Source organism: Geotrypetes seraphini, chromosome 15, assembly GCF_902459505.1.
Source record: "Geotrypetes seraphini chromosome 15, aGeoSer1.1, whole genome shotgun sequence".
NCBI classification, from domain to species: domain Eukaryota; kingdom Metazoa; phylum Chordata; class Amphibia; order Gymnophiona; family Dermophiidae; genus Geotrypetes; species Geotrypetes seraphini.
This window is the reverse complement of record NC_047098.1, coordinates 38,149,792-38,293,970: the sequence shown is the minus strand read 5'-3', so window position 1 is coordinate 38,293,970 and position 144,179 is coordinate 38,149,792. Positions and strand designations below refer to the sequence as shown.

Below are 144,179 nucleotides of genomic sequence, written 5' to 3'. Positions count from 1 at the left end.
ATTTCCATTTTTTGTTTATTTATGAATCATAAACTGCCCAAATCTGATGTCAGCTTTTAAAATAAACATAAACTAAACTAAACTAAACCTTAGGTTTATATACCGTGCCATCTCCGTAGATGCAGAGCTCGGCATGATTTACAGGAAATAGGATGAGAAAGGAACTCCAGTGGAGGGTTTAAGGGTTAGGTGTAAGAGGGTGTGGATGGGTGGGAGAGGCCAAAGGGGGGGGAAGTGTTACAGTTTTGAGAATAGCCAGGTTTTTAGGTGTTTGCGGAAAAGTTGGAGGGAGCTTGAGGTTCGGAGCGGGGAGGTAAGGTTATTCCAGAGCTCGGTGATTCTAAAGGGGAGGGATGACCCTAGTTTACCTGCATGAGAAATACTTTTTGTGGAAGGGAAAGATAATTTAAGAGTTTGGGAGGATCTGGAAGAGTTAGGAGTTGCGGAGTTCCAAGATAGAGGAATAACAGGAGGAAGGATGCCATGTAGGATCTTGAAAGCTAGACATGCACATTTGAAGTGGATCCTGGGGGTTACTGGGAGCCAATGGAGCTTAGACAGGAGTGGTGAGATGTGACCAAATTTGCTTTTTAGCGAAAATAAGCTTAGCCGTGGAGTTCTGAATCCGCTGAAGTCTAAAGAGGCTTTTCTTGGTTAGGCTGAGGTAGATAGAATTGCAATAGTCCAATCTGGAAAGGATGATGGATTGTACTAGGATGAAAGTAGGGTCTGACTTTCCTTATCATATGAAGGCTGAAGAAGCATTTTTTACCAAGGAATGGAGATGGTCATTGAAGGATAGAGAAGAGTCCAAGGTGACACCCAGAACTTTGCTTGAAAACTCGAGCTGTAGTGAGGAGCCGGAGGACAATGGGATGGAGGAGGGTAAATGGTCTAACTTTGGGCCAAGCCAAAGGAGTTTTGTTTTGGACTCGTTCAGTTTCATCTGTACTGTGAGTGCCCAGGATTACAGATTCGTTATGCATGAGGATATGTTCGTAGAGAGGTTAGTGAGGTTCGAGTTGGTCTCAAGGAGGACGAGGATGTCATCAGCGTAAGTGTAAAGTGTTTCAAGGGGGGATAGTTGGAGGAGTTTCAGGGAGGACATGTAAATGTTAAAAAGGAATGGAGAGAGGGGTGAGCCTTGCGGGACACCACAAGTCGGGATCCAGGGGGAGGATGAGGTGCCGCTCATGTTAACCGTGTAAGAGCGGGAACGTAAGAATTTGGAGAACCAGTCTAAAACTGTGAAGCTAATGCCTATCTCGGAGAGTTGGAAAACTAGAATATCGTGGTGGACAACATCAAAAGTTGCAGAGAGGTCGAATTATAGAAGAACAGCGAACTTGTTACAAGAATGCAGTTGCTGAACCTTAGAGGTTATTGAGACCAATAGTGATTCGGTGCAGAAGTTGGGTCTGAAGCCATATTGGTAAGATAGGAGAATAGAGAATCTTTCTAAATAGGAAGAGAGCTGGGTAGATATGATAGACTCAAGCAACTTGGATAGGAGAAGGATATTTGCTATTGGACGATAGCTGGATGGTATGGAGGGGTATGGATGGGTATGGAGGGGTATGGATGGTATGGATGGAAATGGAGGGGAAATGGTTGAGGAATTTGGTCCAGAACAGATCGCTTAGATCCCAAATCAATTAATATTCTAGTTCATTCTCTAATCATCTCAAAACTAGACTACTGCAATTCCCTTTTAATCAATATAACCCAGAAAGAAAAGAGACGGCTCCAAATTATCCAAAACACTGCAATTAAACTAATTCACAAAGCAAAAAAATTTGACCATGTTACCCCATTGTTTATTAAATCACATTGGCTTCCCATCTCTCATCGAATCACTTTCAAAGTTATATTTCTGGTTTATAAAACATTAATCTTTAACGAACCCCAATTTATATCAAAAATGATTGTCCCATACAACTCCTCTCGCTCTCATCGAACTTGCTTTCAATCCCCTCGTTGAGAATTATCGGTACAAGACGAAATGATATGTTCTCCGTGGTGGCTCCTGCATTGTGGAACGCCCTTCCAAATTTTATTAAAAACGAAAAAGATATTACTTCTTTTAAAAAATTTTTAAAAACTTATTTATTTCAAGATGCATTTGACTTATGACAGATCTATTCTAAATTCTCGTATTCTTCAAATAACTAATCAAATTTCTACCTTACCTTACCCCATTTTTTCCTAATGTGTTTTCCTTTTTATGTAAATTTTAACAAATATCATAATTGTAACTTTTCCCCTCTTTCCTACTCATTCATGTCTGTCCAAATTGTCTGTCTATTGTCTAGCCCATTGAAATTATATGTATTACCACAATCTGTTGGTTTTTAAACTGTACATCGCTTAGATATTGTAATAAGCGATTCATCAAATGTAATTAAACTTGAAACTTGAACTTGAACTTGATTTTTTTCCGGAAGGTAATGGAATTAGGAGAGCGGGTTGGGGGTCCAAGATGAGACATGAAGATGGGGAGGCAGAAGGCCCCTTGGAAATGGTCGGACGAAGGGACGTGTTCCCGAGTGTCTTCGGCAGAAGTTTTATAAGCGGTGAGATCGAGGAACCTGATGAAGTCTAGGGTGTGCCCCTTTTCATGGGTTGTTAGCTGCTTAGATTATTGTTTAGGTGGATTATCAAATTTTTACAATAAATAAAAAAAATTAGCATAATCACGTATAATTATAAAATGGGTTAAATGAAAGATGGATAATAAAGAATCATTGTTAAAAAGAAATAAAAACAGTCAAAACTAATACCACCCATCATATCTTCCGACATATTATTAAGGACCTAATTTTATAATAAGGCACCTATGTGAGAAGAAGTCCAAAAAGATGTCTATTTGAAGCCTTGAGCCTTTATAAAACAGGCTTATACAATGACGCTCAGTAATACAGAAATACTCTCACACAAATAAGATGTTAATGTGTGAATTTAGTCTGTATGTGTACCTGTTTAACCCTCCATCCCCCCATATACAGTATATTGCAATTCCACTTCAGCTCCTTCCAGATTATGCCTCTAAGTGCACCTACACCCACATTAGGTATAAGAAGTGCACATGGACTTTAGTGTACCTGGTGGGGCGGGAACCCCCTTCCTCTGGCTGGAACATGCATGGATTGGTTGCAAGGTTGCAGGCTGCCTGCGTCTGGCTGTTGGCTCTGCTGTTTCCCCACCCTGGAACAGGAAGCTGACGTCAGATGGGGTGAAGGCTAGCACAAGCAGACTACAGACCTGTGAGTGCTCCAATATGCCTGATCTCCCTGCACCCGGGGTGGAACACCCATTCCCCCCATCCTTGATATGTCATTGCACATGGAGTTTACTTATTTTTTCACGTGTTTATTTGTGCACAATTTCATGACAGTCGATTTCCACCTAGAGAATGACACAGGGACAAATTTTTCCCCGTCCCCGCAGGAACTCAATTTGCCCATCCCATCCCTGCGAGTTTTGTCATTGTCCCTGTACCATTCCTGTAAGCTTTGCCTTAACCATAAAAGCCTCGAGCACTTAATGATTTTTAAACATTTGAGGCTTGTGCAGATGAGGACAGAGCTTGCAGGAAAAGAACTCTCCGGGATGGGACAGGAACATGAGTTTTCGGGGCCAGGGAAAGATTAGTCCCTGTGTCATTCTCTAGGTGAAAATCGGCACTTTGGCCCTGATTCTATAAAAGCACCAACTGTTAGGCTTCTCGATCGGCATACCCAGGGCAGGATTAACCAATAGGCCCAGTAGGCATGTGCCTAGGGCCCAAAATGGTCAGGAGGGCCCGATGAGGGAGGGCATCAACATTGTTTTTTCCAAACGGCGATGGGCCCCTTCAGCATCGATCGGCAACGTGGGCCACCCCTCCCATTGATGGAAAGTAAGACAAGCAAGCAACGCGGGTAAGAAAGGCAACGGGAACTGTAATTGTGCAAGCGGTGCTACATGACCAAAGCTTCCCTCAGATGCAGCTTCCTGTTTCCGCCTGGGCACATGATGGGGTGGAGCGGGGCAAGGGGGCCCAGTGTACTTGTGTGCCTAGGGGCCCTCGACGAATTAATCCTGCCCTGGGCATACCTAGCTGATCTAGGTGCCTAACTTAATTTTTTAATTGGTTTTATTGGTTCAATCAGCACTATTAATTAAACAGTGCTATTAAAAACCAATTTTTTAAAAATTTAGTTTTCCTGATGCTGAGGGCTACCTGATGTTCCTGGTGGTCTGGGGGGGGGGGGGGGCTTAATTGAAAAAGGTTATATCAGTCTTAGCTGAAGTTCAATCGAGACTCATATAACTGTCTTATTTGGGCCTCAGCTGAATATCGGCCAGGACCCAGCCTCAGAAAATCTAGCCCCATGCCCCATTTATTTAATGACAGAGTCCACTAATAGCCCAGCACTGAATATCCAGGGCTAATTTAGCCGGTGAGCCAGCATTTTAAATCGCGTTGACTGTTGCGGCGTCACCAGCTGAATATATTGGCCAGATATATGACAGGAAATTTTGTTTAATGTCCTTTCTCTGTTTACTACTGGATTCTACATATTGAAAGCCTTTCTAAGATCATCCTCATCATTCTGGATATGGTAATAAGACAGAAATATGTGATAATTAGTTCTGATTTTTAATTTATAATATTTGTAACCCACCAAGCAATCCCTTTCAGCAGGGTACAATATAACATTAGAAACATTCTAAACCAGACAAATCTAATCTAATCTAATCTAATCCTTAGGTTTGTATACCGCATCATATAATAACTGTGTTCTTGTACTGACATCTCACCATTGCAGTGCCAATCAATGGGTATAAAACCCTGAACATTATAATAGCATAGCAAATGACGGCAGATAAAGACCTGAACAGTCCATCCAGTCTGCCCTTTATTTATACCCATTAAAAATACATGATTAAATTAACTTGTCTCTTGATATTTCTGGGTCATAGACTGTAAAGTCCACCTTGTATCGTTTATTTTCCAAATGCTGAAGTTGCCATCCAAGCTCACTCCAGCCTATCCAACCATCCTGTTTGCAGGATATCTGCCATAAAGTCTGGCTAATAACATCCTCATGTTCCAAGTTAGTGGAACACCAAATCACCACCTATGGGACATATGAGACAAAGACCGTGCAAGTCTGTCCAGTACCGGCCTTAGCTCTTTAATTTACATTGTTCATTTTCTAATTAGAGATCCTCTATGTTTATCCCACACTTTTTTGAATTCCATCACTGTTTTTCTCTCAACCACTTCCCTCGGAAGGACATTCCAGGCATCTACCACCCTCTCCGTGAAAAAGAATTTCCTAACATTCCTCCTGAGTCTTCCTCCCCGCAACCTCAAATTATGCAAGCTGACAGCGCTTCTTTGAGGCTGCTTTTAACTCCTACTCACTTGTAAATTATCTACACACCATAAGTCATTCCTTAATCCCTTATTTGCCCTGTTTGTCTGTTTTGATTAGATTCTAAGTTCTGTCGAGCAGGGACTCTCTCTTTTGTGCTGTATATAAGCACATAAGCACATAAGCACATAAGCAATGCCTCTGCCGGGTCAGACCTGAGGTCCATCGTGCCCAGCAGTCCGCTCACGCGGCGGCCCAACAGGTCCAGAACCTGCGTAATAATCCTCTATCTATACCCCTCTATCCCCTTTTCCAACAGGAAATTGTCCAATCCTTTCTTAAACCCCAGTACCGTACTCTGCCCTATTACATCCTCTGGAAGCGCATTCCAGGTGTCCACCACCCGCTGAGTAAAGAAAAACTTCCTAGCATTTGTTTTGAATCTATCCCCTTCTAATTTTTCCGAATGCCCTCTTGTTCTTTTATGTTTTGAAAGTTTGAAGAATCTGTCTCTCTCCACTTTCTCTATGCCCTTCATGATCTTGTAGGTCTCTATCATGTCTCCTCTGAGTCTCCCGCTTTTCCAGGGAGAAGAGCTCCAGCTTCTCCAATCTTTCAGTGTATGAAAGGTTTTCCATGCCCTTAATCATTCGTGTCGCTCTCCTCTGGACCCTCTCAAGTATTGCCATATCCTTCTTAAGATGCGGTGACCAATACTGAACACAGTACTCCAGGTGCGGGCGCACCATTGCCCGATACAACGGCAGGATGACTTCTTTCGTTCTGGTCGTAATACCATTTTTAATAATACCCAACATTCTGTTCGCCTTCTTCGCGGCTGCTGCGCATTGCGCCGTTGACTTCATTGTTGTATCCACCAGTACACCCAAATCTCTTTCAAGGTTACTTCCCTCTAATACTAATCCCCCCATTTGGTAGCTGAACATCGGGTTCTTTCTCCCTATATGCATGACCTTGCATTTCCCTACATTGAATTTCATCTGCCATTTATTTGCCCACTCCTCCAGTTTGCTTAGGTCTCTTTGTAGGGCCTCACACTCTTCCGTAGTTCTGACCCTTCTACAGAGTTTAGTGTCATCCGCAAATTTTATAACTTCACATTTCGTCCCCGTTTCCAGGTCATTAATAAATACATTGAACAGCAGCGGTCCAAGTACAGACCCCTGCGGAACTCCACTCGTGACTTTTCTCCAGCCCGAGTAGTGACCCTTCACTCCAACCCTCTGTCTCCTGCCTGCCAACCAGTGTTTGACCCATCTGTGTACGTCCCCTTCCACCCCGTGGTTCCACAGCTTCCTAAGTAACCGCTCATGGGGTACCTTGTCAAAGGCCTTTTGGAAGTCAAGGTAGATGATGTCTACAGGTTCCCCTTTGTCCAAATGGCTGTTTACCCCCTCGAAGAAGTGCAGTAAGTTTGTTTGGCACGATCTTCCCTTGCAGAAGCCATGTTGGCTCGCTTTCATCAGCCCATTTATTTCGATGTGCTCACAGATGCTGTCCTTTATCAGTGCTTCTACCATCTTGCCTGGAATCGATGTCAAACTTACCGGCCTATAGTTTCCCGGGTCTCCTCTTGACCCCTTTTTAAAGATAGGTGTAACATTTGCTATCTTCCAGTCCTCCGGTATCTCTCCAGTTTTCAAGGACAGGTTGCAAACTCGTTGGAGTATTTCCGCTATCTCATTTCTTAGTTCTTTTAGTACCCTAGGGTGGATTCCGTCTGGGCCTGGTGATTTGTTGCTTTTCAACCTATCTATCTGTTGGAGGACATCCTCATGGCTCACCTCTATTGCCGACAGTTTTTCTTCTTGATCACCATGGAAGATCACGTCGGGTTCCGGTACATTGGATGTGTCCTCGCTTGTGAAGACTGACGAGAAGAATTTGTTTAACCTGTCAGCTACCTCTTTTTGCTCCTTTATCACTCCCTTTTTATCTCCATCATCCAACGGTCCTACTTCCTCCCTCGCCGGTTTCTTCCCCTTAACATATCTGAAGAATGATTTGAAGTTTTTTGCCTCCCTGGCCAGTCTCTCTTCGTATTCTCTTTTCGCTCTCCTAACCACTTGGTGACATTCTCTTTGGCCTTTCCTGTGTTCATCCCAGTTTTCCCCAGTCTGGTCCTTTTTCCATTTCCGGAATGATTATAGCTCTATAGTAATGATACTGTAAGTAGGAGTAGCAATGGCCTCAAGAAAAGTAGCGGTAAGACCAAATTATACTCTATGAAAAGCATTGCTGAGGAATAATGACTTCTCCCATTATTATGAATCTAAGCAAATCAGGACTCCACTGTGCTGATCATGAACAGAACTGCAACAGGCTGAATCACACTCTCTTGTAAAGCAATAGTAAGCAAAGAATGATCTGAGTTGAGGAGAATGTTTTAAAGCCGGCTATGAAAATGTAAGAAATAGAATAGATTAGGCACTTAGGAATGAGTGAGTCAAGAAACAGACAACTTGATATTCTCAGTAAAAGCAGATAGCGTAGCTGGTTTTAAGAAAGGTTTGGACAAATTCCTGGAGGAAAAGTCCATAGTCTGTTATTAAGACATGGGGGAAGCCTCTGCTTGCCCTGGATCGGTAGCAATGAATGTTGCTACTCTTTGGGTTTCGGCCAGGTATTAGTGACCTGGATTGGCCACCATGAGAACGGGCTATTGGGTCTTGATGGACCCTTGGGCTGACTCAGTAAGGCTGTTCTTATGTTTTTATGAGTAATTAAGATGATACTTGCCCTGTATAGTTGCAGCTTTTACATTTTAAAGCCACCAGACCAGAACTGCCATCTGTTAATATCTGCTCCCTTATCCCCAAGTGAAAATCTCTCATGGGCTGATGCTCAGAACTCTGGCACGGTAGGGAACAGTGCAGAACAAAACTTCCCAATGCTTAACACTAAAGGCATGCAAACTATATGCGTGCTATTAGCTTTGAGTGCTGGGAAATTAAGGGGGTGGGGGGAAATGTGCCTAACGTGTGCACACAAGAGCTGTGTGGTAAGCACAGCTCTTGTGCGTGTGCCCAGTCAAACTGGGGAGCCTGTGCTTGTGAGATCATACAGCAGACGTATCTGTATAGGTATATAATACAAAAAAGCGATATACAAGTTCCATTCCCTTTCCCCCTTTTCTCGCCCTCCCTGCTTCGAAAACAAAGCAAACTGAAGACATGGGGGAAGAACCCCTTCCAGGATCAGAATCCCAAGCTAAGTGTCCACAAGTCACTTTACCCCTCCTAAGCAAAAGTTTAAATGTGTGGCAGTAACATCGAAAACCCTCCCTTCAAGCGCCCTACTACCAGCTGTGAACTGGTGGTAGGTTTCCAGCGTTAGTGGTAGCTTTCTTTGCTGCGCTGTTTTCTGAGTAAGAGAGGGAATATCTAATGGCCCTCTTTAACATATGCTGGCATGTGTGCAAATTTTGGGCGGGTGGGTTGTTTATGGCACTAGAGTCCACTCAGCACTGTGCTCAGCACTGTGCTATTCTGGCGCTAATCACCTCTAGCAACAGCCTGTCATTGTGTTATTTTGCTATTTAGCTGTCATTTTACACCTGTAGCACACAAACTGCAGTAACATCATAGCTATGGCACATAAGCTGCTGTGATATCACACTGGCATCTTGCCTGTGAATTATGGGATATTTTTTTTCCCAGATAACATCTACAAATTATAGGAACTCTTCCAAGAACATAATCTGCTATTACCAGTGTTTTCCCTCAAGACTACTATTGTCGGCTTGCAGAATGTTTATGAGTCTTTTGCTATTGCCCAGTGACTAGTGCTGCAAATGGAAGTACAGGAGCCCTGACAGCTTTTTCACTTACAGCTGACACAGTTTTACTAAAACTCCATGAAGATGTTTTAAATTTCTCATTTGGTCTTAACATGAGAACTCAGAAGCACTGCTTCAGAGCTAGCAAGTTACCCAGTTTCAGGAAAGCGATTTATGGCCAGTCCAGGATAACTGACCACCTTATCCTGATGCCTTAGGGCCATACCCGGCATTGAACTTCTGGGTTAAATACAGCCACCGTAGACATAGCCCAGCCAAGCCAATATTCATTGGTTGGCCAGCTAAGGCCTAGAGGCCAAAGACAAACCTGCTTTTTAGGTGAGTCTATCTGGTTGCTAGACTTAACTGGTCAGCCAGTAAATATGGTGCTAGCCAGCTATCTCATGTGACATAACTGGTGACTGGCTATTCTGCTGACTGAGATATTTAATGAGAGAAAGCTGGCTATCTCCCACTGAATATCAGCAGTTAGCCAGCTTTGTGGTATTTAGCTGGCTGGGATCTGTTCTCAGCTGGTTAAATACCACTGAATATCGTGTGAAATGAGTACAATCGGGGACTACAGATATCACACTGCTTTAGAGATGCGAGTTCAAAACAAGGACGGGCTAAAACATTTTTCTCCTGGAACAGGAAAACTTGGCAACTCCTCTGCCAGCATTTGCTTCAGGCAGTTCTATGTATATCCTAGTAAGGAGTTAGGAATCTTGTTCTTCCTCTAACTGAAGTCATGGAATGTGATACACATAGGCGGCTCCTTCTTTAAAATGTGCTGCCGGTCTCAGATCTTCATCAGGGCACCATGCACAGATATATGTAAAAAAAAAACAAAAACCTGAATACAGCACAAACAAGTGAAAAAACAGATCTTCATAAGAGGCGGCACAAGTGACAGACTGGTGCACATGACTACAGCATGGGCAGCCTTTTTATAAAGACAATACCAGGCCATTTAGAAATTTAAATAGTCTGAAATAGAAATATATGGATAGGCCATTTATGTGTTTGCTTCTTGCTGAATATCATCCTGATCATGTTATCTACAGGGTGAGCAGCTGGCTCTGTTTATGTTGGTATACCCAAACAAGAGATTCTACCTCGTCATAGTAGAAGCAAAAAGAGAACAGAGAAGGCGACCTGTGGTGCAACTAAAGATATTGAGCACCACAGGCCGCCTTCTCTGTTCTCTTTCTGTTTATGTTGGGACAGGCGCCAACAGTCTTGATCCAATCTCATGGCATGTATGGACTAGTAGTGTTGAATACTGCGTCCAATATTGGTCGCCGTACCTTAAGAAGGATATGGCGTTACTTGAGAGGGCTCAAAGGAGAGCGACACGTCTGATAAAAGAGATGGAAAACCTTTCATATGCTGAGAGATTGGAGAAACTGGGTCTCTTTTCCCTGGAGAAGAGGAGACTTAGAGGGGATATGATAGAGACTTATAAGATCATCAGGGGCATAGAGAGAGTGGAGAGGGACAGATTCTTCAGGCTTTCAAAAAATATAAGAACAAGAGGGCATTCGGAAAAGCTGAAAGGGGACAGATTCAAAACAAATGCTAGGAAGTTCTTCTTTACCCAGCGTGTGGTGGACACCTGGACTGCGCTTCCAGAGGACGTAATAGGGCAGAGTACATTATTGGGGTTTAAGAAAGGATTGGACAATTTTCTGCTGGAAAGGGGGATAGAAGGGTATAAATAGAGGATCACTGCACAGGTCTTGGACCTGTTGGGGCCGCTGTGTGAGCGGGCCGCTGGGCATGATGGACCTCAGGTCTGACCCAGCAGAGGCACTGCTTATGTTCTTATGTTCTTATTTCTCCCCCCAAAAAGTGGAACTACATCACCACTCCTGAAATAAAACCAGGAATGAATTAATGTGTTTGTTCTTTATATACCATTCATATACCCTAATGTAGAGCCATACTGGCACTGGAGTCTACGATAGCAATGCACATGACACTTGGAAGCCACATGGGTCCCTTTTTCAGGTATGACCATGAGGGAGATGCGTTGAAGAATGTTTGTTGCTTGAAATGGTTGGGGTTTTTTTCTCTTCTGAGTGCACATGAGCGAGAAGGCAAGGGCACCCACCCACATCTGGGGAGAAAAAGGATCAGGTAGCCAGGGGAAGGCATTTTGGGCCAGATTCTATAAACGGTGCCTAAATCGTCAGGTGCCTAGGAAAAAAAGTGCCAACCGCATGTCGATTATGCTTAGGCACTATTTACAGAATCATGCCTAACAAATACTTAGGCGCCAGTAACACAGGCCAGGGTTTTACTGGCCTACGTTGCAAGCGCCTAAGTTCTTTAGAGAATCGTACTTAGCAGCGCCTATGCCTCTCTCCACCCCCAAACATGCCCACTTAGGCATTAGGCACTGCTAGGTGCCATGCAATTGGCACCTACCTTTTATAGAATCGGGTAGGCGCCTATCGACCAATTAATTATTTATTTATTTTTTCAGTTATGAGCTTGTGCCTTTATGTAATCAGGGTTGGGGAGGAGACCAAAAGTGAGGTAGAGAATAGCCCTGTTGACTACTCCATGTGTTATGCTGGATGACGATGAAAACTGGGAGGTGCACTGCTAGCTTGGGCTGCTGTAAGTAGAATAAGAAATGAACAGGAAGTTATGACACTCTGAGACTTTCAGTTCCTTGATTATGTCCAACGCAAAGTATCTCATTCGAGGGGAAGCATGAGGTCTAAGAGGAATTGGCTGAGGGAAAACAGTTAAATCCTCATTTAGCAGATAATTACCTGAGCCTCACATTGTGCTCCCTGGAAAGACCCCTGTCACTGCATCTCTCTGTGTTTTCAGGAAAGTTTGCAGTAGCTCCTATTGTGCTGCCTGCCTTTGTTTCAATGCCTGACCTTTTTACAGAGGAAAACTCAATTACAGGGGCCTTGCTTTATTCTCTGTTCAGCTGAATCACTATATTTGGCCCATCATAACACTGCATATAGCAGACTTCTTCCTCAATTAGTGTTTTAAGTCACTGTAAAAGCACCAAGGCACAAGTTTATCAGGGATTTTCAGATATCCATCCGAGTAACATATATTTATAAAATAGTTTAAGAAGTATTTATGTGAAAAAAATATTTATAGACAAAAAGCTAAAAATGCTAGGCTGGGAGTAATGAGATATGTTACTCGGGTGGATATCTGAAAATCCCTGATAAACTTGTGCATTGGTGCTTTTACAATGACTTACAACACTAATTGAGGAAGAAGTCTGATATTGGAGTGATTAAGAGAAGAAATAAAGCCCATCATAACACTGGCATGGTCCTCTCAGTACTTGGCATCTTCTGTAATAGAGTGGCCTGGCCTGGACTAGTAAGGGCCGGTTGCAGTTTGGTAGTAAGGCGGGCACAGACAGCTGCATGGAGAAAACATGCCCAATAGCTGTACCCTTCACCAGGTTCTAGATCTTGTGCAATCAGTCTCCTTTACGGAGGAACGGTACACAAAACTTTCAGAGCAGTCTTATTTTGGCAGATAAAGACTAACAGCCTTGCAGTCTGCCCATCCACTAGGGTTGCCAGTTGGATTCAGATTTGTCCATCAGGGTTGATCCAGTCCTCGGTGTACCCTATAGCATGCAGGGACTTGTAGTATTGCTTTCCATAGGGCATGCAATGGGGAAATCGGAACAAGTCCCTGCATGCGATGGGATGAATCTGAATCCAGTTGGCAACTTCATCATTCACACCAGCTGTTTAGCTGTCCCTCCCTCCAAAATTCTCTTTGCTTGCCTGTGCTTTCTGGAATTCTGATACTGTCCATGTCTCTATCTATTTGGAGACTGTTCCATACATTCACCATCCTTTTGGTAAAGAAATGTTAGTTTTGATTATTCCTGACTCTTATCACCCCTCTTTTGTCCTCAGGACCCCCACAGCCAGTCCATTTGTAAGGATGGCTGGTGATATTCAGTCCTGCTCTCTGGATAGTTATTCACATCACTTAAAATCATCTGCTCTGACGGATATTTGATGCTCTCTGCCTTTTTGCTGCCCTAAGTTATTTTTATATTTAATGTTTAGGACTCTTTTTACAAAGCTGCGGTAGCAATGCTGCTGTGGTAAGTGCACCAAAGCAGTGACTTAATAAGGGTAGGAGGCGCTCTGGGCAGTGGCACCCCCCCATGCCCCTTCCCATTCCTTCCTCTCTGTGCCCCTGCTCCTTCCCGTCCCCCACTCTACACACACGCTCTCCCTTTCCCCCCCCCCAATACCTCTAAATCTTCGCTAGCACGAGTGGCTTCTGTAGCACACTCCTTGCGCCAGCATTGACTTTCCCTCTGATGTCACTTCCTGGCCCCCATACCTGGAAGCGATTCAAAGGGGAACCAGGCTGGCATGAGCAGCAGGCAGGAGAAGTTGCTCAGGCTAGAAAAGATCTACAGAGGTTCGGGGTGGGGGAAAGGGTTGGCATGGGGCGGGGCGGTGAGGTGCTAGTGTTCCCACCAACACGGCACCTGGGGCAGTCTGCCCCCCCCTCACCCCTTACCACACCACTGCACCAAAATCCATAGGAACTGAATGGGCTTTGGTGCATTTACGGTGGCAGCATTGCTACCACGGCTTTGTAAAAGGGGACCTTAGTTATGCAGCTCGCTATTCAGATAGCAGAACTGAAAATTATAAGTCTCATTATTCACTGTTGTGCCCCAGCTTCGCCCATGGACTGGCACAGCTCTATCCAGAAAGAGCCGGAGTGATACTCAGTGGCATTATTCATATAGAGCCATTAAATATCAGGCCGTGGGTTTCCAATGTATGCAAATGTATCTCATGCATATTTTATTGTGGATATCCTGAATACCTGGCAGTCTCTGAGGTCTCCAGGACAGGTCCGGGAAGATTTATTCTAGAGCGGGGATTTTCATATTGTAGCTTGCAATTCCGAATGGGGTTGCAAAACCCAAATCTGGGGACATAAGCTGGATGGTCTATAAATAGAAAATTGTTGTCCTGCAGCTCCAGGGGTTGTGTGTTTTCTACAGTAATGATAATAGGGTAAAGGCTGCAGAAAGTTTGATAAGTGGAGTTCTAGAGTCTTCTTTCTGCTGAATTAATTCACCTCCAATACACTCAGGGGGAGGGGTGTAGGGCTCCGCAGCTCAGCTGATGGGGATTCCCCTGCCACGATCAGATAAAGTGGGTACATCTACAAAACTTGCTTTTCTGCGTTTTTCACGTGGACTTTTTTATTTTTCAAAATGGCCAAAAAAGGTAGACATCATAAGGACCAAAACATCTACATAGGTCATTTTCAAAAATAAAAGATAGATATCTGGCAGCTTTGAAAATGGACATTTTATCTACTGGGTTTGTGGACGTCTTGCCCAGAATGTCCAACCTCTTATCGAAAATGCCCCTCCACGTCACACAATATAGTGGCTAGCCACCAAGATCCTGATTCTACAGTATATTTTCAGTAACGGTCCCCTTCATTTGAAATTCTTTACTCACTCACATTAGGGAAGAAAATAACAGACAAACTTACCCATGCAGCAAAGAGTTTATTTTAAGATTCTTTCAACTATACATCAGATTTTGTATCATGTTTCTCCAGTTGTTTTACAAGAATTTTGTGATATGTATCAGCTTAGAACAGTGGTCTCAAACTCGCGGCCTGGAGGCCACATGCCTTAAGCGTCTCGCTGTTGTAACCTCATACAAGCACTTTCCTGCGTCTGTACGCGATTGTGAGGTGGAGAGGACAATCGCGTACAGATGCAGGAAAGCGCTTGCTTGAGGTTACAGAAGTGAGGCAGGCACTGCCTCAAAATAGTACATAAAGTAACCATTGGAGGCAGTGCAGCTTGTGCGTGTGTACATAATCTCGTGAACTCTCACGAAATTTGGCACCTCTCCTGGCGGTGACTGCTTGATGTAAGATGGCGGCTGTGTCTGGTGCTGGAGGAGGTGAGAGCTGAAGGCGGTTGCGGACGCGACCACTGGACGCTTAAGGCACAAGTTTATAAGGCACAAGTCAGATATTCATTCTCCCCCTCTACAAAAAAGCCTAGAGGACTACACCAAAATCTTGTCTCTTGCAGTTGATACTTTAGAATCTAAATCACAATTTTGCATGAGGTAAAACTCATTATAGTTTATAAATCTTTCCTTCTGATAATTTCAGCTATACACAGCTGAAAGCAGTGCAACATGCAGAAAGTGAAAAACTATCTAAACTTCACTTTCTTTGTATAGCTGAAATTATAAGAAGGAAAGATTTATAAACTACAACGAGTTTTACCTCATGCAAAGTTGTCATTTCTTTAATAAGACATTAACTATTTTTTCTGCGGCCCTCCAAGTACCTACAAACCCAAAATGTGGCCCCGCAAAGGGTTTGAGTTTGAGACCGCTGGCCTAGAAGGTGTCTGAGATCAGAAAATAGTATGAAACTAAGCTTTGGCAGGGGTGTCAAAGTCTCTCCTCGAGGGCCGCAATCCAGTCGGGTTTTCAGGATTTCCCCAATGAATATGTATAAGAGCTATTAGCATACAATGAAAGCAGTGCATGCAAATAGATCTCATGCATATTCATTGGGGAAATCCTGAAAACCTGACTGGATTGCAGCCCTCGAGGAGGGACTTTGACACCCCTGGTTTAGAGGGTAAGATGTCAATCTCTCATGTTAGGATTGGTGCAGCGATGCTGTCTGTGGCAGGTGCTGAGCTTTGGAATGCGTTGCCTGGAATTTTGTGATACTGTGCTGGGGGGATGAATTTTAAGAAAATGCTGAAAAATCAGTTGTTTGTTAGCACTTTCCTGTTAGTTTTTTTTTTTATGGGAGCTGTTCTGCAATTGTGTCTGTATGTGGTGTTCAACTTGTTATGATCGTCATTTTTGTAAACCATATACTTAGGGGTCCTTTTATCAAGGCGCGGTAGGGGTTTAATGCACGGAATACCGCGCATTAAACTGCCTGCCGTGCTAGTTGCTAACACCTCCATTGACCAGGCGTTAGTTTTTTTGCTTGCCGCGGGGCTTAGTGCGTGATCAAATGTCTGATGCGCTAACCCCGCTAGTGCGGCTTGATAAAAGGACCCCTTAATATACGATATATAAATTTTTAAATAAATGTTTCGAGCACTGTCTCCTCATCTTTTCTAAATTAGTAAGCTGCAGCTATAAATAAATACAACCTTCTCCTCCTCTCTTCCTCTTGCATTTACCTTTTTATGTTCTCTTTTATTGAATTTTATTGTAGTTCTACCCTCTCTCCCTTCTGTTTAATAGTAGATCTGTCTTATATACCATTGTTTTTATTTCTTGTATACACCCATATTTTATTGCACATCGCTTAGAATCCATGATAGGCAATTAATCAAATTCTTTTTTTTTTTTTTAACTTTATTTAGTTTTTAATGCCAACAAAAAGTGCAACACAATTTACATACAAATAATAATCATCAAATAAGCACTTATAAACAATCAGAATCTATACAAAAGATAAAAATTCCCTCCCCCATCCATTATTACCATCAGGAATAATACCAAAACAAAAGATATACCCCTCTCCCGCTCCCACTCCCCCCTGGATGTTTAATAGAACTTGAAAAAACTTGAGAAGAAACAGTGACCACAAGGAAGAGAAAAAGCAAGAGGGCAAGTTAATAGTGAGGCAGCAGCTTGCAAGTAGAGCAAAGATGTCACTTCTTCAAGGAAAGGTTAATTGTTCTCATGAGAAGTCATGCATCTGGTTTTTAAATGGCCAGATAGTGACACTATTTTAGCAACGCTGCCTGTCAAATTTCACTGAATATCGGCAGCCAACTTGCTGAACAGAATAAAAGAAAAAAAGAAAGAAAGCATCTTTTGAAACATGTATGAATATTTTATGTCCCTCCATTACCCCAAGTACAAAATAAAGCACCTGTATTTACCATGGCAGCATCCCTATAGCAGCTTTGTAAAAGGGGCCCTGAATTAATAGTGAGGAGGGACATCTAGTGGACACTATGATAAATAACATCTGCCTAGTCTTTCAGCTTCTCTGCTCTTTTTCCTTTTGGTCTCTGTTGCACAAAACTTATTTAATATAGTATCATTTATGCAGTTTGTTTTTTGACTGTGTTTTCTAAAAAATTTTGTTCTGGGAAGATTTTGCTCTCCGCCAGTGGCATTAACTCAGATAGCATTGGACTAGAGGTCTGTAACATTTCTAGTTGGGACTGGTAACAGATGTAGGGATTAGTTATGGAGCCTTCAAGTCCCTGATTTCCTGGTTTTCGATCTTCCCCAACCTGTCCCACACATGGCTGTTAAAGAAATCTTGCAGTCTGTCAAATTTTGGGTGACCCACCTCTCACTCAGCTCAATATCTCTCCTCACTTATCTCCGCTTATGCTCCCCACCATGAACTCCATTCATCAGTAAGTCCCTCTTATCCGCACCGTCTCCTCCAGTACCAACAGGACATCAAGCTCCATCTCTAGCAGTATTCAAGTCCAAGCTAAAAGCCCACTTTTTTGAGGCTGCTTCCAATACAAGCGGACTCACAATGAAAGTAAAACCCGGATGTCTCAATCCGTCCTCCTTTTTCTGGAGCCGTACGGTAACCCTACCACTAGGAACACGATAGGGTGAACACAGTAGTGATACCCAGGGTTGGTGAGGATATGATAAAGTACAGATAACTAGAATTATCAGGATGTATGTAAATCTAAGATGAATATAGAACATGATATAGGTATTATGTGTGCAAATAAGTAGGATTTAGTATGAACATAGTACAGTACACTATATTAGATGAATGATTATGGTATAAATGTGTCTGTATTGAATACCATCTCAGAAAACGCTAACTCTGTGTTGTAACACCTTTACAAAAGCTCAAGTAAACTGCTCTGAATTGACTCCCCAGTCATTAGTAGTGGTAGAAAAGCTTTCAATAAACAATAAGACATACGATATATTGTCTAGCTGCTAACTGGTTAGGCGCTAAAATGCTATTTAACTGATTAGGAGCTGTTCCCTGCCTGATTGCTATGTTATGTTATGCTTTTGCTCTAAGAGGAGATGCTGTCTTTCATAGGAACAGAGAACATGATGACAGATAAGGGGCTGGTCTGATACATTTCCTGCTGGATGATACAGATCACTGGCTTTTATATTCACTCCTGCGCCTCTCTGCTTATCCCAAGATCTCTGCTATGCTGCTGCTGTTCTCACCTCCACCACCTGCATGGGGAGACTGCTGCATGCATCTATCACCTTTCCATGAAGTAGATTACTCCTGAGTCTACCTTCTTTAGCTCCCGATTTCTTGGCCTATTGTTCCAAAATTTCCTTTCCACTGAAATGTTTCTTTCATATCGGTTGCTTTCTTGTCCACTAAGGTATACATATTTAAAGGTCAGTTTCCTTCTTAGCGCAAAGTCCATCAGCCGTGGCTGCTAAGTGCTTTTAGACTTCATATTTGCTTTTAATTAGGCAAATGTTTGCTAGGAAATAATATCCACGGGAGCCTTTTTATTAAAGTGCAGTTCATTTTTGCATTTATAACACTGTAACAGCAAAAAAATCAACATACAGTAAGTGCAAAGGCTGTGAGCTAACTGTTGGGGTCTGTCCAGCATGTTCCCTGCAATTACCTCACAGAGACATTCTTTATTGCTTGTTAAATTATTCACAATTGGGTAGCATTAAAAAAGATTAGAGAAGGTTCATAGAAGAGTGACCAAGATTATAAAAGGGATGGAACTTCTCTCATTTGAGGTAAGACTAAAGAGGTTAGGGCTCTTCAACTTGAGTGATGTAGAATGGGTGTGAATCAGTTGTTGACTCCATAAAAAAATGACAAAGACTAGGGAAGTTACAGGGAGCTGTTTTTAAAACCACTAATGTCTGGTTCACACCACAGATCTGATCCTGTGTATTAATTGGATTTTTCAAATAGATGCATCGCGTTTATCGGTGAAGATCCTTTCACAATAAACTGTGTATCGAGATCATCATTTCCACGGTGTTCCTTTGTTTTTTGGTTGTTTCCTTTCTACTATGGAACCATTTGGTGAATATTTTTTTTTTTTTAATCTTTATTTATTGGATTATTCATTACAATACCTTAGTAACAAACATTCATGAATGAACACAAAAAATGCAAATGTAAATTCCCTACAAAGAACAATAAAATATATAAGGAAACTAATCAACCATATCCTAGTCCACATTATTGCTGATCGCCAGTATTTTAAAATAAATCATCAAATCAAGTCTTTCTATCTACTATCTAGGAACAGGCAAATGGCTTTTATATATATTATACATCATCCTCCAAAAGTAAACTCAATATTAGAAATTAAACTTTCAACAAAGGTTTCTCTTTAATAAAATCTTCCACCTGGGCTGGATCAAAAAACACATATTTATCACTTCCATATGAAATCAAGCATTTACATGGAAATTTCAAAAAGAAAGTAGCTCCGACTGCCAAAACCTTTGGCTTTAGCTGAAGGAACTGTTTCCTCTTGAACTGAGTTTGTCTAGAGACATCTGGAAAAATTATCACCCGTTGACCACAAAACATCTCTTGTTTTTTCAGGAAATATAACTTCAAAATATCTTGTTTTTCAAACTCTGTCTTAAAGGTCACGAGAAGAGTTGCTCGTTTATCAATTATGTCTTTAGATGACTCCAAAAACTGTGATACATTCAAACTATCAGGTAATACTATTCTATACATTCCACCTTCATCTACCTTTTCCTTGGTGAATTTTGACTGTTTGCCTAATGGTTTAGCGCAACTTTTGTAAAAAGGTCTCATAGATTAATCATTTCAATCTGCTGCAAGTGTAGAAACCATCTAAGAATTGTCCTCAGGAAAATCCTCCCTCAGAAAAAATGCTGTGAACTCCACATGTATGTTTAGTTGGATTGAGGGAGAGTAATTTTGAGAAAGGCCAGTTTACTGTTATTTATCTAGCAAAGAGGCTTTAAAATTGCTTTCATAAGTCTCATAGTTTAGGGGTTTGATATAGGCAGCATTTTGATAGGCCTTCCCTAAGCTGTCTCTAGTCTGTCTCCAGGTTTGGACACAATACTTCAGGTGAGGCCTTACCAAAAACATTTGCAGCAATGTTGTTAAGCTTTTTTCTTTCATGTTTGACCTTATCCTTTATTCATTATTCTATGTATAAAACCCAAATTACCATTTTACAGATTTTGAGTGGTTCTCCTATATACACAAGATGTTTGCTCCGATTCCGGATGTTCTGTGGTGGATCAGCAACTTTGCTGAATTTGTCTTGGATGCATAATGAGAGATGTCATAATGACTTGTGTTATTCTCTGACTTCTGGACCACACTCATTATGCCACTTAAAACTGGGTTCTTAATAGTGCTAACTAGTGGTCTTAGAAGCACTTATCTTCTGCCACTGGATAATGTAGAAGTTTATGTTTATATTATTAAAAATTTAATATATTGCCAAGCCAGTAAAGGTTCTAGGCAGTTCACAAAGTCTAAATACATTTTTTAAAAAACTGAATTAGAAATAATGAGAAAGACCTATTACATTCAAATGAAGACTATAATAAAGACAAATAAACCACTATGCCAGGCAGTCTAAAAGTATCTGGATTTTCAGCATCATTGTTCAGTTAGTAGCCAGTTCTAAATGTCTGGATAAGGCAGTCCATGCACAACATATCAGATAGTGGCAATATTCAGTCTACTATCCAGATAATTTAGGAGAGCCTTCTTTCTCTCCTAAGTTAACTGAACAAGTTATCCGGATAAACAAACTTAATATCACCAATTTTCAGATAAGTTCTGGGACTGGCCTGCTTTGCCTACACAAGAACAAACAAGAGGTTGACCCTTAAAAACTCCACAAAAATAGAAAACTGACAAGAACAAAAAACTTGTGGAGAAGGAGATGTTCAAAATGCAGGCTTTATTAAAATCACAGTTTAATAATCCACATAAAGATATATCTAGGACCCAAGGCGTCCGTGTTTTGACGATGCTGTCCCTAAGGTCCTGATACAGAAGCTCGTGGATAAAGAACTAAAAACGAACTAAGATGTAACTCTGTGCAAGTGAGAAGACTGTGTTGGGTCCATATCCCCACGCCTTGGGTCCTAGATATATTTTTATGTGGATTATTAAACTTTGATTTTAATAAAGACTGCATCTTGAACATCTCCTTCTCCACAAGTTTTTCTACTTTGCTTACACTCCACCTTGATGCTATCCCCATTAGTCCCAGATTCTCTAAAAGGTGCCATTGTTGGTGACCACCTTAAAAGCGGCTGCCAATCGCGTGTCAATCATGTGATGGTGCCGTATAGAGAATTGTGCCTCCGGCAAAGGTAGGCAACGGAAATGTAGACCAGGGTTTTCAAGGCCTACATTTTCGGTGTCTATCTTTTTTTTTGTGAATTGTGCCTATGTAGGCGCTTTATGGCACCTAACCCCACTTCCAGTGTTAGACACACCTACTGTGGCATTAAGCACCTCCAGAGGTGCAATTCTGGCGCTGACTTTTTAGGTGCTAGTAGGCGCCGTGAAATTTATTTTAAGTATCATTTTAAACAACGTTTCCTTCTGAACTTAGGCGCTGGTAGGGTGCCTAATGGGCACCTAAGTTAAGTCGCCGTTTAGAATATGGGCCATAGAGGGCAAGTCTACATTTTAACACCGCACTACATAGGGGTGCATTTAGTGTCAATTCTATAACACTTTAAAGTTGCACTTAAGCTATTATAAAATATTAGTGCAAAGCTACTTTGATGTGCCAAAAATTAGGTAAATTAACTTATGTCATGTCAATGGCCAGTATAAACTGGCACACCTAAGTTAAAAGGGGATAGATTCTGTACAAATGTAAGGAAGTTCTTCTTCACTCAGAGAATGGTAGAAATCTGGAACACTCTTCCAGAGGCTATTATAGGGGAAAACATCCTTCAGGGATTCAAGAAAAGGTCAGATAAGTTCCTGCTGGACCAGAACATACGCAGGTAAGGCTAGACTCAGATAGGGCACTGGTCTTTGACCTAAGGGCTGCCGTGTGAGCGGACTGCTGGGCACGATGGACCACTGGTCTGACCCAGTAGCAGCAATTCTTTTGTTTTTATGCCAATCAGTGCTCGCGGCTAATAGTATAAGCTGCAAATGTTGCTTTGTGATAGGCCCATGCTTTGTTGATGGTAATTTTTCCCATGCAGTTTGCACTATATGAATTGGGCACACTCCAGCTGATATCAGCCAGCAGCAGTCAGCATTTTTAAGTCCACTGCCGATTGTATTCTTGAATTTTCAATGTTTTCATGATTTTCACGACCAGGCACCAGCATTGAATATCTGGTTCTATCTTGGCTGCTAAAATGTATGCAGTTAACTGCAATATTCAGCCCTTAACCACATAAAATGACCCGCATAAAGATAGGACAACTTCTATGTGGCTTAATTTAAGCAGTTATCTTGCGCTGTTATGAGCTGAGTATTGTACTTAATCATATATGTGTCAACTCTGCCCCTAAAACAGGGGTGGGCAACTCCGGTCTTCGAGGGCCAGAATCCAGTCGGGTTTTCAGGATTTCCCCAATGAATATACATTGAAAGCAGTGCATGCAAATAGATCTCATGCATATTCATTGGGGAAATCCTGAAAACCCGACTGGATTCTGGCCCTCGAAGACCGGAGTTGCCCACCCCTGCCCTATAACGTCCACAACAGGGGTCTCCAAAGTCCCTCCTCGAGACCCGAATCCAGTCAGGTTTTCGGGATTTCCCCAATGAATATTCATTGAAAGCAGCGCATGCATATAGATCTCATGCATATTCATTGGGGAAATCCCGAAAACCTGACTGGATTCGGCCCTCAAGGAGGGACTTTGGAGACCCCTGGTCCACAAGTTAGCTCATTTTAGCTCAGGCACTAACTGTGAATATTCAGTGGCACTTATTGGTTAAGTGCCACTGAATATTAGTGGTTAGCTACAGATAAGCAATTTAAATGGCCTGGAGTCTCTCCGGGCCATTTCAATTGCTTTAAATATCGGGCGGGCAGTTTATAGAACACAAGTGTTTAAGCCTGTTACATTAACGGGTGCTAGAGTAGATGTGTCTGTCTGCCTGTCTTTCTCTCTCTCTCTCCTTTTCCGCTGTCTGTCTTTCTTTCTTTCTTTCTGTCTCTCTATCTCCTTGGCCAATTTCTACATACAGGCCCAACAATTGTCCCTTTTATTCCCTCCCTCCTTCCTTCCTTCCTATGTCCTTAGTGCCCCCAGTGCCTCCTTCCTAAGTCCTTAGTATCCCTTCCCATTTACTTAGTGCCCCCAGTGCCTCCTTCCTATGTCCTTAGTGCCCCTTCCTATGTCCTTAGTGCCCACAGTGCCTCCTTCCCATGTCCTTAGTGCCCCCAGTGGTCCTTCCTATGTCCCCCCTCACTGCCTTCCAGCCTTTGTCCCACCCCCCTCCCCCGAAGCTAGCCAGCCTACCTCCCTCCCTATCTGCCGCACTAAAGCCAGTCAGTCTGCCTCCCTCAAGCGCCGAAGACGAAGTCTGCCCCACCCCCCGTACCGGACCCTGCTGCTGCTACCTACTGTCTGGCCTACCGCCACTTCAAACACCCTCCCGGTCCGCCGAAGCTGCTGTCCGCTGAAACTAAAACAAAAGGAAAAGGGTCCGCCACACACAAACCGCAGAACGCTTCGAACACCGCCACGGAGCTACGGATCTCAGAGGCAGGGATGACGGAGGTAGAAATGCACATGTGCGCTTAGGGTTTTGTTATTATTGATTACCTAGCATTTGAAAGTAGCACAAAATTCCATCATTAGGGTGCTGTTGAAATTGACAAGAGGGGAACATGCATCTGACTACTACATTAAACTATATAGACTTAAGATTGATTTTAGAGTCCAATTCAAGATACTGCTGTTGGTATATTTAGGCCTGCATGGGTTGGCCCCCAAATACCTAACAGATTGCCTTTCGTACTATGCTGCGCTTCCTCAGTTGCGCTCCTCAGGACACCGGGACTTCTCTGTTCCCTCAAGAAATGAGATCAAAATGCAAACGATGAAGGCAGGAATGTTGGTCCTGAGACATGGAACAAGCTTCCGAGGTACATAATGGAATTTAAAAAATTGCTAACGCGTCATCTTTTCTGTGCAATGAAGTACGATTAAAGGTGCCATGCTGGATTGGCACAGTGCGCCCAGTTCTTTGGGTCTTGCTCTATGGGGACATCATTTGTATGCTTTGCATTTCATTGTTTGATCTATTTTGCTGTTTGTATGTTGAAATTTCATATGTGTTAATCTGTGATTCGCTTTGTATAAGGCAAACAATAAATAATATAAATACTCATGTAACTGCCAATTATAGGCACCAATCACACCTACAGCTATTGTTAGTTATTTTCACTATTAAGTCCCTTTTTATTAATTAATAAAAAAATATTTTACATCTAGATACAGATGCTTTCGGAACCATTTAACATTTGACCTTTTTAAATATTTTTGGGCAAAGCGTCTTGCACGATTTCTCTCTCTTCTACGAAACTGCGCTAGCAGTTTTTAGCGCGGTGAGTAGCGCTGAATGGCCTGCATTGCTCCCGATGCTCATAGATTCCTATGAGCGTCGGGAGCAGCATGGGCAATTTGGCACGGCTCTCTGCTAAAAACTGCTAGCGCAGTTTTGTAAAAGAGGAGTGTTTGAGTTTCATTTATTGTTATTATTGCTACCTCAGCGCTAAATTGCTAGGGGGAGGGCCCTTTACTAAACCGCGATAGCAGTTATTAGCGCAGGTAGCCACTATGAATTCTCTGCGCTGCTCCTGCCACTCATAGGAACTCTATGAGCATCAGGAGCAGCGCGGATCCCTGCTCTAATAACCGCTATCGCGGTTTAGTAAAAGGGAGGGGAGGTTAGAAAGATATATACAATTTTAGCACATGGTTTTTAATATACATTTTCTTAACTTTAGTCGTTTGTTCTGGTTCATATTCATGGTATTTTTTATTGACAGCAGCTTTATCACCCGACATAGAAACATAGAAATAGACAGCAGATAAGGGCCACGGCCCATCTAGTCTGCCCACTCCAATGACCTTCCCCTACCTTTCTCTTGTCTATCCCATTTGGCCTTAAAATCAGGCACGCTGCTGGCCTCAATAACCTGAAGTGGAAGACTATTCCAGCGATCAACCACCCTTTCAGTGAAAAAGAATTTCCTGGTGTCCCCGTGTAGTTTCCCACCCCTGATTTTCCATGGATGCCCCCTTGTTGCCGCGGAACCCTTGAAAAAGAAGATATATTCTTCCACCTCGATGCGGCCCGTGAGATGTCTCGATCATGTCACCCCTCTCTCTGCGTTCCTCGAGTGAGTACAGCTGCAACTTATCTAGCCATTCCTCGTACGGGAGATCCTTGAGTCCCGAGACCATCCGGGTGGCCATTCTCTGGACCGACTCCAGTCTCAGCACATCCTTACAGTAATGCAGCTTCCAGAATTGCACACAGTATTCCAGGTGGGGCCTCACCATGAATCTATACAACGGCATAATGACTTCAGGCTTACGGCTGATGAAACTCCTGCGTGTGCAACCTATGATTTGCCTTGCCTTGGATGAAGCTTGCTCCACTTGATTGGCAGTCTTCATGTTCTCTCTGACGATCACCCCTAAGTCTCGTTCTGCTTCAGTTCTTGTTAGGATCTCGCCATTAAGGCTGTAAGTCTTGCATGGATTTTGGCTGCCCAGGTGCATGACTTTGCATTTTTTGGCATTGAAGCTGAGTTGCCAGGACCTAGACCAGCTCTCCAGTAGGAGTAGGTCGTGCGTCATGTTGTTGGACATTGAATTTATGTCTGTTGTGCTTTTGCCCACTACATTGCTTAGTTTGGCGTCATCGGCGAATAATGTTATTTTACCTCGCAGCCCTTCTGCCAAGTCTCTTATAAAGATGTTGAATAGGATCAGGCCCAGGACCGAGCCCTGCGGCACTCCACTGATTACCTCCGTCATTTCGGAGGGGGTGCCGTTCACCACTACCCTCTGAAACCTACCTCCAAGCCAGTTCCCAACACATAGTACGTGATTTGTACTGATGCTGACTTTTGCTGTTTTAGCCTCAATAGCAGTATAACTTATGACAATTGATTTTTTTAGCCAATCTTTTGACTTTAGTTTCAGGGCTCCTTTTATTAAGCTGAGGTAGCGTTTTTAGCGCGCACTAACCCCTGCTACGTGCCAAAAACGAACGCCAGCTCAATGGTGGCATTAGCATCTAATGTGCGGGGCAATTTAGCAGCTTAGTAAAAAGAGCCCTTAATTTATATTTGTAAGCATTTTCCAGGGTTCAGAGTAGATATAGGTTTTTTTTACTCAGGTATTGAAAGAAAGTTGATTAATCGGTTTTTTCTAGTTATTACATTGTGGTTGTAATAATTGTTATTCTATTGTTAGTCTATTATTCAAAGCATTAAATGGCTCGGCCCCCCCCCCCCCTATCTAAACAACCGCCTAAACCAGATCCTCACCTCAAGACAAAGAAGAACTCCGAACCCTTTTGCCTTCCCTCCACTCAAGGGCACTCAGCGCAAAAAGATGTTTGATAACCTTCTGGCGACGCAAGCAGTAAAACTTAACCTCTCCATCTCCAATCTGTTGACGGCAATGGGCTGCTTCAAAACTTTTCGAAAAGAAATCAAAACCCTACTTTTCAAAGAATTTATCCAGATATCTTAACCCAACCGTTCCCCATCCTCCTAGATAAATTCTCCCCCAAAACCTCCACTTAAATAATCTCTTCCTCCCCAAAACACCAACCAAGTATTCAGATCCCTGAAATGTAACGTAATCTTATTTGTACTCTAACTGTAATCTATTTGTTATATCACACAGTAACGTACAGTCAATTTAATATCCAATTTGCAAGTTCTTCCGGAATTAATCCAGGTACCTCTCCTCCCTTGTAACAAAAAAAAAAACAAAAAACAAAACTGTTGTAACTTCACTGGAAATGTCCAGTTAGCTCTTTTGTAATCCGCCTTGAACTGCAAGATATAGGCAGAATAGAAGTCCCTAATGTAATGTAATGTAATTGTGGAGTTTATGCTTACTTTTATGCATTCTTTATTTTAGAGTTTTGTGTCATCTATGATTGTGCATATTTTATCCCTTTTTGTTATGGGAAGAAATCACATATAATTTTCATACTCTGGTATGTAAACAAATTGCATTTGTTCTTTTTTTTTTTTTTTTTCCAAAGAATCATTTTTATTTTTCACAATAAATATACAAAGTATACAGATAATTATTATAAATATACAAAAGATAACTCAAACATGAAACAGACTAGTTGTACATATCGCAGTTAATAAGCAAGGAGATAGTATTGATTATAAGCCAAAAATGTACCACTTGCCAACTGCGCAGGAACTGTAAAATAACTTCCCAATGTTCAACTCCAATAGTGTGCATATGATTTGCATCTATTAGGGCTGAATCTTAAGAAGTCCTTTTTTAGTGCGGTCCCCACGGTATTCTCCTGCGCTGTACAGAACAGCACAGGAATTCTGAGCATTGGCCTGTTGATGACGTGAGAAGAGTCTGCTATGGCTACTGTTCCCTTTTATATCTACACTTCCCCCTCTGTATTCGCGGGGGTTAGGGGCAGAACTGGCCCGCGAATATTAAAAAACTGCAAATAATATTTGGACCGGTTCTGCCCCTAACCCCTGCTTCCCCCGGCTATTTTAAGCCCTGAAAACCCCCCTTAAGCCTTACCTGGTCTTCTAGCGGGTTTTCATGCAGGAGCGATCTTCCCATGCTCCTGCCCCGTGCAGATCGCTCACAGGAAATAGCTGCCTTGAGCTCCCATAGTCTCTCGAGCCATTTCCTGTGAGCAATCTGCACGGGGCAGGAGCATGGGAAGATCGCTCCTGCCCTAAAAACCCGCTAGACCACCAGGTAAGGCTTAAGGGGGGCTTAAAATAGCATGAAAAATGAATTTTTTTTTTTGGTTTTAAAACCGCAAATAAGCAAATCCATAGATACGGAATTCGCGAATACGGAGGGGGAAGTGTAGATATAAAAGGGAACAGTCTAAGCCGGGTTTTACTTGGTGTGCAGAGATACATATGCTTCTTCTGACAGTATATTTGCCAGTTCTGTACATCACTCTAGTGGTGTTCATGCTGAAGAATGATCTTTCAAGTCCTGATAATAAAACTGATAAATCAACATAATGCTGAAGTGTTCAGCAGCCCTATTTAGAGATTTCAGACAGTGCCGCTGAATAAGCCTGTCAGTAGCACTGATCCGGATATCGGTTGCTCCTGTCCAGATAAATGCTTTTTAAATATTGACTCAAACTTTGCAGGGCTAACATGCTTTGTTTTAACTGATCTTCATTATCCAGCTGTACTTTTCTTTTGTTTAAGTTCCAGATGCCAATTGATTTTCAAAGTGGGAGTCAATCTACCTTTCCCCTTTTCTTACTAAAAAAAAAAAAAAATAAAAGTCTTAAAGCAAATCTAGTGTGTTACAATATACTTATCTTTGCAAAAGTTTGAAAGGAAACAAGCTCATGCTTTGCTCCTTATAAAGATTTGCTGTATGAACCCTGGACTCAGAATGCAACACTAGGGCTAATATTGTAATAATATCCAGGGGCTCCTCCCTTCTAGGAGAGGCTGTCCAATGAAATCACAAGACCTCTTCCTATAATTATAGGAAAGATTAACAGATCCTACTGCAGTGGAAGGTAGACCCCAGCTTACAAACATTGATGCTTTCCTTGTGTCTCCAGACATCTTTTGCCATCTTTCTTTTTCCAGCCTTCTAAATATCAATGTTTTGCTCTACAGGCTATTGAAGTTGTAAGTAAAGCTGTTATTTCTTCCTTTTTCCTCTGTCCCATTGTGCATGCTAAGTGTTGTCAACTGTGACGTTGAATATTGCATAGGCTGGCTAGATGTGCACAATTTCCTGAGTATTTTTTATAAGGCTCACTGAATGTAGAGCTTGATGTAAAATATGTATAAAATATGTTATTAGAAAACTTTTTTCTCCTGAAATTGTCTGTTTCCTATATCCAGATGGTTCTTGCTGTACACCTCCTTAAGTGGATTTCTTTAGAAAGATGGGAAATGGTGTGGTGGCCGCAGTGGCGTAATAAGGCGGGGGCAGGCGGGCACCGTCTTGGAGAAGGTGTCAACACCCCTCTTCCTCTCTGCCCCCCCACTCTTCCCCCCCTCACTGCGCATGTGCCTTTACTTCCCCTCAACATACCTCTGGCTTTTCGCCAGCATGAGCAACAACTCCAACCTGCTGCTCACGCCCAGCGTCAGCTCCCTCTGACACGGGTCTCGCACCTAGGAAATGACATCAGAGGGAGACCCAATGCGGGCAGCAAGTTGGTGACTTGCTCACACCGGGGAACATAAAGAGGTATGGGGGAAGGGGAAGGGAAAGGGCATGCATGCAGCAGGGAGCGGAGAAGAGGGCAGGGAGGGACGCCACCGCCACGGCTGCCTCTCACCCTCGCTATGCCACTGGGTGGCCATGTTAGTCCACTTTCCAAGGTAATATATAGAAATAAAACAAAGGAAATAAGGTAATACCTGTTTTTATTGGACTAACTCAATGTATTTTATGATGAACTTTCAAAGGTGACCCCCCTCTTCTTCAGATCAGAAATAAGCAATTATTGAGAAATATCAGTATATATGAAAGCATTTCAGGGATAGTTTCACAGGAAAAGCAGGACAGACAGAATAGTAACAAAACAGTTTTAAATGTCTTTGTAGTGGGAAAGGAAGCCCAGCTCTTTGCCAAGTCCTGTCTGGTAGGTGTCAAAATATTTTACCATTTTGTTTTCAAAGGTTTTACGTTCTTGGATTGTCTTAAAGTTCCCTTGTAGTATTCTTACCATAAAATCATTGGTAAGTAACCCTAAGAAATAAATAAGGGCATGAGAAACATGCATTTAATTTTCAGCAAGTATAGCAGGAACAGCAGTGGCGTACCAAGAGTGGGGAGGTGGGGGCGGCCTGCCCAAGGTGCAAATTGTAAAGGGGTACTCCGATTCTACACCATTCCTTCTGTGTGGCCCCAGCCTTCAAGCCTTCCATTTTGCCCCATCCTTCAGCTTCTGCTTCTCCTCTTCTAGACTAGAAGCAGTGATGGCAGCAAAACAAGCTAAAGATATTATGATTGCATGGTGTCTACACTCTACATATCCTTATCCCATGGTTGCCAATCCCTCCCCCTTTGACATCATTTCCAGTTCTGGAGCAGAGCCGGCAGCTGCAGGAAGGAAGAATGCAGGCCCCGCAATCAATATTATGTTTAACTTGTTTTGTAGCTGCTGCTACTTCTAGTTTGGAGCAAGAACAGCAGCATGGGGTGGGAGGGGGCAGAGAGAGGCGTGAGGAGAGATGCTGGAATAGATCATGCAGAAAGAAGAGGGGGCACAGGCGGATGGAAGGGGGCAGATACTGAATCGAAGGGGGAGAGAGATCAAACTGTGGATGAAAGGAGCATAGAAAGAGGGCAGATGCCATATGGATGGGAGGAGAGAGCAGGCACAGGATGGAAGAGAGAGAGGTGGAGAGTGGATGAAAGAGTGAGAGGGCAGACACAGGATGGAAAGGGGAGAGAGGTCAGACAGTGGATGAAAGAGAGAGAAGGCAAATGCTGGATGGAAGGAGCAAAGAGACTATAGATGGAAGGAGCAGAGAAAGAGGGCAGACAGTAGATGGAAAGGGGCATAGAAAGAGGGCAGATGTCTTATGAAAGGGGAGAGCAGACACAGGATGGAAAGGAGAGAAAGGGCAGATGGCAGATGGAAGAGGGAGGGGGAAAACAGTGGCTATAAGTGGGTGAGGGCAGACAGCAGATGGAAAGGAGAAAGAGGGAAGGAAGTGGATGGAAGGGAGATAGGGCAGACAGTAGATGGAAGGGGCAGAAAAGGAGGACAGAAGCTGGATGGAAGGGAGATAGGGCAAACAGTGGATGGAAGGGGCAGATGCTGGATGGAAGGAAGAGAGTGAAGAGATGATGAGGAAATCAAAAACCAGAGAGAGCAAAGGTAGAATTTTAAAAAAAATTTATTTATTTATGCTTTAGGAGAAAGTAATATTGTAGCTATGTTAATAAACATTTATAAATAGAAAATGGAAATTAGGTGATCTTTTTATTGGATTAATTTTTATATATGTAATCCTGTCCTCGTCTGTACACAGTTTTTGGCACCAACTAGCTCCTCAGGTGAGGGACTCACGACCAGGGTCCACAAAAAGGAAAACAAGGATCCATCTCAATCTCCAACTCAGGCCCTGACGTTCTAAAGCATTCCGTGGCAGTAAGAGTCATTAAAGCACTCTTACTGGCATGCAAAGCTGTCCTCCTGATGTTCAGAAGGGTTATCTGTGGCTGCTACTGATCATCATATCAGACACCAAGAACCCTATAGAAATGCATTACAAGGATCCCATTAGTATTCTAATGAGCTCTCCTTGTGATGCATTAAAGGGAATGTCCCCCTGCACCCAGTAATCGGTGCTGAAATTTTCTGGCAGCTTTGGAGCTGTCAGTAGCTTTAACGGTGATTTTAGAGCATCTGGGTTAGAGAGGACTTTGCTAGGAAATTACTTATAAACTTGGGAAAAGGGAATCCTAAAGCTAAATAGTTAAACTCGGGGATTTATTTTATTTAAAGTATTTTTCTCATTTAGCAAGGGAGTTTTAGGGATAGTTCATTTTCTTAGCTTAGGAAGTGTTTGTTAGTGTACATAGGCTAGCATTTCAAGGGGCTATTTTAAAATTAATATACTGTGTTTCCCTGAAAATAAGCCCTACCCCAAAAATAAGCCCTAGTCCCAGGATTCACCGGCAACTCTTCAACCTGCCCCCCCCACCACCGCGCAGCCAAACCCCTGTGGATCCTCCATCCTTCCCTCCCCACCGACTGCAAGCAAGCCCTACCTTCATCCGAAGCAGTGTCGGGCCGACAGCACTCTAAACAGGCTGCTTGGCCTTGTCCGTTGGGGATTTCACTCTGCCATGTTATTGGGCAAGTGTTATGCTGCACGAGGGATGGGAGGGAAGGATAGAAGCTGGGCAAACTTCTGCTGCACAGGGGGATGGGAGGGAGGGGAGGAAAGATGCTGCACATATGGGGGAGAGAAAGGAAAAAGGAAGAATTGTGGTGAAGGAGAGGGAGGGAGAGATAATCATGTGCATACCCTGAAAATAATACCTAGTGCCTTTTTTGGGCTCCGAATGAATATAAGACACTGTCTTATTTTCGGGGAAACATGGTAGTCTCAATATAAAGCACAGCAAATATGCACAGACAGCTTCAGTTTCAATTTTAATTCCCTCCCTCCCATCCAATCTCCCATCCATCCCTGGCCTAATCTCTGATTTATGGTGTCAGGTCAAAAGCGCGCCGGGACAAAGGCGCACCCAGACAATTGAGCGCAGCGCAGAGGCGCGCACCGCTCAAAATTACTGTTTTTAGGGCTCCGACGGGGGGGCATGGGGGGGGAACCCCCCACTTTACTTAATAGACATCGCGCCGCATTGTGGGGGTGTTGTGGGGGGTTTGTGGGGTTGTAACCCCCCACATTTTAATGAAAATTTCACTTTTTCCCTGTTTTTAGGGAAAATGTTAAGTTTACAGTAAAATGTGGAGGGTTACAACCCCCCCAAACCCCCCATAATGCCGGCGCGATGTCTATTAAGTAAAGTGGGGGGGTTCCCCAACATAACCCCCTGTCGGAGCCCCTAAAAACTGTAATTTTCTTCGGCGCGCACCTCCATCTTGCGCTCAGTTGTCGGCGCGCGCCTTTGTCTTTCACACCGTTGTCTATGAACCCTGATTTATAGCTCCTTGAATCAATTAGAAGGCTATAAAAGTAATTAGCTAACCTCTATTAGCTAATAGTGTGTGGCGCAGTGATTAGAGCTATAGCTTCAGAACCCTAATAGTGCTCAGTAGAAAAACACCACTTTATACTGACAACAGCATGTAGTAAATGATGTAATACCACACATCATTGCACTCACCCTACCTCGATAGCTACCAGCAATATTTTTAATATATCAATGTATCCAAATTTTTTTTTACTTATGATGATGATAAACTCTGTTATACTGGTGGGGCTTTGCAATGACTGTTCAATATGCTGTTCCGTTGACCAGTAATCCCAATAAAATGGAAAAATCCCTATTGTGAAAACCAGTGTTAAAAAAAAAATGTGTCCAAAAAATGTAAAAAAAAAATAAAAAATCCAACAAAAGTCTAAATAATGTTCATTCTAAACAATAAATTCATAAAAATCCTTTTAGAATTCAAAGACAAACCACAAACCTTCTTCAACATCAATCGTGTTTCACTTCAGCTTCGTCAGGAAGAAGAACTCCATTCTAGGGAAGAAGACGAACAATATTATAATTAATTTCAACAATATATAAAGCAATAAATCAAAAAATATTTTGAAAAAATTCACGGCTTCTTTACTGGGCAGAGGAAGAGATCACAGACTTCTTCCATCAAACACATAGCGACAGATCGAGTAAGTTCACGTTCTTACGTTGTGGGATGTAAAGCTTTAAATAACGTCTAAAGTAATGAATGATTTCACCTGTTGCCAGAGTTGATTGAAACAAACAAAGGCAATATTTGTATGAGGCACAAACAAGGCAGAAAACTTGTTTGTGCCTCATACAAATATTGCCTTTGTTTGTTTCAATCAAGTCTGGCAACAAGTGAAATCATTCATTACTACAGATGTTATTTAAAGCTTTATGTCCCACAACGTAAGAACGGGAACTTGCTCGATCTGTCGCCATGTGTTTGATAGACGGAAGAAGTCTGTGATCTTCTCTTCCTCTGGGAGTGTGTGGTGCAGGGGTTAAAGCTACAGCCTCAGCATCCTGGGGTTGTGGGTCCAAACTCACACTGCTCCTTGTAACCCTGGGCAGGTCACTTAATCCCTCCATTGCCCCAATTACATTAGTTAGATTGTGAGCCCACCAGGACAGACAAAGAAAAATGCTTGAGTACCTGAATAAATTAATGTAAACCGTTCTGAGCTCCCTTGAGAGAACGGTATAGAAAAGGCACTACTGAGATCAAACTGGAGTAGCAATGCGCTGTTTTCCTGGTTGGAGGAGGTAGTCGGTTAGTGACGCTAGGATGGTTTCCATGCTGTGGTTAGTGCAGAATCCTGACTGGGAGTCATGAAGGATGTTAAACTTCTCAAGGTGACCCATGAGGTCCTGGTTGATGAGGCCTTCCATAATTTTGAGGAAGAAGGGTATGTTGGCAATGGGTCTGTAGTTGGTGGCTGTAGAGAGTGATCATCCTGTGAAGACTATACGGCTATTTACCTAAACAATTAATGACAAATTCCATAAGTTTAAGATAAGTGTGACTGTTCTTATATGTGATAAGGTCCTGTGAACTGAGAAAATAATTGATAACATTGATAACACAGTATATTAATTTTAAAATAGCCCCTTGAAATGCTAGCCTATGTACACTAACAAACACTTCCTAAGCTAAAAAAATGAACTATCCCTAAAACTCCCTTGCTAAATGAGAAAAATACTTTAAATAAAATATATCCCCGAGTTTAACTATTTAGCTTTAGGAGTTTTAAAGGAGGTAAAAAGCTAGAGTTCTTCAGGGAGATTATTTGAAACAGCAAATATAGGGTTATTAAGGAATGCTAACCAATTTAGCACACGACAAAAATTAGAGTGCGCTAAATGCTAAGATGCCCATAGGAATATAATGGATGTCTTAGCATTTAGCGTGCACTAATCTTTAGCAAGTTATAATGGAGCTCCTGCTGGACCAGTGATGGTTTATGTCAGACATCCTCTATAATCAAACTCTAAGCGCACATGCGCACTTAGGACAGCGTGTTCCCTGCTGCTGTGGTCCCTGGGTCTGTGCCGAATTCGATTTTCAAGCACGGAGGCAGGGAACACACCGGCGACTCCCCCCTCCTACCCTCTCTCTGTCTAACAGTGGTGTCAAACTCGCGGCCCCCCAGGAACTGTTCTGTGGCCCGCGGTCTGGCCAGCTCCCTTACCGTTGATGAAGTTATTTTTAAGTTCAAAGCCGCCGCCGCAGCTCCTCTCACGAACCGCACCTGCATCAGAAGCCTCTCTGATGTCACATCAGAGAGAAGGCTTACACAGGCGCGGATCGTGAGAGGAGCCGCCAAGGCAGCTTTAAACTCAAAAATAACTTCGGCAAGGGTAAGGGAGCCAGCCATAAATGCTGCTGCATAGGGAAGTGGTGTGGGGGGAGGGAAATGCTTCTGCTGCTGCACAGGGAAATGGAGGGGGAGGGAATGCTGCTGCTGCACAGGGAAGTGGGGTGGGGGAGGGAAATGCTGCTGCTGCTGCTGCATAGGGAAATGGATGGGGAGGGAATGCTGCTGCACAGGGAAGTGGGTGGAAGGGAAATGCTGCTGCTGCACAGGGAAGTAGGGGGAAGGAAATGCTGCTGCTGCACATTGAAATGGAGGGGGAGGGAATGCTTCTGCTACACAAGGAAGTGGGGTGGGGAGGGAAATGCTGCTGCTGCACATGGAAGTGGGAGGGGAAGGGAAAGGGGGCCACGGAGAAAGACAAAGAAAGGCAGGCAGGCAGGAGGCAACGGAGAAAGAAAGAAAGAAAGACAGGCAGGCAGGGAGAGAGACAGAAAGAAAGACAGACAGACAGGGGGCCAGGGAGAGAGACAGACAGAAAGAAAGATAGACAGACAGTGGGAGGGAGATAGTCAAAAAGAAAGGAAGAAAGAGAGAGGGGCAGGGAGAGGAACAGAAAGAAAGAAAGACAGACAGATATCTACTCTAGCACCCGTTAATGTAACGGGCTTAAACACTAGTATATTTATATTAATTCTTGAGGTGCATTAAAAGTGATCGCTAAACTTGACAAACCTTATTACATTGATATTACTTAGGCTTGAGCCCCAGGTAATACTTTTGGGGTTTGTTCAGTCTTTAATATTATCTCTTGGTAAAGTTCAAAAATGGAAAAGAACAACTGAAAATGAAGAGAGAACTCGCCTTCTCTCTGCTTTTCTTTTTAAAAGAGATTTAGCAGGTGCTGTATTTCTTCTCTATTAGCTTTTCAATGATGGACAACCAGAATCTGAAGAGCCAAGAGAGCACCATGGATCATGGCTTAAGCAACCCACTTCTTTCCAGTAGCAGCTCAAGGTGAGTTACATTCAGGTACAGGAAGAATTTTCCTGTCTCCAGAAGGCATACAATCTAAGTTTGTACCCGAGACAATGGAGAGTTAAGTGACTGGAGGGTGTTTTCCCCTATGACAGACTCCGGAAGAGCGTTCCAGTTTCCTACCACTCTCTTGGTGAAGAAGAACTTCCTTACGTTTGTACGGAATCTATCCCCTTTCAACTTTAGGGAGTGCCCTCTCGTTCTCCCTACCTTGGAGAGGGTGAACAACCTGTCCTTATCTACTAAGTCTATCCCTTTCAGTACCTTGAACATAAGAACATAAGAACTGCCATCTCCGGATCAGACCCATGGTCCATCGAGTTCGGCGATCCGCACACGCGGAGGCCCAGTCAGGTATACACCTGATGTAGTTTTAGTCACCCATATCCCTCTATGCCTCTCATAAGGAGATGTGCATCTAATTTGCCTTTGAATCCCAGCACAGTGGATTCTTTAATAACCTCCTTTGGGAGAGCATTCCAGGCGTCTACCACTCGCTGCGTAAAACAGAACTTCCTGACATTTGTCCTGGACTTGTCCCCCCTTAGCTTCAAACCATGTCCTCTTGTCCGTGTCGCGTTGGACAATGTAAATAATTTATTTTCCTGCTCTATTTTATCGATGCCTTTCAGCATTTTGAACGTCTCGATCATGTCCCCTTGCAGCCTTCTCTTCTCAAGGGAGAACAGTCCCAGTTTCTTGAGTCGTTCCTCATATTCCAAGTTCTCCATACCTCTTATTAACTTCGTTGCTCGTCTCTGCACCCTCTCCAACAGTTTTATATCCTTCTTTAGGTTGGGAGACCAATGTTGGACACAGTATTCCAAGTGTGGTCTGACCATTGCTCTATAAAGCGGTATTATGACTTTCTCCGATCTACTCGTGATTCCTTTCTTTATCATGCCTAACATTCTGTTTGCTTTCTTTGCCGCTGCCGCACATTGTGCCGACGGCTTCAGAGTCCTATCTATCAGTACACCCAGGTCCTTTTCTTGTTCGCTCTTACCCAGAGTTGCGCCTGACATTCTATACTCGTATTCCTTATTCTTACTACCTAAATGCATTACTTTGCATTTCTCCACGTTGAACTTCATCTGCCATTGATCTGCCCATTTCTCTAACTGATACAAGTTGCTCTGGAGTTCCTCGCTATCCTCCTGCGATCTGATTGCCCGGCATAGCTTTGTGTCGTCTGCAAACTTAATGATCTCACTGGATATTCCGTCTTCCAGGTCATTGATATAAATATTAAATAGGATCGGCCCAAGTACTGAGCCCTGGGGCACACCACTAGTCACTTTCTCCCAGTCTGAGAACTTTCCATTTATGTTTCGATCATGTCCCCTCTCAATCTCGAACAGCACTTGACCCCCCATCAGCAAACTGACCCATCACATGACCCCTCTGTGAGCAAATAGACCCATCACTGACCCCCAACCCTTGCCAGCAAACAGATTACCCAACCCCCTCTCAATCCTTGCAGCAAACTATACCCTGGGTTTGGCTCATGTGCCTAAGGCCCTGCCCACAGAAGGGGCCTAAGCCTACTGGGCCTATTCCGGTTGGCCCAGGTGTCTCAGGCCCCACTGTGGGCGGGATTTGAACTGCCTGGGCCAATCAGGCCCTAAGGCCAGCCATTCAATGGATGGCTGGCCTGTCGGACAGACGGGCATGGCACCCGTCCGTCCGATCAACGATTTAAAGGTAGGGGGGTTGGGGGGTCGTGGGGTTGGCAGGGGGGGTTCATATTTTAGTGGGGGTGGGGGTAGGGGTGTCACTGGGCCAGGAGGGCTTGGGCTTCCTCCTGGCCCCTTTGGAATCGGCGGGGGGAGGGGGGTTGGGGATCGCTGGGCCAGGAGGGCTTGGGTTCCCTCCTGGCCCCATCGGAATTGGCCGGTGGGGGGATGAGGGTGCCGCCAGGCAGGATGGCTTGGGCTCCTTCTTGCCCGATTGTTGTAGGGGTGAGGGCTCATCGCTGCAGGAGAGATGGCTCATATCTCCTGCCGCGATAATGATCGCCCACCCCCCTCTGAACCGTGGCACTTTGGGGTGAGCATCGCCGGCAGGGGAGATGCCTTGCCCCGATGCTCACTCTGAAGTGCCGCAGTTTGGAGGGGGGTGGGCGATCATCATCGTGGCAGAAGAGATGAGCCATCTCTCCTGCAGTGATAGGCAGGTTGCTGGGGCCGCTGAGCTGCAGCGATCAGCTCAACGGCCCCTTTTTAGGCACTTATAAATGTTTTGACTTGGTCTAAGTCAAAACGTATAAGTGCTGACTAGGCAACCTGTCAAAATCTTTGGTTATACCTGTTGTACGCCTAGGTCTAGGTCAGCCCACCTCCCGCCCACCCCCCGCCCTTTCCCCGCCTCTAAAAATGCCTCTTTTCTTACTGTGCGTTTAGTGGCAGGGGAAAGGCCTAAGCTGGTTTAAGATGCGTCTAAAACCAGCTTTGATTATGGGTACTTGGACGATCAGGCTTTTTGATCGTCCAAGTACCCATTTAAGCCACTTTTTAGACTTTTTTTTTTTTATTATTATGAGCCCCATAGTGAGCATTTTGTTAGATTTTGGAGATGTGTCTATTCTGTTGAGAGGTGATTTCAATGAAATTTATGATCCCCAGCTGGATTGGTCCAGAGCTGTCGGGATAGAGACCACCTCGTGCATCAGAAGGGTCTCACTGATGTGCTCTGCCCTGGACATGGTGGAAGTATGGAGGATGCATCTTCTTATTGACAGAGATTGCACTCACCTTTCCAGAGCCCATTCAATCATATCCAGGATAGACTATGTATTGGTTTCTAGGGACATCCTTCCAGAGGTCACTAAAACAGTGATTGGGCCAATAGTGATTTCAAATCATGCACGGATGGATTTGCAATGGAATTTGAGGGATGTTGCGAAGAAGAAGGGGACATGGAGATTTCCAAGTTATCTTTATAGGGATAGCAAATTTTTAGATTAAGTTGTTGCTAAGTACCAAGAGTTTCAGTATAATAATAGAGAGTATCAAAGTGATCCTGCCCTGTTTTGGGAAACTGCTAAAAGTGTTCTCAGAGGGGAAGATAATGGTTTATACTGCTTTCTAAAAAAGATATGCCATAAAGAAATTCAAGCATTAGAGCGCAAAGTGACACTCTTACGCCAACATTCCTTGTCGATTAAAACCCAACTACTAGAAGCCCTGTATGAACTGTATAAATTTGCGATCAAGAGAGGTAGTTTATTAGCCAGATTAATAGACCAAGAATCCGGCCCAGTGAGAATTTCCACCCTACAGAACTGTCAAGAAAATCTACTACATGGAGATACAGAGATTAATTCTGTTCTGTGGAATTTCTAAGCCCCATTATACTCAGCGGGGAATGAAGGAGGTATGAGTGGGGAAATATACCTCTCAAAGTTGGAATTGCTCAGACTCTCAGATAAAAACAAAAGGAAATTAAATGCCCCCATTACATTAAACTACCAACTATGGACTTTTCTTTTGGGAAACTATCTAAACCTTTTTATAACGCTCCTAAACTAAATGCTTTCACCACATTCTCCGACAATGAATTTGAGTTTAATTACATACTGAGTGAAGAAGTATTTTCTCTGGTTTGTTTTAAATCTACTACTTAGTAGCTTCATTGCAAGCTCCCTAGTTCTAGTATTTTTGGAAAGAGTAAACAAGTGATTTACATCTACCCTTTCTAATCCACTTAGTATTTTATAGACCTCTATCATATCTCCCTTGAGTCATTTCATCTCCAGGCTGAAGAGCCCTATCATTTCCTCACAAGGAAGTAGTACCATCCCTTTTATCATTTTGTCACACTTCTTTCTACCTTTTCTAATTCCATGGTATCTTTTTTCAGATGTGGTGACCAGAATTATACACAGTATTTGAGGTGCAGCCGCACCATAAATCGATACAAACTGGCATAGCGAGGTAAGGAGGTGCCCAGGTGGTGGCACCTCCCGGGCCCTCCTCTCTGCCCTGTGTTCTTTCCCTATCCCCCCATGCCACATTCGCGCTTTCCCTTCCCCCATACCTCTTTAAATCTTTACCAGCACAAGCAGCTTCTCCGGCCTGCTGCTTGCACTGGCATTTCCCTCTGATGTCACTTCCTGGCCCTGCAACCAGGAAGTGATTTCAGTGGGGAGCTAGGCGCGAGTAGCAGGCCAGAGAAGTTGCTTGTGCTAGTGAAGATTTAAATAGGGGGGAGGGTGCGAGCCAGGTATGGGGGGACGGTGCCGGCGATCCCAACAAGACAGCACCTGGGGTGGATCGCCCCCCGTCCCTCCCCTTTCTATGCTACTGGATGCAAGGGCATTAAAACATTCTCATATTTGTTTTCCATTCCTTTCCTGATAATTACTAAGATTCTGTTTGCTTTCTTAGCTTCCACTGCACACTGAGCTGAGGGATTCCATGTTTCCTCAGTGATGACACCTAAATCCTTTTCCTGGGCAGTGACTCCTAACATGGAAACCTGCCTCACGTAGCTATTGAAGGATCCCTAGCTAGCTGACATAGCTGGGTCACGGTGTATATGAAAAACTCCATCTTAGATCAGTGGGTAGTAAACTAAAAACAGCAACCTGTGACTCCATTTTACTGCTCTGAGAAATCACGTATGCATGCAGGCCTGTTCTATGTATCTGTCTTAGTGCCTGGTACAGCCAGGAGGCAAAGGAATGTAGATGTTAGCTAGCCATTGATGTATAGATTATAGGATGGATTTATGGTTTTGTTTTTCTCTCTGCTGTTACCTTTTGGTCAGAGCTGGTTAGAACTGGTTTGAACTGGTTAGGACACTATATAACTTTGGTGTCCGAGATCCTCAGGGTCTTCTGTTTATGCAGCCAGTTCTGCCCAGAAGTCCAGCATATATGCTTGTTTAATAAAAGCCTTTTTAAATCTCTTCAGTCTCTGGCTCAAGTCTCTGCACTACTAAAGGAGGGCCTTATCTTAAAAGGTACCTTCATTTGGCGCAGCCGAACAGGGACTTGATCTACAGACTTGAGCCTGTTTGGCACGATCGTCTCCCTCGGAGGATTTCAAACCTTGCCTCCTACGAGACCCGTAATAGCCGGCATTAACCTGGTGGTTGACCAGGAACGGTTTTCTCGTCGAAGACAACGGATTGCACCTCGAGAAGGAACGAATCGGTGGAGATTTCTGGCTCCTGGTTTTGTTGTGCCGGTACCGGACCTGTCTTGGTAAGTGAGAAGTTGATTCCTTCTCTATCCTGTCTCTATCTCTTCTGTCTAGTAACTTCTTAATCAGTTGTGAAGCACAGAGAGGTATATAGGATTCTGGTTTCTGGAAATTGGAACTTTTGTTGGGTGCATATATAGATTGTATAATATGGGTCAGAACACCATCGAGCCCCTTCAGATCATGCTTAAATATTTTACAACTGCCTTTTCTGGCGATTATGGCGACCCTAAGATTTTTTATTGTTTTCTTCATCCTTCTTTTTATTGTTGTCAAAGGCTTAGTATTTGGAATATAATCAACTTTTTGTCATACTTGTCAAATTAAAAAAAAAAAAAACAAAAGCTCTGGGGACACCTGACAAGACACAGAGAACGAGAAATTGGTGATGTTGAGAAATTACCCGGGGAGATGGAAATAGCATTTAGGTTGGAAACCTGGGAAAAGTTGGTAAAGCAAGCCAGCATGATTGTTTTGCCGAAAGTTGCAGACAGGATAGTGTAAGTTGCTTAACAGGGTAAAATGCATGTGGATCAAGACAGAATTAAGAATGTGAGTTCGCACTGATGAACGAGAATAAGGACTGTGATTTTAGATATATGTTGCGTGCAGTGGATTTGTTACAGACAGTGAGTAATTTAAAGAAAGTTGAGCCAGATAGTTTACGTGTTCTCGCAGTTGTCAAAGTGGTGTCTGCTGGTAATAAAAAAAGAAAAAAAAAAAAGCAACCGTTTGTCAGACATGTGGGATTTGTGTTTGGCACATCCCTGCCTTTGTATCCCAGTGTTGGGGGATTTAAAGTACAAGACTAACAATGATAGAGGTTAAGTATCCATATTTTTCTGAAAATTGAAATATTTGCTAAACATGGGCTTGATAATTCAAGTTCAAGTTTCAAGTTTTATTATTATTTGATGAATCGCCTATACAAACATTCTAAGCGCTGAACAATTAAAAAAAAACACATTTTAGAGGACAAACAATTTTAAGACACAAGTACAAAGTTAAATAACAAAGTTTTTAAGAGTTTTATAAAAGAGATAAGATCTTTTTCTTTTCTGATGTAAAGTGGCAGTGCATTCCACGTTTGTGGCGCTGTAACAGAAAACATGTCATTTCTTCTTGTACCCATAATTTTTAAGGAAGGGACAGTTAATAAGTCTTGTGATGATGATCGTAGAGAACGAGGGGCATAATAAGGAATGATCATTCTAGACATGAATTGAGGCTCATTGAAAGCTAGAACTTTAAAAACCAAGAATAATATCTTAAAAGTAATTCGGTGGCTAATAGGTAGCCAATGGGACTTAATCAATAGCGGTGTAATGTGGTCAACTTTTTTATTTTTTTTTTTTCCCTTTATTACATTACATTACATTACATTAGGGATTTCTATTCCGCCATTACCTTGCGGTTCAAGGCGGATTACAAAAGGTTAATTAAAAAAAGTAGAGTTACAATGATTAGCTAGAGAGGTAAGTTGTAGATCTTATAAACATTTAACGTGTTGTTGTGGGTGAGGTGGTTTGTAAAAGAATTAAAAGGTGGTCGTAGTGGAGGTTCTTTTGTTATTATTAGTGCGGTAATGGGTAGGTCTAATGTCAGTTTTAGAGTTGCTAAGAGGTCGTGATGTTATTGCTGCTTCAGGAATTTCTTGAAAAGTATGGTTTTTATTTCCTTTCTGAACGTCCTATAGTCTGGGGTGGTCATCAGAAGGTTGGAGATCTGGTTGTCCAGTCTTGCGGCTCGAGTGGCTAGGAGGCCGTCGTGTAGTTTTGTTCTTTTGACTTCCTTGATTGGGGGGGGGTATGAATGGGGAGTGCGTTTTTCTGTGTCTGGTACTAGGTGCTTGGATGAGGCGATTGTTCAAGTATGATGGGCTGTCTCCGTGTAGGGTTTTAAATAATATGCAGTAGAATTTGAATTGGATTCTTTCTTGGATTTATGAATGAGTTTTATTGATAACGGATGGATTGAGATTACTTCTTTTGTGCTAACAGTCTCCCTTGCTTTCCCGTATTGTGTCTTTATCCTGGTGTTCTTTATGAATTCTTTCTTCCCATGCATGTTTGTATAAAGTGTTATTATCAATCTGATTCTAAATACAATTGGAAACAGAAATACCTTTAAAATAAACTTGGTAGCTCAAACTCCAGAGGAAGGGGGTAGTTATTATGTAAGGACAGTGCAGAGTAAAGTAGCTACATCTAGTCTGCAGCAGTGCCCACTCCTCAGAGTGTAGCGGGACCCAGGTGGCAGACAAGGGTTCCAGGTCTGCCTGCAGGGAACATGGCTAAGTGACCTCAGGGGTGGTGTCACGTTAAAATGTCTCTTCTTTGTCTTCGCAGTCATACATACAGAGCTGTTCTGGACCTGTTACAATGAGCCTTTTTCTACCCAGAGAAGGAGGACAATGTTCTGCTTTCAGTAACCTTGAAATGACCTTGCACTTAACATTTAACATGTTTCTTTTTTTCCCCTTTGAATTGACATTGCCATACTTCAGAATACCTCTATATTTAACATTGTACACTGTATCTTACTTTACCTAGTAAGTTTTGCTTATTTTTCAAGATTGAAGCACACCCTAGCAGTTGCGTCCCTGTCTGCCTTATGAATGTAATTGGCAGGGCACCAAGCCAGAGTGATCACATTCTTACGTTTTCTCTTTCGGATGTTCCAATAACCATTAATAGATGCCTTTTATGATTATGTGATTATTATGCCATGTGTTATATCGCACTTTACTTTGCCACTGTGTGCACACAATTATGATTCGTGCTATGATGGACGTTTGTTTTTGTATAACTGTGCATTTCTCTGCAGATCTAAGTTCAGCTCTGAATCCTTGCCAGCTGGAAGAAAAGTTTCACGCCTTTTCTGTTTTCTATGTTTGTTTATGCCCTGTAATCTTTGTGTTGTCTATCTGTTTGGTTTGTGGGGTACCCCGGGGAAACCAACTATACCATTGGCCATTTTTGGAGATTTTTCTCTCCCTTTTTGCATTTTTGTTTTTTTTTCCTATCTAAATTGCCTTTCTAGCTGTTCACGCCCACGCTGTCCTCTGGCGCCAGCGTTCCTTCCTCACCTCCTCTGGATCCCCTATCCAACACCACCAACTCATCCTGGACCTTTTGGATGCTATCCTGCTACCCTCCAAAGTTTCTATCATGCACTGCCGGGCCCACCGTCGCCTCCGTGATTTCATCAGCCGCGGTAATGCCTTGGCTGACCGCTCGGCTCGCCAGGCGGCCCTCCAAGGTCCGCCCACACCCCCTCTTCTGTTATTCCTTTCCTCCCCTCAACCTTTCCTTCATTCCCTTTCCCCCCAGTACACTGACCCCGAGCGCAAGTGGGCCACGCAGCAACCTGGCCATTGCACCCTCCCATCCGGATGGATTACTATACCCTCCTGTATGTTCCACAACTCCTGGCCCTCACTGTTGTCCAACGTGCACACGATTTTTCTCATGCCGGTAACCCAGCCCTCCGCACTCTTCTCCGACAGAATTTCTATATCCCGAATCTCTCTCAACTCATCTCCCATGTTCTGCTCCGCTGTGTCATTTGCCTCCGACACAACCCCTCTTCTGTCAGACCCTCCGTTCTTGGTCACCAGCCTATCGGTTCACACCCCATGCAAGTCCTCTCTACAGATTTTACCCACTTGCCCCCCTCCCATGGGTTCCGTTACCTCCTGGTTTTCATTGATTCCCACACTGGGTGGCCAGAGGCCTACCCAGTGTGCACAGAGAAAAGTAGGGAAATAGTAAAGGTTTTACTCCATGACATCATCCCTCGCTATGGCCTGCCCCTAGTGATTGGCAGCGATAATGGCCCCGCCTACATATCACAAGTCACACAAGCTGTCTCTCGGGCTCTGCAAATCACCTGGAAATTACATACGGCCTATCACCCCCAGAGCTCTGGCCAAGTTGAACGCATCAATAGAACTATTAAAACCCTCCTCGGCAAAGCGGCAGAAGAAAGCCGCCTGCCATGGCCCAAACTGATCCCTTCTGTTCTATTTTGCATCCGCTGTACCCCAGGTAAACGCAATCAGTTGTCCCCATTTGAACCGCTGAAACCCCTTTGGACAGGGCCTTTCACTGTCTTACTTGCTTCTCCCACAGCTGTCAAATTGTCCCGCCACGAGTCTTGGATTCACTACAGCCGTGTGAAGCCCGCTGCTGAGTATATTTGTGAAAAAGGGCCTACTGACCTTCAACTGAAAATCACGCGGCTACCCCACACTCTGGAAGAGTAATCACGCACGTCTGATCCGGAGATCTGACAAGATATTTAATATGAACTCTGTTGTATATTTACTGCTTGTGATTTACGTCTTGCCAACATTGTCCATGTCCCCTACCCCTCCCACGCCTGGGTGTGCCCCTTGTGTGGCACTAGTGGACAATGGGGGCAAAACGGAAAATGTTATTAGATTTCAAACTAATTATGAGTGTAAGGGTCAACTAGTGACCCCTGTATATATATATAACAAGGTTGAATATTCTATATGTAATAATGGAGATTCACAGATCTGTTTCGACCCCAAAGCAACTAATAGGGATACTTGGATAGAGGTCAGGTCAGTCTGGGATCAGGGCCCCCTGATTCAACAAACCCTGGTCACTAATCCCCATGTCCCGGCCTCAGTCCTCTTTGATGCTTGCCATGCCATGGACAAGAACCCCACCTTCCTTGGACGTTGTGGTGCCCTAGCATGGAGGAGGGAATATATGCACAATGATAAATACATGTGCCTGGCGGGACAGAAGCCGTCCCACTGTGAAGGTTCTTCCGAACACTACTACTGTAACTACTGGAGATGTGTATCCTGGGCTACTTGGGGTATGACCCGACTGCCTACCACCCGAGCCATATTATCCAAAATGGGTGACTACCTCTGACTGTGGCCTCCAGAACTGTAACCCACTTAACTTCACTATCCTACAGCCGTTTAAATGGAACCTCGATGATAGCCTCCGGAAAGCTCGCTATCTTGTGGGCCTACAGATATATGGTAAGGGCACAGACCCTGGTACTGTCTTACACATCAAACTCGTTGAGAGACACCGGATCCCTGAACAACACAGCATTGTGTTTCCCGACTTTTATGAACATATGAAACTTGACCAACAAGACTTTGTGCCCTCTGCCACCACCCGCAACCTTTTCATACAGTTCGCTGAAACCATAGGAGCCACCTTAAATCTGACAAACTGTTATGTCTGCAGGGGCACCCAGCTGGCCCCTGAAAAACTCCATTCTGGCAAAACACTGCATACAGCGTCTCGGACCATCCTTTACCACTCGTGTTGGACACCTGCAGTGCCAATCCTTATGGACTAAAAACAGTACCTCTCAGCCCGGATGGACTTATTGGACCGGAGATCCTAAGTTAAAAATACCCAGACGATGGAATACTACTGGCAATGCTACCACATTAAATGTCTACCTCAACCTGCCTGCTTCTGCCCCTTGGGCTGCACCGGAAGGATACTACTGGATCTGTGGGAAAATGGCATACCCCACTCTACCCTCAAATTGGACTGGCACTTGTGTTCTGGGCACTATCAAACCAGCCTTCTTCCTCCTCCCGTTATCCGAAGGAGAACATCTGGCTGTCCCAGTATTCGATCAACGGGCCCGTTCTGAAAGAAGTTTGGAAATTGGTAAATGGGAAGACACTTGGCCCCCGGAGCGCATCATTGCTGTCTACGGTCCTGCTACTTGGGCTGATGATGGTATGTTTGGGTACCGGACCCCAATCTACATGCTTAACCGCCTCATACGACTGCAGGCGGTTTTAGAAGTTATCACCAATGAAACAGCTAGGGCCCTGGGAGCCTTGGCCAAAGCGAACACTATGATGCGTACCGCCATCTATCAGAACCGACTGGCCTTAGACTATCTATTGGCCGCTGAAGGAGGGGTATGTGGCAAATTCAATCTTTCCAACTGCTGTCTACAACTGGATGATGAAGGATTTGTGGTTGAAGAGGTCATAGACAAGATTACCAGATTAGCTCACGTTCCTGTCCAGACTTGGAAGGGTTTTTCTGCTGATATGTTTGGACTCAACTCACTGACTGATTGGGCCTCCAAACCGGGACTCTTTAAAGCCCTCACCATAATTTTCCTGGTATTCTCTGTCATACTTTGTGTTCTTCCTTGCCTGTTACCATGTTTATTGAAAACCCTTAACCGTACTATTAGGACTACGATTGACAAAAGTACCACCGCTCTAGTCCTGGCCCTTTCCTCCTATCACCCAGTCCCCACCTCTGATACAGATGGCCCTGACCTCCCGTAACCCAGCTAGTCAGCTAGCCTACAGAAGAAAAGTTGGGAATGAAGGATCCCTAGCTAGCTGACATAGCTGGGTCACGGTGTATATGAAAAACTCCATCTTAGATCAGTGGGTAGTAAAACTAAAAACAGCAACCTGTGACTCCATTTTACTGCTCTGAGAAATCACGTATGCATGCAGGCCTGTTCTATGTATCTGTCTTAGTGCCTGGTACAGCCAGGAGGCAAAGGAATGTAGATGTTAGCTAGCCATTGATGTATAGATTATAGGATGGATTTATGGTTTTGTTTTTCTCTCTGCTGTTACCTTTTGGTCAGAGCTGGTTAGAACTGGTTTGAACTGGTTAGGACACTATATAACTTTGGTGTCCGAGATCCTCAGGGTCTTCTGTTTATGCAGCCAGTTCTGCCCAGAAGTCCAGCATATATGCTTGTTTAATAAAAGCCTTTTTAAATCTCTTCAGTCTCTGGCTCAAGTCTCTGCACTACTAAAGGAGGGCCTTATCTTAAAAGGTACCTTCAGCTATAGTTTCCCATATGAATCACTTTGCACTTTCTCACATTAAACACCATCTGCCATTTTGACGCCCAGTCTTGCACGGTCCTTTTGCAATTTTTCACAATCCTCTTGCAATTTAACAACTTTGAACAACTTTGTGTCATTAGCAAATTGAATTACCTCGTTACTTGTTCCCATCTTTAGATCATTGATAAGCATGTTTAAAAAAAGCAGCAGTGCCAGCCCAGACCCCTGGGGAACCCCACTATTTACCCTTCTGCATTGAGAATATTGACCATTTAACCCTACTCTCTGTTTTCTATCATATTACCTCCTATCCCATGACTCTAATTTCCCCAGACGTCTGTCATGAGGTACTTTGTCAAATGCTTTTTGAAAATTCAAATACACAATATCAGCCAGCTCACCTTTATCCATGTGTTTATTCACTCCTTCGAAGAAATGTACAGTAGTAGATTGGTGAGGCAAGATTTCCCTTCTCTAAATTCAAGTTGTCATTCTTGTGGGTAACCCTTCTTTCTTTCTTTTTAGGTATGAAGAAATTCAGATGGAAAAGCAGAATTCATATTTTAACTCAGATGTGGTTCAAAATCCTCTGCTGTCAGGGTAAGCAGGCATAAGAAACAATAATGGCATAAAGCTGGTCTTTTAGATGGCATATGGTTGCCCTTTTCATACAATCAAGATTCACACACCAATCTTTGTGAGGTCCTGAATGATGCAAAATACTTCTTTTGATCACTGAGCAGGATTGCTGATATGCTGATTACTCAGCCAAATTTAACCAGGACCCTGTAATTAAAATTAACTTTTGAGCAATTATGCCTAAAAGATATGATACAACTAAGACTAGCCCCCTAACCCCAAGGTATATGGAGGGGCATCATCAATATGATGTCCAAATCCTAGTTTGAAGACCAAAACAAGTTCTCAAGAGAATTATGTTTAAGGGAAAACTAATGCCTGTTCCTTGCAATAAACAATAATAACAATGTGTAAATTTTATGTTTTTTGTTATGGGAGACCTCAGTGTGGATTGATAAGTAGGTGGATGCAAAAAGTGAACAATGCTTCACCCCATGCTTGAGTAATCACTCAATGCTACACACCATCATAGCGTCTACCCACGTGTGTGTATTCTCATGAAGTAGTGCATCGCATATAAAAGAACTAGAAATCTGGGGGATTTTCTTTAACACAATCAACATAAGATATCCCAGTCTCATGAAGACAACAGTGCTGATGTGGATCATGCCCTGTGTGGTGAATGCAGTCAATGTGACACTTCTTTAACATGCTCCTCATGGGTACATCCCAGGCCGAAGAAAATATACAAGCCAAAACAAAAAAACACATGTAACACTTCTTGGGCTGTGTATGTTGTAGTTTGTCCGTGTTGTGACAGTCCAGACCTTGCAGTCAGCCCTGATACCCAGGAAAAGAGAGAAACAGTGCTTCCAGGCAGGAAGAAAAAACAATCATACAATAGAAAGCAGTTCATTGCACCCAGAGCTGTCTATCCCCAGCCTAAGCTTAGGTAGAGCCCTTCTATGAGAGAGCAGGAAATTCTCATAGGTGACCACGAGGGGGGGAGCCAGAGGGAGCTGAAGCCTGCTTCCCTCTCAGCTAGGCTAGGGTGTGGCCCTGCTAAACTTAAGCCTAGCTTACAGAAGCTAAGCAGTGGCTGCAGAAAGCTCTCCAAGCCAAGCGGCAGGGTAGAAGATGAAGATGACTGTATGGAATGGCAGGGTCCTGAGGAGCCACAGACCCCAGAGCCATGTTCAGAGTTTAAAATATTGAGACAGCAGGAAATTCTCATAGGTGACCACCCGGGGAGCCAGAGGGAGCTGAAGCCTGCTTCCCTCTCAGCTAGGCTAGGGTGTGGCCCTGCTAAACTTAAGCCTAGCTTACAGAAGCTAAGCAGTGGCTGCAGAAAGCTCTCCAAGCCAAGCGGCAGGGTAGAAGAAGAAGACGACGACTGTATGGAATGGCAGGGTCCTGAGGAGCCACAGACCCCAGAGCCATGTTCAGAGTTTAAAAGAATTGAGGTTACTGAACCAGAGCCAGAGCCTGAGCCTGTACTTTCAAAGGCAATGGAAGTGAACCTATTGGTGGTTGGCAAGTAACCATTTTGTGGGGGTTTTTTCCTTTTGAATTTGAGAAAGACTGAGGCCTGCTTTCTGAATTTCTGAAAAGGCCTGTACTGCTGGCAGTTTTAGCAAGCTGTTAGCAAAGGACTGCTGGGACAGTTTCTTTTTTTTGTTTGTTTGTTTTCAACACCTGAAAGTATATGGTATTGCTGGGGAAATATAAGAAGTTGTGGAGTGTGTGTGCTGTGAGATCTGTGTGGGAAAATTCTTTTTTGAGGGATAATTTTTGTGCCATCAAAGAAAAATTAATTTCAAGAAAACACAGCAATTTTAGGCCCCGCAATTAGTTCTGTGGAGCAAGCACCTGCCAATGCTGGTGTAAAGTAGGCAAAGAAACTGAGTTACTGTGACAAACCTTGATAAAAGATTGACTCTTGTATTATAAGCTAGGGCCTGGTGAAGAGGACTTTGCACTAGTGAAGTCCGGGCACCTTGCTGGGTTGTGGCCTGTTGCCAGCCAAAAGCACTGTTATAGTGTTTTATTTTTTCCTTTGAGAATTTGGGGGGGGGGGGGGGGAGGTTGTTGATAATTTTGGGCCTGCTTGGGAGTAAGGCAGCCCAGAAGGATTTGGACTCTTGGAGACTTACTAAACTTTGGCTGCAGTGTTAAAAGCCAGTGAAGTTTATTTTTTCTCTTCTTTTGAGCTTGATAATGAAGCCGGTTTAAACTACATGAACTTACCTGAGTCTGAGCTTTCCACCCTTGGAGAAAGGTGATATAATAAACCTGAACTTTTCTTTTGAAAGCCAGAACTGTTTGAGGTGTTTTCTTTGCTGCTTGAATTTTCAAGGAACCTGACTTTTGTAGTTTGGGGGCATTCTCATCCTGAAGGGCCTTTCTCCAATTTGAGTGGCGCGCTTGTCTCAGCGTAGTCGCCCGCCACAGCACTACGGCTACCCTAGCGAGGGCCGGGTGGTTGACTGTGGGCTAATCTATGTATGACGCACTACAAGAAAGATGAAAGTACGCCTCATAGAGCATAGGAGTAAATTAAACACAACTACAACTACAGCTCCCATGGTGTCCCATTGCCTGCAATTTGCTCGTACCTTTGAACAACTTCATTGGTTTATTTTAGAATCCATTCCAGAAACATTTGTTGGTAACAAGTTACGCTACATACAATATAGAGAACAATTCCTGATTTATGACATGAACTCCGTATTTCCAAACAGCATGAATGAGACTGTTGAATGGAATACTATTATTTGAGTCTTCTGTCGCGTGCGTCTTTTGACGTCATGCTGGATTCTGTTTTAATCAGCTTCCGCTCAGTCCTTTTCCTCAGTCGCTGCTTGGGCACCAACCTCCCTTGGTACGCTACTGTGTGTACCCCTTTTTTTTTTTTTGTAATTCCCTGCATACAGAACACTAAATACATCAGTCATTAAATTCAAAATGATGTTAACTCCAGATAGTACTGCAGTATAAATGATATTTAATGCCAAAAAAATAAGATCATGTTACTCTCCTCTTACACAAAGCACACTGGTTACCGGTAGAACATAGAATCACCTATAAAATCCTTTTACTAACATTTAAAACCCGCCAAAATAACCAGCCAGAATTCACTGATAGACTCCTTATTCCATATAACCCCTCTAAGACTCTTCGATCTTCAGCTTTAGAATCTTCTTTCTATCCCGTCATTAAAGTACATAAACACAATGAGGTTGACCATCTTAAGGAAATTTTCCAAGTACCTATCTTATTTATTTTTATCTATTGTGTCTTTGTAATGCATCATTTTTGTAAACCGCTTAGAAACCTCACGGTTATTAGCGGTATATAAGAATTAAATTAAATCTTTACAGTGACTGCTCCCTCTCTATGGAATTCTATCCCGGCTTATTTACGTGAAGAATCAATTCTTAAGGCTCCTTTTACAATGGTGCGCTAGCGTTTTTAGTGCATGCACCAGAATAGTGCGCGCTACCCGAAAAACTACCACCTGCTCAAGAGGAGGTGATTGCGGCTAGCGCGCACTATTCCACGTGTTAATGCCCTAACGCACCTTTGTAAAATGAGCCCTTAGTCAATTCAAGACAAAGCTGAAAACATTTTTATTTCTTGAGGCCTTTGAGACCTAACCGCCCTTGTAAGGGCAACCCAATATGATTTTACCTTTAGCAACCCTTCCTATTGTTTTTCCCCTATTCGTTCCCTTTACTTTGAATATTGTAGTTCTCGCCTTCTTACCTTCTGTTCCTGTTTGTCAAGGTTTTAATGTCTTTGAATGTAGTAGTCATCCCTAGAGATACCTTGTCATTTTAAGTTTGTATTGATGTATGTTTTTATGATTTTGTACACCTCTTAGAAGTCTGATTAGACGGTATAAGAAATTTTAAATAAACTTGAAGACCTATCTGTAACAGAAGGCTTTTATCACCCAGTAAGAAGATGGCTTGAAGCAGCTTGACTATTCCTACCCCTTTGCTGACTCCCCTTAGGAGTCACCAACCAAGAAAAAGTTCTAGGTGTCATTGTGGACAATATGCTGAAATTTTCTGCCCAGTGTGTAGTGGTGGCCAAAAAAGCAAACGGGATACTTGGAATTATTAAGAAAGAGATGGTAAATAAGACCAAGAATATTATAATGGCTTTGTATTGCTCCAAGTGCGACCTCATCTTGAGTATTGCATTCAATTCTTATTGCTGTATCTAAAAAAAATCCACTGATAAAAACAAAAAACTGTGGATACAGATGTTCTGGAATTGATTTATTGTAAGCTGTCATATAGAACCATAAAAATACAATGATAAAAAGTACAATGATAAAAATCCAAACGGACCCTACACGGTCCATGTTTCGGCGAACACACCTTCCTCAGGGGTCCTAAAAGGTAGAGGTAATGATAAATAATGATGAACAAAAAAAGAAAAGATGAAAAGATAAGAAGCTTGTCTGCGGTGTTCTTTGCTCACATGTTTAAAGACAATAGACTGTTTGCAGTCCAATTCTTTATATGTGAGTTTGCAAACCATTGGACCCCTGAGGAAGGCATGTTCGCCGAAACACGGACCGTGTAGGGTCCGGTTGGATTTTTATCACAGTATTTTTTATCGTTGTACTTTTTAAATTGAATTTTCATGGTTTTATATGTCAGTGTTTAATAAATTATCTCCAAAACCTCTGTATCCACAGTTTTTGTTTTTGTTTTTGCCGACCTAGAGCATGCATATTAGTGTCTAAACTTGACTACGGGATAAAACGAGTGAGCCAAGTGTGATCATGCTAAAAGGGGAAGCTTGAAACATCGACAAGAGACATGAGAGGAGAAAAGTGCCAAAAAAAGGCTGAGAAAGTAAAATGCCATGGTATATATTAGAGTTTACGATTAAGAACTAAAATCTGTAACGTGCCTAAGAAAAACCATAAAAATGAAAAGATAAGTGGATAAAGCAACCGTGGTGCGTGTCTGAATTTAAAGAGGTATGTGACACAATGTAATAGAGAAAAGCCATTATGCATACCAATGGTTTGCAAACGCACATATAAAGAATTGGACTGAAAACAGTCTATGATCTTTAAACTATGTAAAAAAATACCATATTTTAAACATGAACTAGCCATGAAGTAGCCATAAGACATAAACACATGGAATAATGCAGTTGAAACAACAGAATAAAATGATTTATTTCTAAAGCAACAGGACAATCAAAGCTATCAGGTTGCTGGACAAATCATTTCATTAAAGGACATTATGACACTATAAAATGAAAATTGATGTTATCAAATGCACTTTACTTTCTTAGCCTTTTTCGGCACTTTTTTCCTCTCATGTCTCTTGTTGATGTTTCAAGTTTTCCTTTTTAGCATGATCACACTTGGCTCACTCATTTTATCCCGTAGTCAAGTTTAGACACTAATATGCATGCTCTAGGTCAGCACCAAAGTCACTATCTTTTCATCTTTTCTTTTTTTCGTTCATCATTATTTATCATTACCTCTGCCTTTTAGGACCCTTGAGGAAGGCGTGTTCGCCGAAACACGGACTGTGTAGGGTCCGTTTGGATTTTTATCATTGTATTTTAATGGTTCTATATGACAGTGTACAATAAATCAATTCCAGAACATCTGTATCTACAGTTTTTTGTTTTTATCGGTGGATTGTTTTCACTGTGGATTATTGGGTCTTCTTTTTCTTTGTTGTATCTCAAAAAAGATACAGCGGAATTAGAAAAGGTTCAAAGATGTGTGACCAAAATGATAAAGGGGATGGATTTCCTCTCATATGAGGAAAGGCTAAAGAGGTTAGGGCTCTTCAGCTTGGAAAAGACAGCTGAGGGGGGATATGAGTGAGGTCTACAAAATCTTGAGTGGTGTAGAATGAGTAAAAGTGAACTGATTTTTTTACTCTTAAAGTACAAAAGCTAGGGGACACTCAATGAAGTTACATGGAAATTTTGACACTCAAAGAATAGTTAAACTCTAGATTCATTGCCAAATGATGAGGTAACAGCAGTTAGCATAGCTAGGTTTAAAAGGGGTTTTGACAAGTTCCTGGAGGAAAAGTCCATAGGGAGAAGTTGCTGCCTGCCCTAGGATCAGTAGCATGAAATGTTGCTACTATTTGGGTATATGCAAGGTATTTGTCCAGGCATACTGGGCTAGATGAACCATTGGTCTGAATCAGTGTGGCTATTCTTATAATAATAATAATAACATTTTATTTATCACAGGACCGTGAAGTTCTATATGGTTTACAATGATTAAAAGATGGTATAACTTGAGTGAAATAAACAGAGTTAAGAGCTAGTGATTAACAGCTATTGATTAACAGTTATTTTGGAGTAAGAATTGTGCCAAAATGGTGTTCCTTTCCTTCTTATAATTGTTTTTAATTTTAATGAGGTAAACCCTTTGTTGTGCTTTCAAGAAGAGCTGTATAGCAAGTCCAATAAATCGTAAACTGCAAAGTTACATTTCACTACTAGTGGGCCTTTCAGCAGTTTTCTTGGTCCTATTAATGTTTGCCCTGTATTTGAGATTTCTACTTACTAGTGCCAGTTCCAAGGACTTACTGGACTTGAACAAAGTTCAGAAGATGTGCTTGGCCATTACCCCATATAGAGAGTAATTTTAAAATGGGGTACCTAGACTGTCAATTCACATTGTTGCATATGTTACAGCTATTTCAGAAAGGCAATATAAGCCCTTAATTGCTTTTATAACAGCACTTACCATTCTTTTTTGGGCAGCAGCTTCATGATCGTGGCCACAGCATTGTCTGCAGCCTTGCTGAAGCAAATTGTTATGCACCCATGTACTTCTGAGTTTGCTCCATCAGGTTGCAACCCCAAATGAGGAATGCGACCGTGCATAACTTGTTTGGGAAGTCCTGCTTTATAACATGGATATTTATACCTTTGCCAAAGTCGGCCAAAATGAATCAGCTCTTGCACCTTCAGACCTCTTCCATTCAATCTCTGTCCTCAAGAATATAGGTGTGCATATACAGCGTAAAAAAGTCTGTGCTATGTGTTCTTAGTACTAAAGAAAGTGGGAACAGACAATAAACACTCCACTTCCATAGCTTTTCAGTGATTTTGGTTACTCTGGCATGTTAGTTGGGCCGAGTGACCCCTGATGCAGGCGTTCCTCAGACGTTGAAACACAGTGCAGTCAGGTCCATAGCTTCTGCTTGTGTCCTCTTATGAAATAAACAAGTTGGTTTTACATCAGTGATCTTCAGTGTCCGTTCTCACTTCCTTTTGGACTGTTCTATACCCGTGGGTTCTCTGTCCTGTTGAACCTTTTGGTGTTTACTATGTGTTCTTAGCACATACTTTCATACATTAACATCCCAGAGCAATTTTATAGAATTTCGAGGACGTTTGGGAGTGGTAGAGGGAAGAGAGTAGGGAGGGTTTCTTTGAGGAGAGTGGGATTGTTTTCTGTTCAAAACTGAGCATACTTCATCTGGAATTGTTATTGTTAATCATAAGGATTGATGTTGGTATTTTTCATGGATCTTGGTATTACTCAAAAATTATTTTCACATAAGTTCCTATTGCTTTTTGCAAAACTATGTTTTGCATGCAGAAACATTTTATAAAATTATGCCCCCCCCCCCCCCCCCGGATGATTTTATAAGACAAAACTGCCTAGTTATTAGACGGTATAAGTTTTAAATAAAAATGTGCTTTTCTGCAGCAATGGTTTGTTATAAAACTGTCTACCAGATATATGGGGGGTAATTGTATAAGGCATTTTCTGCATGTAAAGCATATATCACAGGTGGAAAACAGTTCTTAAACAACTGCACAACTGAATACTTGCATGTAGGTGCATATTGTCAAAAAGAGGGTGATTATGTGTATCCAGAGGCATTCTTTGGGCCGAGAGAGTGTTACGTTGCAATGGACATCTGCATTTTACACAATACATGCCGCATACCATAGAGTACAAACATACAGCTTTTACAGAGCAGGTGTAAATTTGAGTGTGATGATTTATAGCTGGTTCTCTGGGCTGCTTTTATAAAAGCTCACTGGCTGCTACAGTATATTGTTTTTGTAAAATAGGCTTAAAATAGGCACCTTTTTGAATTTTTATCATGGAGACCCTGTTATAAAATTACCCTCTACTTGTATATTTTTACCTGCAATTTTCAGGGGCGTTCTCTAGGGGCGGGGGTCGGAGCAAGGTTTTCAATTCCCTATGTACTTTTTTTTCCTCAAAACTATTCCTGTAAATGTCTCTGGAAAAGCTACCTGCACATCTTAGTAAGTGCAAATGCGTGCGAGTAATTGCAGCAGGTAATTTTCAAAGGCTAAGGGCTCCTTTTACGAAGCCGCGTTAGCGGCTTCAGCGCGCGCGACTTTTCGTCACGTGCTAACCCCCACGCTAGCCTAAAAACTACCGCCTGCTCAAGAGGAGGCGGTAGTGGCTAGCACGGCTGGCGGTTTAGTACACGGTATTACGCACGTTAAACCGCTACCGCGCCGTCGTAAAAAGAGCCCTAAGAATACCCATAATTTTAACTTTGAAAACTAGGGTAAATATTTGCAAATCTTACACTCTTTGAAAATTAGTGCCACAGTGCCCTGGGGTAGAAGTAGGACACTAGGACACACTTCCCTGTCTGCCTCTGGTGGTACTACCAACCTTTATTTAACCCTCAAAATCAATCTTCGTAGCAGCAAGCTCAGCACTTTCAGGAATCATTCGCATGTTACTCCTCACTATCAAAGCTCTCGAGTGACTCTTAAAATCTTATTAAATCTGCAGGGAAGAAGATCTTATGCCTCCTATCGAGGATCAATGTTGCTTTGAAGAACAGCTGGATTCTAGGTATGCATTAATTATGGATTAATGAAGATATCATCTTTTATATTGGATTAATGAAGATAATACCTTTTATATTGGACTAACAGTAAATTTCATGATGAGCTTATTCCACTGATGTAGAACTTTTCTTTAAATTAACACCCCTCCTATAGTACAGTACAAAAACTAGGGGGGGAGGGCAGTCCATGAAGTTACCTAGTAATGTTTCTAAAACAAATGGGAGAAAATATTTTTCCACTCAACATATAGGGAGTCTTTTACTATGTCGTGCTAGCTGAATTAACGTGCCAATTATATTCTATGGACGTGTTAGCATTTGGCTAGCATGCATTAGTAAAAGACCCCCATAGTTAAGCTTGTTGCCAGAGGATGTGTTAAAAGTAGTTAGCATACCTGGTTGTAAAAAAGGTTTGGACACATTCATGAGGTAAAGTCCATAGTTAGTAAGGTAGATTTGAGGAAAGCCACTGCTTATCCATAGAGTCGATAACATGGAATCATGCTAGGGTTACCAGATGTCCAGAAAAGGGGCTGAGGGTAGAATGGGACGGGGCCCCATGTCCTCTTTTTTTTTTTTTTTTTTTGCTGGTGAAATCTGGTAACCCTAAATCTTGCTATTTCTTGGAATTTTGTCAGGCTTTTGTGATCTGGATTGACCACTGTTGGAAGCAGGATAATGAGCTAAATAGTTTAACAATTCTTATGTTCCAGTCTTTTTTTGTGTTTCGTGATAGGAAATATGTAGGTTTTTAAGTAGGAAATTGAAATTCAGAAACTCCAAGGTAAGTAGCCATTGAAATCCTGCCCACTCCACATGCAGAACTCCAGAGCAGTCAGTGCTCTAGAATCTCAATATGTGGCTGAGAGGATAGTAGAGGGAAGAAGGCTTTAGATTTGGTGGGGCTTATTCCAAAAGGATGAGTTCCGCCTTAGCCAGGATGGAACCTGGATGCCAGATCTGCCAAGGTATCCAGTTGTAGTTAATAGACGGAGAAGTTGTTGCATGAGTGTAGTTAGATGAGTGAAGTTGGATTACTAAATGAATGGGGGTAAGTAGATATGTGAAAGGTCCCAGAGCAGAGCCCCTCTGACTCAAGCATCCATAATTCAGGTACTGCAATGTTCAGCTTATTTCTGGAGTGGGGTGGTGGTGGTTTGTAATGCCTTAAAAGTAACTACTGGGTCAGAGAAGATGTACGGTTAACTCATATTTTTGGGCCTAGTGTTGGTATAGCATTGTACCAGAGAGGTCCTTGAACTTAGGATTCTCGGGTGCAGTGGTTCACCTTGAACACAGGAGACTCAAATGCAGGAACCCCATAATCCAGATCTCCAGATCCAGGACCCACTTTGACACAGTACCATAGGCTAAAATTAAGGGCTAGATTCACTAAGCCCACCGATCATGTCCCGACCAGCCTGCGACCCCGACCCGATTCACTAACCTTCTGGCTGATCCTGTCTACACCCGATCCGATCCAAGCATGCAAATGAGGGGAAATGCATGCATAAGTAGGAAGGCACTAAACCAATGAAGGAACACCAATTGGGTTGCCCGATCCAAACAGAAACGACTGCTGAGGACCAGTTGCTCACGTCGCTGCTGACTCTCCTGCTCCATGCTGCCATGAAATCCCAGCCCTGCAATCCAATAAAACTTCCCCCCAAACCGCCCTGCTCTCTGCCGCTCCGACTCTGGATCCCTGCTGCCCTGACTCTCCTGCAGTGCAGTGTGAGCCCGTGGTTGTAACCTGCGGGTTTAATGCACTACGGCGTTCTGTGTTCTGTTCCAGAACACGCTGCAGTGCAGCCCACTTTATAACTGCAGGTTAAAACCACGTTTAAAACCAAACATTTGGGCAAGGTTTCACATATCTGCTACATCGTTCCTCTGGACACAGAAACCCATTTGCTACTGGAGATTCTGGGGATTGGAGGCTCTCCCCTGGCATTTGGCGCTATATCACCCGCCACCAACGTCCAAAGGTCTGCAGAGTCTCCAGGCAACTCTCCTTTGCCAGCTCCCACTTCTGAGTCTCCCAACTCCAACCCACACACACAGCAGTCCCCAAAGCAGCTGCAACGCCCTGCAATAATAGAAGCGAGCAGAGACATTACTGTCTTGAGCACGGGAGCAGAGACGGACAGCAAGCGCATGCGCAGACCATCTACAGGCAAAGAAGATGGTCTTCGCATACGTCTGGATCGCTCTGCAGCGATCCGTGCAGTCGCTGTGAGGTGTGCCTCTGATTGCATTAATTTGCATGAGGAGGCTTGGGGAATCGGTCGCCCGTGAAGACACGGCCGCGGATCGAATCCCTAAGGTAAGCTTAGTGAATCTAGGCCTGATTCCAGAAAAGTGAGTTAACTTTACTCCATCTCTGACCCACCTCTTTGCACTGAAGAGTAATAACCAAGCCACTTAAATGGGATTTTTGTGCTGGGGTGCACATTTTTACTGGGATTTCATGCCTCTATTTATGGATTAAAACTTTATTAATTCGTGAGATGCATTAAAACTTGAGTGACAAGGAGTGCTAAACTTAACAAACTTTATTACCATATATGACCTAAGCTTGGGCCCCAAGTAATTATTTCAGGATTATATATATTCAGGGGCCCTTTTACCAACTATAGTAGAAAGTGCCCTTAGCATATCTTTCATGAGTCATTCCTGCGCACTAAGGCAATTTTTACTGCCAAGGTAAAATGTCTGATTTTCCTATTTTCCTCATTAATGGCCATATGCTAATTTTCTCATCAGTATGTGGTCATTAGCACATGAGCCCCTACTAACACCCATTGTGTGCTATATTTCTTGTCCATTAGGTTTCCACTGAATGATAGCCAGAGTCTGAACAGCCAAGAAAGCATCACAGAGTAAGTTCCTGGAGTAAGAGGTGCCAGAGTGGCCAGATCCTTTTCTCTGAGTATTGTGAATATTTGGTCGTATCAGTATAAAGAGCTTTAAGAGTGATTTATGCTCGTGCCATCCCTCCACCCCACCCCATACCTCTGTATTATCTTCTCTAGCGTGAGCAACTTCTGCCTATTGCTCGCACTAGTCTGGTTCCCCTCTGAATCACTTCCGAGTCACAGGGTCAGGAAGTGACGTCAGAAGGAAATCCAACTCTGGTGCGAGGAGCATGCTGCCGAAGTCACTCATGCTGGTGAAGATTTAGAGGTACGTGGGTGTAGGTGTAGGGAAGGAGAGCACAAGTGTGGAATGGGTGGTGGGAATGAGCAGGGGGGGTGCGTAAGGAGTGGAGGCATGGGGGGTGCCACCACCCCGGGCGTATCCTACCCTTATTACACCACTGCCAGGGTCTATGTAGTCATGTACTCAGTACAGACAGGAATCATTTTCATGCCACTCCTCACTATCACAGCCTCAAGTGCAAAAAGCATATGAGTCGTGAACCAGTAGTTTATTCGCCTCTAATCGCAAGTTATGTAGAAGGTATCATCTACATTACTCAGCTCCGCCTCCCCTATCTTTGCTCTGTGTTCCTCAATTTTTCCTTCTACATGCGAGTTGAAGGTGTCTTTCTGATCTGCTCTGTTTTCGGTTTGTTATTATCAGGATTTTTGTTGCTACAGAGGTCCCCAGGTTCCCTGGGGCAGTTCTGCCTGGGTGAAGACGCAGACCCTCACCCTAAGAGGTCTGTAGCTGGGAGGGCAACCCTGGTTGAGGGCACCTACCTAGTCAGCCTGCACTAACTGTTTTGTGGCTCGGAAGTTGTTCCGCTTGTAGTGAAGCTCGCTTTTGGTCATTGCCGGAGCTTAAGAGCAGGCTGTTTGGCATCCATGGTCCCATGATCCTAGGACTTTATCGGTTGCCATCTGTGATCCCTCCCCCAAGATGTGAGAGGAACTATGGGGATCTGGGTCTTTAGGCTCTGACACAGCCTGACTGGCAGCCTGAAGAAACAAGCATGTAGAAAATTTTTGCATGCTTGTCTGAAGCAGTAAGTTTCCACCACTTCACAGCCTTTCTGTGAGCTGAATAAGGCACAGCACCGGCAGCACAGTGAGTATTGGCCATTATTGTCTATGGGACAAATCGGGAATCATTAAATTGTGTTTTGGGGCTTGTATTCAGGTTCTCCTCCTCCAAAAACCCCTTTCCCATATATTTTGGACTTTTATTTAGCTCCCTTAGGTCTTTATTTGGAGCCAAAATGCTGCCACAATAACCATCTTGGATTTTTTAGATTTGCCTCAAAACACCTTGATTTTGATTAAAACCGATAGATATGGATTTCTCAGGCAGTTTTACTCCAATTCATGCCAAATTTGCACTGAATAGCCAGCTGAGGAGTGCCCTTATTCCATGTCAAATCAAAAATAATAGGGAAAAGGAAATATCGCTTTGAATGTAGAGATCATCTTGTTGTACTAACGAATCCTAGCTGTTTGGGGAAGCCGGTTTCTAAAGCTTTCATTCCAATATGGATTTGTAAGGCTATTTCATCAGCATACATTGGGTGTGGTAAGCAACCACCGATTTTTCATGGGTGGAGTCTCAGGCAGTATTGCCTGAGGAGATTTGCAGGGCAATGTGGTCAACCTTCCATACTGTCATGAAATTCTACAGGCCTGAAGAGTGATGAATGCCCATAAAGTCTTCTCAGTGTCCAGAGATATCCTCCATGAAAGAAGAGGTTTGTAGATAGCTCTCTACTGTGTATATTAAAAAAAATAATTTTGACAAATGGGAGCCTGCAAGAACTGTTAGTGCTGGTTGCACTCAGGTAGGTGGCTTGTTGAGTTCCACCTTGGTTGTCATGTTCCTCTTGGTACTGCTTTTCTTTAATTGTATTTTAGTTTAATGGCAGTGCAGACTTGGCTTGGTCGTGGAGTTCCCTGTGCCCCTCCTCTTTCTTTCTCCTTTCATGGTGGTTGTCAGCTGCCTTGATACGAACCGAGGAGCAGGGATAGAGGAGGCAGAGCCAAAAATATAGATGACGCCTTCTACATAACTTGCAATTAAAGATGAATAACCCACTAGTTCAAGACTCAAGCCTTTCTACTAGAAAGAAGATTATTGACGTAAGAACCTAATCTTCCTTTATGAGCGATTCTTAAATGTTAAGCTATTGATACTATTGATTAAATGTTCTCTTATATGCAGGTATAAAGATCTTCCAGTAAAACCGTTTGTGCCTAGAGGTTTTCCATTCCACAAGGATAACAAGTATGCATTAATTATTGAATTCTGCTTTTTCACTGTTTCATTGCTTTCATTATATTTTTCTGTGCTAAGATTTTCTATTTATTTATTCAATTTCCTATACTGTTCTCCCAGGAGAGCTCAGAACAGTTTACATGAATTTATTCAGGTACTCATTCATTTTTCCCTATCTGCCTTGGTGGGCTCACAATCTATCTAATGGACCTGGGGCAATGGGGGGGGGGGATTAAGTGACTTGCACAGGGTCACAAGGAGTAGTGTGGGTTTGAACCACAACCTGAGGGTGCTGAGGCTATAGCTTTAACCACTGCACCACACTCTCCCCCTATAGAAGCTGTTAAGGTATTGGGGGGAGTTGTATGGATTTGAACCCATGACCTTTGGACCCTGGAAGCAGCACCTTTAACCACAGAGCTACAAGTGCTTCTTATAAATGGTGCCTAAAAGATAAGCACTGAGGAACGTGGGACATAGCTTTTGCCAATCTTCAGTTAGGAGCCATTTATAAAATCGCACCTAACGGCGCCTAAATTGAACTTAGGCACCGGTAGGCATCAAAATCTTAGGTGCCCCCCTATTTATGCCAGGGTGTTCTTGGCCTAAATAACGGTGCCTAAGTTAAGCGCCTCCTGGCCAAACATACCCAATATCTGCACATGACCTACCCCTAACCATGCCCACTTTCTGGTAAATGCTTTAGGCTAGGCGCCTATCATCCAATTAATTTAAATTTTTGCCAGTTATGGGCTCATTATTGCTCATTAATGGCACCAATTAAACTAATGTAAAAAATTAAGTTAGGCACCTAGATTGCCTCGGCGTCTTTTATTGAATCTGGGCCTAACTGCCAAATATGAAAACAATTATTTTTGGAGTGCTTTGGGGATGGAGATAGCACTTATATGGTTAAGTGCTGATATGTAGCACATAACCACTTCTGTTAGCCAAACAAATTGGACCATATACAACTCAGTCCTGTCTTTGTCTGGTTTTGCTTAGGCGATTAAGCACTGAATATCGCATTTACATTACATTGCATTAGAGATTTCTATTCCGCCATTACCTTGCGGTTCAAGGCGGATTACAAAAGAGTAGTAGATGGAGGGTTACAAAAGAAGATCTCTGGTCATTTCTAGAGAGGGTAAAAGAGGGTCAGGTTGATTTGGGGGGAAGGAAGAAGATAGGGGGAAGGAAGGTACTCGTGGTGTTAAGACTGTTTAGGGATTTCTTGAAGAGTATAGTCTTTATTTCTTTTCTAAGCGTCTTGTAGTCTGGGGTTGTTATCAGTAGATTGGAGATATGGTTGTCTAGTTTTGCTGCTTGAGTGGCTAGGAGGCCGTCATATAGTTTTTTCCGTTTAACTTCTTTGATTGGAGGGTGTATGAATGGGGTGTGAGTTTTCATACGCCTGGTTGAGGTAGATTGGATGAGGCGATTGTTCAGGTAGGTTGGGCTGTCTCCGTTTATAGTTTTGAATAGTATACAGTAAAATTTAAATAGTATTCTTTCTGGAATTGGAAGCCAGTGTGAGTTGAGGTATGCCTCTGTAATGTGGTCGTGTTTCCTCAGTGAGTATAGGAGCCTCAGAGCTGTGTTTTGAATTGTTTGTAATTGTTTTCTCATTGTTGCAGGGCAGGGGAGATAGAGGATGTTGCAATAATCTAGCAGACCTAGGATTAGAGATTGTACTATGAGCTAGAATTGTGTTCTTTCGAAGAATTTTCAGACTTGTCTTAGGTTTCTCATAACTGCAAATTGACTTCCACATTGTTTTATTTATTTGAGGTTGCATAGTACAGATCCTAGACTTAATGAAACTAGGTTTTCCTTCTGAACTTTCATCTGTACTTAAGAAAAACATTCATTCTTCTGTAAAGGAACTTCTCCTCTCTGATGTTCTATTTACCCTTTCTTCTTCAGATATGGCTGTAAACTGATTTGCACATTGCAAGAAAAATAGAAAAACTGAACTCTGAACACAGTTAGCTATCACATAGTAGGCGAGTCCATTCCTCAACTGAATGAAAGCCAGCTGGAAGGGAGAAAGAAAAAATTTGGCATGAATATTTCATTAAAATGTCCCCTCACATTATGAACACAGTGAGATTTTGATCACCACCAACAGAGTTATTCCCAGATATTCAAAGCTAGGCCCAGCCCATGCTTTAGCTTTGAATATCTGGTTATTTATGAACAGACAGTCACTTAAGTCAATATTCAGCACTTAAGCGGCCATGAGTTAACACATAAAGACAGGACAAACTTTTATGCCGTCCCATTTATGCATTAAACCTAGCCATTTAAGGGCTGAAGGTGATTAAGACTGCTTTGAAAAGCCTGGAACAATCTCCTCTTCAATATACTGAAAGTAAGTAAAATCTTTCCTGTGATTTATTCTGTGCTTCCTTCACAGCTCACACTGTAAAACCTTAAGCATAAAGAATACGGAGCGAAAGAAGGCATCAAAGTGAGTATAATAGGAAGAAAATGAGCTGTAGGTAGACTGTGAGATCACAGCACTGATGATAAACTGGACAGAATGAGTGATTCTCTGCTGTAGATAGGCTGTGAGAGCACAGTAATGTTGATAAACTGGATAGAGATGTGGCATAGCCATGGGTGGGCATAGGCCCACCTACTTTGAACTCAGGCCCATTTACCAGTGGTACTAGCAAGGATCCCCAAACCCCAACAGCTGAAGATTTCTGGCATATCTCCTTCCCTCTCCCCCTCTGGGCAATTAGTGGTATCTTAACTCCACCCCCCAGTACCTTTTAAATCCTTCAGTGCTTGGCCAGCAGAGAGTAGTGACTCTTACTGGCTGCTTGCTCCAGCCCTGAACCTTCCCTCTGCTGCAACTTCCTGTTTACAGGACCAGGAAAGGCTTAGGGCCAGCAATGTCACTGGTATGACTTGCTGCTTACTGCTGGCAAAGAATTAAAGGACTTAAGATACTGGGGGGTTGAGAGTGGAGTTAAGAAACCCCCCAATCACCTGGAGGGGAGATGCCGGGGTTCTTTTGCTTACCCACTTTGGGCTCAGGCTTTTATCCCTGGGACAGAGTGAGGGATTCTCTTCTGTAGCTATATTGTTCTGATCCTGATCCATAAGAATACTGTACACTGGTCTTCCTAAATACCTTTCTAATGTATTAATTCCTTATGTTCAAACCACATCCCTCCACTCTGTTTGACAACCTCTGGAATGTGAGTAGAAGTTAGGGGGAATAGGAGTCTGGGAAAAGAATAAGAAACAAAACAAAAACTGCAGTGATGATGTACAGGACGCCAAGGCTTTATTAAACAATCATAAAAAACATAAACCAGTTTGTTTCCAAAAGGACTTATAAGACCGGACCCAACACGGTCCATGTTTCGAAGAAAAACTCCTTCCTCAGGGATCCTAACATATATCAGAGCAAAGAAACCTGATGGATAACAACTGTATAAAAACTGGAAACAGCGGTGAATCACCGTAAATGTTTGCGCATTTTGTAAAATGTCCAGTTTCTAAACCTGCCCTAATCTTGCCCAAAACACACCTCCACTATGCCCCCCCCCAATGAAATTTAGATGCACTGCTGAGAAATGGCATAGAAAACCGTCTAGAAAGTAGGTTTTGAAAACGGCGATTTGGACATTTTAGCAATTAAAAAGTCCACGTGCCACTTTATACCAATTTTTGGAAGTGTTTGTGTTTTGTAAATGAGCCTTATGGATGGATAGATACACATATGCTAGTCCGTGTTTCTGCTGTAAGAAACTGCTGCTTGCTGTGCACTTAGATGTGACATCACATGAGCTTCTTTGCATGTCTTTCTCTAGATTTGTTTTCTACTTCTTTGATGCTATTGCTGAAGGAGACATTAAAAGAATAAGGAGATGTCTGGTGGAAATCCAAAAAAGTGGGCTAAACCTCAGTTACTACACACTTCGAGGTATCACTTTTGTTAAAAGTTTTTATTCAGACTTTCTATGGTGTTTCATAGGAAAAAGTGCTGATTTAGTGAATCTGAACTAATCTCGTAGTTAGGGTCAGGAAAATTTTTTCCAAGCTTAATGACTGGTTACAGATGCACTGAGGTTTTTGTTTTGTTTTTTAATCATCTTTCTCTGGATTACCATGTCAAGAATACTAAGACAATCACAAGTAAGATGGATTTGATGGACCTTTCACCCTAGTTTCAAGTTTATTAATTTTTAATATACCGACCATCAACTAGTATCTAGCCCAGTGGTCTCAAACCTGCGGCCCGGGCCAGTTACTAATTTGAGGCCCTCGGTATATTTGTCATAATCATCACAAAAGTAAAACAAAACAGTTTCTTGATCATATGTCTCTAGCTATAAATCGCAATATTATTATTAAGACCTCTGGAAGATGAGCACAGGGCTTTTCCTTAGCTAAAAGGAAAGATTTATAAACTATAAAGAGTTTTTACTTCATGCAAAATTATCATTTCTTTAATGAGATATTAACTATTTTTTCTGAGGCCCTCCAAGTACCTAGAAATCCAAAATGTGGCCCTGCAAAGGGTTTGAGTTTGAGACTACTGATCTAGCCGGTTTGCAATAAAATGATAAAATAAGAATAGGAGAAATGCTTATAAAAAGTAATACTTATGAGTAAAAAGGGGGTGTGTACATAGAAGACAAGTTACAATAACAAACATGATGGTGGGGTTAGAAGAGGGGGGTGGGGAGTAAGAGAACATTATTAGTGGTGAATGAAAGAAAAAGAAAAAAAAAGGAAGGAAAGGGGCTGAAACATTAGGGATGGGATCGCTTCTTAAAAGCGGTTGGCTGACTTAATGATGAGGGGTTCAAGAGCAGTAAAATGCATCTTGAAATAGAAATGTTTTTAGGTTTGTCTTGAATTTATCGATTATTTTTTCGTAGCGAAGTTGGGATGGTAGAGCATTCTATAAAGTTGGTTTTCCTGGTATAAAAGAATTCCTTAATTGAAGGGACGGATAGTAGATTCTGATCAGCTGATCTGAGGGTCCGAGAGGGTCTGAGGGTCCCTAGCCAACACTGTCCATCAAATTGCTCTACAATTCCATCCAGTTTGATCATGCCACCCCCTTATTGATGTAAGAACATTGTCTTCCAGTTTCAGTATGTATAAAATCTAAATTTCTCACTATGGTCTTCAAAGGTTGATTGCAGATAGCTCCAGAATACATCTCTAAACTCCTTATACCTTACAGCTCCATATGCACTCTATGCTCTTCTCAACAAGCACATCTATCTTTTCCCCCTCTCTGTCTTTCATCTGAAAATCACTTGCAATACATACTGCTTTGGCATATGTCAATTCTCAGCACTGGAACTCCCTTCCCATTGAACTCAGACTCGCATCCTCATCCCTACTTTCAAAAAGGCATTAAAAACATAGCTTGTACACAAACCTTTAGCACTTAATTTTCTCTCTCCCCTCCTATTTTTTTTACTTATTTACTTTTTTAAAAAAATGTATTTATTTATTCAATTTTCAATACCATTCTCCCAGGGGAGCTCAGACCAGTTTACATGAATTTATTCAGATACTTAAAGCATTTTTCCTTGTCTGTCCTGGCAGGTTCACAATCTATTTACTGTACCTGGGGCAGTGGGATTAAGGGCTCCTTTTATCAAGCCGTGGTAGGGGGTTTAACGCACGTAATACCGCGCGTTAAACCACCTGCCGTGCAAGTCGCTAACGCCTCCATTGACGAGGCGTTAGTTTTTTGGCTTGCCGCAGGAGTTAGCGCGTGATGAAATGTCTGACGCACTAACCCCCATAGCGCACCTTGATAAAAGGAGCCCTAAGTGACTTGCCCAGGGTCACAAGGAGCAGTGTGGGTTTGAACCCACAACCTCAGGGTGCTGAGGCTGTAGCTTTTAACCACTCTCCCTTTTCTTTGTTTACCTCATATTACTAATATCTATGCTTGTATTTTATATTATTACTAGCTGATGGCCTGGCGTTGCACGGGTATTTAATTATAGCAATAACACTTGTCACCACCACTGTAGCCCAGGGCTGGGCTCTATAGCACTCCCGGTGGTTACAATAAATAGTGCACTAGCGTATGACCCGGCATGGAGTCACCCTGCAGGACTGGACTCTCATCAGTAATCAAAATTAAAGTCAAACAAAATAAAGTCCCAACAATTGGGTTTGTTTATAGCAATAGTTCATTTTACTCAATCCTTCATGCAGGTAAGTAATTCATCAAACCTTTGCAACATTAGTCAGGATTCCATACAGCATTAAAGCAAAACTGCCAAAAAGGGCAAGAAAATAAAACAGTGCAAAATAAAGTCCAAAACTTTCTTTCACTCCCAATTAAGTCCCAATGGCTCTTGAGACCACAGCTCTCCACAGAGCTAGCACTGCCTGCTCCAAAACAGGTAATTCAGCAAAATAAAAAAAAATAAAGTTCAGGATACTGGTTTCCTCTATTCTCAGTCATTAAAGCAAATGAGGAAAGCCTCTGGCAATATTATATGACTGCCAGGGAAGGAGAGTGATACAGGTTTTGTCAAAATACAGCCACAAAACTGGCTTTCAAAATCCCACCCAGGGTGACAACAAACCTCTCCCCACACACTCCTAGCTTCCCCAAAACCAACATAAAAAAAAAACACAGCAAACAAACAGTTCCCAAAAATCCAAACTCACTGTTTGTAGCTTGAGGCCAAGTCCACCTGCATAGGCTCAGGATAATTAGATTCACAACCTGCACAAGCTTCTTGGCAGTCCATAGGCTCTTCATTCAGAAATGGCAAGTCTTCTGCTTGTCCAGCCTCAGTCAGCTCCATAGGCATAGGATTGTTGCTCCTGTTTGGCCCAGGTAGATCTTTAGGGAGGCAAGGCCTGAACTTCCTCCCTAACCGGCCTGCTTGTTTGAATGCCACTGCTGGCTTACATACTCTAGGGGCGTGCCCTGTTCTGAGTGAGTCAGCAGTGTTCCAGGGACCTCTTGGGCTCCCCCGGTGGTGACTCGGATAAAGCTCACCTACTTCCTCCTCAGACAAATCCGGCTCCCTCTGGTGGTCAATGGCATTATTACCAGAATCATAACCCTGGGAGATCTTGGAATTTCCCTTCCGTGTTTTTACTTTTACTTTTTCCCCCGACTTAACTGGGACCTTGACTGGTCACACACTGTAAATGGATTCAAATAAAGATACTTTTTAGTGGTGAATGAAAATATTTTTTTACAGCTTTATAAAAAGTACAATATTCAAATTATAATGTGAAATATTTGACAAAATGAATACAATACAACTAACACAAAACTTGATTATAAACAACATTTTTAGTTTCACCTCCAGGAGCAAGAACATATACATTATTGGGTGAACCCACCCTTCCCACGTGTGCAGGTGGGCCGTGAGATCCCCAGAACATATCACCCCAGGTAGTGAGGGATCTGCATACCAAGTTTCGTTCAAATCGGTCCCACAGCTTTTTACATTTTTTCCATTGACTTGAATGGGTGAAATCTGATTTTCTGTTTGTAGCTCCGCCCACGTGTGCAGGTGGGCCGCGACACCCCCAGAACATATCACCCCAGGTAGTGAGGGATCTGCATACCAATTTACGTTCAAAGCGGTCCCACAGCTTTTTACATTTTTTCCATTGACTTGAATGGTGAAATCTGATTTTCTGTTTGTAGCTCCGCCCACATGTGCAGATGGGCCGCGAGACCCCCAGAACATATCACCCCCGGTAGTGAGGGATCTGCATACCAATTTTCGTTCAAATCGGTCCCACAGCTTTTTACATTTTTTCCATTGACTTGAATGGGTGAAATCTGATTTTCTGTTTGTAGCTTCGCCCACGTGTGCAGGTGGGCCGCGAGACCCCCAGAACATATCACCCCCGGTAGTGAGGGATCTGCATACCAATTTTCGTTCAAATCGGTCCCACAGCTTTTTACATTTTTTCCATTGACTTGAATGGGTGAAATCTGATTTTCTGTTTGTAGCTCCGCCCACGTGTGCAGGTGGGCCGCGAGACCCCCAGAACATATCACCCCCGGTAGTGAGGGATCTGCATACCAATTTTCGTTCAAATCGGTCCCACAGCTTTTTACATTTTTTCCATTGACATGAATGGGTGAAATCCGATTTTCTGTTTGTAGCTCCGCCCACGTGTGCAGGTGGGCCGCGAGACCCCCAGAACATATCACCCCAGGTAGTGAGGGATCTGCATACCAAGTTTCGTTCAAATCGGTCAAGCCGTTTTTGAATTACTGTGAGAATGGCATCTTTTGACATTTTTTCCATTGACATGAATGGGTGAAATGTGATTTTCTGTTTGTAGCTCCGCCCACGTGTGCATGTGGGCCGCGAGACCCCCAGAACATATCATCCCCGGTAGTGAGGAATCTGCATACCAATTTTCGTTCAAATCGGTCCCACAGCTTTTTACATTTTTTCCATTGACATGAATGGGTGAAATCCGATTTTCTGTTTGTAGCTCCGTCCACGTGTGCAGGTGGGCCACGAGACCCCCAGAACATATCACCCCAGGTAGTGAGGGATCTGCATACCAAGTTTCGTTCAAATCGGTCAAGCCGTTTTTGAATTACTGTGAGAATGGCATCTTTTTACATTTTTTCCATTGACATGAATGGGTGAAATCTGATTTACTGTTTGTAGCTCCGCCCATGTGTGCAGGTGGGCCGCGAGACCCCCAGAACATATAACCCCAGGTAGTGAGGGATCTGCATACCAAGTTTCGTTCAAATCGGTCAAGCCGTTTTTGAATTATTGTGAGAATGGCAGCTTTTTACATTTTTTCCATTGACATGAATGGGTGAAATCTGATTTTCTGTTTGTAGCTCCGCCCACGTGTGCAGGTGGGCCGCGAGACCCCCAGAACATATCACCCCAGGTAGTGAGGGATCTGCATACCAAGTTTCGTTCAAATCGGTCAAGCCGTTTTTGAATTACTGTGAGAATGGCAGCTTTTTACATTTTTTCCATTGACATGAATGGGTGAAATCTGATTTTCTGTTTGTAGCTCCGCCCACGTGTGCAGGTGGGCCGCGAGACCCCCAGAACATATCATCCCAGGTAGTGAGGGATCTGCATACCAAGTTTCGTTCAAATCGGTCAAGCCGTTTTTGCGTGATCGTGGCACATACACACATACATACACACATACCTCCGATTTTATATATACAGTGGTGCCTCGTATAACGGACGCCTCGCACAGCGAACGCTGCGCATAACGAACTTTTTGTCTTGCTCCCTATAACGAACTTCGTTTCACACAACGAAGTCGCCCGAGGGGCCCGGGGGGGGGGGGGCGGAACTACTCTCGCCGCTTCCTAATGTGAGCCGGGAACAGCAGCACCCTCCTGTCTGAATGCAGTGTTCCATCATCTCCCTCCACCTTACCTTAGATGCCGAGTTTTCCGGCTTTCTTTTTCGGCCAGCCACACACTTTCAAAGAGCAGCACATGCGCGCATGCTCTGTTCAATCTTCTCCTCTGACGCAACCGGAAACCGGAAGTTGCAGGAGAGGAGAACATTGATCAACTTCAGCAGCTGCGCGTGCACAGCTTTTTGAAAGCGTGCGGCTGGGTGAAAAAGAAAGCTGGCAAACTCTGCATATAAGGTGAGGTGGAGGGAGGGAAATGTAGGGCTGCAGAACGAATTATTTTGTTTTACATGTATTCTTATGGGAAAACAGGGCTGCAGAACGAATTATTTTGTTTTACATGTATTCTTATGGGAAAACGCGTTTCACACAACGAACGTTTCACATAACAAACTTGCTCCTGGAACGGATTAAGTTCGTTGTGTGAGGCACCACTGTATAGATAATATTTTTTTAATGTGTAAACCTCCTTATAGCACTGTTAAGTAGAGATTGGCTGTATATCAAGCAATAACAAATAAAATATTTGCATGCTGGAAGAACTTAGCATATAAGCATCAGTATACTGGGATACACTCACTGAATGTCTTTCAAGCCCAGTATCCTGTTTCCAACAGTGGCCAATCCAGATCATAAGTACCTGGCAAAATCTCAAAAGAATAAAACAGATTGGGGGGGGGAATTCATCAAGGGGCACTAATCAATTTAGCACAAGCAGGTACATTAGAAGGATAGATTGTGAGCCCACCAGGTCAGATAGGGAAAATTACTTGAGTACCTGATTGTGAACTGCTTAAATAACCTTGGTAGGCAGTATATATATATAAATAAATAAGATTAGCTTACACTAAAAACTAAGAATATAATGGGTGTTTTAGCATTTAGCAATTAGCGTCCCTTGATGAATTCTCTCTTTTATGCTGCTTATCCTAGAAATAAGCAGTGCATTTTCCCAAGTCCATCTTAATAATGGCTTATAGGAAATTATCCAAAACTTTTTAAAACCCTGCTAAGTTAACTGATTTCACCTTATTCTCTGGCAACGGGTTCCAGAGTTTAATTACAAGTTGAGTGAAGAAATATCTTCTTTGATTTGTGTTAAATGTATTCCTTAGTGCAGGTGTGTCAAAGTCCCTCCTCGAGGGCCACAATCCAGTCGGGTTTTCAGGATTTCCCCAATGAATATGCATGAAATCTATTTACATGCACTGCTTTCATTGAATGCTAATAGATCTCGTGCATATTCATTGGGGAAATCCTGAAAACCCGACTGGATTGTGGCCCTCAAGGAGAGACTTTGACACCCCTGCCTTAGTAGCTTCAATGCCTTGCCCCCTAGTGCTTATATTTTTGGAAAGAGTAAACAAGTGTTTCATGCCTATCCGCTCCACTTCATTCAGGATTTTATAGACCCCAATACTACAAGAAACTTCACTGGCTACCTATCGAAGCCAGAATAATCTTCAAATTTGGTTGCCTTAGCTTCAAGACCCTCCTCGGCACCTACCTCCTGAAACAGCTCACCCTACAGGACAAACCCCGCCTCTCTCGCAGAACATTACTGTTCACATTTCCTTCTTCCAAAGGATGCAAATTCAAAAGATTCCTCAACAGGACACTTTCCTTTCAAGCAGGGATCTGGAACAAACCTTAAGCGACCTAATCCTGAATGAACCAACATACCATTCATTTAGAAAATCACTATAAACCCACTTATTCAGCAAATTTATCTGATCCTTCTATTCTACTCATCTCTTACTTCTTCTCATTTGCTGCTTCTTCCTACCCTACCACCCCGTTCACTCAACTGTCTTCCACACCTTCCCAAATCTAACTGATGTAACCTCGCTGTTCTTACAGCATCTCTTGCTGTTCTTGTTGTATACCGTCTTGAACTGAAAAGGTATGACCGGATATAAATAAAGCTATTATCATCTCTTCTCAGCCATCTTTTCTCCAAGCTGAAGAGCCCTAGCTGAACATTAATGATTTGGATCCTTCATATTTCTACAGAATGGGACACTGGGAAAACTTGCCTGATGAAAGCATTGCTGATGCCAAATAAGAACACACCTAACATCGTAAATGAACTCCTCACCTTCGCTGAACAGACAAACGACTTGAAGGAACTGATAAATGCTGAATTAAAGCATCGTGTTTATGAAGGTGAGGAAGGTTGTGTAAGCTAGAGGCTAACAGTTCTTCCCTATATGTGTGCTGCAACCCTGGACCTCAGTATGAATGCCAATTTGGTGTTTATTCCTTGTTTCCTAGTTTATTAATTTCTTGTTATACCGTCTATCCCAAGTATCTAGACGGTTTACAGTAAGATAATACAGTAAAAGATTAAAATAAAATTTAAAACAGTGAGAGGGAAAGATGGACAGACTTGACTGACATGAGCCCAGGAACATAAGAACATAAGAAGCGCCATCTCCGGATCAGACCTTCGGTCCATCAAGTCCGGCGATCCGCACACGCGGAGGCCCTGCTAGGTATACACCTGGCTTATTTTATAGCCAGCAATTTTCTGGGATACAATCGTAATGGTCAATATATGTGGATTCTGTACGTATTGTTGAATATAGTTATTAGCAGGGACTCATTCAAGCTGCATCCAACAGAAGCATTAACGTCACTTAGAACATATAGAAAATCAAAACAATAATAATAATAACAATAACACGGAGAAAAATAAACCTCAATTGTGAGAGGTTGGGACTACACAAGTACCCAGCCCTCAACACATCATCACGGGTTTATAAAAAAACTCCGTATACAATTATATAACTAGGATTTTCATTCATTCATTGTCACTTTTTTTCAAACACTTTTTTTATATATATATAGCAACTGTGAGTATGTCAAAGATTCGTGATAAGAACCCCAAGCTTAACTAAATTAGTGATGAAGGCTACAGCTCCGTTTCATTTGTGCAAGAGTTTTCGGAGGCAGAATGCAAAAAATCGCAAATTGTTCAAATTGTAATATAATGGCTGAGGTCTCTGACTTTGTTAATCCTTCTGACGGGAAAAATTACAGTTTACATCATACATCTTCATGTCAATCTACAAATATTATTTATGTAATTCAATGTCCATGTGACCTACTGTATATAGGTCAGACATCACGGACTTTAACCGTCAGAATAACTGAACATAAAAGTTGTCTTAACACTCGAAAATTAACAGCGCCTCTAGTAGCCCATTGCATTCAGTGTAATCATAGATTTGAAAACTTGAAATGTTGGGTGATTGAAAAATTGCCCTTGACTCAAAGAAGAGGAGATATCAGAAGAATATTGTGGCAGAAGGAACAACGATGGATCAACAGGTTACAGACTGTGGAACCATTGGGTCTGAATACAACTTATGAGTGGCAACCGTTTCTTTGAACCAGTAGATGTTTCTTTAGTAATGACAGTTGACAGGGTGGTCTGTATAATTGACGATGTTTGGCCTATCACGCATCACGTTCCGTGATGACGTCATGACGCCCAGTTCGTTTTTTATTCGAACTGGGCGCGTCTCACAGTCCTAACTCCATTTTGAGAAGAGCCTGCTTTATTTCCAACAGATTGCAAGAAATAAGGAGACACCTGAAGATGGCATATATCCCCTGAAGTAGCCGGTTTAGGCGAAACAGAAAGTCTTTTCTGTCGGGACTAGGAGCTGAAAGCCTCTCTGGAATCTTCATCTTTTCAGATGAGTGTATTTCTCCCTTAATTGCGATTTTTTGCATTCTGCCTCCGAAAACTCTTGCACAAATGAAACGGAGCTGTAGCCTTTATCACTAATTTAGTTAAGCTTGGGGTTCTTATCACGAATCTTTGACATACTCACAGTTGCTATATATATATAAAAAAAGTGTTTGAAAAAAAGTGACTATGAATAAATGAAAATCCTAGTTATATAATTGTATACGGAGTTTTTTTATAAACCCGTGATGATGTGTTGAGGGCTGGGTACTTGTGTAGTCCCAACCTCTCACAATTGAGGTTTATTTTTCTCCGTGTTATTGTTATTATTATTATTGTTTTGATTTTCTATATGTTCTAAGCAGTGTTCCCTCTAAGCGGGCGGGTGTTGTGAGCAAACTTTTTTCACCGTGAGCCAAAAATATCGGGCGCCAGCAAGTTATGAGCCAACTCGCCCGATTCTCCTCTCGCCGCCCTGCCATCTGCCGTACGCCTCTTCCGATCGTGCGCTGTGACGAGAAACGTGTGCGCTGCGATGTAATATTTTGTGCGCCAGCGCACGCCAGCGCAGCTTAGCGGGAACACTGGTTCAAATGGTTTTATTTATTTCCCCAAATTTATTTTTGTTATACGCATTGAAAATATTTGATATTGCGTTTAAATCAAAATCTCAATAAACTTGAAACGAGTGCCCGTGAGATTGTGGGAGGGTTAAATACTCAAAACTTAGAAGTTTTTGCTACGCCAGCTTTCTGGTATCTTTACATACAGTGGCGTACCTAGCATATGTAACATCCGGGGCCCATCATTTTTTGGCACCCCCCCCCATCTGTAAGAAAAACATGATTTTTAGTAACAAACCACACGTCACACATGAGTACCTAGGAAAAGGCAGCATCTTACATATTGCAGTGAGCAGTACATCAATACACCCATTGTAAAACTAAACAAGCCAGACCAGCACAGATCAATCCTACACCGTCAATCCTAACAGAAAACCATGTCTTTCGAACACACAGAACACAGAAAACACCTTCGCCTAGTAAGGAATATGTAATCACAAACTAACCCCTCCCTCTTTTACAAAACTGTAGTGTGGATTTTAGCTACGGAGGTAACAGCTCTGATGCTCATAAAATTCTGAGCATCAGAGCTGCTACCACCAAGGCTGGTGCTAAAAACGCTTCACAGTTTTGTAAAAGGGGGGATAAAATAAAAATACATAGACAAAGGTTAAATTGAACCAGCAAGAAGCTGGACTCTGCATACAATGCTTCACAGAAACAGTGACACATGTCTCCTAAAGCAATAAATAAATAGAAATTTTTTTCTACCTTTGTCTTCTGTGGTTTCTCCTTTCCTCATCTTCTTGTAACTCTCTTCCTTCCATCCACTGTCTGCCGTCTCTCTTCCCCTATATGGCATCTTCTCTCCTTCTATGCCCCTTCCAGAAACTGTATGCCTCCCCCTTCCATCTCTCCTTTCACCCCATTGGTCTGGCATCTCTCTCCTCGCCTTCCCTCTCCCACACCTCTCCTCATAGTCTGGTATCTCCCCTTCCCTGATTCTCTGGCATCTCTCTCCTTTCCTTTTCTTCCATCTTTCGCTCCCCCTCCATGCTCTCACATCTCCCCCTTCCTTTTCCCTTAGACTGGCATACCTTCCTCCTACGCTCCAAGCCCTGGCATCTCCTTTAATTCCCTCCCTCATCTTCCTTCTCCCTCCAGCTGGGTACCGCAACACTCTTCCCTGCAGCTCTGCACTTCCCCACAATTGCCATGCTTCGGTTCCTCTTCTTCCTTCCTTCCTCCCCCCCCCCCCCCGCGGGACCCTGCGGCACCATCAACTCTTACTCCCTCTAATGTCGGCCCTGCAGCTCCAGACTTCCTCGCACCTTCTCCCCTCCCCCTTTGGATCGCTATTATTTTAAATGTTATAGCCGCGGAGCTGTATCCATCAGTGGAGATGTCTAACCTCGGCCTGCCCCGGAACTCTTACTGCAACAGTGACTTCCTGTTCCTGCCTAGACGGGCGGCTGCTGCAGTAAGAGTTCCGGGGCAGGCCGAGGTTAGACATCTCCACTGATGGATACAGCTCCGCGGCTATAACATTTAAAATAATAGCGATCCAAAGGGGGAGGGGAGAAGGTGCGAGGAAGTCTGGAGCTGCAGGGCCGACATTAGAGGGAGTAAGAGTTGATGGTGCCGCAGGGTCCCGCGGGGGGGGGGGAGGAGGAAGGAAGGAAGAAGAGGAACCGAAGCATGGCAATTGTGGGGAAGTGCAATCCCCCCAATGCGTCCCCTTACCTTACCGACGCGTGTGTGCGCTGTGAAGAGAAACTTTGCGCTGCGATGTAATATTTTGTGCGTGAGCGCAGGCCAACGCAGCTTAGCGGGAACACTGGTTCTAAGTGACGTTAATGCTTCTGTTGGTAACAATATTATTTTATAGCCAACCATATCTTTATATGCCTCTCTCAAGGAGATATGCATCTAGTTTGCTTTTGAAGCCTAGGACTGTCGATTCCGCAATAATCTCCCCTGGGAGAGTATTCCAGATGTCAACCACTCTCTGTGTGAAGCAGAACTTCCTGATATTAGTCCTGAACTTGCCCCCCCTTAGCTTCATTTCATGTCCTCTTGTCCGTGTCAAATTGGACAATGTAAATAATCTTCTCTGCTCTATTTTGTCGATTCCTTTCAGTATTTTGAAGGTCTCGATCATATCCCCACGCAGTCTCCTTTTCTCAAGGGAGAATGTGGAGGAGGCAGGAAAGTTGTATAAACAGGTTTTTTTTTTCTTTGATAAAAAGTGACATTGTTCTTCTCTTGGTGAAAGCGATTCATCATTTGCCATTGAGAATTGACAGTTTGGTTAACTTTATTCAAATGCTCAGCCCATTTATCTCCATGGATAAAGTTATGTGGTTTACCTTATCTGGATACTCAGCCTGTATCCGTGCAGGTAAAATTGCCTAGCTAACTTTCTCCAAATATTCATCCAGTATCTGATTAACTTTATATGGACACAGCCAATATTCATGCAGATAGTGTCACCTGATTAATTTTATCTAGTCCATATCCACATGGAGTTATTGCTAGGACAGTTATCTGAACAGAGTTACTCAGGTAACTTTGTCTGGCTACCACTGACTGGCCAAAGTGAAATTGTACCCTTAGGACACCTGCAGTGCCACCTCCTTTTATACTTGATTTGCTCTGACAGAATGCAGTCATCCTAAATTTTAACTGTGAAAATGTATCTGGTTAACTGTAATAGTCAGCTGGACAAAAAAATTTTCAATAGGATCCTTTAAGATTTTTCCCCCCTAGATACAAAATGGAATAAACCCTTTTATATATTTGACCCTATGCCAGGGGTGTCAAAGTCCCTCCTCGAGGGCCGCAATCCTTTCAGGATTTCCCCAATGAATTTGCATGAGATCTATTAGCATACAATGAAAGCAGTGCATGCAAATTGATCTCATGCATATTCATTGGGAAAATCCTGAAAACCCGACTGGATTGCGGCCCTCGAGGAGAGACTTTGACACCCCTGCCCTATGCTCTTAGTCTGCTTCTTTCATCCACACAGAATTCCAGTCACATTCCTTCAGAAACACATGCATCCACCTCTGCGGCAGACTGGAGAGCGATCTAAAAATGGCATGATGGTCATTAGTTTACATAGCTTCTAGGGCTATGCATAGGAGCCGGAATGGGGGAGGCCACAGGTGCCCTGGCCTCCCCCAAAATTGGTAATCAGAAGTATGGCTCTTCCGAGTTTATTTACAATTTGATATACCGACCATCGACAAGTATCTGGTCGGTTTACAATGCTATAATTAGAGTAAAAAAAAAATAAAATAGGTCAATATGTGAACAGGACATAGTAACATAGTAAATGATGGCAGATAAAAACCCGAATGGTCCATCCAGTCTGCCCAACCATACATGCTCCATAAATTAATTATTTAGTTTAAAATGGCCCTTTTTCTTAGATATTTCTGGGCCAGAAACCCAGAGCCCTGCCCAGTAGTGTGCTTAGGTTCCATCTACTGGAGTCTCCATCAAAGCTCACTCCAGCCTATCTTAACCATCCCAGTCCATCCTCAACTGAATGTTCCTCTTCCTGTGTAGGCAGGACGCTGCAGAAAGAACACTTCCGTGGCAGGCCAACAGCGGGAGGATCACTTCCTTGTGCTGCCAGCTGTCCCAAGATTTTAAATTACAGCGGTGGGGAGGTGGTAGGTGGGGAGTCGGAAACTAGGGAGAGATCTTACAACAGAATCCAGCTTTGAGGGGGGGGGGCTGGAGTTGGGATGAGAATAACAGATGCTGCACGGGTTGGGGGGCTAGGAAAGTAAGAATGACAGATATTGGATGGACTGGAAGAGGTTTGGGAAGGACAGATGGTGCACAGGCTGAGGGTTAGGAAGGGCAGGACAGAGAGAATGCATAGGTGGGGTGGTGGGAAGGGAGGGAAAGAGATGCTGCTGGTAGGTGAGAGAAGAGAAAAAGAGAATTGTTGGATATAGGTGTGTGAAGTGGGAGGGAAAGAGATATGGTATACATGGGGAAAGGAAAAAAGAGGGAAAATTGTTGGACATGGTAGTGGGAGGAGGGAAGGAGAAATGTTACACTGGGAGGGAGGAGAGATGACTCAAAGAAGGGAGAGATGTCAGATTCTGGAGAAGGGTGATGGAAGGAGGGAAGAGAGATGTCAGACCACTGGAATGGGCAGGAGAGAGAGATGTCAGACCAGAGAATGGAAGGGAAGGAGAGGAGAGGAAAGAGATGCCAGACTGCGGATAAGTGATTTCTATGATGGCTATTTGCAGTGTATCTAATACTCAAGGGGGCATGTTGGAAGCGTGATTTGGGTGGAACTAGGGCAGGCTTATGATTTTGGCATTTTTCTGCAATAATTGAACAGGGCATAGTTTGGACATTTGGAACTCTAGACCCTGTTTTAACAAGAAATAAGTGGCAAAAAGATGCCCAAACTAAGCAGAGGGCCACTAGATGGATGAAGTCATGACCACCCCATGCTCCCCCTGGTAGTCATTGACCCCCCCCCATCCCCCACCTGCCACTCCCCACCGATGTGAATGAACAGTACATACTTGCCTGTATGATAGCTTCAGATGTTATGGCCAGTTCTAGTAGTGCAGCAAGCAGGTTCTTGGAGTAGTTTCATGGGTGGTGCAGTGGACTATAGAGAAGGGTGACCCAGGCCCACATCCTACTCTATTACACATATGGTGGATTAGGTGAGCCTTCTAAAACCTACCCAAATCCTAGTATACCTACATATGGCTGACACCTGCAGGCATAAGGGCTATTGAGGTGTTGTACAGTTGGATCCAGTGGGTTTTGGGTGGGTTTTAGAGGGATCATCATACACAACAAGGAGTTATGGTCAGATGTGTACTGAGCCTTTTTATATGATATTCACTGCACTGTACCCTAGGTTGCCCCACTGCTTTTGCTGGGTTGTCTATGTGGCCAGTCTAGTAAAAATGCTTGCCGCCCCCCCTCCCCCTTTACATCCTAATGGCTTGTTTTGAGCATTTTTCTGCAGGATGTATTGTGTGTGGTTTTTCAAAAATGATTCAAAAGGATAGACGCACTGAGGACAAGCATATCCTAAGAATGGCCATTTTTGAAACAAAAAAACATTTGTCTATTTCAAAAAGTGGCTATATTTGCTACTGGATTTTTGTGTGTGTGTTCCGCAAAATGACCAAACTCAGATTTGGACGTCATATCAAAAATGCCCTCCATGTGAACATCCCTATTAATGAATGACACTGGACAGACACATTTCTAGGGTTTAAAGCCAAGGCCAAACCCTTGACCGAAAGCTTTAGGTTTAACTGAATTGAGTGGTTCTCTTGGAATTTTATAAAAATAACGAACTGTCTCTGCAGGGCAAACAGCTTTGCATATCTCAATAGAGAGAAAACAGATGGATATCGTCAGGCTTCTGGTCAGCAAGGGAGCAAATGTCAATGCAAGAGCTTGCGGGCTCTTCTTCCAGCTCACCAAGAAAAGAAAGGACTACTTTTATTTTGGTAAGTATCCAGGGGAACAGAAGAGTAACCTAATGGCTAGAGCAGCAAACCAGAAGGCCCAGGTTCAAATCCTACAACAGCAGCTTGTGACCCTTGGGCAGGTCACTTAGGCCGAGATTCTGCAAATGGCAGCGTTAGCGGTGACTGCCTGCAAAGTGGACTATCGACGTGTCCATCATGAAATGGCACCATTTTTAGAATCGCGGCCATATCTAAAAGTAGGCGCCTGAAATGTAGGCCAGGGCTTTATAGACCTACGTTTCCAACATCTACTTTACATGAGAATCATGTCCTATAGAGGCACCTAAGAATGCTTATGTCAACTTCCAGCGTAAACCATGCATACTTTAGATGTAGACTCCCTTAGGCTCCTCTGAGGACGCAGTTCAGTGATGCTTTTAGTAGGTATTTGCAGTCAGTTACCATGCCATTTATCACCAATTAAACCAATGGCCTACCAATGCCTAACTTACGGCTCAGCTTTTAGAATCAGGGCTTTAATTTCCATACCTCAGGAAAAGACAATGGCAAACCATTCCTGTGTTATGCTAAGAAAACCACAGTGGGAGTACTTCACTGTGTGATTGCCAATCATCAACCCTGACTCAAGGGCATATCTGGATCTGGGCGTATCCAAGACAAATTCTCTTGCATTCAATAAGTCTAATAAACAGGGACCCATCTGCAGTTGGTTTGCTGAGTCAATGAAACCAAAACCCAGCTTTAACTGCATTCTGGCATAAAACCAATCCCTTGATAACATCTGTATTTTGTTCAAATCCAAGCTACAGGCCCACTTTTTTGAAACTGTTTTCAACTCTTAACTCCCACTCACTGCTGTCAGATACCTTACCCACCAAAATCTCCCCAACCCTGATATGCCCTGATATGCCCTTACAATTAGATTGTAAGCTCTTCGAGCAGGGACTGTCTATTGTATGTTAAAATGCACAGCGCTCCGTACGCCTTTTCAGCACTTTAATAAGACATTATTTTTTCTGAGGCCCTCCAAGTACCTACAAATCCAAAATGTGGCCCTGCAAAGGGCTTGAGTTTGAGACCACTGGAGTAGAGTGTGGCACAATGGTTAGAGCTACAACCTCAGCACCCTGAGGTTGTGAGTTCAAACCCTGTGCTGCTCCCTGTGACCCTGAGCAAGTCACACTAAATAGATTGTGAGCCCACCAGGACAGACAGCAAAAAATACTTGAAGAACCTGTATGTAAACTGCTTTGAGTGTGGTTGTAAAACTACAAAAAGGTAGTACAATGTCCCCCTGGTCATTCACGGTCAGCGATTCGTGGTCCCGGTCATTCGTGGTATTTTCTGACTGTGAACCGCCGACCAGGAGAGGACAGCTGGAGAGGCAGGAGAGAGCAGCCGGAGCACCGGCGAGTGAAGGAAATCACTCGCTGTATGCTCCGACCACCTCTTCCTGCACTAAAGTCGGGCCTTACCAATCAGGAACTGCTTTGACACGCAGCTCCTGATTGGCAAGGCCCAACTTTAGTGCAGGAAGAGGCTGTTGGAGCATACAGCGAGTGATTTCCTTCACTCACCGGCGCTCCGGTTGCTCTCTCCTGCCTCTCCCGCTGCCCTCTCCAGTCTCCCCCAAGAAAAACCGTATGCGCGGTTTTTCAAGATTCGCGGGGGTTCCTAGAACAGAACCCCTGCAAATATCGGGGGAGTACTGTATACAAGTCCCAATCCCTTTCACTAAGCAGCTAATGGCATGCAAACAGATGCTACTGTTTCCTGCATTAAAAAGGTTTCCTTGAGTCTCAATCTCCTACACTAACTAATAGGATACTCTTTCTTTATTCTGTGCACCTCCTTTCCACAAATTTATTAACATACTGTTTTCCCTTAACAGGAGAGTATCCGCTTTCACTGGCCGCTTGCCTTAATCAGCCAGATGTAATAGAGTTCTTGTTGGAAAATGAATACAATAATTGTGCAGATATTACTGCACAAGATTATCTGGGGAACACTGTCCTTCATGCACTGGTGGCAATTGCTGATGACTCCAAGGAAAACATGTATGTGATAGAAATGTACGACTGGATTCTAAAAAAAAGCGAGAAGCAAAGGATCAAGGCACTGGATGGGAAGAGGGAAATCCTTGAGAAGATATGCAACAATAAAGGGTTGACACCCCTGCAGCTGGCTGCAAAAAGTGGAAAACTTCAGGTAGACCACATTGTGTTATATAATACTAGTCTTTAAGCCCGTTACATAACGGGTGCTAGAATATGTGTGTGTGTGTGTCTGTATTTATTTATTTATTTCTCTCTCTCTCCTTAGCCTATTTCTGTATTTCTTTCTTTCTGTCTTTCTTTTTCCTCGGCTGTCCACCACCACCCCTTGCCTGCTCCCCCTGTCCATTCTCCCTTCCTTTTTCTTCCCCTGTGTCCACTACCACCCCTTCACTGGTCCCCTTATCCAGCAGCAGCCCTTCTCCCTTTGTTTTAACTCCCCCCCCTGTCCAGCAGCACCTCTTTCCTGATCCCCCTGTCCAGCAGGAGGCCTCTCTTCCTTTTTCTGCCCTCCCTCCGTCCAGCAGCACCTCTTTTCTGCTCCCCCTGTCCAGCAGTAGGCCTCCCTTCCTTTTTCTGCCCCCCTGTCCCTCAGCACCTCTTCCCCTGTCCAGCAGAACCTCTTTTCTGTTCCCCCTGTCCAGCAGTAGGCTTCCCTTCCCTTTTTCTGCCCCCCTGTCCATCAGCACCTCTTCCCCTGTCCATCAGCACCTATTTTTTGCTCCCCCTGTCCAGCAGTAGGCCTCCCTTCCTTTTTCTGCCCCCCTGTCCATCAGCACCTCTCCCCCTGTCCATCAGCACCTATTTTTTGCTCACCCTGTCCAGCAGTAGGCCTGCCTTCCTTTTTTTGCCCCCCCCTCCCCCCGGTCCATCACCACCTTTTCTCATGTCCAGCAGTAACCCTTACCTCCTTTATTTTTTGTCTGCCCTCCATCGACATCTGCCTAAAGCCGCCGCGGCCTGCAGGCACTGACAGCCTCTGCGGCCTGCTCCCACTCCCTCCTCGCTGTCGCTTGTGGTGGCTCCGTGCTTAGCCGCGGCGGCCTGCAGCTGCTGACAGCCGCCACGGTCTGCAGCCACCGACAGCCACCGCGGTCTACAGCTGCAGTGGCCGACAGCCGCCGGGGCTATTAGGCTTCCACCTCTCACTTTTGCCGGTCTGGTCTGGCCTGCTCGCCTTGCCGTATTTTTTTTTTTTAGTTGAAATTTGTGGAAGTCCGACACAGGCGGGGATCGTGAGAGTAGCCACCGCTGTGTCTTTCAACTAAAAAATGCAATATGGCAGGGAGCAGGCCAGACCGTAAGCCGCGCATGCGCACTTCCTATGGGTTGCTACAGCTCACGGAAAATGGACGCACGCGATGGGAGTGCGCATGCACAGCCTAGTGTTTTATTATATTAGATACAGTATAATCTCGTTATAATGGACTCGCTTACATTGGAGTATCGTCTATAGTGGACGAGGTCCGCTGGTCCCGGCCGTGCGCCTTTATGAACATGCAGAAAATCACCGCATATAACGGACAAACAATTTGGTCCCCAAAGCCGCTTTTAGCTGTAGTTTTGTTCAGCTATAACGGACATGCAGGCTCCGCCTACAAGGCGCGTGGTGTGCCGGTGATACAGTATCAAAATGCAGCCCAGAAGAAAATGACAGATTATTTTTCTTTCCAGTACAGTACAACATAATGCTTTAGAACATCTTTTAGTGTTCTGGGTTTTCAATCATTTCGTGCCATACCAATGTTTTGCTGAGTTTTGTTCTTGATGTTGCTGATATGCTTGTGCAGTGACTGTTGTTCATTGATTGTACGTTGTTTCAGGTTAACCTAAATAAAGTTTTTTAAAAATGAGACTGGATATAACGGACTCTGGATATAATGGACTGTTTTCCCAGGTCCCTTGAAGTCCGTTATAACAAGATTATACTGTATAAGTAGATTATACTGTAGAGGAAATCCAAAGAACAGAATAGCAAGCCAAATGAAAAAAGCACAATGGGCCTCCAAGGATGTGTTGGTATCTAAAGTTTTTTAAAGGATCTGACACAGGCTGCATTTTGGCAAAGCTCTTCCATCACTATAACTTTACAATTATAACCAACACCTACAGTGAATAAGATAACTTAGATAATTTGCTGTTTAGTAAGATTACAGTTTGCTGTTGGAAAGTGTGGGCAGCATTTTTTTAACTATACCAATTAGCTGTTATCATAATCACTGTATGTGTTATACTTATTGATCATTGAATGAGCATACATAGAATCACATCAGTGATTGTAACACCTACATTGATGACCCCTGGCACAGGCGTTTCACCGAAACATGGCCTTTAACAAACTTTAGATGCCAACTCATCCTTGGAGGCCCCCTGTACTTTTGTCATTTGACTTGATGTAATAGAGTATAGAAAATTGGTGTCTCAGGAACACTAAATGATGCTTAGTGTCCCTGTTTTGAAATCTATTTGCTCATAATTACAAAAATAAACTGATCTCCATTCATACTTCAGCGTAAGAGTGTTACCTAGTGGTTATCACACAGAGCCATGGAGCTGTCTATGACCTTAGACTCAACTCATTACTCTGAGCAAGTCATTTAATTTTCTTCTGCCTTTGTTTTCCCAAACATAATTAGTATTGATAACAACAGCATAATTTTCTTTTCTGTTTTCTCCACTGGACTCTGTAATGCAGTCTAACTATAGTCAGTTGTTCCATCCTAGAGGTATTATTATTGACTTTTTTCTGAACTGCTAGAACCATGTAGCACATAGTCTGGCTAAATGATGCTAAATCAAACCAAATTGCTCTCACTCCTGGTTAATTCCCTCACTGTGGAAAGCCCAGGCCTGAATGTGTGATGAAAATAAATTGTAGTCTGTGCTTCTGTTCCTCTCTCGTGTGATGTACAGTTTTTGGCCCTTTTCTATTTTCATACCCATAGTCTCTGGCATGATGATTCTTACCCTCTATTCTGCTTAACCCCACAAAGATCTTGACTCATATTCTGAATCGCACTGAGACTGAGCTTGATGTCCGTCATCTATCCAGGAAGTTTGTGAACTGGACATACGGACCTGTTTGCTGTTCTTTGTATGACCTTTCTGAAATTGACTCAAGCGAGAAGAATTCTGTTCTGGAGATGGTGGTGTATAACACCAGTTGCAAGGTAAGAGGGAAAGAATTGATGATAAGTAGTATTGGGTACCAAGAGCCCCAGCTAACTAGTTTCTCACGCCTGTCCTGATAATAAACTCTAACTCCTATCTTTCCTTTAGAAAAATGCTAAAGACCTATTTATTTGACACATTCTTCTGAATGTGATTATAATACCCTATGCTTGTACAGTCTCTTGATTGTTGTTAACTGCGTTGAACAGAGGTTACTGCGGTATATAAGTGAATTTGTTATGTTATATTATAGAGAGATGTGGAATACCTCAGTTCAGAATTCTAATAGCTATGTTGGTTCTAAAGGACCAATCCAACATAAAAACCACCAACGTAAACCAAAATGACACTGAAGGTAATTTTTTATATAAGGGAATAAGCCTCAGGTTATGGAGTTTCACCCATTCCGGGTTTTCTCAAAGAGACGAGCAATTATTTTCTCTTACTCCTGCTTACATCACCGGCTTGAACCCATCCTCCCTACCTTAACTCGAACAATTAATTGATTTCTTTAATTCATAACTCTTTCATCTCCTATATTAAAATTCATCTAATTTGATCTCTTAATTTATACTAAGCTCAACTGTTTAAATACTTAATACTAAGGGACCTCAGTACATTTCAGAACTCAGAACCAACAGAAAAAGAAGTTGTACTTATCTTTAAAAAAAAGTGCACTGGTGCTTTAAAGTGCTGAGTTGAAAAGTGCATTCGTACTGTAAACTGCTTCAGTTCATTTCCAACTATTAGAACTTAAAGTGCTTAGCTCCTGCTCTAAAAACCAAGGCTGTTATTTTCAGTCATCCAACACGGCCTGCGTTTCGCGGGATACAATTATATCCCCACTCCTGCCGGTTCTGAGCAACGAGTGAACAAGGCAATACTCCATAACCTGAGGCTTGTTCCCTTATATAAAAAATTACCTTCAGTGTCATTTTGGTTTACATTGGTGGTTTTTATGTTGGATTTAATCAATAGGTAACCACCAGGTTTTCTTCAATTTATGGTTCTAAGGGACCAACATGTTTCCCAAAGCTCATGTTCAATGATGTCATTGAAATAATTCTTATACTGGCTAAATAAGGAGCAGAAATTGCCTAATAGGTAGTACAGTAGCCCTGAGAACCAGGGGAACTGGGTGACTCTGGACAAGTCACTTAATTTTCTATTGCCCCAGGAATCAAATATTTGGATATAATAAGTAAACCACTTTGTAATCACAAAAAGGCAGTAAATCAAATCCCATCTTCTTTCTCTGTGAAGTGCTAGAAACCTATATAATACACAGAGAATCTTACACAATTAAAACATGCTGGCCAGCCCAGGAATAAAATATTCATCAGCATATACAATAAACTGAACATTGACACTGAATATCCACTCTGATCACCAAGGTTCTCTCTGTTTATGTTTATTAAAGATTTATATTCATGCTGCTGCTTGCTAGAACATCAAAGCGGTTTACAAAATTAGAAAATGAAAAGAACTTCAATTTGAATAGGATAGATAAGACAATAGACATATCGTTCAGCAGTCAAATAAACAAATATCTGAGAGAATATAGGGTTCATTACATTAGTCATAACACAGAAAATTACAATCACATTTCCAGCTGCTGTAAAACTAAGAATGCCAATCCAGGCTATCCCTCTTCTGAAAAAGCTGGTCAAAAGAGATGTGATTTTAGAAGAGAGCAAAACCTAATGTACGACTCTTCAGAACGAGCCTCCATTCAGAGTGAATTCCACAAATTAGGTTACTGCCAGGGCAGAGCTGGGAGTTACCCAGGCAGCTCTGATATTCAATGCTAGTGCCCAGATAGCTCACCAGACATGTTGGGTCACATAAAAATCAGTTTTGTGTCTGGTTAGCTATGCAGGCAGTGGTGTAGCGAGGGAGGTTGGTGTTTGGGGAGGTGGTGCATGGCATCACCATGCCATGCACCACCCCTGTATTTTGAATGCCCCCTACTCTTCTCTGCTGGGTTGGAGAGGTGGCTGAGTTGGGGGTATAGCGGCTATGCTGTCTAGAAGCATGTCAAAAAGACTGAGCTGGTTTTTGAGGAGCTGAAGTCTGAGGCTTATGAGCCTTCTGCAATTTCTGCCTCTTCTGTGTTGAGGATTTGGAAGAGGACCAGATGGTTGGATAAAGTTCTTATAGAAAGAGGAAGCAGGTCTCTGGGAAGACTTAGATGGCTGAGTCTTAGCCTTGGAGCTCATTAAGGTGTTCAGCTTTGTTCGTGTCACGCAAGTCTTTGGGTGGCATACTCGACTTTTCCCCCAAAGAGCTCTTCACCAAAACAGGGAATGCTTGCTAGATGATCTTGAATATTAATATCCATGTCAGAGACTCTCAGCCATGCAAGATGTATCATAGCAATAGATATAGCTGATGCTCTGGATGTCATATTAAATGCATCAAAAGCTGATCTTGCCATAAATTTTCTAGTCTGGAGTAAGTTATGAGTAGTCTCCTAGAGCTCTGGTAGATGCTCAGATGGGATATATTGTTCAAAATCAACCAACTTCTTTATGAGAAATGACATATTTCTGGAAGAGATGGTGCCCAAACTTATCCATGGTGTGGCCTTTACTCCCTGGCGATGCAGTAGCATATACTCTTGTGCTGGTGGATTTTTTAAAAAGTGGATTCAACCAGCAAAGACTGATGTGGCAGTTGTGGCTTATCAAAGCCGAGACAGGATTATATTCCGTAGAGAGAATCAGTCTTCCTTGGAGCTATGGGAAGGGTGAGAGGAGTCTCCCAATTCTTAAACAGAGCTTCCTTAAGTAGACTGTGAAGAGGCAATTTGAGAAACTCTTTAGGAGGTTCGTCTAAATCTGCCTCAAGGAGTTCTGCTCTGGGCTCAATGTCAGAAGACTCCAGTTTAACAGGTAAAGCTTTCCCCATTTGCCTGATATACTTAGTAAAAGAAAGCCCTTCTGGGGTGGATGAGATGCATCTGATGGGATTCCATATGACTCTGGAGCACATGTGTGTTCAAGATCAGAATCAGTGTCTTGAACAGACAGATCAGAATCAACATCTAAAACTCCAAGAGATTCTCTGTAGGAAAGAGGAGAAGGATGTCTGGATCATGGTGGCTGACTCATGTTTGAGCTTGACTAATGTCTGCAGGATCAGAGGGATTGGCGAAAATGCATATAGGAACTTGTTTGACCAATCCAGAAGGAATGTATCCACTTCCAGAAGATGAGAAGCGTACTGTCTGGAGCAGAATTGAGGCAACTTGTGGTTGTGGGGAGACGCAAACAAGTCTATCCGAGGAGTCTCCCAAATTGAGAAAATGTGGCATAAAACTTTGGAGTTGAGAGTCCACTCGTGCAGCCAAAGAAATCTGCTGAGATTGTTGGCTAGGGCATTCTGTTTGCCTTGCACATATATGGCAACATAGAAACATGACAGCAGATAAAGGCCAAATTGACCCATCTAGTCTGCCCATCCGCAGTAGCCATTATCTCTTTCTCTCTCTGAGAGATCCCACGTGCCTATCCCAGGCCCTCTTGAATTCAGACACAGTCTCTGTTTCCACCACCTCTTCCAGGAGACTGTTCCACGCATCTACCACCCTTTCTGTAACAAAGTATTTTCTCAGATTACTTCGGAGCCTATCACCTCTTAACTTCATCCTACGCCCTCTCATTGCAGAGTTTCCTTTCAAATGAAAGAGACTCTGCTCATGCACATTTATATTACAAAGGATTTTAAACGTCTCTATCATATCGCCCCTCTCCCGCCTTTCCTCCAAAGTATACAGATTGAGATAAGAACATAAGAACATAAGAAATGCCTCTGCTGGGTCAGACCCGAGGTCCATCGTGCCCAGCAGTCCGCTCACGCGGTGGCCCAACAGGTCCAGGACCTGTGCAGTAATCCTCTATCTATACCCCTCTATCCCCTTTTCCAGTAGGAAATTGTCCAATCCCTTCTTAAACCCCAGTACCATACTCTGCCCTATAACATCCTCTGGAAGCGCATTCCAGGTGTCCACCACACGTTGGGTAAAAAAGAACTTCCTAGTATTTGTTTTAAATCTGTCCCCTATCAACTTTTCCGAGTGCCCTCTTGTTCTTTAATTTTTTGAAAGTTTGAAGAATCTGTCCCTCTCTACTCTCTCTATGCCCTTCATGATCTTATAAGTCTCTATCATATCCCCTCTAAGTCTCCTCTTCTCCAGAGAAAAAAGACCCAGCTTCTCCAATCTTTCAGCGTATGACAGGTTTTCCATACCTTTTATCAGACGTGTCGCTCTCCTCTGAACCCTCTCGACTAATGCCATATCCTTCTTTAGGTACGGCGACCAATATTGGACGCAGTACCAAATGCTGGCGCACCATTGCCTGATACAACGGCAGGATAACTTCTTTCGTTCTGGCTGTAATACCCTTTTTGATTATACCAAGCATTCTATTTGCTCTCTCTGCTGCCGCTGCACACTGTGTCATCGGCTTCATTGTCATGTCCACCATTACCCCCAAGTCCCTTTCCTGGGTACTCTTATTCAATAACATCCCTCCCATTGTATAGTCGTATCTCGAGTTTCTGCTCCCCACATGTAATACCTTACATTTCTCAACGTTGAACTTCATCTGCCATCTCGTCGCCCATTCTTCTAGTTTATTCAAGTCTCTCTGCAATTCTTCGCAGTCCTCTTTAGTCCGAGCTTCATTAAATAGTTTAGTGTCGTCTGCAAATTTTATTAGCTCACACTTCGTCCCTGTTTCTAGATCATTTATAAAGATATTAAATAGCATTGGCCCGAGCACCGAGCCCTGCGGGACACCACTCGTGACCCTCCTCCAGTCAGAGTAGTGACCCTTCACTCCTACCCTTTGTTTTCTACCCTCCAACCAGTTTCTGATCCATCTATGTACGTCTCCTTCCACCCCATGGTTCTTCAGTTTCCGGAGTAGACGTTCATGGGGCACCTTGTCAAAGGATTTTTGGTAATCTAGATATATGATGTCTATGAGGTCTCCTTTGTCCATCCGTCTGTTAATCCCTTCGAAGAAGTGCAATAAGTTCGTTAGGCACGATCTTCCCTTGCAGAAACCATGTTGGCTGGTTAACAGAAGCTCATTTTTTTCAAAATGTTCATCAATGTTTTCTTTTATCAGTGCTTCCGCCATTTTCCCCGGAATCGAAGTCAGGCTCACCGGCCTGTAGTTTCCCGGGTCACCTCTTGATCCCTTTTTAAAGATGGGCGTAACGTTGGCTATCTTCCAATCCTCCGGGATCACGCCTGTTTTCAGAGATAAGTCGCAAATTTGCTGAAGTAGTTCCGCTATCTCCTCCTTTAATTCCTTCAGAACCCTTGGATGTATCCCGTCCGGACCCGGGGATTTGTCAGTTTTTAGTCTTTCTATCTGCCTGCGGACGTCCTCAAGGCTCACTTCCATGGATGTTAATTTTTCTGCTTTACATCCGTTGAAGAATTGCTCAGGTTCTGGTATGTTGGACGTGTTTTCGTTTGTAAATACAGACGAGAAGAACACGTTAAGCCTTTCTGCCACTACCTTTTCCTCCTTCACCTCTCCCTTCCTGTTTCCGTCGTCCAGCGGTCCCACCTCCTCTCTAGCCGGCTGCTTCCCTTTAACATATCTAAAGAATGGTTTGAAATTTCTAGCTTCCCTGGCTAGCCTCTCCTCATACTCTTTTTTGGCTTTCCGAACCACACGGTGACATTCTTTTTGATACTTCCTGTGCTCTTTCCAGTTCCCCTCAGTTTTGTCTTTTTTCCATTTCTTGAATGAATTTTTCTTATTGCCTATCGCTTCCTTAACTATTTTGGTTATCCACGCCGGGTCTTTTGCTCGATTTTTTTTGCACCCCTTCCTGAATTTGGGGATATACAGATTTTGCGCCTCGTTCACCATGTCCTTGAAGAAGGACCAGGCATGATTTACCGTTTGTCATTTTTTGGAAGTGTTCTTAAGTTTCTTCCTTACCATTTCCTTCATTGCTTCGTAGTTTCCTTTCCTGAAGTTAAAAGTTGTCGCTATGGTTCTCTTTCCTTTCGGTATTCCTACCTCAACCTTGAACTTGATCATGTTATGATCAGTTTCCCAATAGTCCCACTATCTCTACTTCCTTTGCAGGTCCCCTTAACCCATTTAGGATTAGATCCAGAGTGGCATTTCCTCTCGTCGGTTCTCTAACAAGCTGCTCCATGAAGCAATCTTGTGTAGTTTCCAGGAATTCGGTCTCCCTAGAGCATTTCGAGCTTCCAAGACCCCAGTCTATCCCGGGGTAGTTGAAGTCTCCCATAATAACCGTGTTGCCGCTTTTGCATTCTCGCTTCATCTCGGCTTCCATTTCCTCATCGATATCTCTGGTTTGCCTGGGTGGACGATAATATAGGCCCATCTTTATTTCAGGCCCTTTCCTTCCTGGTATTTTAACCCTTAGTGATTCCAGCTTGTTATTCGTCTCTGCTGTGTCCATTCTTGCGGATTGTATGCTTTCTTTTATGTATAGGGCTATTCCACCTCCTTTTTATCCTGACCTGTCCTGGTGATAGAGCTTGTATCCCGGCAGTGCTGTATCCCATTTGCTTTCCTCATTCCACCATGTTTCAGAAATTCCAATGATGTCGCTGTCTTCTGCATTGGCCACGGCTTCTAGTTCCCCCATTTTGCTTCTTAGGCTCCTTGCATTAGCATATATGCACTTTAGTTCCTGGTATTTTGTTGTCCTCCTTTCCTTTCCCTGTGCTTCGGTCTTTATTTTCTTCTCTTTGGCTGCAAACATTCTAACCACTTCTTCTGGGTTAGTCAACTCCTGCAATTTGTCCCTTGTTTCTTCCCCTCAGTATCTTCACGGGATACCGTCTTCCGAATCATCGACGCTTGGTCAACTGTCGGCTTTCCCCTTCTTCTTAGTTTAAAGCCTGTTCTATTCCTCTCTTGACGTTGTTTGCTAGGAGTCTAGTTCCCGCCGCGCTCAGGTGCAGTCCATCTCTCCTGTAGAGCTTGCTCTTGCCCCAAAACACCGTCCAGTTCCTCACGAAGTGGAATCCTTCATCCTCACACCATCTCCTCATCCACGCATTTATTGATTGTAGTTCCTCTTGCCTTTTCACATCTGCCCTCGGTACCGGTAGGATCTCTGAGAACGCTATCTTCTGGGCCCTCATCCTCAGCTTCCTTCCCAGAGTCTTGAACTGTTCTATCAGTGTGCTTCTATTGTAGTCTCTCCTGCTGACATCATTCGTCCCGATGTGGATCACTACTGCGGTCTCTTCTATCTCCGCTCCTTCCATGATCATTCCAATTTTGTCCACGATGTCCTTGGTTCTTGCTCCCGGAAGGCAGGTCACCAGTCGATCCTCTCTCCCTCCTGCTATGTGGCTGTCCACATGCCTCAGGATCGAGTCTCCCACTAGGATCGCTGACTTTCCCTTCTTCCGTTCTCGCTTCGGTCTCTGGTCAGTGTCCTCGATGTGCTTCGCTCTTTCTTCTTCTGGGCCTCGACTAGCCAAATTCTCCCCCTCATGTGGTAGTCCTCTGTGGGTGTCATCTGTGAGGTAATCTGCTTCTTTGAGGTAATCTACTTCTTGCTCTCCCTTGCATGTTGGAATCGGTGTAGCTTCTTCTTTCATCTGAAGTTCATTCTCTTGAAAGAAGAAGCTACACCGATTCCAACATGCAAGGGAGAGCAAGAAGTAGATTACCTTAAAGAAGCAGATTACCTCACAGATGACACCCACAGAGGACTACCACATGAGGGGGAGAATTTGGCTAGTCGAGGCCCAGAAGAAGAAAGAGCGAAGCACATCGAGGACACTGACCAGAGACCGAAGCGAGATCTTTAAGTTTGTCCCCATACGCCTTATCACGAAGACCACACACCATTTTAGTAGCCTTCCTCTGGACTGACTCCATCCTTTTCATATCTTTTTGAAGATGCGGCCTCCAGAATTGTACACAATATTCTAAATGAGGTCTCACCAGAGTCTTATACAGAGGTATCAATACCTCCTTTATCCTGCTGGCCATACCTCTCTCTGTGCAACCTAGCATCCTTCTAGCTATTTGGCCACCTACAGATCATCACATACAATCACACCCAATTCCCGCTCTTCCGTCGTGCACATAAGTTCTTCAAGGGACTCGATGTGGAAGATGCCTGTGATGCTGGTTGGGTAAAGGACAGCTTCTTAGTTGGTTTTATCTGATGCAAGAATGACATTTATGTCGAAGGTGATGTCAATGCCATTACCATCAGTACCGATGGCATCGATTTGTCACCAGAAGCCATGACCTGTCAAAACAGTTTCTCTTGCTGAATGCGTCGAGTCATAAGAGAGCATTTTTGAAAAATAGAACAGTGGATGCAAGTATTTACTCGATGCTCCAGCCCCAGATACTAAATGCACCAGCTATGCAGGTCAGTGATAGAGATAGGCCACTGGCAATGAGTACACTTTTTGAACTTGCTAAAAGGCCTCAACATGTGAGGAAAAATCTCAGTGGCAAAGTAAAAAAAAAAACAATAGTTGTACCCCAAGAAGGAAACAACAAAGAGAAAAAGGCTTGACTGAGGAACAAAACAAAAAAAACAACAAGGCAATTTTTTTTTTTTTTTAAAGAAAAAACCATAGAAAAAATATTTCAAATAAAATTAAAATGAAACTAAAATGAAAGAAAATCAAGCCGAAAGGCAAAAAGTACTTTGACTGGGAAAGTAACTCGATTTGGACAGAGTCCAAAAAACAACTGTTTCACTCCATGGAAGACAAAGAACTGAGGAACTGCGAGCTGACGTTGGGCAGGAAGGCACTTGAGTGTGCACAGTGCAGGCAGTCTCGAAGCTTCGCAAAGCTTAAAGTGACAGTACACTTTAGCACTGTCTGTACTGGGCTCCATGGATGATGTCATCCACACGTGAGAATATGCTGCCTGCTTGTCCAAGGATAATCTACTATTTCAAATAGTAGAAAGTATAGGGGACACTCAATGAAATCAATTTTAAAATGAATAGGAGGAAATATTTTTTAACTCAATGAATAGTTAAGCTCTGGAACTCATTGCTGGAGGATGTGGTAACATTGGTAAGCGTATCTGGGTTTAAAAATAGTTTAGACAAATTCCTGGAGGAAAAGTCCATAGTCTGTTATTGAGAGAGACATGGGGAAGCCAGTGGAATGTTGCTATTATTTGGATTTCTGCCAGGTACTTGTGACCTGAATTGGCCACTGCTGCAAACAGGATACTGGGCTGACCCAGTATGGCTATTCTTATGTTCAGGATAGGGTCTATTCTTATGTTCAGGATAGGGTCTATCACTGAATATCCAGGTCTTAGTTAACTGGTAGCAGTCATTGTTTAAAGATATGCGACTGTCACTGGTTGAATATTGACCAGTAGGATGACAAGCTTCAACCAGAATACACCTTTTTCAACCTTTTTACACCTATGGACCGGCAGAAATAAAGAATTATTCTGTGGACCAGTATCGGTCCGTGGACCTGTGGTTGAACACTGGGCTAAGTTGGGGGCCAGGCCCCGCCCATCTCTACCCAGTCTCCACCCCAGACCCTGCCCCTGCCCCCATAATAGTACTAATTGCACCTTGCGCGTCCCATGCCTCATCTGGAAGCCTTCCCTCTGACATTGCAACATCAGAGAGAAGGCTTCCGGTGCAGGCGCAGGACGCCCGTAGGAGCCGTGGCTTTGTGCACTGAATCAGTGAGGAAGAAGGAGCTGGCTCGAAGATAACGCCGCATTGATCGCACCATGGAATGGTGGTTAAAGAATACTGTTTTGGGCCTGATACACGTGCTGGCCCTGTGGACCGCAGGAAATTTCTGTGGACCGGCACTGGTTGAAGAACACTGAACTAGATTACATCATCAGTTTAGGTTTGAGCCTTTTGTTATTGTGTATGAGTCTTGTCCACCAATTTTCTGCATTAGCTTGAAATCCCAGAGATGAAACTTAGCACAACATTTCAGTCTTGATGTGCACTGGGCCCATTCTTTGTTGCAGAATCACTATGAAATGCTGACTTTGGAGCCCCTGAACGACCTCCTTGAAGTGAAGTGGAAGAAGTTTGCTGCTGTAATGTTCTATATCAACACCATCTGGTACTTATTCTACATCACAACTTTTAGCTTGATCACATCTTGCCAATCACAAGCCATCCAGGTGAGGAACAGGGGCTACAGGGCTCTTCATTCTCTAGCACATGAGCAATTGGAAGATTTGCAGAGGATAGCAAGAGAAATTCACCAAATTGTTCCATTGTAGAAGAGAGACAACCAAGAAAAAAACAAAACCGTGGAAACGATGATCTTGATTAAAAGTGTATTATGAAAAGTCTTGATAGGTAAAAGCAATGCGTATACTTGACAAATCCATATAATACACGGTCAAATCTGTGGTATGGATCCAACAAAGTCCGTGTTTCGGTATTAGACAATCTTCTGGGGTCCGTTCTGGTTCAACCACAAAAAGTAGAAACGCCTGAAAGCATCCAAAATACTTTGTGATAAAAATCGGAGCGCAGCCAATGTGCCAATGTGGTGATCCGATTTTTATCACACAGTATTTTGGATGCTTTCAGGCGTTTCTATTTTTGTGGTTGAATCAGAATGGACCCCAGAAGAAGATTGTCTAATACCGATCCATACCACAGATTTGATACTGTGTACTATATGGATTTGTCACATATATGCATCGCTTTTACCAGTGAAGACATAAGAACATAAGATGTTGCCTCTGTTGGGTCAGACCAGAGGTCCATCGCGCCCAGCAGCCCGCTCCCGCGGCGGTCCATCAGGTCCATGACCTGTAAAGTGATCCTTTGTCTGAAACCCTTCATTCCCCTTTTTCTTTCTATCTATTAACCTTTCATAATCCTATCTCTACCTCTATCTGTATCCGTCAATCCCCAAATCCTTCAGGAATTTATCCAATCCCTCTTTGAAACCTCGTAATGTACTCTGTCCTATCACAACCTCCGGAAGCGCATTCCAGGTGTCCACCACCCTCTGGGTGATAAAGAATTTCCTAGCATTAGTTCTGAACCTGTCCCCTTTCAATTTCTCCGAGTGCCCTCTTGTTCTTGTGGTTCCCAATAGGCTGAAGAATCTGTCCCTCTCCACCTTCTCTATGCCTTTCATGACTTGTATGTCTCTATCACAATACAACTTTTTAGCAAGATCCTCGTTTCTACAGTTTTGTTTTGTTTTTTCTAGATTTGCAGAGGATGCCGTAATACTAGAGCCACAACTTGATATTTTCTATATGTGTTTGTTTGCTTATTTATTTGGCAATCTCTTTAAAGATTTCAAAAGAGCATGACAGAAATCAAATATTAGCAGTGCAGTTCTTTTGCTGCTTCGTTACAGACCTCCGAACCTGATTCCAAGTGTAAAGGTCCGTGGATCCTTGCTGGGCAGATTTACACAGCCTTGGTTGCTATCGTCATGCTGATGAGATGCGTAAGTCTAACCAATAGCGCTGCCTAACAGGCGCCTGAATCATGTTCTTCAGTGTTTGAGGTCTGACCTGTTAAAAGAAACATTATTGTTCTTTTCTAGACTGAAGAGATCATCCATATGTGTCCAATCAAGTTTACTTCTGCCATGAATGACATGATCTATATTTTATTGTAAGTGTCACTTATTTGTTGCTGGGGGAGGGGGGGAGGGGGGGAATCCTGATACATCAGTAGCTAGCATGTATCATTTCTTCCAAAACGTGATTTTTACATTCTTTTCACCTCACAAAGGGGTCCTTTAACTAAGCTGCGTTCAGGCATAATGTGTACCATAGGGCACGCCGAGGCATCCCACAGTACAATATACAGTGGTACCTTGGATTACGAACATAATCCGTTCCAGGAGCATGCTCGTAATCCAAAATGCTCGTTTATCAAAGCGAGTTTCCCCATAGGAAATACGTTCCCACCCCCCGAGGCCAAGCCGCTGCTCCTCCCCCCCCCCCCCGGCTCGCAAAGGCCCCCCCGCTCGAATCGGCCCCCCCCCCCCCCCCGCAAGAACAGGAACCCCCCGCCTGACCAACTTTAACTCACCCCCCCCTTTGGCACCAGCACGCAACCCACAAGTGCCGGTGCTGCTTGAATATCTTCTTCTTCCTAGTCTCTGCCGGCTTTGAGCATGCATCTGCGCATGCTCAAGCCCTTCTAATTCTCCCTCTCGCCGAGATTCTCGGCGAGAGGGAGAATTAGAAGGGCTTGAGCGTGCGCAGATGCATGCTCAAAGCCGGCAGAGACTGGGAAGAAGATCTTCAAGCGGCACCGGCACTTGTGGGCTGCGTGCTGGTGCCAAAGGGGGGTTGAGTTAAAGTTGGTCGGGCGGGGGGTTCCTGTTCTCGCGGGGGGGGGGTTCCAATTCGAGCGGGAGGGGGCCCTTTGCGAGCGGGGGGGAGCGATGCCGGTTATCAGGGGGTGCTTGCAAATCGAGTCAACACTCGGTTTGCAAGACACGTTTTGCGAGAATGTTTTGCTCGTCTTGCAAAACACTCGCAAACCGGGTTACTCACAAACCGAGGTTTGACTGTATTCCAAACATGTGCGAACTACCCATGTTCTAAATATTTTTTACATTTTTCCCGAGAGGGGTGTGTCAGGGGCATTTTTCTGCTAAATTATCATTTCAGCATTGCCATGCACTAACTGATTAGCACACGATTAGCAAGTGAGCCCTTACCATCATCTATATTGTGGGCGGTAAGGGTCAGATTCTGTATAGCATGCCTACATTAGGATGCCAAGTAATGCCTACCTTTGGAATCTGCGTGCCACCTTTTTAAAATTGGTGTGGTAACTGACCGTGCCACTTTTCAGCCAATTAAAAAAAAAATAAAAAGTAAATTACCAATTAAGAGTTCCATATGGAACTCTTAGGACACCTAGCAATGCCTAAGGTGAGGTGCCCTTCGATGCCTATCTGAAAAGTAGGATGGTTAGGGGTGGAGAATAGGCGTGGTTGACTTAGGTAATGCTAGGCATCTGAGTTAGGTGCCAGTAAATTAGGCCAAGTAATACATGGCCTAATGTACTGGCGCCTACCTCTAAGATTCAAGCGACACTTAAAGATGCCTAGGCATCACTAGGTGGGATTCTATAAAGGATGCCTAATGGTTGATTGACAACCACATGGAGCAGTGCCTACGATGTAGAAGTGCTTAGGTGCTATATATATAGAATCTGGCCGTAAGGGTTCACACAGTAACCTTTTTTAATGGCTGCACACAAATGGTAACATTGGCACATGGCCATTAATTGAGAAAATGGAAAATCAGCCATTTTCTGGCTATGGTAGAAATGGCCTTAGCATGCAGAAAAGGCCCACATAAAGGCATTTTAAGGCCACTTTCTACCACAACTTTGTAAAAGGACCTCATAGAAAATTCTTGTACAGCTGAATATTTTGGTTGAATTGTACTCTTCTGTTCTTTTTTGAAAACCAGTTTAATGCCATTATTTTCTCAGTAGCAAAGGCAGGACAACAGATCCCAGAATACTGTACAGTTAAAGAAATGTGCATCCCCATGTTAGATAGAATGTAGAAATGAGAAAAATATATCCAGGTCAGAAGAATTAAATTAAATTAAAAAATTAAAATTAAACTTGTACAAATCAGATAGTATTTTAAAAAGGATCTGCCAGCACGGAACCTTTTCTAAAATACATACAGGAGTCCATGTGTGTTTACTTTCACATGTAGTAGGAAGAGCCATTTTGCAAAGAGACACATCGAGACCTTAGGATTACAGGGTTCTAAGTGACAATTTTCAGTATTTTTAACTCCGATGACTTCCGGGTTCTATCTGACATGTAGATGTTACAACACTCATGAGGATTTATTGCAACTTTACCATTCCTTCATTTCATAAGAAATTACATGGTTCTATGTACAGAAATTACTCTATACATGGGATTACAAGGTTCTAATGGCGAGCCAACTTTCAGTACAATTAGAACCATGTAATTCTAAGGTCACGACATGGAAAACTAGAACATTAACCCATATAAATTGGCATTCTACAATCTACACCAGTGGTCTCCAACCTCTTCCATGTAAAGGGCTACAAAGAGAACATGAGAAAACTCTGAGGGCCACCAAAAGATTAGGCTTATAAATGTAATTTTAAGTTTGATTCTACAAGCATACCATACTCAAAATGAAAGATTATGCAGGTAAGTGCACAAAACATAGCCACTACATTTCAGTCCACCTTGGTGTAAAGCACCATAGATCTTTGGGGGGCAATTTCTATAAAAGGTATCCCGATTGTAGGTAGAAGTAGGCATTCTACCATTCTCTAAGCAGCCAATCAGGACATTTTATTAAAAAAAACAAAACAAAACAGAACAACCCAGAGACATGCCACCTACACTGTAGGTGCCTATCGTGGGTGCAGAGAGATGCCTAGGAATGCTTAAGCTTGCCCAAGATTGAGCGTGGTTTTACCTGAAAATGGCCTTGGGCGAGCTTAAGTGGCCCTAGGTTTCTCCCTAGGGCTGCCATAGGCGCCTGAAATGCAGGTCATCAAAATGCTGGCCTACATTTCAAATAGACACGGCCACTAAGCTGATGGCGTCAAAGAAATCTCCCTGCCACAATCAATTGAGTGATCATGGCAGAGAACCAACAACCCCCTCCCCCGCAAGTTGGCCAGCAGGAGGAATGTTCACTCCCTCCCACTGCCATCCTGACCCCCCCCACACACACCCCGACACCATCTGTGGCAGGAGGGATGCCCACTCCCTCCTGCCATTTGCTCTGTCAATCCCTCGAACCCACAACACTCACCTGACACTCCCTAATACCCATCTGACATTCCCAAATGGCTGGCATTCCCCTTTCCAGTGCATTCTAGGATGCACAGGGGAGGGGGCCTAATGGTCTAATTGGTCCAGATGCCTAAGGTCCCTCCCACAGGAGGAATCTTAGGTATCTAACCAGTTGGAGTCTTAGGCCACTCCCACTCACTATAGGAGGGGCCTTAGGCACCTGGGCCAATCGTAGCCTTAGCCTTTTTAAAATACTATCTGATTTGTACAAGTTTAATTTTAATTTTTTAATTTAATTTAATTTAATTCTTCTGACCTGGATATATTTTTCTCATTTCTACATTCTATCTAACATGGGGATGCACATTTCTTTAACTGTACAGTATTCTGGGATCTGTTGTCCTGCCTTTGCTACTGAGAAAATAATGGCATTAAACTGGTTTTCAAAAAAGAACAGAAGAGTACAATTCAACCAAAATATTCAGCTGTACAAGAATTCTCCTTGGTGCATCCCAGATTACACCAGGAAGGGGAAGGCCTGCCATTTTGGAAGAAGTGGGCCTCCTGGCAGGAGGGATTGGGCATCATTCTTGCCATCCATCTCCTAAAGGTATGGGGGGGGTGTTGAGGGCTGAGAGAGTGTTGGGAAGTGCCGGGTGGGTGTTGGGGAGTGTCAAGGGGTTCGTGGAAAATTCTGGACTTAATTCTAAATGGACTACGATGACCGGCACAAGGTGTAGAAGTAGAAGGGATGTAGGGAAGCAGTAATCACAATATGATCCACTTCAACCTGGACATGGGGGCTAAACATCGATCCTGAACAACAGCCATGGCACTGAACTTCCAAAAAGGGAATTACAAAGGGATGAGACTCATGGTCCCTTTTTAAGAATACAGTCACCGAGGTGCAAAATCTATATATACCACGTATCAACAAGGGATCCAAGAGGAAAAATAACAAGGAACCGGCATGGCTCACTGTAGCGGTGAAGGAAGCGATCAGAGACAAGAAGACTTCGTTTAAGGAGTGGAAAAGGTCAAAAATGGATGAAAACTGGAAAAGCACAAACAACATCAAAGCAAGTGCCATAAGGCAGTAAGAGGGGCCAAAAAAGACTACGAGGAAAAAATATCCAAGGAGGCAAAAAACCTCAAGCCGTTCTTTCGATATATAAAGAGGAAATGACCCGCGAAGGAAGCAGTGGGTCACCGTACATGAAGAAGGCCACAGTACTACTCGAAAGGGTCCAGAGAAGAGCAACTAAAATGGTTAAGGGGCTGGAGGAGTTGCCGTACAGTAAAAGATTAGAGAAATTGTGCCTCTTCTCTCTTGAAAAGAGGAGAATGAGAGGGGACATGATCAAAACATTCAAAATAATGAAGGGAATAGACTTAGTAGATAAAGATAGGTTGTTCACCCTCTCCAAGGTAGAGAGAATGAGAGGGCACTCTCTAAACCTTAGAGAGTGCCCTCTCGTTATCTCTACCTTGGAGAGGGTGAAGTTAGAGTCTAAAGTTAAAAGGGGATAGATTCCGTACAAATGTAAGGAAGTTCTTCTTCACCCAGAGAGCGGTAGATAACTGGAACACTCTTCCGGAGGCTGTTATAGGGGAAAACACCCTCCAGGGATTCAAGACAAAGTTAGACAAGTTCCTGCTGAACCAGAACGTATGCAGCTAAGGCTAGTCTTAGTTAGGGATCTGGTCTTTGACCTAAGGGCCACCACGTGAGTGGACTGCTGGACAAGTTTCCAAGTTTATTTGTTCTTTGATATACCGTTTATCAAAAATATACCTATACGGTTTACAATTATCAGAGTATTGTTAAAATTAAATTAAAACTTTAAAACTTTAAAATTAAAATAGGAGAAAAAAGAAAAGTGGGAGGGGGGATGACAAGACATATAGACATACTGGAATAAAAAGGGAAAAGTGGGAGATGAGAAGAGCTTAAATACAATGGCAAAAATAAAATACAAAAAAGGGAGGAAAGAAACAGGGAGGCATTAATACATTAGGTTAGGGGTCGCTTCAGAAGAAGCGTTTTTTGGTTGTTTTTTTTTAATTCGGTACTGCCGAATACAAGGAAGCTGTTTGGGCTCGCAGAGAAAAGTCAAATTGAGAAAGCGTCTTTGAAGAGGAATGTTTTTAAATTACATTTGAATTTTTCAAGGGATGTTTCTTGTCTGAGATCTAATGGAAGGTTGTTCCATAGCATAGGAGCAGTGACTATATATTCTGTAAGGTAGAATCAAGAAATAGTTCGCGAATAGGAGAATAGAGAATAGGTTTTGGATAGTGGAACATAGATTCCGGGAATAAGTAGTTTATCTATGAATGCTGGTGAATTGGACTGCTTGGTTTTAAATGTTAACAGAAGCATTTTGTGGGTGATGCGGTGAGGATGGGTGGGTGAGCTTTGCGAAGGAGGGGAGTCACGTGGTCAAAATTTTTAGCTTTGTAAATAAGCTTGACTGCAGTATTTTGTAAAAGTTGTAACTGACGGATTTCTTTTTGAGTAATTCCTTGATAAGGCATTGCAGTAGTCAGTGTTGGAAATGACAAGGGAGTGAATTAGAATATCGATGGAGGAGGGATCTAATAAAGAAAGAATAGATCGGATAAGCCTTAATTTGTAAAAGCATTCTGAATAACATTGCTAATTTGGTAGTGAAAGTTGAGATCTTCATCAATAATAACTCCTAGGAGTTTAATTTTAATGTCATGTTGAATAGTGCATGAATCTACACTGATCGGATGGTTCAGAAAGCTTTTTGGGGAAGTAGAGAAAAATACACTCTTGAATTTAGAAATGTTTAAAGAAAGCTTATTTTGCCAAAGCCAAGAGTTGATCAGGTTGAGTTTATTATTAATTTCTTTTATTTCAGCTAATGTAGTAGTGTTTAGGGGGGGTGAAGTAATTGAATATTGTTGGCATATGCAAAGACTGTGCCAAAGTAAGAAGGGGGCTCATAAAGATATTGAAGAGAAGGGGAGAGAGAATGAATCCTTGTGGAATGCCATAGGTTTGAGTTATTGTGGATGACGTGGTATTATTAAATTGGACTTTATAGTTACAATTTTGAAAATAGGATGTGAACAATTGTAATGAGGTCCCTGTGATACCTATGGTTTGTAATCTATTAAGCAGTAAGGTGTGGTCTATGGTATCAAAAGCAGATGTCAGATCAAGTGATATCAGGAGAACAGACTTGCAGTGGTCTTGGAAGTAGCGAATATTTGTAACTAGTCCGATTAGTCAAAGTTCAGTAGAGTGATGGGCTCAAAAACCTGTTTGGTATAGGGGTGTAAAGCGTTTGTTTTTCTGACAAAGTTAGAGAGTTGATTGAAAACCAGCTTTTCGGTTAATTTAGCCAGGAATGGTAGATTAGAAATGGGTCGGTAATTGCTGGTTTCTTCTTCAGAAATCTTAGATTTGATCCTAGGGAATACTACTGCTGAATTCCATAAATTAGGCATGAAACCTCTAGAGCAGTGTTCTTCAACCACCAGTCCATGGACTGGTGCCGGTCCACAGAAATTTCCTGCCGGTCCACAGGGCCGACATGTGCATCAGGCCCAAAACTGTGTTCTTCAACTGCCGGTCCGCGGTGCGATCGATGCGTTGTTAATAAGATTATATTGTGTATATAGATGAAAAATGAATGGAAAAAAATAGTGTTACAATTAGGACTATGGGGGCAGGGTCTGGGGTGGAGATTGGATAGAGATGGGCAGGGTCTGGCCCACAACTTAGCCCAGTGTTCTTCAACCGCCGGTCTGCGAATCGATGCTGGTCCACAAAATAATTATTTTATTTCTGCCGGTCCATAGGTGTAAAAAGGTTGAAAAATATTGCTCTAGAGAGACTTTTATTGATCATTTTGTTGAGAAAGGGGCCAAATATTGAGAAGAATATTTTTATAATGTTGGGTGGTATAGTTTCGAGGGAATTGTTTGTGATGTTTAGGGTCTGAATAGTTCTCTGAATCTCGTTAAGTGAAGGTAGGCGAAAATCTGAGAGTGAACTAGAAGAGAGAATGTTTTCTGAGATAGAGAGGTTTAATGATTCATATTCAATATGGTTAGAGAGTTTTGGAAGTACAGTGCTGATTTTATTTTCAAAGTAGTTTGCGAGGTCCTGAGCAAAGGATTGGTTAGCGTTTGGAGGTGATTTTATTGGCATATGGAGAGAGGGACTGGACGATAGAATAGAGAGCGGATGAGTTGTGGGCTGCAGCTATGTGTTTGGCGTAGTATTGTTTCTTTGCTGTCTGTATTGTAGTTTTGTAGTGAGTTGCTTGGTCTTTATATTTACACAGCATAGAAGTAGAGCGTTTGCGTCTCCATAGGCGTTTGGTGGAACATAACTGGAGTTGGAAAAGGGATAATTCAGTGGTGTACAGGGTTTCTTTTTTGAGTTGTGGGTTTTAGTATGGGTCATTAGGGGGGCCATTGTGTTTATCAAACGTCAGAGTGCTGTTCTACAGCTAGGGTGGAAAATTCATCAATATGAAGGTCGAGGTTATTGTTAATTGAGGATGGAGTAATATTGCTATAGTCACGAGTATTATAGGTGTGTGTGTTGGTTTGGATCCTGTCAATTGGGTATGGCAAAAGTAGACTGATAAAGAGAATGATCTGTCCAAGGAAGGGGATGAATTTGCTGATTCGTAAACCTAGATGAGAATGAATCGTGAATGAAAATCATATCGAGTGTATGACCCAGCAGTGGCAATTCTTATGTTCTTAATAGGTTTAGCACCAGAAAGAAGTGAGCATCCCTCATTCCGTGGACAGTGTCGGGGGGAGGGGGGTTCCCTGCTGCTGCTGCTGCTGTTGCTGCTCAATTGATTGCAGCAGGGAGATTCTCTTGTCGCGATCAGCTGATGGCAAGGGATCAGGCGCAATTCTCTTACCAGTGCCTGTGACATGGGCGCCGGTTAGAGAATCAGGGTGTTTAGGTGGGGTTAGGCATCTATCCGTTAGGACAGATGCGATTCTGTATAGAACACCGGTATGAGATTCTCAGCAGCCATTTAGGCAGCTGCTGAGACAGGCGTCCTATATAGAGTTTAACCCTTTCTCTACTTTTCAAACTTATCATACCAATATAAAAATGGGAGCAACCAGTAAACATGTAATTTTACTTTGCTTAGATTTTTTGGGCTGAGCTGGAGCAGACCTGCACTGTTCAGAGTTTTTGCTGCTATTGCAGGTACGAAAAAGCCCCATATAGCTCCGCTGTGTCTTGTGTGATGGCATGATCACATTGAAGTGCATGTGTTCACACACATGGGGCGAGGTGAGTTGGCCAGCATTTGTGTGTGTGTGCTTGCATGAGCATGTGCTTCAATGTGATCATGTAGGCACACACAACCCTGTGGAGTTTCACAGGGTCTTTACCGTCCCCATAGTAGTGATGGGAATCACAAAAATGACTGCTGGGGCCTTATGTTTAGGGTTAACATATGTCTGGATTTACCTGAACATATACTTTCTTCAGAAGACTGTCTAGATGTCTGGATGGATTTTGAAAACCCGGCACTTTTGTCCAGGTTGTGGAAGGCCCTAGCTCTGACGGAGCTCAGGACTGTATCTGGAGGGCCTCTTGAGTATGCGCAAATGTGACGTACATGCATGTGACATCATCGCATTGCATCTGTGCATGCTCAGAGGCCTTTCAGATGCAGCCCTGAGCTCGGGGAAGAAGAGGAGATGAGGTTTGTGTGGGGGCGGGGCTGGGGCAGTACAGGGTGGGGCTGGGGCGGGACCATGTGTCCTCTTTTTTTTTTTTCTGAAAAAGTATGGAAGCCCTACTCATGCAGCCCTAGGGCTGCACATTGGAGACCACCGATCCACACTGTCTAAGTGTCAGCACTATATTATTTTTGTTGCATCCAGGTGCAACAGACATGTCTCTGTCCTCCGAGAGCTTGCTAAATGGGACAACAAAGGATTAAGTGAGTTGCCATGATCATAGGGAACCACAGTGGGATTTGAATTGGGCTACCCCGGTTCTCAGCCCACTAGTCTAAACATTAAGCTGCTTCTTCACTTACATGTTTATGCTTGCCATTTTTTAAGTGGCATAATGTATACACATTGCTAATGTGTGGCGCAGCAGTTAAAACTACATCCTCAGCACCCTGAGGCTATGGGTTCAAATCCCTCACTGCTCCTAGTGGTTCTGGGCAAGTCACTTAATCCCCTCATTGCCCCAGGTATACTAGAAAGAGTTTGAGCCTATCGGGACAGATAGGGAAATAGGAATTTTACCCAGCCAAATAAATTTTGTAAGTGTACTATTTAATTTTCTATAAAAGGAACCCTGAAAAAAAACTGGCAACATACCCATTTGAAAACATACCCCCTCCAGTTTGAAAATACATAAGAATTGAGGCCTCTTAATTTATTTATTCTTATGTATTTTCAAACTGGAGGGGGTATGTTTTCAAATGGGTATGTTGCCAGTTTTTTTTCAGGGTTCCTTTTATAGAAAATTAAATAGTACACTTACAAAATTTATTTGGCTGGGTAAAATTCCTAGAATTGCTTTAGTATCTCTACAAAAGCCAATTACAGAGGAAGGGATAAATTTTCCCAATTTTTATAGGTATCATCAATCCTATATTATGCGTCAGGGTATGTATTGGGTCCTCCCAGAGCTCATGGAAGAGATCCCAGATTGGTTGAGTTTGGAATGGCAACTCATGTTTCCTCTGTGATTATCTAAAACCTTTGAAACTTGGCTAAAGTACAAGACACCATTACCCACAACAGGTAATATAGAGAGGTATCAGGGAACTCAAGTGCTCACAGCTAAAAGCCCGATGTTTGTATCAAGGCTAATAACTACAAAGTGAGCTATCATTAGAAACATAGAAACATAGAAAGATGACGGCAGAAAAGGGCCACAACCCATCAAGTCTGCCCACCCTACTGACCCACCCCATTAAGTCTGAATGCTGATGACCTAGTTCCTTAACTCTCGTAGGGATCCCACGTGGATGTCCCATTTATTCTTAAAGTCGAGCACATTGGTGGCCTCGACCACCTGCACTGGAAGTCTGTTCCAGTGATCTACCACCCTTTCTGTGAAAAAATACTTCCTGGTGTCATCATTAAATTTCCCTCCTCTGAGTTTGAGCGGGTGCCCCCTTGTGACCGAGAGTCCCTTGGGAAAGAATAAGTCATTTTCCACTTCGATATGACCTGTGATGTACTTAAACGTCTCAATCATGTCACCCCTTTCCCTACGCTCCTCTAGAGTGTAGAGCTGCAACTTGCCCAGTCTTTCTTCGTATGAGAGACCCTTGAGTCCGGAGACCATCCTAGTGGCCATCCGCTGGACCGACTCAGCCCGAAGCACATCTTTACGGTAATGTGGCCTCCAGAATTGCACACAGTATTCCAGGTGAGGTCTCACCATGGTTCTGTAAAGTGGCATTATGACTTCAGGTTTGCGGCTAATGAAACTTCTTTTGATACATCCCATCATTTGTCTTGCCTTAGATAAGGCCTTCTCAACTTGTTTGGCAGCCTTCATGTCTGCACTGATGATTACTCCTAAGTCCCGTTCTTCTGAAGTCTTAGCCAGTGTTTCTCCATTCAAGGTATAAGTTCTGCATGGATTTCTGGTACCAAGATGCATGACCTTACATTTCTTAGCGTTGAAGCCCAGCTGCCACGTCGAGGACCAGTTTTCCAACGTGATCAGATCCTGCGTCATATTATCCTTGAGAATGCTTTCTCTTACTATATTACACAGTTTGGCGGCGTCGGCGAACAGTGCTACTTTACCCTGAAGCCCTCGGGTCAAGTCACTTATGAATATGTTGAAAAGGGATGGTCCCAGGACTGAGCCCTGCGGCACTCCGCTAGTCACCTCCGATGTCTCAGAGAGGGTGCCGTTGACCACCACCCTCTGAAGTCTTCCACTCAGCCAATCGTTGACCCATGCAGTTAGTTTCTCACCTAACCACATCGATTTCATCTTGTGCAATAGTCTGCGGTGTGGGACACTGTCAAAAGCTTTACTGAAATCCAAGTACACTATGTCCAGAGACTCTCCCGAGTCTAACTTTCCCGTCACGCATACACTCTCTAAGTTTTTTTAATGTATTATTTTATATAATTTAGTGATTTCCTATGCCATGCTTTCTCATTGTAAGATTCAATATAGAAGTACTTAGCTTCAATGTATAATCTTAACGACAGAAGATCTCCGTTTTGCTCCTATCGTTATACGGGAGCTTCGTCAGGACAGGCGCCACAGGCAGCACTATTTACACCGCCGGCGCCACAAAATCACATTTGTTAAAGAATCTAGCGTCATAGAGACACGAGCATTACAGTGTCCAGCCCCAACTAGGAGCCTGATCCTGATCTTGTACTTTAGCCAAGTTTCAAAGGTTTTAGTGTGTCTCATAATATTTTGGAGTGTCCTCTGCGATTATGCCACGTTCTTAGTATCAAAATGCCTAGGTTATATAAAGAAAACAGAATATTAGTAGATACATGGAAAACCTTAAGATATGTGAGTAATTTCACACCTATTCCAATACACAAATCTTGGCTGAACTCCAAGATTCAAATTGGCGGATTTAAGGTCATCTGGAAGTATTGGATGATTGCAGGCATATGTATTTTAGATGATGCTTGATTTTTCACAGTTGCAACATAAATTTGGTCTTAGTAAAACACAAAGTTTTAGGTGGTTGCAATTGAAGCAGGCCATTCAGGTAGGGTTCCCTGAATTGAAAGATCTTAATAATCAATATAGTTTAGAATTCTTGTGCTTTCAGGTGGACTTCCTGGGACACCAGGCTCAGTGGTATAAATTGATAGCTGGATTTATAAATAAGAAACTAAAAACTGGTCTTAGGGACATTTGGAGCATTGAGATTAAGCATCAAATGGCCACGAATTTGGACTTGGAAGTGAGATGTGCAGTGTCTGCATCTATGAGACAAACTTGGGTTTTTTTCTATTACATAGAGCTTTCTGGACCCCAGTTCGTTTACAAAAGTTGGATAGCTCTAAGTCTAATAGATGTTGGCATTGTCATCTCGAAGCAGGAACTTTAGATCATTTATTCTATTGTCCATTCATACTGGCTTTTTGAAAATCAATCTGGGGGCCAAATAAATTGTTTACTAGAAAATCCAGTGGCATTGTCGTATGATACTGTACTATTTGGCATGTCAATGAGGGCTAAGAGCCAAATATCTGCAAAAAATAATAAGCTTTTACTTATTATGACAGGAGTTGCTATACAACAGATTACGAGTAATTGGAAGAACTGGAATAGATTGAATTATAGTTTCTGGTGGAATTCTTTGTCATATATTTAAAATGGAAAAAGTAATAGCTACACAGCAGGGGCATTTAAGAAAATTTCAAGATGTTTGGGAGCCTTTAACAAATTATTGTAATGAGTGATTACCGTTTTTCCCTTAATATTGCATGTCCAAGAATGGGGGTGGGGGTGGGGTAGCTTATGGTTTTTATATAAATGTAAGGAATGTTAGGAAAAAATTTATTATGTTCTATATGCTTAAAATTTTGTCATGGAAAGGGAGGGAGGGGGGAGATAAGATTTAAAATGGATTAATGCAGAATATTAAGTGTTGTATCTAAGTGAAAATGTTTTTAATTGATGATAACACTTATAAGTTTTAAAAATGAATAAAGATTGACAAACTGGAGGGGGAAATAAGCACTAGGGGAAAGGGGAAAATTCTCTTAATCCTTTATACAAAGGGCTGGCCTATACAAGCACTCTTTAGAAACCAAGGGAGCAGCTGTAAATCCTGACACTGATATATTGGAATGTACACCTGCTTTCCCTTTCTGAAAGGGGGAATACTCGTAGATTTTAATTCTGCACAAGCCCTACCCAAATCACCCTCCCTTGCAATCTACACAGAGTACAGATATACATGTGCTAATACTGGCTTTCAAAAAATCAGGTTTTATACATGTATGCAAGTATTTGCACATATAAATCGTGACTGGAGCTCAAAAATAAGGGCCATAGTCAGAGCTGTGTTATCGTTTTGTCCCTCTTAGAGAAATGTTTGATGCAGATTTTTCCCCCATAGTTTATCCCAGTGGTTTCAAACTCAAACCATTTACAGGGCCACATTTTGGATTTGTTGGTACTTGGAAGGCGTCAGAAAAAAAATAGTGAATGTCTTATTAAAGAAATGACAGTTTTGCATGAGGTAAAACTCTTTATAGTTTATAAATCTTTCCTTTTGGCTAAGTCTTAATAATAATATTGTAATTTATAGCTAAAGAGACATATGATCAAGAAACTCTTTTATTTTACTTTTGTAATTATGATAAACACACCGAGGGCCTCAAAATAGTACCTGGCGGGCCACATGTGGCCTCCCTGGCTGCGAGTTTGAGACCACTGATATATCCCTAGCAAATAACTTCCTTTCAGGAAACATTTTGTATATTTTAGTTTCATTCAAGCATTGCTGGTGCTGTGTACAAACATCCAATACTGGACCCACAAAGAGGAGCACATTTCAGTTACCGTAGCCTTTGCTGTGTGTTTGGGATGGTTCAACGTCATCTATTTTTGTCAAGGATTCAAGATCACTGGCATCTATGGTGTACTGCTACAGCAGGTCTGTATATGCTCCCTCATACTCCGATTGGTTATTCAGTCTTGTACCACTGAATTCACTCTGACAATTCACCACATTTGGAGGGTGATTTTAGAATAGAATGCCTGGTTTAACAGGGCATAAAGGTACTTTTATGTCTTTAGAAAAGGGGTGAGAGGAAGAGACAGCTCGAACCAACAAACTTCTGAAATAGCCAGTAAAAGAGTTTATAATTTTTGTGATAAACGGGGAGCCCTCAGTCACACAGCTTGCAGTGGGGACAAGACCCCTAATACGCCAGCTGTCACATGCATATACCCAAAAGGGTGTTATTTGTGTTACATCCCTGGGCTCACCCGTGTGCACAAACCAGTGTGCTAATGGCGCAAAATAATAAACAACCAAAAAACGTGCAAAAAATGGTTGGGGCTGTCTCTGTCTCTCATCCGAGGGTGCAAAAGTGACCAAAATCAGCCACAGGGCATAGGCGTGAGGACAAATAAGCTGTCAAAGAGGTACTTAGCTTCTCCGTAGTCAAAAAGCACAAGGCAGCACTGGTGTGGACAAGCCTTTTGTGCTGTCTTGTGCTTTTTGACTACGGAGAAGCTAAGTACCTCTTTGACAGCTTATTTGTCCTCGCGCCTATGCCCTGTGGCTGATTTTGGTCACTTCTGCACCCTCGGATGAGAGGCAGAGATAGCTCCCCCCTTGGTATGCCACTGGGTGTATGCATGTGACAGCTGGCGCATTAGGGGTCTTGTCCCCACTGCAAGCTGTGTGACTGAGGTCTCTCCGTTTATCACAAAAATTATAAACTCTTTTACTGGTTATTTCAGGAGTTTAGTGGTTTGAGCTGTCTCTTCCTCTCACCCCCTTTTTAGGGTTAGGGAAGATTTCTCCTTTTTACCATTATTTGGGCCTCTTCCCATCTTTTGGGGTTTTTTTTGATATCTAAGATTTCTGAAACATTTAAAGGCTCTTGATCTGAAGATTTTTGTTGTTGTTTACTACGGTCTTTACCAGGCAGATAATATACCCCTGAGAATGGTGGTAACATTCCTTTAGATATTTCCAATGTTTCCACTAAATATCTCTTAAGCATATCTCTGGGTGTTACCATCTCAAGCCTAGGAAAATTAATTAACCTTAAATTATTATTATGTGAATTGTTCTCAAGCATTTCAATTTTCCTCCTTAAATTAACTAAAGTCTCTTGAAGTTGTTTAGATGTAGTAATTTCCTTTTCAGTTTTCTGTATAGATGGATTAGAAGTAATAAGTAAGACTTATCAGATCATTAACAAAGGTTCTTAAACCAGAAGCACTTAACATTCTCATTCATTCCCTAATTATTTCTAGGTTAGACTATTGTAATTCACTATACTGTGGCATAACTTATAAAGAAATAAGAAGACTACAAATAATACAAAATATAGCTATAAAAATTATAACAAATTCAAAAAAATATGACCATGTTACACCCCTCCTTCAAGATGCACACTGGCTACCTATTATACACAGAATAACATTTAAAATCGTAGTATTAACATTTAAAATTCAACAATCACACGAGCCGCTATTTTTGGACAGACTATTAATCCCTTACTCTTCACTAAGGACACTGAGATCAACGCAACAAAACTTATTAACCATTCCTTCTTTAAAAATAATTGGGACAAGAAGAGCAACTATATTCTCAGTACAAGCACCCCTACTGTGGAACAATTTACCAATTTATCTACGTAACGAACCATCATTAGTCAAATTCAAACGCGATCTCAAAAGCATTCTTTATAAAGATGGTAGGTACCAGACGGCACGACATGTTCTCAATTGTGGCCCCCCAGACGTGGAACTCTTTGCCACAATATATAAAAAATGAAAAGGATCTCAGTCTTTTTAAAAATAAATTAAAAACTTTCCTTTTTAAAGATGCTTTTAATCTTTAATAGAAATACTCTTTTGCTACAGTCAAGTTATCCCTCCCTATGTTTTTTCCTTGAATGTTCCCTTTTCTTCTCGTAACATCTAAAATGTAACTTTCCCCCTTTTTATCATTATGTGTCTTAGTATGTCCGTGTATAAGTCGGTTTCTTATTTAGTACTGGATACTATTAATATGTCTTTTAAAAGGATTAAGTTTGTTTTAAAATGTTCAAGTGTTTGTCTGCTTATGAGTTTTGATTTTAGTTTGTATATAATATTAGTATCTTGTTTTATAATGCTTATGTATCTTATTGTAAATCGCTTAGTAAATTATAGATAAGCGATTCATCAAATGAATAAATAAACATAAACATAATACATAGATAGATAATTTCAAAAAACACAGTACTTATTTTCTAAAGAATCAAATGAGTAGGACATCAACACGGAAACTATAAGTGGTTTGTTTTTGTTTTTGTTTTTTAATTTTAATTTTAATCTTAATCCTCTTTTTTTCCCTTCATTCAAAAAGATTATTAATACTAATCTGGATCCTTATTTATTCTTTATACTAAAAATTTCTACTTTTAAATAGATTAATTATTCCTAACATTACCTTCCTTCATGAATCATTTTAAAATAACCAAAGCTCTTTCTATCAATTAATTTCCTTCAGCTCTTTCTATTAATTAATTTCCTTCATAATTTTTATCTTTTTTTCTAAATTGACCCTACCCTTATGTACAAACCTTAAATGTTTTTTGGTTTTTTTTTTAATTCATTTTTAATTAATTTTATAAATTGTATAAATTGTATTTCTCCCTTTTACCTACTTGTTTCAGTTTGTATTAATAGAACATAATGATTAGTCTGTATAATAGTTTTATTTGTATTTGTATTTGTCATCCCTGGCTTTTACAATTATGTAATACGCATTGAAATATTGGATATTGCGTAAAATCAAAATTTAATAAACTTGAAACTTGAAAGTAATCATTTCCTTTCTTAAGTCATTCAGTTCTTTAGTATGTTCCTTAATTTTCCCTTCAATATGTTGAAAAGTAGGAGTAATAGACTTTACAAAGTCAGCCATTAAATCCCATAAAGAATCTAGAGTTACTTCAGCAGACTTAACTAACTCCCAATTCTTATTTATAATTCTCTGCAATTGGTAAGTTCTAGAGTCATAATTCAAAATACATGTAATAGCTTTGCCTTCCTTTTCAAGTCGTGATTCCAACAGCAAGTACTCATGTCTTGCATACAACACTCTTATATTCTCTCTAAACAATTTGGTAATCAGTATTCTTCTTTATGCTTATGTTGGACATTGGTAGAGTTATAATTGACAAAAAAAAAAGCCTCGGGTTAGCGGTGAGTCAATATTGTAAGTATTTTTAGTGCTTTGAGATATGATGATTAATAGAGAGTTTTTGTGTTTAAGGTATATATACACACGCTTTGTTGAAGGACTTGGACCTGTGATGAAATGTGGAAGTGGTTACAAGCAGCTATTGAACTGAATATTCTAACTCTGTTTTTCTCAGGTCCTTTAACATATATCTGTTCAGTCATTTTGAAATTTTAATTGAATATCCCATGGTGCACCTGCATATTTCATAAATAGCAAAAGTTTGAAAATTGCAATGACATTAACATCATGCAGGTGGATTATGGCATTTGGAGGCTTATAAATCTTTCTCCTTCACTTCTATTCATTTCAATTATTTTTAATAATTTTTTGAACCTCTGTAAAAAGTTCAAAATGAGAAATGTGCTACTTAGAGTTGTAGCTGTGAATTGGAAAGTTTGCTCATTGTTCATCAGTATAAACCGATAATGGCCACCATGTTTACATTCTAAAGTTGATTGCATATTGATAAAGAATGTTGGTTTTTCAGATGATTTTCCGAGATATTCTACGGTTCCTTATCGTCTACTTAATTTTTCTCATGGGTTTTGGGCAAGGTAAGAAAACAGATCTCAGTGTTGTGATGATAAATAACCACTAGGTGTCATTGCTGTTACAGTCATAGACCAAAATTTGCAATCATGTGAAAGGAAATCCTATAAACTAAGCACTAACATTTATGATCATGTTACATGGGTAAATTTGTAAAATACTACCATGATAGGTGGAATAATTTGCAAGGGGGGAGGGAGGGTATACACATGAGTATAGAATGAGCAGGACATAAGCAGGCGTACCATTTATGTACGTACTTTATAGATGGTTCAGTTGGGAAAGTCTGAGCTCTTTCTGAAAGAATGTACACTCTTTGTAATAATGTACACTCTTCGTGCATACACTGATTGACAAAGACAAAAATGTAAACTCAGTCTTAGTTTCTGAGGTACAGCAATCAAACCTAAGGGTCCCTTCGCTAATTCAAGCCACCGGCATCCTAAGGCAAGGAGGAGGATGTCTTAACAACCAAAATGAGTCTTTATTAGAAACAGTAGGTCCCAACAAGGATCCCAGTTTCTGCGTTTAAAAACGCCTTTTTCAGGGGACACTTCAATGAAACGATGCAGGTACTCAATAAAACTGCTGGAGCAGAAAACACGAGCTGCACTTGACACATTGAAGTGTCCCCTGAAGAAGGTGTTTTTAAACACCGAAACTGGGATCCTTGTTGGGACCTACTGTTTCTAATAAAGACTCATTTTGGTTTTTAAGACATCCTCCTTGCCTTTTTTGTTGTTGTTTTGGGGTTTTTTTTGCTTGTATCCCAAGGCGAGGAACTCTTCTGTTTGCCTTATTACGAACCATCCAATAATGTAGAGTAAGACCTCAAAATATTCGACTCGTATTCTGTTTTATTCCCCTCTCTTCAACCGTCAGCACTCTAAACACCCATCCATCAGTGACCCACCATGATCACAGCTGGGCTTAGATGCACAAAGAACACACAGAAGTAGGGAGGCACAAAGAACTTTCTTGCCCACGAATGAAACTAAAGCACTCTTTTATTGGCAAAGTTCCGATAGATAAAAGACTTGACACAGGGCTGTGGTTCAGAGGATATACGCCTGCGTCAGGGGTCACCAATACTCCGTCAGATGTGTTGTTAGAGAATGACACGGGGAAAAAATCTGTCCCCGTCACTGCACCGTCCCCGGCCCACCATCCTCTACACCGCCCCGTCACCATCACCGCCATCCCTTTCACCGCCCCGTCACCGTCCCCGTCTAGCACCCATCTTCTTCCCTCCGCTCCCCCTTAGTCTGGCATCTGTCTTCTTCCCTTCCAGCATCTTCTCCCTACTCTGCCTTCCAAATTTCCTTTCAGGGTCTGTTCGTCTCTACCCTCTTTCAATGTCTGTTCTATTCCTTTCCACCACCACCCTTCCCTCCCTCCTTTACCATCTGTTCCTTTCTACCACCCTTCTTTCATATCTTCTATCAGTCCCCCCCATCACTAGCAGTCTCTCTTCTCCCTTACCATGAGCAAATAGAACTTCTGAAAATTGTATTGCTGAGGCATTATTTCTAGTACGCCTTTTTTTCCAGATGGATAATGACATCAATTTTATAATTTTTACTGTCTGCTCTGATTTCATTCACAATTTGGTTTGTGTTTTGTACCTGAGGATTCCATGAGGCATTTAACCTTTTCCTGTCTCTTCTGTGATTTCAAGTTGATTCCTTCAATAATGGAGTCTCAAGGCAGTAGCAGTTTTCTATTTTTGGCTCTTTTGACATTGTTTAAGGGATTTCTTGTACATTTGGTGCTGGTCTTCTTTGATGAGGTCACTTCAGAATCTATTTCCAAGGAAGAGAAACTTTTTCCCTTTCACCCCCTCCTTCCTTGTGTGAGCCGGAACACGCGGTCCCCGCAAGCAATTTTATATCATTTTCATTCTATTCATTCATAGAAATTAAAGTCTAGATAATGCCAGTCATATAACAAAACATGATTTTACAAAAATAATTCCCTGCACAGTCAAGACTGCAAGGATTACTAGATGTCTTCCAGCAGCTCCCCTCCCTCCCTCACCCTTACCTTTGTGGCCAAGTCAAAATGATCTACCAACAATAAAATTTTAAAAACACAAAGCACGCTGTACTCAAAGAAAATGTTAATTATCATTTATATTCCACGGGTTTTCAAAGAGGTCAAGGCAGATGACTTTATGCAATGTCACCTCAGTAACAACTATACAAAAATAGACAAATATTCCCCCTCCCTTTTTACTAAACTGCAATAGCGGTTTTTAGCGCAGGGAGCTGCGCTGAATGTTCCACACTGCTCTCGACGCTCATAGGCTCCCTGCGCTAAAAACCGCTATTGCGTTTTAGTAAAAGGGGGCCATAGTGCAAAATATAGACAGCAGATATAAATTCTCAAAACGGACACATTTTGATCACTAAGTTGAAAATAAAATCATTTTTCCTACCTTTTTGTCCGGTGATTTCATGAGTCTCTGGTCCTTCTTCTGATCCTTCTTCTTTCTTCTCCTGCCCCCCCCCCCTCTTTCTTTCTCTCTCCCCCTGGCTCCCCTCTTTATTTCTGCCTTTCTTTCTCTCTCCCCCTGGCCTCCCTCTTTATTTCTCTCTCCCCCTGGCCCTCCTCTTTCTTTCTGCCTTTCTTTCTCTCCCCCTTGACCCCCTCTTTATTTCTGCCTTTCTTTCTCTCTCCCTCTGGCCCCCCTTTTTATTTCTGCCTTTCTTTCTCTCTTCCCTTGGCCTCCCTCTTTATTTCTCTCTCCCCCTGGTCCTCCTCTTTCTTTCTGCCTTTCTTTCTCTCCCTCTTGACCCCTTCTTTATTTCTGCCTTTCTTTCTCTCTCCCCTTGGTCCCCCTCTTTCTTTCTGTCTTTCTTTCTCTCTCCCCCGACCCCTCTTTATTTCTGCCTTTCTTTCTCTCTCCCCCTGGCCCCCCTCTTTATTTTTTCCTTTCTTTCTCTCTCCCCCTAGCCCCCACAAAGCCATCGTACCAATTTCTCCACTTCCACGATTCTTTCCCTACCCTCACCCCCAAGCCAGCAGCCGATTTCTCCCTGCTCCTTCCCCGATGTCCTGATGTCCTGAACTTCATCGGGCAGCAGCAGCATTCACAATTCACTGCTGTTGCCCGCTTCAGGCCTTCCTCTCTGTCGGGTCCTGTCTTCATGAAAACAGGAAGTAGGCAGGACCCGGCAGAGAACAAGGCCTGAAGCCGGCAACAGCAGTGAATTGTAAATGCTGCTGCTGCCCGAAGAAGGTAATGGAGCACCGAGGCAGACCGCTTCTCCCCCCTCCCAGCCGAACCCCCGCTGACCCTCCTATCTCCCCCCCCCCCCGTGAACCTTTCCGACCCTCCCAGCGAGAGCAGAAAACCTCCTTCGCGGCTTTCTCCTCCCTCTGCCGCGTCACTAATGACGTCATCAGTGATGCGGCAGAGGGAGGAGAAAGCCGACGCTACTGGAGGGAGGTTTGCTGCTTTCGCTGGGAGGGTCGGAAAGGTTCACTTGGGGGGGAGAGATAGGAGGGTCAGCGGGGGTTCGGCTGGGAGGGGGGAGAAGCGGTCTGCCTCGGTGCTCCAAGGCCTGGCGCCATTACCTTTTTCGCCCCTTCCGCCCCCCTCCCTTGGTACGCTACTGATCTCCAGCTCTCCTTAGTTTGACGGTTTTCGTTTTTGGCGACTGGCACGCTTTCAAAGATCCGCGCACGCGCGGCTGCTCAAAGTTCAATCTTCTGCTCTGCTGCAACTTCCTGTTTCCGATTGGGTCAGAGCAGAAGATTGAATACTGAGCAGCCGCGCGTGCGCGGCTCTTTTGAAAGCGTTCCGGTCGCCGAAAAAGAAAGCCGGCAAACTAAGGTGAGGTGGAGAGAGGAAGCTGGTTAAACGATCAAGCTGACGTTTGGGTAGGCGCTGTGGGGACCGCACGATCCTTTATGCCTCACTGCGGTGACAAGACCATTCACCGCTCCACGGGGCGGTGATGGCCTTGTCCCCGTCCCCGCAGAGGCTGCTAATTTTCATTCCCCGTTTTTGGCGGGTTACCCGCAGCTAAACGCAGTAGCCGCGGGTAAACCGCCATCGTGTCATTCTCTAATTGTTATATCAAAAGATGTCAAAGAACGGAATCTGCATCTGACAGTACCCACAGTGTACTAAAGAGAAAGACAAGAAAACTAAACTGTCAGTCTGTGCACATCATCCTTTCTTTTCTCTCAGACTATCCCCACTTTCTCAGTCCTTCCCCACCTTAATGTCTTCTTCCTCCTCATTTAATCATATTCTGTTTTTCCCTCGCATCTTTCTTCCAATGCAGTTTGACTTTTGTTTTGGGTTGGATGCTTACTATCCCCACCACCACCGTACCGACTCCAGTCTCCCATTCTATACTTCTCTGTCCCCCACTCCTTCCCCACCTCCCTGCTCTTTCCCCACCCCCCACTCCACACTCATGCCCTCCCTTCCCCACATACCGCTTTAAATCTTTGCCAGCGCTAGCAACTTCATCGGCCTGCTGCTCGTGCTGGTGTTGGCTTTCCCTCTGAAGTCACTTCCTGGCCCTGCAACCATAAGTGATTTCAGAGGGGAGCCAGGCTGGTGCAAGCAGTAGGCCAGAGAAGCTGCTCGTGCTGGCGAAGATTTAAAGAAGGGGGAAGGGAGGGGGAAGGGAGGGGGCGGAGAGATGCCGGCAACCCCTCCCAAAAAAAAAAAAAAGACAGTGTCCACCCTTACTACACCACTGTAACCAGCCACAGGCTAGTGTATAAAGTTAGGACAGCTATTTATGCAGTCCTATGTATGCGCTAAACGTGGCCAGGTAGGTCTGAATATCAGGACCTAACCAGACTCCACCTACAGAACACCCCCAGAATGTTCCCAATATATCCAGCTTTAAGTTCATTGCTAGCCAGTCATTTTCGCAAGAATGACTGGTTAAGTGCTGTGAAAATAACTAGATAGCCATGAACAAGGGAGTTAACTGGTCATCAGTCATTTCCAGCCTGTTAACTCACTTTGAATATCGGCCATAGTATTTTATAGACCTCTACCATATTTCCGCTGAGTAGGGTTACCATATTTGCTAAGTCAACAAAGAGGATACCTGACCCTACCCTGCCCCACAGTGCCCTGTCCCGCTCCACCCCTGCCTCCCGTGAGTCTCGTCCCTAAACTTCCCCACCTCCCCAGTACAGCCTCTCTCTCTCCAGCCCCCTACCCAGGCCACCCTAGAGTCAAGAATGGCTTTTGTGAGTCTTCCCCTGTCCCCAGTACCTTACCCAGTGCTGTAATTTAAAAACTTTGGGCAGCTGGCAGCCAGCAGCATTAGCAACGTGATCCTTCTGCCATTGTCCTACCCAGAAAGCCTTTACTCTGCAGGATCTCGCCTGCACAGTAATAGGAAGTACTCCAAAGTGAAGGCTCCCGGGGCATGCCGACAGCAGAAGGATCATGGTGCTAATGCTACCGGCTGCCCAAAGTTTTTAAATTGCAGGCCTGGAGAAGGTACTGGGGACAGGGGAGACTCGCAAAAGCCATGGTTGACTATGGGGTGGGGGTTGAACTAAATAAACTCCCTCCAGTGTAGGAAACTGTCCAGGTAAATCTGGATGTCTGGTAACCAAACCTCTGAGCCATCTCTTCTCTATGCTGAAGAGCCCTGGTCACTTTAGCCTTTAAGGCACTGACATTTCTTCACAGATTACATACGTAAATGTTGAGAACAGAATATATGCCCACATGTGTGCACATTGGTGCATTTACGAATGCCAGAATTTTGAATAAGCACTGTTCTGTAAAAACACACCTATTTACATTGCGCATATTTGACAAGAGGGCATACATGCACACAGGGCCCAATATTCAGAGTGATTTAGGCAGGCCAGAGAGGCAGCTAAACACCACCAATCAGCAGCTAAACATCAATATTCAACAGCACTAAGCCAAGTAGTTCTGCTGAATATCGGCTCTGACCGGCCCAAAAAAGTGGGCTGGTTAGGGAAGGGCCAGGGGGCAGTGCTGGGAAGAAGCTGGGGCTTATGCGGGCTCTGGCAATATTCAGCCGTGGCCTGCCTTAGATGAGCGGGTGAATTTAGAAGACTACCAATATTTTGGTCAGACCATTTTATTTATTATTTTTCTTTGGGATGGACTAAGAAATCGAACGTCATACCTAAGTCACAAAAATCAGAAATTTCTGTCAGAAAACCACCTGATGCAACTGAATTTTGGCAGAGGGCTGAATTATTACCAGATGGCAATATTCATAATTTTCCATTGGATTGGAAAGAATTTTGTAATAACATCCTAGATGAAACTGACCCTAAACATAATATAAAAAGACGAGCTGATGACACAAAAAAACAGTATGACACAGAATTACTAGAGATGAAGCATACTGTGCGTCGTTTTGAAATAAAATGGATAAAATCCAAAGCACCTATAGACAAAGAACATTGGAGGAAGGAAGTTAGAAATTATAAGAAACTATTAAGGGAGAAACAAAAAGCCTATTACTCAGCAAAAGTCGGTACTTCAAACATTGATGTAAAGAAATTATTTCAACTAGTTAATATAGTGTTTAATGTGACTCAAAATACGCAATCCTTAAGATTACCTTTACCTACTTCAAATGATTTAGCAAATTTCTTCAGTTCCAAAGTCTTAAACCTGAGATCTTCTTGTTTACCTTGTCTGGAAAATTTTGAGGCTCATTTAAATATGATTGAAATTGAGGTCCTTGCAGATTTGTATTGGTATTCATTTGAAGACCCAGATTGGGAGGATTTTTCTAAACTATTCTGTAGATATGCTAAATCATATTGTATATTAGATCCCTGCCCTTCAGATCTTATGAAAGCAGCACCTTTAAGCTTTAAATTAAAATTATTGGATTGGCTATTGATTCTTTGAAGGCAGGAAAATTTCCACAAGAGGAGGGTAATATAATTATTACTTCAATAATTAAGAATAAGAATGAATCTATTTCACTACCAGCCAACTATAGACCTGTGGCATTGATCCCCTTTTTTGTAAAGATTATGGAGGGTTTGGTCCAAATTCAGTTGATGAAATATCTTGAGCAATATTCCTTGCTCCATGATTCTCAATCTGGCCTCAGAACTTACTATAGTACAGAAACGGTGATAGCTACAATGTTAGATCATCTAAATGGTCTGTTGAGTAAGGGTAGTAGTGCATTGGTTCTTCAGTTTGATCTGAGTAGCGTCTTTGACTTGGTGGATCACACCAAGTTGCTGGCCTGCCTAGATGCCCTAGGGTTGCAGGGGATTGTAAAACCCATGTTTAGGCCGCGGTTTATACATGGGGAAATACGGTATTCCTCTAGATCAGTGGTTCCCAAACCTGTCCTGGAGGACCCCCAGCCAGTCAGGTTTTCAAGATATCCCTAATGAATATGCATGAGAGAGATTTTCATATAATGGAAGTGACAGGTATGCAGATCTCTCTCATGCATATTCATTAGGGATATCTTGAAAACCTGACTGACTGGGGGTCCCCCAGAACAGGTTTGGGAACCACTGCTCTAGATGTTTGAAGGTAGACCAGTTTGGGATTTTGGTACCCTTTATCACCAACATCCTGCATAGGCACAATCAATTACACCTGCTTAATGAGTAGTATAGGTCATTGTTTCCTAAATTGGTCCAGGAGTACCCTTTTGCCAGTCATGTTTTCAGGATATCCACAATGAATATGCATGAAAACCTGACTGGCAAGTGGGAACTCCAGGACACTTATAGCAGAAACAATGGTATAAGTGATTGCACCTAAGGGCACAGGCATGCATATCCGAGCTACATACCTAAATAGAATAATGCCACTAAATTTAAAAAATAAGGCGGTAATACATTCAGCATAGTGCCAAATACATGGGATTTCAAAAAGTTTCTGCACTTTTAATTTTTCAAACACTATTTATTAAATATCTCAAAAGAAATTTACATCACTACCTTCAGGCCATGTGACTAATCAGTCAGCTCGCCTGACTGATTAGTCACATGGAATTCTATAACACGCCCTCTTACCACTTCTCCTGCCCCAACCATTTCCCATGAAATTTAGCCCAAATTTTTACCACCCACAGAGTTATCCCTGGATATTCAAAGCCAGGCCCTGCCTGTGCTTCAGCTTTGAATAGCGATGATTGCTTTTACCAACCTGATTCACAAAACGGCTCACTGCATGTTTTTCTCCTTGATCGCACATTTTTTGATCCAGCCATGTAAATTAGCTAAAACCCTATGCAAAGTAGCCAAGTGATTGATGCACTAACATCGCTTGACTTTGCCAAAAACAAAACAAAACCCAGGAGTTTTAGCGAACGGAAAAAACTGACAGGTCTGCCTGGATTTTTTGGGGGGGATTCTTTTTTTTTTTTCAATGGCACAGTATAATTTTATGGGTTATGGTGGATGTCGAAATATTTTAGCATTTTAATTTCTGAGGTCTTACGCTCCTGGATTGTCTTCAAATTTCTTTTTAGTATTCTCACCATAAAATCATGGATGCAGTGATTTTCTGGTTTTTTGAAATGTTGTCCGACAGAGCTGATATCCTGGTTGACACTGCAATGATATCTGTGTACCACAGAATTTTACCTTCACTTAGAAATAATATCATTGTTATTGTTGGTTTTATTATTATTATTATTATTATTATTATTATAATAACTTTGTTTTTCTATACCGCCATAGTCAGGCGACTTCTAGGCGGTTTACATTGTAAGAGGGCTGGACATTCAGCGAATAACAAAAGGTCTTAATACAAAACAATAAGTCTACATACAATACAATACAAAACAGTACAGTACAATACAGTGAGTCTAAATACAATACAATACAATAAGACTAGATACAATACCATGCAATGTGTCTAATACAATATAATAGTCTAATGGGAAACTAACGTGCTAATTGGAGTTCTATGGGTAATGAATACCTGAATACTTTAGAGCTTACATATGAGTAGGAGTTCTATGAGTAGAGGATATCTGAATAGATGAGGAGCTTCTTGAGAGGAAGAAAAAGGCGTTTATGGGGAGGGGAGTCCTAGTGAGGGAGGGTCCTAGTGAGGAAGGGGACAGTTTTAGTCAACGAATTTAGCGAATAGGGCAGCTTTGATCGATTTACGGAAGGCACTGTAAGACAGATTGGGTTCGTTTATGTAGTTTTTCAGCCAAACTTGCTGTCTGCTTGCTTGGAACTTATATAGTTGGGAAAATAAAACACTAGCCATAGCTGTACATATTCCTCGAAATTGTGGAAAATTCGTTAGGCAGTTTAAAAAAATAAAACAAAATTTAAACTCTCTAGAAGCCACTGCTGAGGGTAGATATGACTTACCTTTACAGCTCTGTCCGTCCTGATAGATGAATGTACTGAGGATGAGCTCTGCAGCCCCTTTGCTGAAACCTCTACTGCCGTATTAGAGTTGTTTAAACTCACGATGGGACTGGGTGACCTGTCGATTCATCAGCAGTCCAGGTACCCCGCGGTGTTCCTGTTCCTCCTGGTGTTGTACGTGATACTTACCACTGTGCTGCTAATGAATATGTTGATCGCACTCATGGGAGAGACAGTCAACCATATATCTCAGGATAGTGAAAAGATTTGGAAGCTTCAGGTAAGCAGTAGCCTCTGAATTCTATATAGGTTGTCCCTTTCTCCCCTCTTCCCTCCCAGTCCAGTATCTCTCTCCCCTCTGCTGTCTTTCAATTGCCCCCCCCCATCCCAGTTCTAGTATCTTCCTTCCCCTCCTCCAAGGGTTTGGCATCTAGCATCTCTCCTTCTCTCCCCCCCCCCTTTTCTGCAGCTCTGGCATCTCTCCCTTCTCCTACCCCTGCAGTCCTCCAAATGTGCCGAGATACCACCAGCAGCGGCAATTCTGGCTGGCTTCAGAGCCTTCCATCTGCAGCATCCAGCTCACAGAAAGTAACATCAGACAGGCAGGACACACCAGAAGCCCAAAGGCAAAGTGGAAACAGTGTTTTCATCACTTCCATTTCTGATGACTCACTGCATACAGAGAACCATGGTGGAGGAGTGAGGGAGAGATACTGCCAGCTGCCAGACCCATGGGACCTGAGGGAGGGAATACTCCATCTTCAAACTATTCTTTGGCGGGAAGCCCCACCCCCGTCTTCCCCGGAGCCAGCCATCTCTCATCAGCCCAAATCAAACTCCATTCCGGCAGATCTGTAAATGGCAAAGCCCTTATCCTATTAGACATCAGATGGGGCCTCCTATTAGTAACTGAAACATGGCTAAAATACAACGATGGGGCCACCCTGGGTGCACTATGCCTTCAGGGCTACCAAGCACTGGCATGTTCCTGCCCCAGTAAAAGAAGGGGTCTGGTGGCAGCCATCACAAAATCCAAATTAAACCCACTACATATAAACTCTATCTCACTAGAAGGCCTGGACTGCATCATTTTCTCAATAGGCCATGACAGAAAAAAACATATTCATATTAATCTACAGAGCTCCCTCCTCTCCATTGTATGTGCCCAATGAATTCCTAGCTATTTTAAGCAACCTCTCAGTCAACCACAAACAAATTATCATCCTGGGCAACTTTAATTTTGCGGAATATCCAGAAATCACCGGTGCACCAAGTGAATTCACAAAGATGCTGTCTGACCTCGGATTCATCCAATAGGTCCACTCCCCCACATACTACTCCGGGAACACTCTAGACCTGATCTTCACCTCAAAAGTCCCGCTAATTGAAAACAAATCAACCCTGCTGACAAACTTTCAGGTCCCCTGGACTGACCACCACATAATCTCGTTCAACTTACACATTAAAATCAAAGGGTCTGTAGAAAATTCAGCTTCACAAAAAACAACCAAACTCGACCCAAAGTCTGTCAACCTTCATGATTTATCCATTGGCATTGCCACACTGGGACTAAACATAGGTCCCACATCCAACTCACTAGAGGAAAAGGCACAGGCATGGCATTCTGGCATAAAATCACTCTATGAGAAATTAGCAAGAGTCAAAGAAGTCAAAACAAACACAAGATCCTTCTCATCACCCAGGCGGGGTTTCTGCCGCCTGGGCCAATCCGGCCCCATTCTGAATCCGGCTGGCCTGCCGGACGGGCGAGCTTGGCACCCGTCCATCTGGCCAACATTAAAGGTACGGGGAAGGGGGATAGGGGTCGTGGGGTCGGCCGGGGGGTCACGGGTCGGCAGGGGGGGCGATCAGGGTTTCTGGGGGGGGCGGTTGTTGGGGGGAGGGGGGTTGTGTAAAGGGCAGGAGGGCCTGGGATCCCTCCTGCCCATATTGTAGTGGGGGGGTGGGGAGTAGGGGGTTGCCGGGGCCAGGAGGGCTAGGGCTCCCTCCTGGCCTGTTCGTTTAGGTGGAAGGGTCGCCGGGGCCAGGAGAGGTTGGGCTGTCTCCTGGCCCGTTCGTGTAGGTGGGATGATTGCCAGGACAAGAGGGCTTGGGCTCCCTCTTGCCCCGATGTTGTCGGGGGTGCCGCGGGTGCCCGGGGCAGGAGAGCTTGGGTTCCCTCCTGCCCGACCATAATCGTGGGGGGTTAGCAATCGCGGGGCAGGAATGCTTGAGCACCCTCTTGCCCCAATGTTGTTGGGAAGGGGGCCGCAGTTCGACGGGGCAAGAGGGCTTGGGCTCCCTCTTGCCCCGACGTTGTCGGGAGGGGGGGGTGATGTATCGCAGCAGGAGAGATTGGGCATCTCTCCTGCCGCGATGGTTGTGGTGGGTAGGTTGCCGGGCCGCTGAACTGATGGCACCAGCGGCCATCAGCTCAGCGGCCCCTTTTTCGGCACTTAGACCTGGTTTGACTTCGTCTAAGTCAAAAAGGTCTAAGTGCCGACTAGGCAACCTGTAAATGTTTTGGTTATACCTGTTGTACGCCTAGGTGTAGGTCGGCCCCCTCCCGCCCACCGCCCGCACTTTCCCCTCCTCTAAACACGCCTCTTTTCTCTCTGTGCGTCTAGAGGCAGGGGAAAGGCCTAAGTTGGTTTTAGATACGTCTAAAAACCAGCTTTGGTTATGGGTACTTGGACGATCAGGCTTTTTGATCGTCTAAGTAGCCATTTAGGATACTTTTTAGACGTTTTTTGTTTTTTTTTTATTATGAACCCCATAGCGCTGAAGACAAATCTACCTGGAAAAGCCTCTTGAAAGAATACAAACTACAGTATAATTTCGTTATAACAGACTCACTTATAACGGAACCTCGCCTATAGCAGATGAGGTCCTGCTGATCCCGGCCGAGTGCCATTATAAACATACAGAAAATCATCGGATATAGCGGACTTGCATATAACGAACTTTCGGATATAACAGACAACCAATTTGGTCCCCAGAACCGCTTTTAGCTGTAGTTTTATTCGGCTATAATGGACATGCAGGCTCCGCTGGTGATATAGTATCAAGATGCAGTCCAGACAAAAAACTGACAAAGTATTTTTCTTTCCAGTACAGTGTTATGGTTTGCAATTATTTCGGGCCATACCAGTGTTTTGCTGAGTTTTGTTATTGATGTTGCTAATATGCTTGTGCAGTAACTGTTTTACATTGTTCAAGTTGCCCTAAATAAAATTTTCAAAAAATGCAACTCTGGATATAACGGACTCTGGATATAATGGACCATTTTTCCAGGTCCCTTGAAGTCCGTTATAACGAGATTACACTTTAGTGACACTCGAAACATAAAAGGTACATTTCACAAACCTAATATCCAAGATACCAAGCAGATCAAAGGCCATTTTCTCACTGTCAGAAAACTTGTCCTCCTCCCAAGGATCACACCACAAACAACAATCAAGATCCCTCTCAAATTTCTTCCACTAAAAGATATCAAAGATACGAGAAGCCCTAGACTGAGAAGCCAAAGCTCTGCCAAGCATCCCCAAAACTATACAACACAACAACCAACGCAAGATATAAACTCTAAACAGCTTCAAACCCGTTTCTATTGATGATCTAAAAAGTACAATAGTCTCTCTACACCCCACATCCTCAATCCTGGAACCATGCCCATCCACCACACTTCTTTCCTGAATTCCATCTTATCTCTAATTAATGAGTCCCTATGAACAGGCATAATACCATAGAGCTAGAAATCTGCTGCAGTAAGACCACTCCTAAAAAAAACCCCACCATGGACCCGGACAATCCAAGCTGTTATAGACCTGTCTCAAACCTCCCTTTTGTCTCAAAAATTCTAGAAAAGATAATTCTCACACAACTGCGAGACTTCATGGAAACAAACACCACCCTCTCCAACTTCTAATCAGGATTCAGGAAGCACCACAGCACAGAAATGGTGCTTCTAGACATCGTAGATGACTGCTGGAAAATCCTCGATGAGAGAAGATGCATTGCTGGTACTATTAGAACTAAGTGCTGCCTTCGATACTATCGATCACTCACTTCTATCTAGACTACACTATCGGGATCCATGATGTCGCACTAGCATGGTTCTTCTCCTTCTTAAACAAAAGATCTCAGAAAGTACTACTGGGACCCTCCTGTAGAGAACCAAAACTTCTCTGCTACAGAGTGCCCCAGGTTGCATTGTTATCCCCACTCCTCTTCGATCTGTATATCAAACCATTACTCAACATCACAGAAAAATACCAAATCAAAATCCACTCATATGCGGATGACATACAGCTCTACCTCTCCCTAGGTCAACACCAAGGCACACAGATCAAAACCCTGCTGCCTAACTGAAATAAAGAACTGGATGACTGCAAATAAACTACAGCTCAACGTGTCAAAAACTGAACTTCTCTGGATACACAATGATACCTGTGCATACCCCTGCCCATCCCTTTCCTGGGGAAATGACACCTTTACAGCCAAAGACAACGTCTGTAGCCTAGGAGTGATTCTCGACTCAAAACTATTGCTCTCAGATCATGTATCAAAATTATTGTCTTCATCTTTCTATTACCTCCATCAGCTAAAGTGCATCCATACTTACTTTCAGAAAGCAATTTTGCCCAACTACTTTATGCGTTCGTATTATCCTGCTTAGATTACTGCAACGTAGAGAATGACACGGTGACAAAATTCATCACCGTTCCCGTCCCCGTGGATAACCGCGGGAAACCATCTTCATGTCATTCTTTAAGGAGAGAGGGAAGAATCAGAGTATAATTGGGCACAACCACTGACCCACAAGCTTTGCTTTGAAGAATGCTGGTGTAGAAGGACTGAGGTTGAAATAGACACTAGAAAATGACATGGGATTATTTCCCGCGGTTATCCGCGGGGACGGGAACGGTGATGAATTTTGTCACCGTGTCATTCTCTACTGCAACGTGCTACTAGTGGACTTACCCGCAAAAACCCTTGCCAGTCTCCAAGGTGTGCAAAACACTGCAGACTCCTGAAAAACCTGGGCTTCTGCAACCATGTCATCCCTGCACTAATATCCATGCATTAGCTGCCTATCCAAAAATGATGCACCTTTAAAGCCTTGGTTTAAGCCTTCAAGACATTCCACAAGATGACACCAAACTACATAGCATCAAAACTACATGTCCCCAACTAATCATTGAGATCCCAAGCAGAAAAATGGCTGATCCTACCACCTGGCCTTTCACTCACATCTGAAACAGCCTGAAAACGCTCTTATTCACATTACATACCTAGACTATGGCACATCGTCCCCCCATCAATTAGATCATTAGTCTATAGAACTTCAGGAAGGCCGTGAAAATCTTCCTCTTTACAAATCCAGCTCCTTAATGACTTGCGTCTGCACCCCCGGCTGATGGATCTCAAAGGCACCGCCTAATACACCAAACGGACTCTCACTAAAACTCATATGCCACCGCAAATATAACTTGAATTACTACCAAACTTACAAATCACTCTAAAAAAAAATCAAATTGTACTATATTCTAAAAACCAAATTCATTCCCAAAAAACTTATCTGTGATACCCACCGGATCAAAAATTGCCATACTTCAACGATGCACACACCTGCAAAGCAAAAGCTATTTTACCTCTGTTATGCTATGTCTCTACTGTAAATGCTGAAATTTAAACCCCCCCTATGTCCGCAAATGCTGTATTTCCCACTAAATTTGGCCTGCTTATACTGTGAATGTATTCTTGTAACCCATTCTGGGCTCCTTTAGGAAGACGGGCTGGCTAAATAAATAAATGAATGTCTTGGGGGGGGGGGCAGGGGTGAGATTCCAGACTGCAGGGAACCTTGTCCACAAAAAAAAAAAAAAATCCCAGCTTTTCTTTTGCCAGTTTTAAGGATTTAAACTGCAAATGAAATATCTGCTATTTAACAGGATAAAAATCATATCCTGTGTGGAGCCATAACTGCAAAACCGTAAATATTTGTGAGGTCTGTTTAGAACACCATGTTGAAAGCTGAATTATGAATGCTGTCTAAGTGGTGATGACCATCCTTCAATAATTGACTATACCCCTATTCATTTTATCTGTGATAACTTCCCAAAATTCTCACTTGGCTACTTCTATAAAACAAGATAATCCACTTAAACCTTTTTACATGAACTGCACACAAAGTCTTTAGCATGCCAAGTCACATATCAAAAAGCTCAAAAACGTAGCTGGCAGCGAACGCCCAAGCTGTTAGCAACAAAGTTCCACAACACGGGACTGCCCTGCATAGCTGGAAGAAAGCAGCCAGGTGTCCAGTAGTGATAGAGATGATGGGATGAAGTAGCAGAAGAGTGTTGAAGCCGTAAGATTACCATGTTGCTCCAGAAAAAAAAGGGCGGATAGAGATGTCTCAATCTGTCCTCCTTACTTAGCACATAGGAAGTCTTCTTTCTATAATCCTCTTTGTAGTATTTCACAGGGAGCTATCAGCCTCCTTCCTGGCTCTGGAGGGGTGGTTCTCTGAGTGGGAATCTTCATTGGGGTTAGCCCTTGGATAGTGAGTGGATCTAGTTGGGGAAGGTGTGGGGGGGGGGGATCAGTGCATGAAGGCTTTCTCTGCTCACCCAGGTTCCTGGGGTAGGGTTGGGACCATATTTCCTCTCCCTTGCTCTGGTGCACTCCTTCTTATACTCTGACATCCAGTTTCACCTTCTGGTATAGTCACTGTTGCCTATGGGCAGCTCAGCAAAGATGGCATCCCTCAGCTGAAAATGCCCTTTTTCACATGATGATCTGAGGTGATTGCCCTCTTCTGCTATCCTGAAGTTGGCATTGCCTGAGATCCTGAAGGGAAAAAGAAGAGAATCTCATATTTTGGAGAGATGGCAACTGCAGAAAGACATGTAACTTTTGTTACTACTTAAAAGGCATGAGCCCCTTCCTCTGATGGTCTATTGGTGACTATTGCAGTGAATGTAACCCATTTCTCTTCTAAATTCCAGAGAGCCATGACTATACTGGACACGGAAAAGGTTTTACCAAAGTCCCTGGTAAAATGGCTTCTGAAGGAGAGGATTACATCAAACACTAAAGTTGGAGTTACCCCCTTTGGGCAGGATGACAGAAGAACTTGCCTAAGGTGGACAGGTTTAGTTTTCATTGTGTAACTTTAAGATGGTGGTTGTTTAAGCAGTGAAGTGGTGCTAGAGTCAAAATGAAATGCAAATTCAGTTTTGAATTGAGTGTTCAGAAGCCATCAGAAAGGAGACACTCGATGAAGTTACAGGAAAATACTTTTAAATCCAATAGGAGGAAATATTTTTTCACTCAGTTAAGCTCTGGAACGTATTGCCAGAGGTTATGGTAAGAGTAGATAGCGTAGCTGGTTTTAAAAAGGGTTTGGACAATTTCCTGGAGGAAAAGTCCATAGTCTGTTATTGAGAAAGACATGGAGGAAGCCACTGCTTTGGATCGGTAGCATAGAATGTTGCTACTCCTTGGGTTTTGGCCAGGTACTAGGGACCTGGATTGGCCACAGTGAGAATGAGCTCCTAGGCTTGATGGACCATTGGTCTCATCCAGTAAGGCTATTCTTATGTTCTTAATCAACCCTCCTCATCTTCACTGCTTGTCCCATATTGCAGTCTGGCCCTGGAGTAGCAGCTGCAATACAGGTGTAGCCTCCGGTCCATTTGTGTGCCCTTTGACAAATAGTGTCTACTGATGGACTCTGAGTCATCCCCAGGTATGAAGGAATAAACTGTGAGACAGTGATTTTCCCTCTTTCTGGAAATCTGGATCCGAGGACCTACTACTACTATTAATTATTTCTATAGTGCTACCAGACGTACGCAGCACTGTACAGAGTCACAAAGAGGACAGTCCCTGCTCGAAAGAGCTTACAATCTAAACAGACAAACAGGATGTCATTGATACAGTTAAGGGGAAATGTTAATCTGCCGGCTGGTTTGGTGGGCTATTGGGAGTAGGGTTATAGATTGAAGGCTATATCAAAAAGGTGGGTTTTCAGTCTGCTTTTAAACAAGGGAAGGGGCTTGGTGGACCTGTGTGAGCTTTCAGATGTTCTGTATGATATCCTATTCATCCACCTCAGCAAGAGTATAGAAATACCTCAGACACTCCACGTTATCTCAAGTACAGTGCAATTCAATAACCGAACATTACTTAGGTATACTACTACTAATATTTATCGTTTCTATAGCACTGAAAGGTGTACGCAGCGCTGTTCATTTAACATTCAATAGATGGTCCCTGCTCAGAAGAGCATACAATCTAATTTGGACAGACAGGACATCTCAGGGTTGGGGAGTTTCTGGTAGAAGGAATGATACAATGGGTTAAGGTATCTGACAATAAGTTGTCAAAAATGTGGGCTTTTAGCTTGGATTTGAATACGGAGCATGACATATTGACTCTGGCATATTTCCTTTGAAATAGAACTGCATACATATAAAACAGAATTTACATACAGGTGAAATCATTTAAATCAAAAGATGATGCACAGGGAAGGGGAAGGCCTGACATTTTGCAGTGGCAGGCCTGCGAGCAGGAGGGACTGGCATCCCTCCTGTTCTCTACTGCGCCAACATGTACAGGGAGGTTCGGGGTATGTGTAGAGAGGAGTAGGCATCCTTCCTGCCAAAATGTTTTTTTAGGAAGGGGAGGGGGTAAGTTGGGGAGGGGAGATGGCGGGGGAGTGGGGGGGGGGGGGCAGTTCAGTGGCCCTGGTATTTCTCATGCTGACATGCTCAGTCGCCTGAATATGAATCCTGAATTAGACAGGATTTTGGTAAGTGGACTAAGGGCAGGCCCTATCATGGGAATCACTTCCAGTCTTCTCAGACCAGAAACTATAGACTCCTTTCTAGCTGCTTACAGTAAAGAAAAGAAACAAAGAAAGAATCAGGAATTCAAAACATATTAATATGCCTTTTCTCCTCAATACATTCAGGGTAAATGAAGTGCACTGGGAATACTGGCGTGAGAAATTGAGAAGCATCAACGAAGATCCTGGAACAATAGATAATATGGAAGGTAGATGAATGTTTTATGTGGAGAGGCATTTTTGATTCTAAGTCTGAGTTTTGACGTCTTGGGAAAAACATCTAAAAATCCAGTAGAGAAATGACCATTTTCAAAAATGTCTTATTTATTTTCAAAAATGACCATTCATAAATGAGTCACTGTGCTTTCCTCAGTAAAACTTTTACTGAGGAAAGAACAGCAACTCATTTATCAATGGAGAACAACTGAACCAACTGGGTTAAATAAAGAGGTTGAGTGGTTTACCCTATATATGGAGTTTGAAAACCTGAAGCGGCTTCAGCTCCTTAGGATGCCTATATGGTGAAACGCAAGATTGTGTTGAGCTGGCTGAATATCATTTTGTCATCAATGATGAAATTAAAGTGATTTGATTTTATCTACACAGGAGTTAAGTCCAAGCAGCGTGAGATTTTCAAAGACATTTTGAAATAATGGACTTTGAAGGGTTGAATACTGAGGGACTGATAGTCCAGGTTTTCTAAGTAGCAATATGTTGTTGTATGATGAAATGTGGGATGTTTTATGGATTGTAAGAGTGGGGAAACAAGCATATTTATAAAATACAAAAAAGTATTTATGGTAGTAAGGGGAAATATTTAATAAATAGACTTTATATATTAAATTCATATATGAGTTAGCTGCTTCTGTTTTTTGTAAGAGATAAAAAAAAATCTATGGTACACGTCTCACCATAACCTGTTTATATTGTATGGTGAGTCCTCCAAAACTCACCCAAAACTTAGGGCTCCTTTTATCAAGCCGCGCTAGCGCGGTTAACTCAGTGCCTTAGGTCCCTCCTGGGGGCGGGGCCTTGGGCACATGGTCGGGTTGGGCCCATGTGCCTCAGGCCCCGCCCCCAGGAGGGATCTAAGGCTCCCGGGTCTATTCTGATTGGCCCAGGCGCCTTAGGCCCCACCAGTAGGCGGAGCTTTGGGACGGATGGGCCAATCCGGCCTCATTCCGTCGTTGGCTGCCTGCCGGACAGGCGGGTTTGGCTTCCGTCTGTCCGGCCAACTACACAAAGGTACGGGGAAGGCGGGTGGGGGTGTCGTGGGGGTCGGCCAGGGGGGTCGCGGGTTTGGGCTCCCTCCTGGCCCGATATTGTCGGGGAGTTGGGGAGTCGGCGGGGCAAGAGGGCTTGGGCTCCCTTTTGCCGCGATCGTGTCGGGGGGGGCAAGAGGGCTTGAGCTCCCTCTTGCCCCGATCGTGTCGGGGGTGCCGCGGTTGGCTGGGGCAAGAGGGCTTGAGCTCCCTCTTGCCCTGATCGTGTCGGGGGTGCCGCGGTTGGCTGGGGCAAGAGGACGGGAGTGCGTGCGAGCGGTCCTTCGGGGTGGGGGTGCGAGCGGTCTTGCGTTGGGGTGAATCGGACGTCGGGGGGGGATCAGGTTTTCAGGGTGGGGACAGGACTTCAAGGGGGAGAGGAGAGTCGGGGCGGGCGAAAGGAGAGTCGGGGTGGCCAGAGGAGAGTCGGGGCGGGCGAAAGGAGAGTCGGGCGGCGACGGGAGAGTCGGGCAGCATGCGCGGTATACGGGTGTGCGCGGTATATAAAAATTTCTGTACATAGATTTGTGTTTTCCGCGCGCTATACCCTTTGTGCGCGTTTTACACGGGTGCGCGTTATCTACGTGAAAATACGGTAATTAGCTAGTTCCCAAAGTTACTAGCTAAACCCCTTAGTGGTTAACTAGTACATTCAAACTAATGCATGCTGGAGCAGTGTCACCTTTTATCACATGGTAGAGGGTCTCATGTGCATTGCCCCCTGAAAACTTCACCCTTCATCAGTGAACACTGTGGCACTAATCTTTCCATTTTTCTGTTCCTTTCTTTTGTTTTTAGAACTTTCTTATTCTGCCTCACAGCTCAATGCATAGTTTGGTAAGACCCTGTGGTAAGATTTCATTCATAATAAACTATTCTGTTCTAGGAACTGGTTGTTTTGGTAAGAGATTGTTGATCCACCTGCAACTTTAAAGCTTTTTATGAGTATTATTAGGTTTACAGGCAGTCCCCTGGAATAAGAACGAGTTGCATTTTTAAAGCTGTTCTTAAGTAGGATTTGTATATAACTCAGAATTTGTAGATTTTAAGATTCTTGCTGCTTACCACTGCTCCCAGCTGACAAAAGGACCAACTGTCCCTACTAGTGTTCCCTCTAAGGTACAAAATCAACAAAATAGCAAAACTTCCAGTGATGTGACTAAGAACTTCCACTGTGGGATGTCAGATTGACCACATAGAGTAATGTAACTCCTGTCAACTCTTCACTCATCCCAGATATTTTTTTCATAATTTAAATTTTCTACTTGTTTTGTGCATTTTTTGCATTCTGTACATTTTTCGATTCTAATATAACTAGAATAAATTATGTAGTAAAAATAACTTAGCTTTTTTTTTGGTCGTAAATATTATTTAGATCATGCTGTATATATTTTCTCCAGCGTTGAACAAAACGCTCCCCTCTGCCAACACGTTTTGCCACACTTTATCAAGGCTGGGGGCACTGCCTAGCTGAGTATTCCTGTTTATTATGCCAACCGGCATCTGAAGCCGACATAATAAACAGGAATACTCGGCTATGCAGTGCCCCCAGCCTTGATAAAGTGTGGCAAAACGCGTTGGCAGAGGGGAGCGTTTGGTTCAACGCTGGAGAAAATATATACAGCATGATTTAAATAATATTTACGAACAAAAAAAAGCTAAGTTATTTTTACTACATAATTTATTCTAGCTATATAAGAATCGAAAAATGTACAGAATGCAAAAAATGCACAAAAAAAGTAGAAAATTTAAATTATGAAAAAAATATTTTGGGATGAGTGAAGAGTTGACAGGCCTAAGAGTTACATTACTCTATATCAGGGGTGCCCACACTTTTTGGGCTTGCGAGCTACTTTTAAAATGACCAAGTCAAAATGATCTACCAACAATAAAATTTTAAAAAAACACAACGCACACTGTACGCATAGAAAATGTTAATTATCATTCCTATTCCAGGGTTTTTCAAAGAGGTCAAAGCAGATGACTCTATGCACTATCACCTCAGTAACAACCATACAAAAATAGACAAATATACCCCCCTCCCTTTTTACTAAACCACGATAGCAGTTTTTAGAGCGCAGGGAGCTGCGCTGAATGCCCAGCGCTGCTCTCGACACTCATAGGCTCCCTGCGCTAAAAAACTCTATTGCGGTTTAGTAAAAGGGGACCTTAGTGTAAAATATAGACAGCAGATATAAATTGAGACACATTTCGATCACTAAATTTAAAATAAAATCATTTTTCCTACCTTGTCTGGTGATTTCATGAGTCTCTGGTTGCACTTTCTTCTTCTGACTGTGCATCCAGTCTTTCTTCCCTTCTTTCAGCCTGTATGCTTCCTCTCCTCCAGACCTCATTCCCTCCCCCAACTTTTCCTTCCTCTCTCCCTGCCCTTTCTTTCTCTCTGCCTCCCTTTCCTTTTTTTCTGTTTCTCTTCTTTCCTTCTGTCTCCCTGCCTGCCCTTTTTCTTTCTTTCTCCCTGCCCTCCCCCAAGACACTGCCACTGCCATCGGGGACCCAAACTGCCATCGGGGACCAGGACCCAAACCGCCACCAATAACAGGCCCGAAAGCCGACGCCAATAACACGCCCAAAAGCCGACGCCGCCCCAACCTCTCCCTGCTTCGGCCGACCAGCATCGCGAGGAACTGTTGGGGGAAATGCTGCCGGGTCCTGCCTTCGCGGAAACAGAAAGTAGGCAGGACCCGGCAGCAAGAAGAGGAAATGCTTCACTAACCTGTCTCCCGCCTTAGCCCGTAGCGAACGCTTGCTTCAGGGCTCTCAACATGTGCGTGCAGGCTTCCCTTCTCCCCCCCCTCCCCCTCCCCGGGCATAACTTCCGGTTTCGGAGGGAAGAGAAGAGAAGCCTGCACGCACACGTTAGAGCCCGGAGCATAAGTTCGCTAGGGGCTGAAATCTCCAAGCCGGTTTTTTTTAATGTTCAGCAGCGGCAGATGACAGCTGGGCGGACCGCCCAGCTAAAAGGCCCTAGGGAGAACACTGGAGAGGAAGGCTGATCGGCCTGTAGACCAGGACGGCAACACGAGTGCGATCGACTCGAGTTGCCTTCCTGAGCTACTGGTCGATCGCGATCGACGCGTTGGGCACCCCTGCTCTATATGGTCAATCTGACATCCCACAGTGGAAGTTCTTAGTCACATCACTGGAAGTTTTGCTATTTTGTTGATTTTGATTTTGAACACTATTGAATACTTGTGAGGATCCCTCTAAGGTACAGCATGCACAACCATACACTGATTTTAATGTGACCATGAATCATTCCTGAATCTGCTACAGGAAAAGTCTATGCCACTGGAAATACTGCTTAGTGAAATCAAATGAAGCCGTGACCACGTTCTTAAGTACGAGTCATTCTTACAGTAAGTTGGGCGTCTGTAACTCGGGAACTGCCTGTAATTATAACTTTTGTAATCTTTAGTTTTGGAATAACAAAAGATTATATTTTATCTTTTAATGTGCCGTACTCCATCTTGAATTGATAAGGGTAAGCAGATTATAAGTACCTCAAATTAAATTAAATTTTGTCCATGCTGAGCACAGTGCAGTGGATATTTTCAAGAGAAAAGTGGAAAGCCATTTCCATTCATGGAAATAGGATCTTTGAAAATTGTCTACCCTGTGTATGGGTAAATGCCGGCATGTAGTTTCACAACACAAAGATAGAGCGGAATTGTCCCAATCAGAATGATGCGCACAAAGAGAGTGTCCTTCAACTGATCTGATGAATTCAAATGCCTTTATTCATCCAAAGTTTCATAAATATATCCATGGACTCAATGACCTTTTTATGTAGTTTCACAAAGCATGCACTTTTTCTTGCATTCAATAGAGCAGGGGTAGGGAACTCTGGTCCTCGAAAGCTGTATTCCAGTCGGGTTTTTAGGATTTCCCCAATGAATATGCATGAGATCTATGTGCATGCACTGCTTTCAATGCATATTCATTGGGGAAATCCTGAAAACCCGACTGGCATACGGCTCTCGAGGACCGGAGTTCCCTACCCCTGCAATTGAGGCATTATTGCTCTGTGATTAGGACAGGGATTCTAACAATGCACATATTTGCGTATTTTCAAAAGCACATATTACTTTAGGGCTCCTTTTACAAAGCCGCAGTAGAGGTTTCTACCGTAGGCCGATGAGGAATTCTACGAGCCTCGGAGCATTTACCTTGCCATCCCGCGGTAGAGACCTCTGCTGCGGCTTTATAAAAGCCAGTGTTAGTTAGCAAATTTCCCATGAGAAATGAAGGTGCAACTAATTGTCCCCCCCCTCTTTTATGAACGCGTAGGGCAGGTTTTAGCGCCAGCAGTGGCGGTAACTGCTCTGACTCTCGTAAGCATCGGAGCAGTTACCGCCACTGCCGGCGCTAAAACCGGAACTATGCGTTCGTACAAGAGGGCAGTATAGGTACTTGTTCCTTCAGCAGCATTTCCAATGGACTGTGCAATTCTTCTAGCTGTGAGAAAATTGGCAGTTGATGGTTACTTCATGCGCTGTTCTGGAGAGCTGAACTTCCTCCTTTACTAACTCAAAACTTTCAGCATTACCTTAATCTTACACACCTTGGTAAGATCCTTCCATGATACAGCCACATAGTGGGGTCCCTTTTGTGGGAATTTTAAAATGTATTTCTGTTACAAAGAATGCTCAAAGGTGCTTGTTTACCTTGTGCCCACCAAAGATTATTTATTGTTTTTTAATCATTTATATTCTGCATATCCATCCTACAATTCTATGTCGATTACAAATTATTCAGGTACTCAACCTCACTGTCCCGGCGGGCTCACACTCTATCTAACGTACCTGGGGCAATGGGGATTTAGTGACTTGCCCAGGGTCACAAGGAGCAGGGTGGGATTTGAACCCACAACCTCAGAGTGCCAAGGCTGTAGCTCTAACCACTGCACCACACACTCGCCAAGTATTTTAGTTATTGCTATCCATTTTCTCTGAGGTCTTTTGCCTTCCCTCTTATGCAATGGATGAAATGAGGAAGTTTGAAGTCCGCTTTTAGTAGTTGAAGTCCATCGGGTGACTTTCCCAGAGTTTACATTTTATTGTGAATACACATTGTTGTTCACCACATGGATCAGTTTTGACAGGGTGTGTGGTTGGCATGTTAAAAAAAAAAAAAATAATAATAATAATTGAGACGAAGGACATGGGTAGAAAAGGAAGCTTAGATACGTCAGTGCTTCTGCCTTTCAGTCTTTGATTAGAGATTCCAGTTAGAGAATGACACGGGGACAGGTTTCTGCATTAAACTGTGGTAAATCCACATGAACAGGAAAAAATTCAAGGCAAAACTTTTTACCACCCCACAGGAGTGGCAAAAAACCTTGCCTATTCCTTCCTCCCTTCCAGCAAAGCTATGTCGGGCTCTAGTCTGTAGGTGGGCCAGGGCTACCCTAGGACACCAGATAGGGAGTTCTGGACTGGCCTGGTCCAGGCTCCCACTTGTAGGGTTACCAGACATCCGGGAAAATCCAGACATGTTCTCTTTTTTAGAGGGCTGTCCGGGTTCCTGAATGGACTTTCCAAAACCTGGCAGTTTGTCCGGATTTTGGAAAGCCCCAATGAGCTCCAGATGCAACTAGAGGGCCTCTGAGCATTTACGAATGACATCACACACATGACATCACACAAGCTCCAGGCCCTCCAGACATGGCTGGAGCTGGTCGGGGAAGAGAGGAGGCTGTGGGGGGGTGGAGCTAGGGGCGGAATGGGGTGGAGTTAGGTATCCGGGGTTTTGAGGAAGAAAATATGGTAACCCTACCCACTGGACCACCAGAGTTTTGTCTAGGTTTGAAAGGTCCACCAGGGAATATTTTTAAGGGCAAAAGTGGGTGGTATTGGAAACCCATTTGGGGCAAGGTGGTTGGGTTGATGGGAGTGAAGGGGTGTCTCTCAACCAATGCTGCCTTAGACCTGGCAGTGTTTTTCCCAGTGTTATGCACACCTGACAGCTCTTTTTTTTTTTTCTCTTTCGGAGCATATTGCGAAGGTTTGAGTTGACCTCATGCATTTAAATGTGGTCTGGAGGTACACTAACGCCAGCGCTAATCTCCTTTAGCACAGGCATTAGGTATTGAGCATTGGCTCACATGTGTTTAGAAAGGAAATGGAAGTCTAGGATCTGAAAATCCCTTGTGTTTTTTGTGAAAAAGCACTATGCAGGCCTCTGTATAGCACAAGGACACCGCCTGGGACTCCTCCCACTGCATGAACCCCACTGCTGCTATTGGCTACTTTGAAGGACTCAAGCTCAGCCTAGAACAACAGCCAGAAGGGAAAAGGGGGTGTTGGAGAAGAGCATGCAAGTTAGAGAGAAGAGAGTCAGCTTCAAGAACTTACACAGGACCTGAGAAATCACAAGAAATAATTTGGACTTCATCGGCCCAAAAGAAATTGCACAGCCGTTGAATATTTTTACTACTATACCTCCCACAGTCAATGGAAGAGAGGAAAAACTGTCATAAACCTCTTTGGAGAAGAGAGGAGTGTACTATTCTAGAAGAAAGGAAAAAAAAGTTTTCTGTTCTTCTAATTTACACACAGAGGGAATCGAGAGGGTTATTTTATCATCTGTTTGGCATCCTATCTGAAAGCAGTAAGAGCTCCCATTGGGCCCCAAGAACCTGCTATATTATTATTGAACTGAACTGAATGTTTCCTTTGTCAGGCGTAGTAGTGTGACAACTAACTGACTGAAATCCTAGGACTTAAACTAGCATTTGCTATTTAAGAGGAGTACTACACTTCTCCCTCCGTATTCGCGGAGGTTAGGGGCAGAGCCAGCCCGCGAATATGGAAAATTTGCGGATAACTTTTGAGCCAACTCTGACCCACTCCACCTCCCTCCTGCATCCCGGACCTTACCTGATGGTGTAGCGGTGATGCGAGGCAGGAGCGATCTTCCTACACTCTTGCCCCATGCAGAGCCATCATCAAAAATGGCCGCCGTGAGTTCCCAATGTAGTCTCGTGAGACCACAGGAACTCAAAGCAGTCATTTTTGGTGACGGCTCTGGCCGGGGCAGGAGTGTAGGAAGATTGCTTCCGCCCTGCATCACCGCTAGATCACCAGGTAAGGTATGGGGAGGTCGGGGATGGAGCGACTTACTAGTGGGGAGCCTGGGCTAAAAAATCACGAATAATCAAAACCACGAGTGGTGAAACCGCAAATAGGGAGGGAGAAGTGTAGTTATCTTTATGTTTATATACTGCTTATTTCCCTTGCATAAATACTGTATTGCCTTGTTATTGCTGTTTTGGAGTTAAACCCCAGTATCTTTCAGTAAAGTTATTGTGAATTTTACACCTGCCTCTCTGTTTCATTTTTGTGTGAAACTGACAGAGAAATCATCTGAGCAGCTGTTATACCTATCTTGCTCCAGAACTAGGGTTGCCAGAGGACACCGGGCCCCGCCCCTTTCCACTCCCAGCTCTGCCCTGTTCCGCTTCCAACTCTGCCCCGTTCCACCTCCTAGCCTCGTCCCCACACAAACCTCTCCAAACCTCTCCAAGTTCTGCTTCACTTCATGCAGCCAGGCTCCCATACCTGCATACTCTACCTCCTGGCTCCACCCCCTGACATACCTCAGTCGCAGTACCTACTCAGAAATTCCATGTCAAAGCCTAAACATTGCCTGGCATTGAATTTCCAGGCATAACATCAGCAGTGGCCAGCTAAATGCTCAGCTGAATATTGACCGCCCCATGGTATACAACAATTTATTTATATGACTTGCTCTTCCTATGTGTATATGCACCTTCAAATGTTCTAGCCAGAATATTTCCATTTATCCATGTATGTTTATGCATATGTGCATAAATGCAGGTATTATAGAAACATAGCAGATAAGGACCAAATGGCCTATCCAGTCTGCCATCAATGCCATTCCTTCCTTTCCGC

The 144,179-nt window shown here is 43.1% G+C and overlaps 1 protein-coding gene across 1 annotated transcript; it reads left to right on the top strand.

Moving 5' to 3' along the window:
* The first annotated feature begins 28,937 nt into the window (after positions 1–28,937).
* On the top strand, positions 28,938–143,202 carry LOC117349393 (transient receptor potential cation channel subfamily V member 3-like). Its single transcript, XM_033922818.1, has 22 exons — positions 28,938–29,047; positions 36,326–36,418; positions 49,013–49,087; positions 57,867–57,929; positions 60,756–60,806; positions 63,061–63,123; positions 65,534–65,587; positions 66,945–67,057; positions 74,515–74,667; positions 82,131–82,274; positions 84,148–84,464; positions 87,304–87,480; positions 97,492–97,650; positions 98,856–98,948; positions 99,048–99,118; positions 112,746–112,914; positions 116,720–116,786; positions 126,150–126,403; positions 133,137–133,273; positions 135,107–135,189; positions 137,041–137,092; positions 142,433–143,202. The coding sequence occupies exons 2-21, from the start codon at positions 36,333–36,335 to the stop codon at positions 137,073–137,075; spliced, it is 2,364 nt and encodes a 787-aa protein (XP_033778709.1). The 5' UTR covers positions 28,938–29,047; positions 36,326–36,332; the 3' UTR covers positions 137,076–137,092; positions 142,433–143,202.
* The last annotated feature ends 977 nt before the right edge of the window (positions 143,203–144,179 follow it).

Excerpts from the sequence above, each read along its gene's own strand:
- LOC117349393 (XM_033922818.1), top strand. The coding sequence starts at position 36,333 with ATGATGGACAACCAGAATCTGAAGAGCCAAGAGAGCACCATGGATCAT. Across the intron at positions 74,668-82,130 it reads AAAGCATCGTGTTTATGAAG|GGCAAACAGCTTTGCATATC; the intron begins GTGAGGAAGGTT and ends CTGTCTCTGCAG. Across the intron at positions 97,651-98,855 it reads GCCAATCACAAGCCATCCAG|ACCTCCGAACCTGATTCCAA; the intron begins GTGAGGAACAGG and ends GCTTCGTTACAG.